We start from the raw sequence: 144,179 nt of genomic DNA, 5'->3' as shown, positions 1-144,179 counted from the left end.
TGTTTTTCAGAGGGGTCAAATACTTATTTCCCTCATTAAAATGCAAATCAATTTATAACATTTTTTACATGCGTTTTTCTGGATTTCTTTGTTGTTATTCTGTCTCTCACTGTTCAAATAAACCTACCATTAAAATTATAGACTGATTATGTCTTTGTCAGTGGGCAAATGTACAAAATCAGCAGATACTTTTTTCCCTCACTGTATACATGGCTTCTATGGCTTAATACTGTATGCATGTCTCTCAAGTTCTGTAGGTTATTGACAATCTTTGCATTGTCATCAACTCCAATTCAGCTGGGGGTACGGAATATTCTGTCTCAGTCCATTGTGGATTGATACTACAGTTTATTAAATAGCATAGGCTACAGTAACGAGTGATAGCAACAGTACAAATAAAACATCCAGTGTTTGCTCAATATGTTTGGAATGTTGACAGTCAACATTGTTGTAATTGGCTTCATCGAGTGTAGGCCTTCAACGAGTGTAGGCCTCGCACTTCTCCTCAAATAAAAAATACTAGGCTCCTGTAAATTGTATTGTATGTATGCCGCACGTTCTCAATAAGCAAGATATAGCCTAGGCCTACCGTTGATGCTGCATTATAGGACAGAATAATTTAATTCAGTTTAGAGGAGCGTGTCTTTGGTAACCGAACAAGTGGCGCTCTTTGGAATTAGGGATGGATACAAGCCGAATGGAGTATACACTGCAGGTAGGCCTATGTGTGTTAATAATGCAAACACCAGAATGCAAACAAAGCGTTCAACACCATAGTGCCCTCCAAGCTAATCATTAAGCTAAGGACCCTGAGACTGAACACCGCCCTCTGAAACTGGACTTCCTGACAGGCCGCCCACAGGTGGTGAGGGTAGGCAACAACACATCAGCCATGCTGACCCTCAACAAGGGGGCCCCTCAGGGATGCATGGTCAGTCCCCTCCTGTACTCCCTGTTCACCCACGACTGCGTGGCCGTGCACGCCTCCAACACCATCATTAAGTTTGCTGATGACACGACGGTGATAGGCCTGATCACCGATGACAATGAGATAGCCTATAGGCAGGAGGTCAAAGACCTGGCAGTGTGGTGCAAGGACAACAACCTCTCCCACAACGTGGGCAAGACAAAGGAGTTTATAGTGGAATACAGGAAACGGAGGGCCGAACAAGCCTCCATTCACATCGACGGGGCTGTAGTGGAACAGCTCGAGAGCTTCAAGTTCCTCGGTGTCCACATCACTAAGGACCTATCATGGTCCAGACACAACGCCTCTACGCCCTCAGGAGGCTGAAAAGATCCTCAAAGGGTTCTACAGCTGCACCATTGAGAGCATTTTGTCGGGCTGCATCACCGCTTGGTATGGCAACAGCTCAGCATCCGACCGCAAGGCGCTACAGAGGGTAGTGTGTACGGCCCAGTACATTATTGGGGCCGAACTCCCTGCCATCCAGGACCTCTATACCAGGCGGTGTCAGAGAAAGGACCTAAAAATTGTCAAAGACTCCAGCCGCCCAAGTCATGGACTGTTCTCTCTGCTACCGCATGGCAAGCAGTACCGGAGCACCAAGTCTGGGACCAAAAAACAGCTTCTACCCCCAAGCCAAAAGACTGCTGAACAGTTAATCAAATGGCTACCCGAACAATTTACATTGAGCACGTTTATTATTTATCTATTCATCTTAATTGTTTTGAGCTGACTGCACACTCAACTAGACTCTACCCACACACTCACACATACTACACTGACACTCCAACACACACACAAACACACATACAGACACACACAGTACATGCTCTCACACACACAAAACACAAACACACACACACATGCATATTGACGCCACACACACGCACACACTCACACATAGACACACTTTCACAGTTCACATACACTGTTGCTACTCTGTTTATTATATATCCTGATTGCCTAGTCACTTTAACCCCTATCCACATACTGTATTACCTCAATTACCTCAACTACCTTGTTCCCTGCACATTGACTCGGTACTGGTACTCCTTGTATATAGCCTCGTTATTGTTTTTTGATGTGTTACTACTTCCTTTTTTATTTAGCAAATATTTGTCTTATTTGTCTGCATTGTAGGTTATGGGCTCGTAAGAAAGCATTTCACTGGAAAGTCTACACCTGTTATATTCAGCGCATGTGATCAATAACATTTGATTTGAAAAGCATGTAGGCCTATGTGAATTGGGAATAATGCAAAAGCATGTCAGCAGAAGCCTCACAAGTAGACCATTTAGAAACCTTTTATGGATAGGCTACTTGGCTAATGCATGGCCATGATAAGAAAGACACCAGATGCATTACTGTTGAACCAGCCTTCATTATAGTAAGGTAAGGGTAGCCTACTAAGGACTTGTTTTTTAAACAAACTAAATGGAAAACAAGTAATTGCTACAGGAAAATAACTTAAATGTTTCTAAATATCAGTGTCACCGGATTATCTCATCTCTCTTTCCATGATGGGCATATAGCCTACACAGAGAGGTATTTACGCACATCCAAAATAATAACAGGAGCTGGCTAAAATAATGTAATAGCCTACATAGATAAAAAGGGGATGTCCGCTCACTGTTTCACTGCTGCCAAACTTGATATTTTAATAAAGCTTTGGTGATTAAGATTTATTTCAATGAGGTCACACTAGCCAAACCCTTTATCGATAGTCAACTACTTATTTTCAGCCTACGTTTCGTTTCAGGGCTGGGTATTATTTGAATGTTACCGCCCACCAGCATGGCATTGTTTATTAATCAGAAACAGATGCAAAGTTATTCCTCTTCACCACTGAGATGAGCCAAACAGCCTTGTGTCCACTGGGCCGCCTGTGCCGTGGAGCAAATTAAAATAGGGGGAGCAAATGTATGTTAATCCATTGGATAATTTGTCAATTTTCACTTATTTTTTAGCTAGTCTGTATAAAAACATATACAGTTGAAGTCGGAAGTTTATATACACCTTGAAGGTAGGCCTTGAAATACATCCACAGGCACACCTCCAATTGACTCAAATGATGTCAATTAGCCTATCAGAAGCTTCTAAAGCCATGACATCATTTTCTGGAATTTTCCAAGCTGTTTAAAGGCACAGTCCACTTAGTGTATGTAAACTTCTGACCCACTGGAATTGTGATACAGTGAATTATAAGTGTAATAATCTGTCTGTAAACAATTACTTGTATCATGCACAAAGTAGATGTACTAACCGACTTGCCAAAACTATAGTTTGTTAACAAGAAATTTGTGGAGTGGTTGAAAAATGAGTTTTAAAGACTCCAACCTAAGTGTATGTAATCTTCCGACTTCAACTGTATGCTTTCTAAATATAGTATATATATATGCCAAGAGTATGCAAAGCTGTCATCAAGGCAAAGGGTGGCTATTTGAAGAATCTCAAATATTAAATATATTTTGATTTGTTTAACACTTTTTTCGTTACTACATGATTCCATATGTGTTATTTCATAGTTTTGATGTCTTCACTATTATTCTACAATGTAGAAAATAGTAAAAATATAGAAAAACCCTTGAATGAGTAGGGGTGTCCAAAGTTTTGACTGGTACTGTATATATATTTACAAAAAAAAGATATGGTGGTTTGGAAGTGATGCAGACAATTACATTGATGGAAGCTAAAATCTATCTGCAATATTAAAGCTGATCTACCCCCCCCCCCAACAAAAGCCATAGAACACCTTGATTGGCCATTGAGTGGCCAAGCCCTCTTCACACTTACAACTTGTTTATTCATCAAAACCCAGCCCTTTTGCGCCATCACCAACTATTGTGCTCATAATAGCGGCTGTGAAAATAGAACAAATATTTCTGACACACTCCCGGACCTACAGCGCTACCGCCAGAGCTTAGATTTACTTAGATTTAGTGTTAGGTCTGTTAAAATAGAACCCTCTGGGGTTAAGTGTGTTTGGCCTCCAAAGGTCAGGTCCCATCATTTAGAGAGGGTATACATCTCATTCTGCCTACTCATAATGCACAGCCATGCAGATCAGCGATGTGATAAGTTGGCCATGCGAGCAGGGGCGACAGTGTGTGTGTGTGTTTTTGAGAGGACCCATCTTGTCTCTGCCTCTCTCTCTCTGTCCAGCCCTCCTGCTGTCTGTGGCCCAGCTTTTAACCGCTGACACTGGGCATACATGTCACAGTCGGCCGGCAATGCGACGTCCGTCAATCTCAAATGACTGACTGGCTGGCTCCTAGTGCAATAAGTGCAGTGGGTATTTTGGGCGCATGTCCACTGTAATATACAACGATATGTTTATGGAATGTGATTATACATGATTCATAAACATGCCTGGAATTCTATCAATCGCTTTGCCTCTCTCTTTATCTTTATCTGTCTCGCTCTCTCTCACGAACACACACACACACACACACACACACACACACACACACACACACACGCCTTTACTCTAAAGTTTCTCATCCCAAAGAGAGGGAAATCTCCTCCCAAAGCCAGTGTGGGACAGATGCTGCCCATAGGTATGTAGACAGACTGTCAGTCAGAGTCGCCTGCAGTATGTAACTATGAGCAGTGATGAAAGAAAACAGGGAAGAAGGGACGGAGGGGGGCACATCTTTATCAGCCTCATCAAGCAGCACCGAGCAGGCTGGCATTTCGTTCTGCCAGCATCCAGGGATAAGAGGGGGCTAAGAGACCCGACATCAGGACTAATGATAATTCAATTAAAAGGTTGCTCACTCAGGGGAATGCACAAGTTTTCTCTCTCTCTCTCTCTCTCTCTCTCTCTCTCTCTCTCTCTCTCTCTCTCTCTCTCTCTCTCTCTCTCTCTCTCTCTCTCTCTCTCTCTCTCTCCCTCTCTCTCTCTCTCTCCTGGAGTCCCCAGCATGGCCTAATTGAGGTCTGCCCCTCAGTGTCGGGGCGATGACGAGGCGGGTGCCCCCAACCTTTCCCAAGGGCTGTTCACCTAATTGGTTAATTAATCCTTACAAGTCTCATCTGCAGTGCCCGAGGCGTGAGTGCTGATAGGGAAAGTGAGGGGCAGGGGGGGATGTGTGATGGTGGGGGGGGAGTGGGAACAGAGTTTGACAATGACATCAATGTGCGCCCAGGGGATGGAAGCTGGGCTTCTGAAAGCGTAGCACAAAGTCGTATCCCGACTCTCCTGCAATGGGTTTTTCGTGTCCCTCGTCTTTTTTTAGGGGGGGGTTCTGTTTTTCAAAATTCTAGGGTTGCTCACTGAGGTTGCAAGCGGACAGGTTTTTAAATGTAACAATGTTAAAACAAAAGCCCTCCAAGGATATGACACTACGCTGTATATTTACGAACTTGGGTCCTCTAGGTGAAGCCATCTCTGTGTTGTGTTTCATTCTGTGTTCTGAAGAGTTACTTTGGGCTTAGGGGAAGGGCAGGCTTGTGATAGACCCACAGTGTTGGTCTGGGTAACACTCACTGAAAGAGACAAGTACGTAATTTGCCCTGAGTTCCAACACAACACACGCTTGCATAATCCATGTATTTCCACTGCCATAAAAATGCTTTTTAAATACATCATGGGGTTTAGTTCAAAATCAGATATACTTCAGGCTTGCATGCAAGTCAAATATTTGAGTAGGTAAATATACATTTACTTAATTTATAGTGGATAGAACAGTAGAGCGTGTCTTCACTTTTAAAGACTGAAATATAGGTTATGTGTTAGCGTCCTTCAAGGTATGTAGACAGAAGTATTGAGATTATCAATGATGAACAGCTCTGCTATAAAAGTTTCCATTTGCCGGGGTTTGCAATTGTAAGTGCTGCCACGGAGCTCTCACACACATTGTGACGCAGGCTAAATTAAGGGAACTTTTTAACTAGCGTATCTGTATATACTGTATACAGGTATAGTGTCTGACTGCCCTAAATATACAGTTTTAAATATGTATATATCAGTGTTCACATAGTCTATTCAGCATGGGAATTAACCATAGAATCCACTTTATTTCTTCCTCTGGATTCTCCTCTGGATCAAGATTCATTCCATAAGAATGATTAATCACCTTTGGATCATTTTAGATGTGTTTGCTGCTCATGGCGTAAAATGTTCCAACAGCCTGCTCATTGGATGGGAATGCTGACTGTGCACACACTGTGCATATAGCCCTTTTCTGAGCTGATGGGTTCACTGAGGAAACTTAAAATTGGCTTGATGAATGAAGAAGCCTGCACACACACACACTAATCCCATGCGCACTGCAGGGCTGCGTCCCAAATGGAACCTTATTCCCTTTATAGTGCACTACCTTTGACCAGGGTACACAGAGCTCTGATAAAGAAAATAGTGCATTATATAGGGAATTAGGGTGCCATTTGGGATACATTCCAGACAAACCATCAACATGCAGCAAACACATTCAGTCGAACATTATCCAGTCACAATGTCCAAATGTGAGGGTGAGATACGGATGGTGCACACCTCCTGGATTCAAATAGAATTGTTTTCATTTGAATATGTTGGAAGTTTGATCGCACTTGTCTGGAATGGTTTGCATAGATGGCCGTGGTTTGCACTTTTGGAACTATACCATTGGTTCCATTGCGCCAGGCAAGCTCAATGAAGTGCAGCTGAAGTATCTGAGATAAAACAAATACTATTTAAACCCACGGTTTGATACGGTGACTGGGTCCATTGACAGACACCGCAAGACGTTCTACGATAGTTGATTCACTCGCTCGTCTTCCAAATCCCCTTCAGATTCTCTTGACTGTAGCATGAGAACTATACACTACAAGCCCGGATATGTCCGCTCCCAGTACTTTGCCCAATATATTATTAAACTCTTAAAATCCAGGCCTTATATGGAGCAGAACTGTTGACCAAGCACTCCTCAGATAAACAGTATATGTGATCTCCAACCAAAGATGGCTGATGTTAAACAAAACGCTTGCCTTGGACACATTGGGCCCAAGGCAAGGACAAATGCAGCCATACAACAGACTGTACGTGACATGACAGGGACTCAAATAAACCCAAGCGGACACATATCGACACCCAGACTGGGGGTGGGTGGGGTTGGGGTGGAGAAGGTGGGGGGGGACACAAGCCTGTCACTAAGGAAGTGACCCCCCCCTCCCCCCCCACCCCCACCCCCTAGTATTGTGTGTGTGTGTGTGCGCATGCATGTGTGTGTGTGTGTGTACACTAACCCCATGACAGTTACCTCTCCCTCAGGCCCTATTCGTTTAGCTAGCTAACGTTACAGTCCTGTATTGAACTCTGAAAACGATCAGCTAAATCATATAGCTATCTTTTTTGGTTTACACAACGTCAATCAATTTCGACTACGCCATGGTAGTCAGTGCTAGACTGGTAGATACCTTCAGCAGAGTAAACATTTTGGTTTGTTTGTTCATTCTATCTTTGACTGACGTTAGCTAACATAGGCTAGTTAATGTTAACAAATAAGAGTAGCTCAATCTGGTAGACATCTATTCCACTCTTGTCTGGAAAACACTCTGTTACTAAAAATAGGAATGTCAATATAGCTAACTCACTCTCTGTTTGTGTGTTGGTAGCAATGATGAATGTGTATAAATCGTCTATGATTAGTTAGTTAGTTCTCAGCCAGTCTCAGCTGGCTAGCAATCTTGCTGCCAATTTAGTGACACTAGTTAGCTAACAACAAGCTAACAATATTGAAATGACCATGTTAGGTATGCTAAGTTAGTCAGTCTAATAGAGATCAATACAATTAGTGGGGTGGTTAAATTGTGTATTGTTGTGTATTTTGTAGGCGGTACAGAATCTGATTCCACCAACATGTGCTTCCAAACCCTAGCTCTGTACAAGGTGAAGGTAAATTGGCAAAGATATTTACAAGCTGACGGCTAAGATAGCTCAATTTACAGTAAGCATGGTATAAACATGATTTGGGTAGTGTTTGATTGGTTTGTGTGTGCTATTGGGTTACAGGTGGTTAGAGGTAGCCTGAGGACCACAGAGAACCTTCCAGACTATGTAATCAATTTAGTCAAACCCTGTTCTCTTTTTACCTTTTCTTTTTATAGAATTCAGGTTATCTGGAGTCATTCCACAGTGCCCTGCTGAAAAATACCCCAAAACGGCTGCATTTTGGGTACACAAGCATGAGAAAGCGGACACACCTTGTGGTTACGGAGCACAACAAGATTGTGGGACAGAAACCAGCAAGGGACACTGAAAGGTATAACATCAAGACTACAACAGTAATGACACAACCACTTCATTCTCCTTTCTGCAGATTCTCTAAACACAATACAAAGACGTCTACAAAAAATTCCCTGCAAAGGGCAACTATTGACAAGAATGATCTGTCCAAGTCAATGGGCTGGGGGAGGTTTACAGACAGTGCTTTGATATGAAGAATGGGTTTTTGGTTGTGCAGGGTTGTGCTTAGATTGTAAATGTACTGTTGTGTATGAGAGCGATTGAGGTGCCAATGTCTCCTCAATCTCCCATACACAACAATTCATACTGTGTAAGAACTACCCTCCTAAGACTTTTCACACCTTCTTTAGCCCCCCAGCCCATTCACTTTGTTGACTCTCAAAAGCAGCTCCCAATGTCCCCTCATTGTCCCTAAACAATAAGCTAGCCGGTCCCATTCGGTTGACACCTTTACCAATAAAGGCATGTTGCCCAAACTCTACAAAAAGTGTAAAATGCTAACACCACAAGCAGTACCAGCAAATCTTCTGCAAGAGGACCATATAGTTGGTGGTTAAGAAGCCCTACACCACTTTCGGCAGTCTTATCCAGCTGGCCGTTCACCACAGACAGGACAACACCATTTGCTACAAGCACAAAGAGTCTCAGCTTCCCCAACCCACCATGCCAAACACCATTACCAGAATTTGTTTCCCACGGGGGGCCAGTATGAAAAATGGATTCACTCACTAATTGTAAGTCGCTCTGGATAAGAGTGTCTGCTAAATGACTAAAATGTCAATTGGATCACTAAAAAATACAACTTGTCCCCCTGTAGCTCAGTTGGTAGAGCATGGCGCTTGCAACGCCAGGGTTGTGGGTTCGTTTCCCACGGGGGGCCAGTATGAAAATGTATGCACTCACTAACTGTAAGTTGCTCTGGATAAGAGTGTCTGCTAAATGACTAAAATGTAAATGTACCGAAGTTGGATAAAGGACTATGGCTGCGTTTACACAGGCAGCCCAATTCTGATCTTTTTTTTCACTAATTGGTCTTTTGACCAATCAGATCAGTTCTGAAAAAGATCTGATGTGATTAAAACCAATTAGTGGGAAAAATATCAGAATTGGGCTGCCTGAGTAAACGCCGACAGTGTGGCTCAGCATAAGACCATGTAGATGTAGAACCACCATAAAATAAATATGGATATTTTCAATCAATCTTCGAAATATGTCTGTCTTTATGGATTCACAGAAGATATTTATATAAGCTGTACAGAGCTCTATAGCATCAAACAGATGCTAGACATTCAGATATCCAAATGATGTTTATTTGTCCAAATCTAAAATACAGAGGGAGTGTACACTATTTAAAGTGGAACAGACAGTGTTTTAGCAACATTCAATATTTTTTATATATATATATATATATATATATATATATATATATATATATATATATATATATATATATATATATAAAATATTGAATGTTGCTAAAACACTGTCTGTGTTTTAGCAACAAGTGGTTGTGTGATTTATATATATATATATATATATATATATATATATATATATATATATATATATAAATCCAATACGGATGGTGTTAAGAGATAGATGGGAGGGGTTGAGTGGAGCTGAAGGGTGGGACTAATAACAACAAGATAACTAAATTAAAATATACTGTCCGTAAAATGTATACACAGTGCATTCGGAAAGTATTCAGACCCCTTCACTTTTTCCACATTTTGTTACGTTACAGCCTTATTCTAAAATGGATTGAATAAAAAATAATCCTCATCAACCTACACAAAATACCCCATAATGACAAAGCGAAAACAGGTTTTCAGAAATGTTTGCACATTTATAAAAAAAAAGAAATACCTTATTTACATAAGTATTCAGACCCTTTGTTATAAGACTCAAAATTGAGCTCAGGTGCATCCTGTTTCCATTGATCATCCTTGAGATGTTTCTACAACTTCATTGGAGTCCACCTGTGGTAAATTCAATTGATTGGACATGATTTGGAAAGGCACACACCTGTCTATATAAGGTCTATTTTCTACATTGTAGAATAATAGTGAAGACATATTTGAGATTCTTCAAAGTAGCCACCCTTTGCCTTGAAGACAGCTTTGCACACTCCATCACTCTCCTTCTTGGTCAAATAGCCCTTACACAGCCTGGAGGTGTGTTTTGGGTCATTGTCCTGTTGAAAAACAAATGATAGTCCCACTAAGTGCAAACCAGATGGGATGGCGTATCGCTGCAGAATGATGTGGTAGCCATGCTGGTTAAGTGTGCCTTGACTTCTAAATAAATCACAGACAGTGTCACCAGCAAAGCACCCCCACACCATCACACCTCCTCCTCCATGCTTCGCGGTTGGAACCACACATGCAGAGATCATCCGTTCACCTACTCTGCGTCTCACTTTATACAAGTAATAAGCACTACAGTAAATAAAACCGAATAAAAACATATTTATTGTCCAGGACCGGAGTCTACGGAGACCGGTGTGCCACAGCCAATCAGAGCTAGAGTAGGCTTATATGGAAATAAGCCATTTGCCACATGGCCCTGCCATCTTTGACTTTTAACTGGACTGTGTTTACAGCAGTAGCAACAGCGCGACTTTAGATCATCAGAACGCATTCGCCAAAGCCACAAAATACACCTGAATGGATTTCTGCTAATATGTTAATACCACAGGAGTCCTCTTACATTTGGGAACTTCACAGTCAAACAACCATGAAAAGGTAGGCTCTCTCTCCCTCAGTTGCCTATGCACATCAACAAAGTCAACAACTATTGGTAGTCAGAGAGAGATGAGCTAAAATCTAACGAGGGAAATGTATATAAACCCTCTCAAACTTTTGCACAGATAAACAATTGGGAATAGTAGCCTGCTCGTCCTTGTGCAACTTGCCTGCCAATGCACGCTCATCCCAACCGACGTTTTGACAGCTGAATGGGAACTTGCCTGCCTGCCCGCCCGTTTGATCGATGCCAAATACATTTCATTGTCTCCAACCAAACTAAGAGATATGCTAACTGTTGATAACAGTAATTCAAGTTCAGCATAGCTAGCTAGCAAAGTGATTGACATTTCTTGCTAGCTAACCAACATCTCTAGCTGTAGCCACCGAAAAACGATATGAGGGGGAAAAGTCAGTCACTCAGCCACTCCTCCAATGACATGACATCCTCCCAGCAGCTAGCTAGCTAGCTAACGCTAGGCTCCATGTTTTTAGCTAAATAAAGAAATAGCTAGCTACAGAAATAGATACACTAGCCCAGGGGTGACAAACTCCTAATCAAAAAGTATTTAATATCTCAAAATAACAAAAACGTAGCTACAGGGTGTTGTAACATTTAAACTTAAAACATATTTTTCATTTTTTTGCACTGCATGGATCACCGTTGCGGTTGAATGCAACATTGCTGTATGGTGCACTCAAAATGTATTGTAGTTGAGTAGCCAGCCTAGGCTACTGCTTTAATAGGCCTACATGTTTCTCCTTTGCATGGTGTTTTGTTGCAGGTTTAGCTTTTTGGTTAATTATTGTCAAGCTTTAAAAACCGACGCCAGACCGCAACATTTTAGTAGCCTAGCGCTGCGCGCTGTAAACAGGATACACAAAAGCAGTGCAATTGAAGTTGAATTCACCGATACGAGTGTGTCAGGCTGTAATTTCATAAAGTAGATGACTCAACTGTTGACTCATTTATACTTTGGCCCGTGTGCCTTGTGTTTGACACATGTGCAGCTAGCCTATTAGCCACGTTATGACTGACCTGTGATCATTGCCCTTGCTAGTTTGATTGTATTGACATTCCCAGCCTAAAGTTAAAGTCCAAGTTAAAGTAATCTGGTATTTTGTTCAAAATATTAAGTCATTGAAACTGAAACAGTGCATCCCGAATGGGTGGAGGCAGCAAACAATGTACCAGGCCAGCTGTGATTTACAACCTGATAGCAATATTTTTTGGACTACAATTAATGTAGCTATAACAGTAATCCTTCTATCCCCCCTCCCCCACCCCCCATTAAAAATAATAATAATAATCATAAATATATATATTGTGATGTCACGAGAGGCTGTGTCCTGGAGGGACGTTACATCCCCCTGAGATGGCTGCAAACCCAGACAGCTATGGCTCCATCTGCTGGTATGGTCGGGAACTCCACCCCTCTATGGCCAATCTTCCCACGCAGCTGAAACAAATGAGGAGCTGATGAGCTGAAGGTTTGGGAAGGGAAGAGACACACTGAGGGAGTGTGTGGGTTGTGAAGAAACACAGTCTCAACCTGGGCTCTCTGGAGGACAAGAGTGCTGCACGTCCACTTCCATGAGGAATATAAGGATTTGGAGATACTTACCTTTGGGAAATACTCACCTTTGGATATATGCACCTGTGGAAATACGTGAGAGACATTTGGAAGGACTTTTTGCTGGGTTGGCCACTAGCTGCAACGTGGACTACAGTAAGGCTGGGGAAAAGTTATCTGAGCGAGTGAGAATTGTGATTTTGGATGTGGAAGAGACATCCCTGAACTGTTAACCCTTAAAGAGCCACAAGAGAACAGAATTTGGTTATATTTTCGTTAATTTCCCAAGAACTATAATAAAATCCTTGTTTTGTTTGAACCTTGTCTCCTTGCACTACTTGAGCAATCCCGCTGAAAGCTGTGTAGCCTCTCGTGACGTCACAGATGGTGGAGAATACGGGCAAGCTCAAGCGTTAATAGTGCATGTCAGAGGAGGATACCGAAGGTTTGATCACCCAGTTTTCCAAGTTGGCCGTAGGCTCCCCGCCCGACTGAAATGGAGGACATATTGAAAGCCCTTGTTGCTGGCCAGCAAGCCCAGATGCAAGCAAACGTGGCTCTCTTGGAGGAGCAAAAGAAAGCCAACCTTCTGAAGGCAGAGGAGTTGCAGTTGCAGAGACAGAGGGTGGTCCAAAATACCCGCCCAATAAAGGCAAGTGACTTTATATCTAAGATGGGAGCTACCGATGACATTGAGGCATACCTGCATGCATTTGAGGCCACGGCCACTAGGGAAGCCTGGCCCAAGCAACAGTGGGTTGGTCTGTTAGCCCCTTTCTAACCGGGGAATCGCTGAATGCTGTCCGGGACCTGGGCCCTGACCAGGTTACTGACTATGATGCCCTGAAGTCTGAGATCCTCAGCAGATATGGACTCACAAAGTTTGGTATGGCCCAGCGCTTTCACAGCTGGACCTTCCAACCAGACCAACCTCCTCGGGCGCAGATGCATGAACTTGTCCGAATCGCAAGGAAATGGCTGGATCCGCAGAGGAATACAGCAGCGGCGGTGATGGAGGCCGTTGTGGTGGATCGTTACCTACGCGCCCTGCCTTATGAGGCAAAAACGGTTCATCAGTCAACAGGCCTTGACCACGGCTGATCTGACCGTGGAAGCTGTGGAAAAGTACCAGGCCACAGCGGAGATGCTGAATGCTTCCCGAAAAGACCCCAGGAGTGCGGCCCCACCACAAATGGGAAGAACCCGTCCAAAGGACCCCAAGGTCTCGAACCCAGCCACGTCAGGACTTATCCCGGCTCCAGGGGGAGCCAGAAACCAGGCGGGTCCAAGAAGAGTACACCAGGAGGGGGAAACTCGACAGTGTTACCGGTGTGGGGAGATGGGACATATCTCCTGGCAGTGTGGGAAACCAGCCGATGAACCTATGCCCACTGCGGAGTCCTCCAGCTCAGCACCCACACACCGTTTTGCCTCGCTCTTGGGAGTCGTAGATGGCGGCCCAGATCGACCCCCCACCTGCCCGGTAACTGTGAATCACCATGATGTGGAGGCCTTACTGGATTCTGGTAGCCGGGCCACCCTGGTGCGTAAGGATTTGGTGGGCCCAACGTGTCTGACCCCGGGAAAGTCCTCCCAGTTTCCTGTGTCCATGGGGACACCAGAGAATACCCCATTACTGAACTTACAATGACCAGCACACGGGGAACCATACACACGACGGCGGGGGTGGTTGATTCCCTCCCGTCCCTGTCCTTATTGGACGAGACTGCCCAGCCTTTTACCCACTCTGGAGAGAGTCTCAGGAGAGGATAACCCGAGTACCTCGGAAACGGAGAGGCAAGACTCATCCTGGGAAGGCTCCGGTGCAATCCTCCGAGTTACTCACTCCCGCCCGGGCTCTGATAGGGATGGCAGGTGCCCAGACCGACACAGAGACGGAGCTACAGAATCTGGACAAAGAACTGTCTGGTCTGAAGGGGACCGCTGAGAGGTATCGTTTGTTAAAGCAACAGTTAGACGTGAAGACAGAAGAGTTAGATATCCTCCAGGCTAAACTCCAACAGAGCTCCTTCCCTAAGCAACAGGAGGAGCTGGAGAGGCTGCGCAGGACCATCGAGGAGTGTGAGGAGACCCTCGCAGTAGTAAGGAGGTCCAGAAGAAGGCAGAGGAGAAGTACAAGGTGTTGGAGAACAAGATGAAGAATGCGGAGGCAGAGAGAGAGAAGGAACTGAAAGCTGCTCAACAGAAGCTAAACTCTGCTAAAACCAAGGCTGATGCGTTCAGTAAGAAACTCAAGGAGAGACAACAGGAGACTGAGTCCCTGGTCCTAGAGTTGGAGGAGTTGAAGAGAGAGCAGTCTGGCAAGCACCACGGCAATGCGGACGGCCTCTCCCGGCGTGATGCCTTCTTCGCTGCCTTTACCCGACGAGGACGTCGGTCCCGAGGAGGGGGATGTGTGATGTCACGAGAGGCTGTGTCCTGGAGGGACGTTACATCCCCCTGAGATGGCTGCAAACCCAGACAGCTATGGCTCCATCTGCTGGTATGGTCGGGAACTCCACCCCTCTATGGCCAATCTTCCCACGCAGCTGAAACAAATGAGGAGCTGATGAGCTGAAGGTTTGGGAAGGGAAGAGACACACTGAGGGAGTGTGTGGGTTGTGAAGAAACACAGTCTCAACCTGGGCTCTCTGGAGGACAAGAGTGCTGCACGTCCACTTCCATGAGGAATATAAGGATTTGGAGATACTTACCTTTGGGAAATACTCACCTTTGGATATATGCACCTGTGGAAATACGTGAGAGACATTTGGAAGGACTTTTTGCTGGGTTGGCCACTAGCTGCAACGTGGACTACAGTAAGGCTGGGGAAAAGTTATCTGAGCGAGTGAGAATTGTGATTTTGGATGTGGAAGAGACATCCCTGAACTGTTAACCCTTAAAGAGCCACAAGAGAACAGAATTTGGTTATATTTTCGTTAATTTCCCAAGAACTATAATAAAATCCTTGTTTTGTTTGAACCTTGTCTCCTTGCACTACTTGAGCAATCCCGCTGAAAGCTGTGTAGCCTCTCGTGACGTCACAATATATATATATAATAATAATAATAATAATAATAATAATAATAATAATAATAAAATAATAATAATAATAATAATAATAATAATAATAATAATAAAAATAAATAAAGGAGTGGTTGTCCCACTGGCTATCCTAAGTTGAATGCACCAATTTGTAAGTCGGTCTGAATAAGAGCGTCTGCTAAATGACTTAAATGTAAATGTAAATGTATTGGTGAATTATATTAATCATGCATTGAACTGCATCCATCTATTCTGCCAACAATGCCTTACTGTACGTCATGACATTTTTTGTCAAACATTTTTAAAACCTCTTATAAAGTTGATTTTGAAGCATAAACAAAGAATTTGATATTTTTGACTGATATTATGATTGTCAGTTTGTTTCATATCTCAAAAGTAGCTAAAACGCTGTCAGTTCCACTTTAATGTTAGCTCAAAATAACTGGGTATTCAACAAGAATGTTATATGGTAAAAGTAACATACCCCCAAAAAAATTATGAACAGTGTAGTACAGTTCAGTGTGACCGAGTGTGTCTCAGGTGTAGAGACACACAAGTGCAGAGAACTGTAGCTACAGATTGTTACACCAGATAATGTGATTTACCCAAAGATATTTGCCGACTTCTTGTCTATTTCAAGTCATCTCTTATTGATCGAGACAGGTGGGTGTCCACCCCAAAGTGCTGTATGTAATGATGACAGAGACCTGTCTTGATCAATGAGAGACGACTTGAAACAGACAAGATGGCGGTGTACACATTGTTGTATTACGTCATGGAGCAAAAAAATCATATTTTAATAATTTAGCATTTTCTAAATTCAAACTGCAACTGGATACAGACATTTTATGAGACTCCTGTTTCCCTGAATCGAGGACGAAGACGGCATAGCTAAGTTTGGTCGAAAATTCTCTGTGCTACACCAAACAGTACCTATCTTGTAACTCACAGTGATGGATACCAAAAATCTTTGGTTAAATCACATAATCTGGTGTAACAATCCGTAGCTAAGACAACTGGTGGTCAATGATGAAACAGTAAGAAAATACAGTATGATCAGTATGTTCAGGGAATACTTGTAAAGCTGTGGGAGGAGTGTTGCCCAGATCAAACTGCCATTCAGCTCCTCGTGAGTCATCTGCTTGAAATCCAGCAAGATAACTAAGTCTAATCCCTCAAAAGGGATACAGCTCACGGGAGTTCTGCTACAATGACACGCAGGCAAATTAATTATGTTTCTGTATTTAGAATCCACTCTAGGAAGAAGCCCCAAGACAACAAAAATATAATTATACTCTATTGTACAGTTTGAACTGTGACAGCATAATTCAACATTAGGGTAGACTAGAACATGCACACATGTGCAGAGGCACAGAGATTACATTTACAACAATATCTAGCCTAATATAAATAAATATGGCATGAACCTCAACCTTTTCACAGTGACCAGACCTTACAATTGTACCTAGGTAGGTAGGCAGACAGTATCTACCTACAGCCATGTCTATCAGGCATGCTTAGGCAAATCTTTTTTAGATTTAGAGATTTACAACAGTAAATTGTTGTATTATTGTTTCTCCTCACTGTTTGCTAGTAAACTTAGCTAGCTAGCTTGCTGGATATGCAATACTTGTTATTTACATCTGTTTGGAATCCTATCTTGTGTCATGCCTATACGTTTGTGAGATTGAAGTGCATCCACGGTCATAATCATAACCAATGTCAACCCTTGTCAATTATGTTACATAACTAGCTAATAAAATTACACTGAACAAAAATATAAACGCAACAAGATTTTACTGAGTTACAGTTCATATAAGGAAATCAGTTCATTAGGCCCTAATCTATGGATTGCACATGACTGGGAATTCAGATATGCATCTGTAGTTAGTATCTGGTGAGACCACCATTTGCCTCATCTCCTTTGCTTAGAGTTGATCAGGCTGTTGATTATGGCCTGTGGAATGTTGTCCCACTCCTCTTCAATAGCTGTGCGAAGTTGCTAGATATTGGCGGGAACTGGAATACGCTGTAATACACGTCGATCCAGAGCATCCCAAACATGCTCAGTGGGTGACATGTCTGGTGAGTATGCAGGCCATGGAAGAACTGGGACATTTTCAGCTTTCAGGAATGTTGTACACATCCTTGGGACATGGGGCCGTGCACTATCATGCTGAAACATGAGGTGGAAGTCCTGGGCTGGCGTGGTTACACGTTGTCTGCTGTTGTGATGTCAGTTGGACATACTGCCAAATTCTCTAAAACGACGTTGGAGGCAGCTTATGGTAGAGAAATGAACATTACATTCTCTGGCAACAGCTCTACATTCCTGCAGTCAGCATGCCAATTGCACACTCCCTCAAAACTTGAGACATCTGTGGCATTGTGTTGTGTGACAAAACTGCACAATTTAATGTGGCCTTTCATTGTCCCCAGCACAAGGTGCACCTGTGTAATGATCATGCTTTTTAATCAGCTTCTTTATATGCCACACCTGTCAGGTGGATGGATTATCTTGTCAAAGGAGAAATCCTCACTAACAGGGATGTAAACAAATTTGTGCAAAAAATGTAGAGAAATCAGCTTTTTGTGCATATAGAACATTTCTGGGATCTTTTATTTCAGCTCATGAAACATGGGACCAACACTTTACATGTTGCGTTTCTATATTTGTTCAGTGTATTTAAAGTTGCTGATGTTACACATGTTTGCTAACAAGTTACAAACGCGAGGCGTGGTGCATAACAAGTTAGCATGCGCCAGGCTAACTAGCTAGCCAACTCCAGTCACGTGCTAACGTTTGCTAGTAAACATAGCTTTAGGTGGCTCGTTGTAGGTTGCTGTTTAGTAGCGACTAAAAAGAGAAGAGGTTTTACATTTGAGAAACAAAAGACCTCTGTTTGTAAAACCTCTTCTCTTTTTTGTCATTGATATGGCTACCGGTAGATGTTTATCTTACTTATGTAAATGTGATATTTCAGTTGGTTTTTTGATGAGCAACCCTAGTTGCTAGGGGGGGTGGGAAACATGGTTTCCAGGAGTGGGGGTGGAGACATGTTGGCTGGGTGGGGTTGGGGGAATGGGATGGGAGGTTCGGGGTGGAGGCCCGCTTCTTTTATGTGCTATTTTTCCTGATTGTACGGAATTTTGAGTGGCAGCCTATGGGTACATGTTTTATAAACCTATAAGTTGAAATGGGTAGTGTACCTGTACCCCCCCCAACAAAAAATAACAAAACAAATACAAATATTGTCCCCCAAAAATATAAAGAAATACACAGACAGACAGACAGACACACACACACACACACACACACACGACAAGCACTATGATGACATGAAGACTTGCAGCCTTGGTCATAAAACAGCAGGTCTCTGTCCCCCCTGTCACAGGACCTGTATTCAGCTCTGTGCCATGCTAAAATATGTCCCCAAATACAGATGGGTGGGAACTCAACTGTGCCCCACTCAAACATGTCCCCTCTGTGTCACATTAAATATAGTGATGAGGGTAAAATACATTTACACTGTCATAAGACAAAGATAAGGAGGCCAGTGTAACCCTGAAATTCCCATAGATCGAGCAAGACAGCATAGAATAGAAATGTAGTGGTCCATCTTGCAAAGGAAAGACATTCATCTTGGGGATCTATACGCAATGACAGGTGTCTATGTCAGTGCTCCACAATCCAAATAATTCAAGTTGAGTGTTTAGTGTGACAAGTGACCACCTCAAATTCTAATTGCAGCGTAAATTGCAGCCAAGATTAAAAGCTAAAGCAGCATTGGCACAAGGAGCTGTGACAAGTGATGTAGGCTGCCGTTTCAGGTCCAGTTGTGCACATCAACACATGTACTGTAGTCCACATGTCCATGTGGACCCATGTGAAAGAAATAGCATGTGGCATGTCATGAATGTACACACCACTGAATAGGTGCCCTGTTCATCTTTCTGTGTGTTCTACAGAGTGTGTGAGAGAGAGTGTGTCAGTGCCTTCTCTGGTGTTGTGTGTGTCCCTCTTTCCTTCCGCGCCGACATCTAAGAGAAGGTGAAGAGTGTCAAAAGGGATTTGGCGGGGATGGGGCCGCGCGGCACGCTGCCATTCACATTGAATCAGGCACACGCCGAGCTACACTCAGCCTCCGGGAACACCCAGCACCCTCTCTACTAGTAGAACCCCCTACCTCACCTCCACCACCCCCCATCTGCCCCCTTTTTCCTGCCTTAGAGCCCCATCAAACACGGGGTCTCCACCACACCTCAGCGCCCAGCCCCCAGTCACCCCAATTCCTCAATCTGCCCACACACACACGTTGGTGCACACACACACACATTGGTGCACACACACACGTCCTCTTCCATTTATCGCCCATTCGTCCCTGGCACCCACCACTCTCTTTCTCTCTCTTTGAGAATCCTCTACAGTCATACTGACCCCTGACCCCTCTCTCTGTTTCTCCTCCTCCCCTCCTCTGGGTTTCAGAGAAAAGAGCTGAGGGCAAGATTAGGGGTTGGCTGCCTCTTTGCGTTACCAGCTAAAATAAATATTCCCAGGATGACGCCTATTGCCTGGAGGATGTTTATGAGTGTACATGCTGTTCCATACACACACACAAACACACACACACATACCCATATTCACACACACACACACACACACACACACACTCATGCACTCATACATACGCATGCACGCACATATTTCCTCCACACACAGTGTGAGACAGTAGACGGAGCAGAGGGAGATCGCCTACACTCATCCTGTCCCCCTAAACCTTTTACCTCATCATCACCTGTGATATCACTGAGCTCTGCCCTACAATGACATGGCAGCTAGGAGAAAGGTGCCAACCACTGGCGGATGGTAGAGAAGGATGGAAAATGATGAACGAATGGTCACTGTAATGTTAATATTGGTTAAAAAAAAATAAAGAGCATAAGGAAATACAGTATTAGCATAAGTCACCCTCTAGTCTGATGATCGATAACACAACCCTGTATAATGTAAAGCGTTTTGGGTAACACTTTATTTGGATAGTCCATCTGTAGATACTCTACAGACTACATACAGACTATCAGTAACATTTCAAGTAACTATCTACTAACCCTAACCCTAACCTTAACCCTTATCGTAACCCTAACCTTAACCCTTACCCTAGCCCTAACCTTAACCCTAATCCTTATTCTAAACCTAACCCTAACCGTAACCTTAGCGAGCAGTAACCTTAGTAACCTTTGTTTGTTGATAGTATGACTATGTGTAGAGCATTGTTTAGATAATAAAGCATTTGACCTTTCCATTGTGTTCACGACGGAGGATTGGTTGATTTCCAGTTTTTAAGTATACTTTTTTTTCAAGATGATTGACGAGACCATAACCTAATGAGACCATGTTGTTATACCTTCACCAGGCAGCTGCTGCATATGGACAGGAAGAGGAAACCCCCGCTAGGGTTTCAACCGTGGCACAGACACTAAATATTGTACCTTTAAAAACACTACCACCTCATGCTTCTGTGACAGCTGTTGACTGTCCGACTTCCAAGCACACTTACCGAGGCTTGGAAGTCAGACGACATGAGCACTTAACCAAGTATGTGTTGTACGTCCATCCAGTTTGTTGGCTACATCCTAAAGGCTTGTGTCCCAAATGGCACCCTATTCCCAACATATTGTACTCCTTTTAGGCAGAGCACTATGGGCCCTGGTCAAAAGTAGCGCACTAAATAGGGAATTGGGTGCCATTTGGGATGCAGAAGACTGTGTTTCCTGTGCATTAGTTACCTATTGATTTGTGTTTCTTCTTTTTGCGTTGACGCGTTTACTGTATGTCCCCTTCAGAAGTGAAGTGTAGAGGTTATAGAAGGGAAGTACCTAGGCTGTAGCTCAGGGCACCAATGACCTGTGACCAGCAGATATGGCGTTTTGTGAGGTCAGCATTCCTAACAGCCCTGGGTTCAAATACTATTTGAAATCATGCCACATGCTTTAGCTGGGTTTGATTGAGTTTACATGTTGCAATGGAACCAATAGAACAGTCCCAAAAGTGCAAACCCTGTCCACCCGGCACTCCAGGCAGGCTCAAGGAAACGCGCAAAGTACTTGAAAGATTTGAAATCGTATTTGAACCCCAGAGCCTAGGCCTGATTCCTAGTAAGCTTATTTACATGTCAACTGTTTTTGTGAGGTCATCATTTCTACGGAGCTAATTATTTTGTCAACTAAGTAGTTCTGACATTGACTACACCTCTGAAAGTATGTAAAAGAAGTGTAGAGAGCAGCATGTGCAAATGTCACTTTATTATTTGGCTCCCTCCCTCGATATTGCTGTAGTGTCTTTCTTTACGCACCAGGCTTTAGTAGACTTGCTCGGTGTGGTGCAATTGTTTGAACAAGTCAGAACAGGATGGTTGTTTACAGGCTGCACATTTTTCCTTCTCATGGGATCCCTGTTGACTGGCCTGCTATGGGAAGGAGGTGCAGCTGTGAGGTTACTTGTACAGTTGAAGTCGGAAGTTTACATACACTTAGGTTGGGGTCATTAAAACTCGTTTTTTAACCACTCCACAAATGTCTTGTTAACAAACTGTAGTTTTGGCAAGTCGGTTAGGACATCTACTTTGTGCATGACACAAGTCATTTTTCCAACAATTGTTTACAGACAGATTATTTCACTTATAATTCACTGTATCACAATTCCAGTGGGTCAGAAGTTTACATACATTAAGTTGACTGTGCCTTTAAACAGCTTGGAACATTCCAGAAAATTATGTCATGGCTTTAGAAGCTTCTGATAGGCTAATTGACATCATTTGAGTCAATTGGAGGTGTACCTGTGGATGTATTTCAAGGCCTACCTTCAAACTTAGTGCATCTTTGCTTGACATCATGGGAAAATCAAACGAAATCAGTCTGGTTCATCCTTGGGAGCAATTTCCAAACGCCTGACGGTACCACGTTCATCTGTACAAACAATAGTACGCAAGTATAAACACCATGGGACCACGCAGCCGTCATACCACTCAGGAAGGAGAAGCGTTCTGTCTCCTAGAGATGAACGTACTTTGGTGCGAAAAGTGCAAATCAATCCCAGAACAACAGCAAAGGACCTTGTGAAGTTGCTGGAGAAATCAGGTGCAAAAGTATCTATATCCACAGTAAAACAAGTCCTATATCGACATAACCTGAAAGGCCGCTCAGCAAGGAAGAAGTCACTGCTCCAAAACCGACATAAAAAAGCCAGACTACGGTTTGCAACTGCACATGGGGACAAAGATTGTACTGTTTGGAGAAATGTCCTCTGGTCTGATGAAACAAAAATATAACTGTTTGGCCATAATGACCATCGTTATGTTTGGAGGAAAAAGGGGGTGCTTACAAGCCGAAGAACACCATCCCAACCATGAAGCACGGGGGTGGCAGCATCATGCTGTGGGGGTGCTTTGCTGCAGGAGGGACTGGTGCACTTCACAAAATAGATGGCATCATGAGGAAGGAAAAGTATGTGGATATATTGAAGCAACATCTCAAGACATCAGTCAGGAAGTTGAAGCTTGGTCGCAAATGGGTCTTCCAAATGGACAATGACCCCAAGCATACTTCCAAAGTTGTGCCAAAATGGCTTAAGGACAACAAAGTCAAGGTATTGGAGTGGCCATCACAAAGCCCTGAACTCAATCCTATAGAAAATTTGTGGGCAGAACTGAAAAAGCATGTGCGAGCAAGGAGGCCTACAAACCTGACTCAGTTACACCAGCTCTGTCAGGAGGAATGGGCCAAAATTCACCCAACTTATTGTGGGAAACTTGTGGAAGGCTACCTGAAACGTTTCACCCAAGTTAAACAATTTAAAGGCAATGCTACCAAATACTAATTGAGTGTATGTAAACTTCTGACCCACTGGGAATGTGATGAAAGAAATAAAAGCTACTATTATTCTGACATTTCACATTCTTAAAATAAAGTGGTGATCCTAACTGACCTAAGACAGGGAATTTTTACTAGGATTAAATGTCAGGAATTGTGAAAAACTGAGTTTAAATGTATTTGGTTAAGGTGTATGTAAACTTCCGACTTCAACTGTGTATGTATGTGTATATACACTGAGTATACCAAACATTAGGAACACCTTCCTCCCCTTTTGCCCTCAGAACAGCCTCAATTCATCGGGGAATGGACTCTACAAGGTGTCGAAAGTGTTCCAATGCTTCCCACAGTTGTGTCAAGTTGGTTGGATGTCCTTTGGATGGCGGACTATTCTTGATACACACGGGAAACTGTTGAGCATGAAAAACCCAGCAGCGTTGCAGTTCTTGACACAAACCAGTGCGCCTGGCACCTACTACCATACCCCGTTCAAAGTCACTTCTATATTTTGTCTTGCCCATTCACCTTCTGAATGGCATACATATGCAACGCATGTCTCAATTGTCTCAAGGCTATAAAACCCTTCTTTAACCTGTCTCCTCCCCTTCATCTACACTGATTGAAGTGGATTTAACAAGTGAGATCAATAAGGGATCATAGCTTTCACCTGGATTCACCTGGTCAGTCTATGTCATGGAAAGAGCAGGTGTCCTTAATGTTTTGTACACTCAGTACAATAAAAGTACAATATATGTGTATTTGCAGTGGGGTCCAAAATTATTTACAGCCTTGATGAAGATGAGCAATAATGACTGCATAAAATAAATAATTCAAATACTGAGATATACTGTATTTATGGGGAAAAAATGAGGTAATTATTTACAATTTATTTATAATGGGCACAACATAATCTGAAACACAACCACAACAAACTGCAAATGCATCCACCAAGTTTGGAGAGTCACAAGCTTGATGTAGTCATTGCATGCTAGGAATATGGGACCAAATACTAAAATGTTTACTACTTTCATTATAAGTATCTTTAGGGGTGTCAATTTTGACAACTACCTTTTTGAGAAAATAAATACTAGTTGTTAAACAAAATGTCTTTCTCTGAGCAATTGTATTAGCATAAAATAAAATAATTTCCCCAAAATGTTTTGCATACAACATATCTCAGTATTTGAATTATTTATTTTATCAAGGGTGTCAATAATTTTAGACCCCACTGTATAAGTACCCTATATGTATATGTTTATGTATATTAGCTCAGCTCATTTGCATATATGTAAAGGTTTTAGCTCAGTGAGTTAACAGTCTTGTAGCGCACCAGAGGCCCGGGTTCGAACCCCATTCAGTCACATATATGTACATAGGCCTACTTAATGTGCTATATACAGTATGTTACATTGCATAACAGAGGAATTGCTTAAACATCTGTGCGTGTGTGTGTGTGCATACATGCTTGCGTGCGTCCATGCCTGGGTGTGGCAGGTCAATAAAAATGTCCATATGGCGTTGCAATACACCATAAGACTAATTTGTGTTATGGTTACACGTGAGGCCGGTTGGAGGTACTGCCAAATTCTCTAAAACGATGTTGGAAGCGACTTATGGTAGAGAAATGAACATTCAATTCTCTGGCAACAGCTCTGTTGGACATTCCTGCAGTCAGCATGCCAATTGCACACTCCCTCAAAACGTTAGACATCTGTGGCTTTGTGTTATGTGACAAAACTGCACATTTTAGAGTGGCCTTTTATTGTCCCTAGCACAAGGTGCACCTGCGTAATGATCATACTGTTTAATCAGCTTCTTGATATGCCACACCTGTCAGGTGGATGGATTATCTTGACAAAGGATAAAATGCTCACTAACAGGGATGTAAACAAATTTGTGCACTACATTTGAGAGAAATAAGCTTGTTGTGCCTTTGGAAAATGTCTGGGATCTTTTATTTCAGCTCATGAAACATGGGACCAGCAATTTACATGTTGCGTTTATATTTTTGTTCAGTATAATTTGGTACAAGCTCCCTCATGCCCCATCAACAACTCTTGCAATAAACCAAGTGTGATAATGTGACGTGGTATCATTCGGCATCTGTATGATTTAAAACAGGCACATACACACATGCATGAACACACACAACTTACAATAGCTACACTGATGTTTTGTGAGAATCAGATATCTATTTCATATTTGCAATATTAACTGGCTACTCTGAAATCAGCTCTGGGCAAGCTGTGTGCTATCTAGAACCTATAAGGGTTCTTCGGCTTTGAAGAACCCTTTATGGTTCCAGGTAGAACCCTTTTATGTTCCATCAAGAACCCTTTCCACAGGGGGGTTCTACATGAAACCCAAAAGGGTTCTACCTGGCACCAAAAAGGGTTTTACCTGGAACCAAAAAGGGTTCTCCTATGGGGACAGCAGAAGAACCCCAATGGCACCCCTTTTTTCTAAGAGTGTATCAATGTTATAAGTCAGTGGTCAAATGATATGCAATGCCATTGTTTTCAGCAAAAATGCTCATCACTCCTATTGCAAGGATTGGGTTGTGAGAAATAGATCATGCCGAAATAAAACCTTCAACCTGTTTGTTGTCTCTGCATATACTATAGCAAACTAGTTTTATATGGCACATATACTGTACAGTAGAGTGCTTTGATGCTGATAATGAATATTTACACTGTGAGCAAGCTGCAATCAGACCACAGCTTATCACACAATACTGTGTGCAGCATATCTCATTGTGAAAACATGCTGAGATAAGACATTTATCAGCCTCATGTTTCTACCATATGGGATCTATCTACAGCTACTGTATCTCTCTATCCTCCACTAGTCTCTCTCTCTCTCTCTCTCTCTCTCTCTCTCTCTCTCTCTCTCTCTCTCTCTCTCTCTCTCTCTCTCTCTCTCTCTCTCCTCGTCGTCCTGTCAGTCCCTCTCCCTCCCTCGCTTTTTCTCTCATGCTCTATATTCTTTTTATTTTTTTTCTCCCGTTTCTCCAGAAGTGGGCGTCAGCAGAACTGTTGTCTGTGGTAGTCACTCTTGTTTAGCCTCTTTTTACCCAGGACAGACAGGTGCATGGCAGCATGCTCTATCTCAGACATATGCAAGCACACACACACACACACACACTCATTCAAGCAACTACGCAAATATGCATGCACGCACGCACGCACACAAAACCACACACACATAGACATATGAAAGCACACACACACACAGCCCGCAGAGAGAGAGAGAGGTTGATTCCTGACCCTTCATTTGTTCTCAGTTATGAAATTCCAGGTCATCAAAGTGTAACATTCTGTTCATATCTAGCCATTGATGTGAAGTCTCCTCTCCCTCCCTCTCTTTCTCTTTCTCTCTCACCTTTGCCAGACTATTTTTTTCTCTCTCACACAAGTTTGAATATTCAAAGGTATTGGAAGCCTACTGCTTGAATCCATGAGAGCTGGTCTACCACAATTTGTTGCAGCAAAGTAAGCCAATGTCATGCTCTGCACATTACAACATACCCAGCTAGCACATAACGTTCTGAGAACCATATGTTTCTTAGAGCTTGGTGAGAGCCTGGTTGTCCTATGGTTAATTTGCATTCAACCTTCCCACAACTTTCTGGGAATGGTGCAGGATAGTTGCTTGGCTTTGGAACATTTTCAGCACATTTAAGGAATTTGACAAAAAACTTAATTTTCTTGGTATTTTCATTACTTTAACAGAACGTTTCCTAAAAGTTGAAACATGGTTACATTTCATAACATTTTTGGTAATGTTCTAGGAACATTCTCCAACTGGTTTGACATTTGGAATGTTCTCAAATAGTTCAGAAATGTTAACAAAAAATGTTGTCCTGTGGGAATTTAAACGTTTCCTACAGGTTTCCTCATGGTTCTATTTCAAATAATGTTCTCATATTGTTCGGAGAACATTTAGAAACAACGTTCTTCAGTGGGAATTTCAGTACTTCAGCATAACATTTCCAACCGGTTTCCTCATGGTGCTATTTAAAACTTTTTTAACGTTCAGAGAATGTTCTAAAAATGTTATTTAAAACATATACGTTCCGTTCTCAGAATCAACAAAACTCTCTCTAAGTGAGTCTCTAAGTGTGTTCAGGTGTGTTGGACGAGCCCACTAACTGGCCATACCTGATCTTAAAACCAGTTAAACGTAACTAAATGGAATCGAAAATGGAATCTATGTAATCCCCAAAAGTAATTACAGTATTTATCACGAGAGGGCCATAAACAATAACTAGCAATGCTAGTAATGCTCACCTTCATGTTAAAATGTTTTATTAATTGCTGAGGTGTAGTCACTTTTGGCATCATGAGGAAGGAAAACACAAGCTCAAGTACACAGTACAAATATAATACAAATATGAAAATTTTATATTTTATATGATGTATATCCTATTAAACAAAACTGTATGAATAAGGCTTGAGATTACATATACAGTTGGAAGTTTACATACACCTTAGCCAAATACATTTAAACTCAGTTTTTCACAATTCCTGACATTTAATCCTGGTAAAAATTCCCTGTTTTAGGTCAGTTAGGATCACCACTTTATTTTAAGAATGTGAAATGTCAGAATAATAGTAGAGAGATTTATTTATTTCAGCTTTTATTTATTTCATCACATTCCCAGTGGGTCAGAAGTTTACATACACTCAATTAGTATTTGGTAGCATTGCCTTTAAATTGTTTAACTTGGGTCAAACGTTTCGGGTAGCCTTCCACAAGCTTCCCATAATAAGTTGGGTAAATTTTGGCCCATTCCTCCTGACAGAGCTGGTGTAACTGAATCAAGTTTGTAGGCCTCCTTGCTCGCACACGCTTTTTCAGTTCTGCCCACACATTTTCTATAGGAATGAGGTCAGGGCTTTGTGATGGCCACTCCAATACCTTGACTTTGTTGTCCTTAAGCCATTTTGGCACAACTTTGGAAGTATGCTTGGGGTCATTGTCCATTTGGAAGACCCATTTGCGACCAAGCTTTAACTTCCTGACTGATGTCTTGAGATGTTGCTTCAATATATCCACATAATTTTCCTTCCTCATGATGCCATCTATTTTGTGAAGTGCACCAGTCCCTCCTGCAGCAAAGCACCCCAACAGCATGATGCTGCCACCCCCGCGCTTCACGGTTGGGATGATGTTCTTCGGCTTGCAAGAACCCCCTTTTTCCTCCAAACAACAATGGTCATTATGGCCAAACAGTTCTATTTTTATTTCATCCGACCAAAGGACATTTCTCCAAACAGTACAATCTTTGTCCCCATGTGCAGTTGCAAACCTGTCTGGCTTTTTTATGGCGGTTTTGGAGCAGTGACTTCTTCCTTGCTGAGCGGCCTTTCAGGTTATGTCGATATAGGACTCGTTTTAATGTGGATATAGATACTTTTGTACCTGTTTCCTCCAGCATCTTCACAAGGTCCTTTGCTGTTCTGGGATTGATTTGCACTTTTCGCACCAAAGTACGTTCATCTCTAGGAGACAGAACGCGTCTCCTTCCTGAGCGGTATGACGGCTGCGTGGTCCCATGGTGTTTATACATGCGTACTATTTTTTGTACAGATGAACGTGGTACCTTCAGGTGTTTGGAAATTGCTCCGAAGGATGAACCAGACTTGTGGAGGTCTCCAATATTTTTTCTGAGGTCTTGGCTGATTTCTTTTGAGTTTCCCATGATGTCAAGCAAAGAGGCACTGAGTTTGAAGGTAGGCCTTGAAATACATCCACAGGTACACCTCCAATTGACTCAAATGATGTCAATTAGCCTATTAGAAGCTTCTAAAGCCATGACATCGTTTTCTGGAATTTTCCAAGCTGTTTAATGGCACAGTCAACTTAATGTATGTAAACTTCTGACCCACTGGAATTGTGATACAGTGAATTATAAGTGAAATAATCTATCTGTAAACAATTGTTGGAAAAATTACTTGTATCATGCACAAAGTAGATGTCCTAACCGACTTGCCAAAACTACAGTTTGTTAACAAGACATTTGTGGAGTGGTTGAAAAACAAGTTTTAATGACTCCAACCTAAGTGTATGTAACCTTCCGACTTCAACTGTATGCTTTCTAAATATAGTATAATGAAAATATAAAATGACTAACTATAACATTTCACCTTTATAACTGTAAAATATATATGCACATAGAGAAAATGTGTACATTTTCTAAAGGTCTCTCTTGATCAAAATGTCTGCACCCATCGCTGTAAACATTTCACCGAGCTCTAGCTTGGCTTCCTGAACTCGTTAGGAACTGACCTTTCATCTCATATTAATCTTGTCCATCTATAACAAACAGAAAGTGTTTTTTGTTTAAAATCAATGAATTATTTTAGATGAATGGCTATAAAACGATCTCTGAATTTGCTATAGTGAAGAAACCACTCTCTCATTGTCACAACCTGATCTGTTTCACCTGTCTTTGTGCTTGTCTCCACCCCCCGCCAGGGGTCGCCCATCTTCCACATTATCCCTAGTGCATTTATACCTGTGTTCTCTGTTTGTCTGTTGCCAGTTCGTCTTGTCAGGTCTTACCAGCGTGCTTTCCCGTCTTCCTGTGTCTCAAGTTCTGTTTCCTAGTTTTCCTGGTTCTGACTATTCTGCCGGCCCTGACCCCGAGCCTGCCTGTACCTGCCTGACTCTGACCTGATCACGAACCTCTGCCTGTCCTTGACCTGCCCTTTGCCTGCCCCCTGTTTATAATAAACCATCTGAGAACTGTACTATCCACCTCATGTGTCTGCATCAGGGTCATATCCTGAGTAGTGATAGTACGAACTGGCCATGACTGACCCAGCAGATTCAGACCAGCTCCACACTAATGTCTCCCAGCAAGGAGCCACCATTGGAAGACACAAGGAGTTACTGCAATGCCTTATGGAGGGACTCCATACCCTGGCAGAACGCCATGACCAGGTGTTCGATACATTGCTGGAGCAATTCCACGGATTCCCTACTAGGCAGCGGGCCACACCAGTGATCCCCCAGACTCTCAGCAACCCCGCCACCAGCGGCGTTTCTTCCCAGCCTACCGCAATGTCCCGAGAACCCCTCTTACCTCCTCTTGAGCGCTATGCTGGAGATTCTGGAACCTGCATGGCCTTTCTTTTCCAGTGCTCCCTCGTCTTCGAGCTGCAGCCTTCTTCTTTCCCCTCAGACCACTCAAAGATAGCGTACCTCATAACGCTGATGTCCGGGAGAGCACTCGCCTGGGCTATGGCGGTGTGGGAGCAACATTCCGCCGTCTGCCTCAGCCTGGAGGAGTTTGTAGCGGAATTACGGAAGGTGTTCAATTCTCCGTTATCCGGGAGAGAGGCTGCTCGTAAGCTGCTCCAGCTACGTCAAGACTCCCGTAGTGTGGCAGACTACGCAGTGGATTTCCGCACGTTAGCGGCTGAGAGTGTCTGGAACCCGGAAGCATTGTTTGACATGTTCCTTCACGGATTATTGGAGTTAATCAAAGATGGGCACACAGCCCGGGAGCTGCCCATGGACCTAGACTCCCTCATAGGCTTGACCATTTGGATTGATGGGCGGCTACGAGAACGTAGGAGGGAGAGGGAATCTGTGCCCTGTCGGCCTCACTCGCCTTCGATTCCCACCTCGCCTCCGAGGAATCCCGGAAACCTCCGAAGTCTACATGTCCGAGTGAACCCGATGTCACCCGAGGGCTGCCAACTCGCCTCCTTCGGAGCCCATGCAACTGGGCAGGGCTAGATTGTCTCCTGCTGAGCGCTTATGCAGGCTTAACACCCAGAGCTGTCTATATTGTGGTGCTACCGGACATTTCATAGCTATCTGCCCATTAAAAACCCAGGCTCATCAAGTAGGTACGCTGGTGAGCTGTACGGGGAGTTTCCCACCTTCCATTGCTCGTACCCCTCTCCATGCTACCCTGTTGTGGGGTGACCAGTCCAAATCTCTCCGGGTGCTCATTGACTCTGGGGCCAATGAGAGCTTTATGGACTGTACCCTGGTGTCAGAGCTGGGAATCCCCACACAACCCCTCTCCATTCCCATGGACGTCAGAGCGTTGGATGGCTGCTCTATTGGTAGAGTCACCCACACTATGTTTCCCGTAGTCCTGAGAGTGTCGGGCAATCACAGTGAGAGTATGCAGTTCCTGCCCATTGAATCCCCTCATGCACCCATGGTTTTGGGGTTCTCCTGGCTTCAGAGGCACAATCCTCTAATCGACTGGGCTACTGGTTCTATCCTGGGTTGGAACCCATTTTGCCATGCGCATTGCTTGAAGTCGGCGCTGCCTGCCCCGGGACGTCTTCCTGCGGGCTTGGGAAAAGCCCCGGACCTCTCCACCGTCCCACGGAATACCAGGAGCTCCGGGAGGTTTTCAGCAAGGCCTGTGCCACCTCGCTTCCTCTGCATCGGCCCTATGACTGCGCCATCAACCTTCTCCCGGGCACGACACCTCCTCGGGGGCGACTTTATTCCCTGTCAGGTCCGGAGACCAAAGCGATGGAAGGGTATATTTGATTTGAAAATGTGATTTGATTTGCGTCCCTCTGCCTCACCCGCCGGCACAGGGTTCTTTTTTGTGGAGAAGAAGGACAAGACCCTGCGTCCGTGTATCGACTACCGGGGTCTCAATGACATTACGGTTAAAAACCGGTACCCGCTACCACTCATCTCCTCAGCTTTCGAGCCTCTCCGGGGGCGACCATCTACTCCAAGTTGGACCTTCGGAACGCTTACCATCTGGTTCGGATACGGGAAGGGGATGAGTGGAAGACTGCCTTTAACACGGCTAGTGGGCACTACGAGTACCTGGTGATGCCGTTCGGACTGACCAACCCTCCCGCAGTGTTCCAGGCCCTGGTCAATGATGTGCTCTGAGACATGTTGAACCAATTTGTGTTTTTCTACCTCGACGACATCCTCACCTATTCCCAGTCAGCTCAAGAGCACGTCCTCCATGTCTGACAGCTCCTCCAGCATCTCCTGGAGAACCAGCTGTTCATGAAGGCGGAGAAGTGTGAGTTCCATCGCACCACTATCTCCTTCCTAGGATACGTCATCGCTGCAGGGAGTGTTCAGATGGACCCTTACGGTAGAGGCCCGGTTTTCCAAAGCCGCCCATTTTATTCCCCTTCCTAAGTTGCCCTCAGCTAAGGAGACGGCCCAGCTCATGGTGCAGCATGTCTACCAGATCTATGGACTGCCGGTCGACATGGTCTCCGATCGCAGTCCTCAGTTCTCGTCCCGGTTCTGGAAGGCGTTCTGCACCCTTATTGGGTCATCGGCCAGCCTGTCCTCTGGTTTTCATCCCCAGTCCAATGGCCAGTCGGAGTGAGCCAATCAGGACCTGGAGACGATTCTTCACTGCCTCATCTCCACCAATCCCACCACCTGGAGCCAGCAACTCGTGTGGGTGGAATATGCCTCCAACACCCTTCCCTGTTCTGCTGCCGGTCTCTCGCCTTTTGAGTGTTCCCTAGGATATCAGCCCCCGCTCTTCCCGGAGCAAGAGGCAGAGGTCAGCACACCTTCTGCCCAGGTGTTCGTCCGTCACTGTCGCCGTACCTGGAAGAGAGCCCGGGCCACTCTTCTCAAGACCACCTCCAGGTATCGACGACAGGCGGACTGCCACCGGACCCCTGCTCCCCACTACCATCTTGGGCAGAGGGTATGGCTGTACACTCGGGATCTGCTCTTCCGGGTGGAGTCCCGCAAACCTTCCCCCGGTTTTATTGGTCCTTTCCCGATCTCTAAAGTTCTTAGCCCCTCTGCTGTTCGTCTTCTGTTGCCCCGTACCCTCCGTATACATCCCACTTTTCATGTGTCTAGGATCAAACCCATGTCTCACAGACCCTTTGTCTTCTGTTTTCAAAACAGTTAACACAAACTAAGCTGGAAGTGTTATTAGAAGTCTTATTTAAACATGTTCCCAGAACGTTATTTATACTGAACAAAAATATAAACACAACATGTAAAGTGTTGGTCCCATGTTTCATGAGCTGAAATAAAGATCCCAGCAATTTGCCATACACACAAAAAGCTTATTTCTCTCAAATTGTGTGCACAAATTTGTTTACATCCCTGTTAATGAGCATTTCTCCTTTGCCAAGATAATTCATCCACCTGACAGGTGTGGCATATCAAGAAGCTGATTAAACAGTATGATCATTACACAGGTTGTGCTGGGGACAATAAAAGGCCACTCTAAAATGTGCAGTTTTGTCACACAACACAATGCCACAGAGGTCTCAAGTTTTGAGGGAGCATGCAATTGGCATGTTGACTACAGGAATGTCCACCAGAGCTGTTGCCAGAGAATTTAATGTTAATTTCTCTACCATAAGCTGCCTACAACGTCGTTTTAGAGAATTTGGCAGTACGTCCAACCAGCCTCACAACTGCAGACCACGTGTATGGCGTTGTGTGGGCGAGCGGTTTTCTGATATCAACGTTGTGAACAGAGTGCCCTATGGTGGCGGTGCAGTTATGGTATGGGCAGGCATAATCTACGGACAAGAACACTACTGCATTTTATCAATGACAATTTGAATGCACAGATATACCGTGATGAGATCTTGAGGTCCTTTGTTGTGCCATTCATCCGTCGCCATCACCTCATGTTTCAGCATGATAATGCACGGCCCCATGTCGCAAGGATCTGTACACAATTCCTGAAAGCTGAAAATGTCCCAGTTTTGCCACGGCCTGCATACTCACCAGACATGTCACCCATTGAGCATGTTTGGGATGCTCTGGATCGACGTGTATGACAGCATGTTCCAGTTCCCGCCAATATCCAGCAACTTCGCACAGCCATTGAAGAGGAGTGGGACATTCCACAGGCCACAATCAACAGCCTGATAAACTCTATATGAAGGTTATGTGTCGCGCTGCATGAAGCAAATGGTGGTCACACCAGATACTGACTGGTTTTCTGATCAACTTTCCCTACACTTAGCTTTTACTGAGCTTTAAGAGTTGGACATGTTGCGTGCGTGAACTAGAATTACTTTAGATGTGAGTTAATGGAATGATGGGTAGAGAACATCCCAATTCAGGTAGAGAGATCAGCAATGCTTTTCTTCCTCTGTCCCCTGTTGTTTAAAGAGGGCGTAGCCGATTTGACAAGGCGGCATTGACACTTTTCATCACCATCCCTCTTTAGGCAGAAATCTGTACCCTGGCCGGATGCCAGAGTATACTGTAAACACAAGTCTTTCTCCAACACAATAATGCTCAACAGGCCTAGGACACTGGCTGTGGTTGCTATGGCACATGGGTGTTGTAAGGTGTGAGGGAGGTATGTGGATGGAGAAGGAAGCCCACCTTTTTAGTGTCAGATCATGCCCCTATGGTTTTTAATAAGTGGGCATGCTGAGTATGTGATCTGTTGTGAAACAATATTGACACCAATTGATTTATCAATGTATTATATATACAGGTAGGTTCCTCCAACAATCCAACAATGTATCATGAATCAATTGTTTACTTGAGACTAAAACATTTTGCTAATGCATTTCTTTGGAGAAATTATCCTAACTGATTGTAATTTGTTTCTCTTTTGGTGTTGTCTAACTTGTCTAGTCCTCAAGTGATTGTCATACAGTACATTTAAAGAACACTAATCGTCAGCCATGACTCTACAATGGATATAGTGCTCTCTCTCAGCTCATCTTTTCCCCCTTGATCCTGCACATTGCAAACAAGTCTGGACAGCTTGTATCTCATCTCCGCTGAATAAACACATGCAGGAAATTAACGTGGTTTCCAGTGATTCACTCCATACTGGAAGCATTTATTGTCAAAGAAAGCAGAACTGTGGTCTCACATGTTTACTATTGTCTCTTACTTTAACAGATACACATCTCATTTTGATCCCCCCCCCCTTTTTTTGGACACACCTACTCATTCCAGGGTTTTTCTTTAGTCTGACTATTTTCTACATTGTAGAATAATAGTGAAGACATCAAAACTATGAAATAACACATATGGAATCATGGAGTAACCAAAGAAGTGTTAAACAAATCCAAATATATTTTATATTTGAGATTCTTCAAATAGCCACCCTTTGCCTTGATGACAACTTTGCACACTCTTGGCATTCTCTCAACCAGCTTCATGAGGTAGTCAGTATGGGCTGTTTTCCCTTTAAAGGCATGACTAAAAGATGACAGTTAAAGATAATATCCCATGTAGTCCCCTGTAGCTCAGTTGGTAGAGCATGGCGCTTGCAACGCCAGGGTTGTGGGTTCGTTTCCCACGGGGGGCCTGCATGAAAATGTATGCATTCACTAACTGTAAGTCGCTCTGGATAAGAGCGTCTGCTAAATTGTGAAAATGTAGCGTGTGTATGATGCAATGGCACACTACATCTAGAAGTATGACAGCGTATAACCTACTCATGACTCCTTCAAAGACCATGCACATGAGTCATGACGTTTAATCCAGTCTTGTGATTTTTTATGTACCATTGATTACTTGAACTACACTTTGTTACAATAAGTGGATTTGTATTATGTGTTGATATTTGTCAGTGATGTATTGGACAGTCTAAAGATTGCTAGAGACGGACTGGTTATAGGGCAGTTCTGGCAGTGCAAGATGGGTTGCTCCATCTTTTGCCCAGTGGCAAAAAACTGCTAAATTGGGGGTTATGAGCAGAATAGAAAAATGGGCCAGTGTAGGAGCCCCAAATGGACCAGTGTGTTAGAAATGCCTGGGCCATTTTCTGGTCCCATTCCATCCCTGAAGATTGCTCATCTCATGTGTTCACTCTATAGTCACAAACATTACCATACTTTGAAACAAAGTAGGGAGGTTCACTGTCTCACTGTTCATTTGAAGGCATGGTAAACAGATCAGACGTTCATTTGAAGGCATGGTAAACAGATCAGATGTTCATTTGAAGACATGGTAAACAGATCAGACGTTCATTTGAAGGCTGTATCTACTTTCATGGGTAATTTGCTTTCTGCTACAACATTTGCTTCGACACAACGTGCTCTTGGTGATCTTTTTAGTTTTTATTGCATTGGAAATATCTACACTATAACTGAAAAGCAATTGATGTATGCTTTATGTGCTGTGTGTGTCAATAGGCCATTACAAAGATCAGCTTTTGTCCAAATCCCTCTCTCACCTCCTTACTGTATTTCAGTTATGTGGGAAAAAAATACTTTTTTTGCTGTTGGCTGTGTAATGCACCTAGGGTAGTTTTCCATAATTGTATCTGTAATTTTCCACTTTCGCAATAACAGTATCTACAATAGCATTTCATAACGTGCTTCGTTTGGCTATTTTTGAGTTGTAGGCATATTCCTTAAAGATGGAATCCACAGTAAGGGAAACAGCACCACTTTTTGTTATTGTTTTTGTTTTGTTGACGAAGCGGAGGTGAGGAGCGTTATTCTGCTCTTCTGTCGCGCGTGCAATGATGTCTGAGGGGACATTTTTTGTTGTTGTTTGCAGTAACTTCTTTGTCGTTGTAACATCGCAAACGGACGTGGCAGTTTCACCATTAAGGATTCCAGCTTTAAAATCTTTGCTTTTGGAAAATGTTTGTAATTCTATTGACCTGAGTTCTTAAGTTTACTGTATGTGGGTGTCATGCACTGATTAAAAGTTGGCATCACCAAGCCTTCCCATGATGCATTGGGCAGGGCTGGGCTGGCTAACAGGTGGTTCCTGGGTGACTCCGGTCCCTCTCCCCCACAGAGTCCTCCCACCCAATGCTAACGGCTAACGCATTGCAACAGCATTAGGATTCCGCTAACAATCGTTAGCACCATAGGCTTGGGAATCAGCCATGTGATCAGTAATGAGAAAGAGACAGATAGAGAGAGAGGTAGAGCTAGGGGAGAGAAGTGGAAGGGAGACATCAATAATACCTTCATAATCCATAAGGGCTATAATCCATTGAAAATGAAGACAATACTGGACAAATGTCAATGTCTAATACTAATAGGATTAGACATTTCAACTCCATTGTTATAAAGGCGATGTTTGTTCAGCCATTTGGGCCGCACAGTACCAAGTCTGTGTACATGTAGGCCTGTTTGTTGACTAAACAGCTTGTTCCAATTACTGTTGCTGCTCGGTGCTAGATAGGTGGACAAGGCTGCCTGTATGTTTGTTAGGGACGACAGATGCTTTTCATTTGGCTGGAGATGCGGTGTCGACCATCTTGTAATTGATCAATTTTTCTGTTGTTGTGCTAAATAGAAAGACGGAGGAAGAGGAGGCCCTAGCAAAGGGGGGGGAATCTTGTCCTCGATAAAAGTGACCTCTATCATAAGAAGCGGAGTCCTACTCCCTAGTTCCAGTTAGTTAGCAGTTCAGAGAAGAGGAAAACATCCTTATTTTGGTTCCTAGCGGAGGTAGCTAGCAGAGCTAGTTCCCTGAGAAACCTAGACATCTGTTGTCTGTGAGGAGAGGCGAGGGATAGAAGGGTGGCTGTGGACCCGGCGACACTGCAGCCTGCACTGCAGCCTAATTGGTAGGATGTGTGAGGAGCAGGGGAAGGAGGGGTGTTTGGGTGGGCGGCCGAGGAGGGAGAGGGACAGGCCACCACATTCCCACAGAATGAGTCCAAAATAAAAGAACAAAAAGCAGAGAAGAAGAGGAGTGACTTACGCAGTGAGTTCACCCTTCTCCCTGCCCCTTCCCTACTTCCCTGGGGTCTATACCCCCCCCTAAACCCATCCTCATCTGTAATTTAGATTAGTTTCTTCCATATTTTCTCCCCCGGATTAGTTGTTCACCCCGTTGTTGTTTGATGTTCTCGTCATTTAACTGACCTCCTCCCCTCCTCTAAAATCAAGTCCCAGGTTAGACCATTTTTTTTGTGTCCCTCTTATCTGTATTGATTTTTGTCTTGTCCCATTTTCAAGGGACAATGAGTGATATTCTAAATTAGGCATTAAGGAACGGCTGTAGTTGATAGGCATGTGACATGGCATGTTTTCAACTTTGCACTATTAAGTGGTTTCAGTGGTCAGGTGTTTCAGTACTGATTAGAGCGACTGCAAATTACTCTTAATGATGAGCAGATTTGAAAGGTGGTTATGTTGCATCTGTTAGGAAAGGGCAAGAATGGAGTAGATAAAATAAGTGATGAGGTGCTATGGAACTGACATTGACATTGCTTCTTTGAAACTGACTCATTGACATTTTGGTATGCAGTCAAGCATACATGAACACATTCCCACTGAGGTGCTGTTAACTGAACCCATTTGTTTCAATCAAGACAGGATAATATGCCCAAAGAATGACTCACACAACTTGGGTAACAATTTAGGATTCTTCTCATCTTTGAAGCCGGTTGTAAGGGATCGGGGGTTGGCTGGGTCTAGACAGAGTCTGACACTTCCCCGATCTACAGAGAGGGGGAGTCATCAGACTCGATCTGGTTCACCTGAGTTCTGAGCACACCTGTCCGTAATTAGGGCAGGATATAAGGTGTGCTCAGAAGTTCAGTCGGTGCGAGGTATTGTTCCTTTGTGACTTGCTAAGCGTTTTGTTCCGAGAGAGAGAGAGAGAGAGAGAGAGAGAGAGAGAGAGAGAGAGAGAGAGAGAGAGAGAGAGAGAGAGAGAGAGAGAGAGAGAGAGAGAGAGAGAGAGAGAGAGAGAGAGAGAGAGAGAGAGAGAGAGAGAGAGAGAGAGAGAGAGAGAGAGAGAGAGAGAGAGAGAGAGAGAGAGAGAGAGAGAGAGAGAGAGTTTGTTGTTTTTGATTACCCGTGTATCCGACCTGTGCCTTGTTGTTTGACTCCCCGAATTGCTTAATCCTCTGCTTGTCTACCCCAGTGATTACCGTCCTCTGATCCTGTGCCTGTGCCCTCGACTACGACTAAGCCCGCTCCCTTGGTACCTCTGCCTGTCTATGCCTGGCCCGGTTTTGACCACAGCCCGCCCGACCACGATTAAGCTATTCCCTTGTCTGTACTCTAATAAAGCATCGCCATTCTGCGATTGGATCTTACCACTCTGTCCGAGTATTCATTACACCGGTGAGTGTCTCACGATCTGTCCTCCTCCATTTTGAACCACAATGTCATTCTTCTTCTTCAGTGGTGTTTTAGGGAGGACTACACCGGAAACTGGATGCGTGATATAAAAAAGGGGGGAAATTCAAAATGGAAAAGGGAAATAAACGAATGTTTAATCCACTCAAACATCTGAAAACAAAATATTAAACTAAAAACCCTCTTCACTTCAAAATACACTCAGAGCCCTACTCAGATCCGGTGACCAGAGAGGACGGAACTGCTGCTCCAGTCAGTAGACCATGCAGCTCCTCACCGGTTACATCCTTCATTCCCAAGAAACGTTCAGCTGCAGATGTGATGACATCAATCTTTCTGTAGTTCTTATCGATTCAGTGCAGTTTATCACCATAGCAATAAATGCCCAAAAATGTACTTTCTTCACGACAAGGGTATCTGGATCCTTCACCTTGCGAATGGCACCCACAGCACTGAAGTGCGGTGTCTCCACGGCAACAGAACCACTAGAACATCCTTTAACTTTTCTCGCTGCCTCTGCATAGGAGACACGCTGGAGCTCTTATCCTAGCGATCTCTGCCTCCTTCACCCTTACAGGACATTCAGGGAACTCATGTACATGCTTCCCACCACAATTGCGACATTCCACATCATCATCTTCTGCACCAAAATAATTACTCAAGTCACACTCTTTGCAAACACTTGACACATGCCAAAATGCTTTGCAGTTGGAACACTGCAGTAACCTGGGGACAAATGCCCGCACAGGGTAACCCACATACAGTGGGGGAAAAAAGTATTTAGTCAGCCACCAATTGTGCATGTTCTCCCACTTAAAAAGATGAGAGAGGCCTGTAATTTTCATCACAGGTACACGTCAACTATGACAGACAAATTGAGAGAAAAAATATCCAGAAAATCACATTGTAGGATTTTTAATGAATTTATTTGCAAATTATGGTGGAAAATAAGTATTTGGTCACCTACAAACAAGCAAGATTTCTGGCTCTCACAGACCTGTAACTTCTTCTTTAAGAGGCTCCTCTGTCCTCCACTCGTTACCTGTATTAATGGCACCTGTTTGAACTTGTTATCAGTATAAAGGACACCTGTCCACAACCTCAAACAGTCACACTCCAAACTCCACTATGGCCAAGACCAAAGAGCTGTCAAAGGACACCAGAAACAAAATTGTAGACCTGCACCAGGCTGGGAAGACTGAATCTGCAATAGGTAAGCAGCTTGGTTTGAAGAAATCAACTGTGGGAGCAATTATTAGGAAATGGAAGACATACAAGACCACTGATAATCTCCCTCGATCTGGGGCTCCACGCAAGATCTCACCCTGTGGGGTCAAAAGGATCACAAGAACGGTGAGCAAAAATCCCAGAACCACACGGGGGGACCTAGTGAATGACCTGCAGAGAGCTGGGACCAAAGTAACAAAGCCTACCATCAGTAACACACTACGCCGCCAGGGACTCAAATCCTGCAGTGCCAGACGTGTCCCCCTGCTTAAGCCAGTACATGTCCAGGCCCGTCTGAAGTTTGCTAGAGTGCATTTGGATGATCCAGAAGAGGATTGGGAGAATGTCATATGGTCAGATGAAACCAAAATAGAACTTTTTGGTAAAAACTAAACTCGTCGTGTTTGGAAGACAAAGAATGCTGAGTTGCATCCAAAGAACACCATACCTACTGGGAAGCATGGGGGTGGAAACATCATGCTTTGGGGCTGTTTTTCTGCAAAGGGACCAGGACGACTGATCCGTGTAAAGGAAAGAATGAATGGGGCCATGTATCGTGAGATTTTGAGTGAAAACCTCCTTCCATCAGCAAGGGCATTGAAGATGAAACGTGGCTGGGTCTTTCAGCATGACAATGATCCCAAACACACCGCCCGGGCAACGAAGGAGTGGCTTCATAAAAAGCATTTCAAGGTCCTGGAGTGGCCTTGCCAGTCTCCAGATCTCAACCCCATAGAAAATCTTTGGAGGGAGTTGAAAGTCTGTGTTGCCCAGCGACAGCCCCAAAACATCACTGCTCTAGAGGAGATCTGCATGGAGGAATGGGCCAAAATACCAGCAACCGTGTGTGAAAACCTTGTGAAGACTTACAGAAAACGTTTGACCTGTGTCATTGCCAACAAAGAGTATATAACAAAGTATTGAGAAACTTTTGTTATTAACCAAATACTTATTTTCCACCATAATTTGCAAATAAATTCATAAAAAATCCTACAATGTGTTTTTCTGGGGGAAAAAATCTAATTTTGTCTGTCATAGTTGACGTGTACCTATGATGAAAATTACAGGCCTCTCTCATCTTTTTAAGTGGGAGAACTTGCACAATTGGTGGCTGACTAAATACTTTTTTTCCCCACTGTATCCCATATTGACATGTGTAGGGAGCGACATCAAAACGCACTCTCTGTCTTCTTTCTATTGAACATACGCATCAATCGTCGACCCCCAACTACTCTAGGAATTTTCATCTTGATCTTCTCAGCCCCAACTTCCACAGAGACTCCAGAAATCACGCCCTTGATTGGTGCCCTGCTCCGAAAATCGAAAGCAGTCACCTCGTTCTCCTTGATTCTGGTGTTGCACGCACTCTTTTTGTTCTGCTGACACACAAAAAAAAAAAACATTTGGACTGGTCACCCTCACAGATTCCACAGTACCCAACACTTTCTTCACCATCTTGGCAACATCAAACGGATCTCCCAGGTACTGTACATCTTCTTAACCTCAAACTGCACTCCTACTACAAAACCGTGAAGTAGTTGTGCAATGAGCAGTAGGCTTTCTAGCCGGCCTTTTAACTGCAATTTTAGTTATCTTTATCCGTCATTTAGCGACTGTAGTCCATCCAGTATTCTCATCACCTTCATTCTCACTCTCATCTTTGTTAGCGCGATCAGTTTCAAACTCGGTATCCGCTTCCGACATTTTCTGAGAATTCAACCACCCACACCGCTATCCGGAATCCTTGGAACATCCACATCTTGCATAGCTGGCCACCACTGTGTCATGTGACTTCTCGTGACCTACATAGAAAGGTAATCGAGACACAGCTTGCATAAAATATGATTATGGCTCGATGAATTGATAGTTTACAACTAGCTTTGGGCGTCGAAATGGGATCAAACTCTTTACATATTTTAGCTCATCAATTATGTTTAGGAGAACAGACGCAGATTAGATTCAGGTACAGGTACACGTAACAGGTCCAAACCTGCTTCACATATAAACCATCCTGTGTTGATTGAAAATGAGTGAGTGGGTGTGCCACTTTACGCTTAGAGGGATAACATATGGCCAATGCAAATTAATATCTAGTTGTGATGAATGGGGGGAAATGACAGGGGGGGGGGAAACTTTCAGATGTTCCCTGAGAGAAAAAACTCTTGAGGGTTCATCAGCAGACACAAATACAGGATAATTCAGCTTTCATTGAATATTGTAAATGCTGTAAAGGAGTGAAACACGTCATTAAAAACCTAGAAGGCTATGAATGTTAATGGTAACTCAGAACCCACAGCCATCTCAAACATCATAACATTCTGAGCATATGACAGTAAACCCACAAAACTCCAACATCCACTGGTGGCGGCATTCAAAAGAGAAAACAGCGAAGATGAGAACTGCAAACAGTTACAGTGAGGGAAAAAAGTATTTGATCCCCTGCTGATTTTGTACGTTTGCCCACTGACAAAGACATGATCAGTCTATAATTTTAATGGTAGGTTTATTTGAACAGTGAGAGACAGAATAACAACAACAAAATCCAGAAAAACACATGTCAAAAATGTTATAAATTGATTTGCATTTTAATGAGGGAAATAAGTATTTGACCCCTCTGCAAAACATGACTTAGTACTTGGTGGCAAAACCCTTGTTGGCAATCACAGAGGTCAGACGTTTCTTGTAGTTGGCCACCAGGTTTGCACACATCTTAGGAGGGATTTTGTTCCACTCCTCTTTGCAGATCTTCTCCAAGTCATTAAGGTTTCGAGGCTGACGTTTGGCAACTCGAACCTTCAGCTCCCTCCACAGATTTTCTATGGGATTAAGGTCAGGAGACTGGCTAGGCCACTCCAGGACCTTAATGTACTTCTTCTTGAGCCACTCCTTTGTTGCCTTGGCCGTGTGTTTTGGGTCATTGTCATGCTGGAATACCCATCCATGACCCATTTTCAATGACCTGGCTGAGGGAAGGAGGTTCTCACCCAAGATTTCACGGTACATGGCCCCGTCCATCGTCCCTTTGATGCGGTGAAGTTGTCCTGTCCCCTTAGCAGAAAAACACCCCCAAAGCATAATGTTTCCACCTCCATGTTTGACGGTGGGGATGGTGTTCTTGGGGTCATAGGCAGCATTCCTCCTCCTCCAAACACGGCGAGTTAAGTTGATGCCAAAGAGCTCCATTCTGGTCTCATCTGACCACAACACTTTCACACAGTTCTCCTCTGAATCATTCAGATGTTCATTGGCAATCTTCAGACGGCCCTGTATATGTGCTTTCTTGAGCAAGGCGACCTTGCGGGCGCTGCAGGATTTCAGTCCTTCACGGCGTAGTGTTACCAATTGTTTTCTTGGTGACTATGGTCCCCCAGCTGCCTTGAGATCATTGACAAGATCCTCCCGTGTAGTTCTGGGCTGATTCCTCACCGTTCTCATGATCATTGCAACTCCACGAGGTGAGATCTTGCATGGAGCCCCAGGCCGAGGGAGATTGACAGTTGTTTTGTGTTTCTTCCATTTGCGAATAATCGCACAAACTGTTGTCACCTTCTCACCAAGCTGCTTGGCGATGGTTTTGTAGCCCATTCCAGCATTGTGTAGGTCTACAATCGTGTCCCTGACATCCTTGGAGAGCTCTTTGGTCTTGGCCATGGTGGAGAGTTTGGAATCTGATTGATTGATTGCTTCTGTGGACAGGTGTCTTTTATACAGGTAACAAGCTGAGATTAGGAGCACTCCCTTTAAGAGTGTGCTCCTAATCTCAGCTCGTTACCTGTATAAAAGACACCTGGGAGCCAGAAATCTTTCTGATTGAGAGGGGGTAAAATACTTATTTCCCTCATTAAAATGCAAATCAATTTATAAAAATTTTTACATGCGTTTTTCTGGATTTTTTGTTGTTATTCTGTCTCTCACTGTTCAAATAAACCTACCATTAAAATTATAGACTGATCATGTCTTTGTCAGTGGGCAAACGTACAAAATCAGCAGGGGATCAAATACTTTCTTCCCTCACTGTACCTCGCTAATAACTAGCTTGCGGCTAAAGCTTATAACAAAAAGCAACGCCTGGCAGTAGACAAACATTAACAATAGTTTGAGAGAGGAAAGAAAAGAAAGAAAGAAAGAACCTCTGGTCAATGCCTTTGAGACAATCGCAACCGTGCTAGATCGGTCATCAAAGACAATTGAAACGGTTCCCCTGTCTCAGCTTTCAACCCCTCTGGAGAAGAAAATGTATAATATAACTGAAGGCAGTTACAGACAACTGCTAGTAGAGCGCTAAGAGTGCTAAGCCATAGCGGGACTGACAGGTCAAACAGGTTCTAAGGGAGAGGCTCCTACTTGTTGGGCTGCTAGGCATGACATGAGTCAAACAGCTTCTATTTATCCAACCAGGCACTTTGTTACACTCCAAACAACACTGTAGGACACAGGGTAGTAAAATAGGTATGCTAAAAGTATGTCAGTGGTAACACATTTCATTGAGGCGTGGGATAGCCGAGATAAGAGGGATGTTGTAGGCTCCCTACATATGTGTCACTTAAGTGAGAGATACTCTGAAATCCCCTTGTAATTTGAGTCAAGTGTCTAATATGCATGATGGTATGACACACTTGTTTCACATGGGGGCAGGGATTTGTGTTGTAAGAGTTGCTGTGCTCCATGTTAACAAAGACTTGCCATATGAATCAGTGGGGATGGGTAAGTGATGATTAAGCAGCCTTGCTCAAGAGTCAACACATTGAACACCATAGCACTTTCGTTCAATCATTTTTTCTCACAGATCAAAATAGTATTCTCCTACTGTGAAACATCCAGCATACTCTTACATTTGTCAGTGTGTTATATGCTAAAGTCGAGATCAGCTTCCATTGGGCAACACACAAAAACACCTGTTCCCAAGATGGGCTTATAAATGTACAGATATATATACACTACCGTTCAAAAGTTTGGGGTCACTTAGAAATGTCCTTGTTTTCGAAAGAAAAGCAATTTTTTTGTCCATTAAAAGAACATCAAATTGATCAGAAATATAGTGTAGACATTGTTAATGTTGTAAATGGTTATTGTAGCTAATCCAAGTTTATAATTTTAAAAGGCTAACTGATCATTAGAAAATCCTTTTGCAATTATGTTTGCACAGCTGAAAACTGTTGTGCTGATTAAAGAAGCAATAAAACTGGCCTTCTTGAGATTTGTTGAGTATCTGGAGCATCAGCAATTGTGGGTTCGATTACAGGCTCAAAATGGCCAGAAACAAATAACTTTCTTCTGAAACTTGTCAGTCTATTCTCGTTCTGAGAAATGAAGGCTATTCCTTGCGAGAAATTGCCAAGAAACTGAAGATCTCATACAACGCTGTGTACTACTCCCTTCACAGAACAGCGCAAACTGGTTCTAACCAGAATAGAAAGAGGAGTGGGAGGCCACGGTGCACAACTGAGCAAGAGGACAAATACACATTAGAGTGTCTAGTTTGAGAAACAGACGCCTCACAGGTCCTCAACAGGCAACTTCATTAAATAGAACCCACAAAACACCAGTCTCAACGTCAACAGTGAAGAGGCGACTCCGGGATGCTGACCTTCTAGGCAAAGTTGCAAAGAAAAAGCCATATCTCAGCCAATAACTGGCCAATAAAAAGAAAAGGTTAAGATGGGCAAAAGAACACAGACACTGGACAGAGGAAGATTGGGAAAAAAAGTGTTATGGACAGACGAATCGAAGTTTGAGGTGTTCGGATCACAAAGAAGAACAATTGTGAGACGCAGACCAAATGAAAAGATGCTGGAGGAGTGCTTGATGCCATCTGTCAAGCATGGTGGAGGCAATGTGATGGTCTGGGAATGCTTTGGGGGTGGTAAAGTGGGAGATTTGTACAGGGTAAAAAGGATCTTGAAGAAGGAAGGCTATCACTCCATTTTGCAACGCCATGCCATACCCTGTGGACGGCGCTTGATTGGTGCCAATTTCCTCCTACAACAGGGAAATGACCCAAAGCACAGCTCCAAACTATGCAATAACTATTTAGGGAAGAAGCAGTCAGTTGGTATTCTGTCTATAATGGAGTGGCCAGCACAGTCACCGGATCTCAACCCTATTGAGCTGTTTTGGGAGCAGCTTGACCGTATGGTATATAAGATGTGCCCATCAAGCCAATCCAACTTCAGGAAGCATGGGGTGAAATCTCTTCAGATTACCTCAGCAAATTGACAACTAGAATCCCAAAGGTCTGCAAGGCTGTAATTGCTGCAAATGGAGGATTCTTTGACGAAAGCAAAGTTTGAAGGACACAATTATTATTTCAATTAAAAATCATTATTTCTAACCTTGTCCATGACTACATTTCCTATGCATTTTGCTATATTTCCTATTCAAACTCATTTCATGTATGTTTTCATGGAAAACAAAGACATTTCTAAGTGACCCCAAACCTTTGAACGGTAGTGTATATATATATATATATATATATATACAGCTTTAGGGAGACAAACAAGTATGTGTGCTGTGCACCAAATGGTTAACTAAGTGAAAACATAAACTAGAAATGTTTTGCTCTCACTTGAGTGCATGGCCTTCACATGATGCCTTTTTGTACTATACTCATGCACCAAGCCACATTGCTTATTTGTGTTGCAAAGTTACTTACTACATAATGATGCCCATTGTTCCCATCATTTTTTTGCCATTTATTAATAGGAAAATCTTCACGCAAATGACTTGCCCATAATTCATGAAACACAACTGAAAATGTTTTGCCTGTTGTACATTGCTGCTTTGTGTGTATGTGTGTGCATGTGTGCGTGCATGAGTGCATTCAGGTGTGTGTGTGTGTGTGTGTGTGGAGGAAGAGAGAAATGGAAAGAGGGAGATAACCCACTGCCTCAGATCTCATCAAATGTCTATGCAAGGCAAAACTCTTGCCCAAATGGGAGAATATCAACAAAGTTGTTATACACAGGGTTGACTTTTTATTATTTTTTCCAATAACTTTAAAACAGTTTTACACATATTCAAAAAGCATATCATACCCACTGCCTAACCTCTACTTTATAAAAACTAACCCATTTATAAAACTTTAACACATTATAAAAAGTTAAGCCATACACCAGAATGATACCATTATTTACATATCCCGTTAAATTACAACATAAATTAGAAAATATTTACAATCAAGGTAAAGATAACGGGGGGGTCCTCTGTTTGTAGTTCATTTTCTAATTAAAAACACTATTTTTCAAAAGAAATATATACATTTAGCATACACAGACACACGCTCACACAACATAACACATACACACTTGCTGGTGTACTGGCTGGAAGAGATACAATTTAGATGAAAATGGCTGATTATGATTGGATACAGTTAACATCAACATGGAATAGTTTGTACTGAAGGTGAGGGATATCTAATCTTGTCGGGGACTGATTCCTTTTACATTGCAAACTGTAAAAATACTAAAGGAACCAATGGGCAATGTAAGTACTTAAAGACAGGATTAAAATTAACAAAGACCCCATTGCTGTGGTTTTTGTCACAGCCCACAAGTAACCATCCCTTATCGAACACTGAATGGCTGCCATTGCAAATCATCTTAAAGTTTCTGGGGAACGTAGACAAACAAACAGGCTCTTTTTTTTAAATCAGACCTACTAAAGAAACTCCCATGAACAAAGCACAATAACACTGTACCCATTGAAGTCGTTATGAAAATTTAAGCAACAAAGAAAACAAGAATGAAGTGGATTTTCTTATCTCCAGTAAAAAAAAGTGTCCTTTGGTAAGTCCAATGGGAACTGAGCACCGCGGAAGAGACACAGGAAATCAGAGGATTTGTCTCCAGACAGAAGAGGAGGGAAAAAAAGCTGAAAAGAATTTACAGCCACAGCGACCCATCTTGAAATTATGTCCTATAGGGAAACAACAAAGTCTGTTTTCTGTTCCTTTCCCCATGTCAACAGAGTCCAGGCCCTTTGGCTGTAAGCAGCTTAAGCACCTACTATTACAGTAGGCACCAAGGTAGGTCGATCTCGCATTGAAACCAGCCAATGGTAGTAACAGGGCAAAAGAAAGGACAAGTCTTTTGAAAAACTCTACTCGTAAAAGAGCACAGGCCATAATAGGGGAAATTGTAAATTCAACTGTGCGAAAACCCAAACGATCTAGAATCGGAATCATATCGACCAATTTCGCTACTAAATAGGATGTCAAAGTAGTCCAAAGGGGAAAGGGGGGCTATACAGTCCAACGGGAGAGCATTTCCTCATTTCCTGTGCTTCTCCATTTTGTCGGAGGCTTTGCTACCGTTGTCGGAGGAGCCCTGCGTGTCGCTGCCAGAGCTCAGGTACATTTTGTCCACCTGTTTGAGGGCCTCGTTCAGGTAGTTCTGGAGGGAGGTCATGGCGGCGCAGATGGCGGGTGAGCCGAATCCGTGGGTGATGAGGCTGAAGTGGGTCAGGCAGCTCTGGATTCCCTGATCCAGGATGGGCGCCGGTCGCGAGTTCCCCAGAGGCGAGCGGTCCTGAGTCAGCAGGTCGGTGAACTCCTTACAGATTTGCCTGTCAAAAATAAAAATTAGATAAAGGTTAACGAAATGTACATGACCAAGACATAGACTATTGGATTTATGTTGAAGGTATAAGGTGAGGAACTTGTCTGTCGGTCTTGCTTTAAAGACCAAAATTGGCTAAAGAAAATTGTGATAAATAAAGAAGTATACCAGTTTCATTTAAGAACCAAAAAACGTACAGGTTGCAAAATAGTTGGGAGGAGATTTTTGATGTACCGATTCCATGTCACATGGTCTATGAACTGATACACAAAACGACGCCGATTCAAAACTTAGTTTTTCAATTTAAATTATTATACAAAATTCTTGCAACCAATAGAAAGTTATATATATGGGGAATACAACCATCCCAGCTCTGCATATTTTGCTTCGAAGAGACAGAATCATTAGATCACTTTTTTGGTACTGCCCATATGTAGCTTGTTTTTGGTCACAGGTTCAGGAATGGCAGAAATATTGCAACATTTACTTGAAGCTAACTCTGCAAATAGAACTGCTGGGTGATTTGAAAAGTCATAGTCAATCGATCAATAATATAATTTAATAATAATTTACAATCCTGTAGAAATGATGAGAATAGAAAGGTTCAGAACTTTTGTGAAACATCACAGCAGAAAAATATATGGCAGCTAGAAATCAAAACTGGATGGTCTTCAGATATATGGGCGGGGTTGAGGGTAGCTGAAGGCTGGGACTAAAAACAAACAAAAGAAAACGAATGTAAAATATACTGTCTGTGAAATGTATGTAGTATGGAAGTGGAAGCCTAAGTATTGTTGTCCATTTGTTTACTCCAATTAGGGGAAGGGTGGTAGGGTTAGGGGAAAATAATAAAGAAGGAAAATATATTTTAAAATATATATATATTTAAAATAATATATATATTTACAAAAGAATACATGTGGGGGATTGGAAATGATGGAGACAATTACATTGATAGAAGCTGCAATCTATCTGCAATATTAAAGCTGATCTACTCCTCCCCCTCCCCCCCGCCCCCAACACCAAAAAAATTTAACAAAAGATTACAGGAATTAGATAAAGGTAATGAAATGTACATGACCCAGACATGGACTATTGGATTTATGTCTAGGTGACAATGATCCACTTATAGGCGTACACTGTTTCTTGTAGACACTATGAAATTGGGAGGTCTTAAAAGTAGCCAAGACATCAATATGTTTTATTAATCAATAGCAGATTGAAAACTACTTGAAAACATGTTAACCGAGTCCAAACCTTCACGTACGTTCAAAACCCGCAGGGCTTTTATGTAAATTACATCCCTTCATTTGGAGGAGAGAGCGAGAGAGAGAGACTCACTTGGCAGCAAGGAGCATGTTCTTGCGGGAGTTGACCTCATTGCGTTCCACATGTGGTCGACACAGGTAATCAGCGATGGCCTTTGCCGGAAACTCTGCCTCGCACACGTAGCCAAAATCCCTTGCCAAGTGAAGGGCTTCACCTATAAAGACAAAGACACAGTTTGAAAACTCAACAAACACACAAGTGTTGCACACACATAAAACACACAAACAAACACACACACAAAAACACACAAAACTCTTATCTAAGAGACAAATGCGAATGTGGTCTTGCTGACATACCACATCCCACAGGGGGCACTATATGTAAAAAGGGGAACATTGAAGTGGTGCAACGTAAATAATCAGTTGCGCTCAGTCTCTTGGCTCGGGGGAAGCTGTGCCACTGAGATGAATATATCCCATCTTCAGGGGGGACTTCCTGCATGGTCTTTAATGGGCGTATGTGGCTAACTGCACCTGGACGGCCTGTAGCACCAAACAGAGCCACTTATTGATAGACACACACATCACTTGGGGAATGTAGCTATGCAGAAACACTAGGCTTTAAGGTCAGTTGACCCCCCTGGCAAGTCAAACACGTTATAACAAGCCATAATTCAGACTTTGAAGGTCTCTAAATAATACTGGCCCCGAGTCATTCTCCTGCACCGAACCAGAAACAAAATGACACGTAGCTTCGGATGGCTAGGCGCACAGCTATGCGTCATTGCTTAGACATTGTCTAGCCGAGGTATGACTAACGAAAGCGTCAAAGACCAGATTTAATGAAAAAGTAGACAGAGGTGACTATCCTGCCTAAAAACAATAATTGAAACAAGAAAAATCTTAATGAAATATTTTGCCCTGAAAATTATTTCAGGAGATGGGTATTTTACATCTTTGAAGAGTTTATGTGTGATTTGAAAGACAGGAAGGTTACAAGCTACACGTTTCTTTGTCCTTTGGTCACATGTGCCGTATTAGATAATGTTACAGACTTAATAGACAGGGTTGGACTCCATGAAGTTGTGTTTCAGGGTTATTCTCTTGCTCTACAGGTCTTGGCCTGCTGCTTGCTAACCTTAAAATGTCACCAAGACAGTCAGGGTGGATAACGTCAAAGCTTCCTTGATTGTCAAAGGCAGAGAAATGTAGTGAAAGACTAAATCAAACATCAGCTAGGTCAAAACGAGGAAATTACAAGACAAAGACCAGCCACAGCTACTTTTGAAGCCAAGTTACAGTAAGTTTTATACAGGAAATATAATAATAATATAGATAATCATGTCACAGTAACAGATCGCAGAGTTTAGGTTCACCATATAAATATAATGAATAGATGGTACAACACCAGTGGAAGTGGTGTAAAGAAAACAACCATCTTTGATGGGCCAGGATGACTACAAAGATCATCCAAATCTACAAAGATCAATCCAAATGTTGCTTATCACATCTCTGTGTATTATATGTGCAACAATGAATTCAATTGGCTCTCCATTTTGGACGAGCCAACTTGTTCAAGGAGTAAAGATGGAGACGAGTTCTAAGCATTGTATTTCTATGATGTCATATATGTTGAGGTTCATTGACCACAGTTTTATATATGAAGAGGGAAACATTGGGCAGCGTACCTTCTACCAGTGCAGTTAGCAGGGTGACATTAGCAGCCTTCCTCCTTCCAGCGGGCAGATTGAGCCCAATCTTGTCCAGCTTCTCTCTCAATGACCGGCCACCATTTTTAGACTTGGCTCTGTAGGAGAAATAAGGGCAAAGATAGTTAGTGTCATCATCGTTACTTGACAAATGTCCCCTTTCATATAAACAAGGCCACAATGGGGTAATTTATAGTGAAGAAATTGTGGTGTCTGAATTCAAAACGGTCCCTCTAACTAAAGAATATAGCATATTCTATAGGCTATTTGTGATGGAATGGTTTTTCTATGAAGCGAAGAGTAAGCATCAATAAGTGATGTTGTAAGGGCTACTGTCACCGTAACTTCAGACTTCCTACCACTTTGAGAAAACCTAGCAGCAAAAGGCTCATCATACATTTTTGAAAACCAATAAAATCAAATGAAAAAGAGCCTTGATACCCATCCTAACCTAAAAAGAAAATACACAATGACACAAATGATGCTTCTCCCGCCCTAAGAACATAGCAGGGAAATCACACACACTCACTCACTCACTTAAACACACACACAAACACTAACATTCTCCACTCGCTGTAGCCAATTCAGTTTTCCGCATGACTGAGTGGCAGGCTTCGCTCCCTCCGTGGCGGGTGAGAGAGACAGCGTCTTTGGGGAGGCGTGTGTGACTGCCTCCCTCCCTCCACACCCCCTCCTATCGCTTCATGACCTACTTAACAGTGCCTCAGATTGTGTTTATGTGTGTGTGTGTGTGTGTGTGTGTGTGTGTGTGTCTGTGCGTGCGTGTGTGTGTGTGTGTGTGTATGCGTGTGTGTGTGTGTGTGCGTGTGTGTGTGTGTGTGCGTGTGTAAGCGGCATTCATGCGTGTGGCACTAGCCGGGGCACAGGGGAAGTAAAAAACTTGCATTCCCAGCAAAAATAGGCAGGAGCCCTGGTCAGGGGCGAACCCCCTAGTCCCTCAACAGACTGCCTGCTGACATATGGGTCAGAAGGTCAACTGCTCAGCAGCAATTAAAACAGCCCTGTAGCCCCCCCCTGAACTCATAGATACACACACACACACACACAAACACACTCTAACATACTGGTGCTAGCTACTCTGATGTAACATATCCCCAAAGCGAAGAACCCGGAATTGCAGAGCACACACAAAGGTAGTCACGGTGCATCCACACAAACACTGAAGAGGAACAGCAACAAAGCCAAAGCTGCTTTTAGAGAAACATTTTGCTAAATGTTCCTAAACTAATGTCTGTCCATGAACCAGGTATGAACTTTCACAGTATAGACCTGCACTCTTATTAAAAAAGGTTCCAAAAGGGTTATTCGGCTGTCCCCATTGGAGGACCCTTTTTGGTTCCAGGTAAAACCGTTTTAGGTTCCAAGTAGAATCAAAACAGTTCTACTTGGAACCAAAAGTGTTCTTCCTGGAACGAACAAGGGTTCTTCAAGGGGCAGCCGAAGAACCCTTTTAGGTTCTAGATAGCACCTTTTTTTCTAAGAGTGTACAACTGAGTATAGACCTACAATCTTTTACTAGCTTAGTGTCCAGCAACCGGAAGTAGCTCACTAACAATAGCTGTAAAACAGCAGCAATATCAGACTAAACTGAGACATATATAGTATGCACATCTCACCGTGATCTCCTAACTACACCACATCACATCAGCTGTACCACAATCACTGATCCTTTGAGCTGCTGTGAACCAAATTTTAACGAACTAGATGTTGGCCATTGTTCACAATTGCACCCAATAAAAAACAGTAACACCTGCCGGTATAATACATTACGATGCAGTTATGATGCATTTGTTTATTTAAATGTTCAGGCGAAAACTAAACTTAAAGCCGACAGGTATAGCGTATTATGATGATGTTAAAATGCTTTGCAATACATGTTTCACACCCCTTATAATGTCTTAGAACCATCTCATAATGGATTCACGTTGTGTGGATACTGACCTGCGCAGGACTCCCCCCAGCAGGGAGGCGTTGAGGCATTCGGGAGGGGACAGACGCCGCTGCACCTCTGCCACTGTCACCTTGTACTTGGAGGTGGAGCTGAGAAGCGAGAGTCGTCCGGGCACCGAGCAGAACACCTCGGTGGGGTTGGACACCATGCCTAGCAGGGACTCCTTCTGGAAGGGCAGGCCCAATGAGTTGCCCTTGGGGAGAGACATGGGGCCTGGGAAAGGGGTGGAGAGAGAGGAGAGGTTCGTATGGGTGTAGGTTAATATAGATGTGAAGAGAAATGGTAGGATTAGTAAAAGTAAGAGTAAAAGTTGGAGTATCAAGGTAAATGTATTTGTATTGTCCCATTGGGAATTTTTGTTTAAAGGGAGGACAGACGGACATTATACAACATTATTGGACTTTCTGGAGGTTGTGCTACATTGTAAAAATGTTCCGGGAGAAGACACTGTTTCTTTGACAAATTCTGGTTTTGAGTCATCAAGGCTGGCTGCGTTTGCTGACAGTTGTAAATGTCATTCACACTTTTTGTAACCTCCAAACACTGCAGCTTGGATTCCAACTTTAACATGCTTTTCCTTATAATAAACTGTGACATTTAACACCATCATAATGATTTGTAAAAAATCTGGGTAACTGAACTGTTACACGTAAACAACAAACATGTTTCCTTTGTGGAAGCCAAAATGTACACTAAAAATAATATCTGCGGTGTCACAGCTAAAAGTCCCCTCATTCCTACCACCCACTGACATGACATCCGCACACATCCACAACTGCTCCATGCTTCTTCACAGAGGGAAGATCTCAATTGCTTACTCCTCGCGTCCTCTCTCCTCTCTCCTCATCTCCTTCTCAAAACCCATTGGATGAGAAAGCCAGAGGTCCCTCCCCTCTGACCTTCTCCTCCAATGGGTTTTGAGAAGGAGACAAGGAGAGAGGACGTGAGGAGTATGCAATTGCAATCTTCCCAATTAATCCCTTATCCCTGCCTTGCCTATCTGAAGAAACAGGGCCCAAATTGGACGGCCATTTTGGATTAAACGTTCAAAGGTCTGTAGCTACTTCTAATTGAGTGACTAAAAATAACCTAATTAAAGACTTGCCCAACTGGCAAACTGAGTGGCCATTTTGGGTCAAAAGTTCAAGGGTCAAACCAAACAAGTCACACCCAGACAAACATAGACGTACACTACATATACCTTCGTCCTCACCAGCAAGAATGCCCCCCTCATAATAAGTCCTCTGTAAGTGATCAAAGTTCCTGCCCCCTCGTAGTCCTAGTACTGAGAGAAGAATCACAAAAGGGGGGCAAAATTATGATTTAGAGCTCATCTATTGGCTAAATGGCTAAGAGGGAAGTTTTGCTGTCACCGTTTAGAATGTACAGTAGGCTGTAGGCTACCCACAGTCTGCCATTGAGGGTAAGACCAATAAAGTCAGCCATCGCACATTTTAACGACAACTATTTGTTTATCGTACAACTTGCTACCTCCTTAATACTGTATGTTTGATCAGATTATCGTATTGATTCAAATCTGAAAATCAACAATGTCCACCAATGTTATGAGTGTCTGAAATCCAAAATGCCTGCAATTGAGAAAAATATGTATGCAAAACGAGGCATTAGGAGCATTTAGGTAGCTTTAACACAAATGGTTATAGCTGGATTAAATATAATATTCAAACCTTCTACTGCCTAAATGGCCATCAAAATCTTTTGGCTAAAAACATAAATAGGTACTTGAGCATGCACATTAGGCTATTCTATATCATGTTAACTATACATTTGTTCACATGCTTCATCGTGTTGCGCAGTTTAGCATTATACATGTAGGCTTTACTACAGAAAAGACAACATCAACTACTCTTTACCATTCTTGCCAATGTTGCTAAGGACATGTCATTCACACTACTATCTGTAGTCACCCACCATTCCACAACAATGTTATCTATCATTACAGTTCTTTAACCTATATGTCTACAGTGATGTTGTTTTAACAAACCTTACAACATCTATAATACATATACTACTAATATGATCAATCCAATACCTACATAAATCTATAAATTCATTGAGTTACAAAAGTGGTGCAGAATTTCAAATCAATGCACAACATGACCTTCTTCTGAGTGAAAGACTGTTGAAGGAATGGCGTAATAGATAATACTCTGAATCCTCCTCACGCAAAACATTTCATGCCCCAACAAATTACTGAATTGCAAGCAGGACGCCACACCCCACCAGTGAGTCTCGAGAAATTACAGTCCATTGGACTGCTTTTAACTGGAATTCAAAAAGACTCGAATGCACCAGCTTAGACCTCTAAAGACTATCCAAAGCTCTCGCTCTCTCTCTCTCTCTCTCTCTCTCTCTCTCTCTCTCTCTCTCTCTCTCTCTCTCTCTCTCTCTCTCTCTCTCTCTCTCTCTCTCTCTCTCTCTCTCACTCTCTCTCTCCTCTCTCACTCACTCTCGTCAATGCAGGATTTCAAGGATTGCACAATGTCCTCACAGTTACATCTTGTCAGCTATAGCCTGCCATTTTGAAAAGGTTATTTTTCTGGTGCTCTATTCAAACGACCTCAGCACGAGAATACATACAGGGTCAAACTAGGCTTAGTTAAGTGCACCTCATGACTATGGGGATTATCGATGTATGTACGAACAAGTACAACGAAAAGCCTTTCCCATTCCGAATTTTTATAATGAAATCAAAGGACATCACTGTGCAAAATATTTGTAGAAGTCGATTTTCCCAGGTATGTACTTAGTAACAAGCAATCTCAGAGATGGAGTTGATGGAAATAGCACTTAATGTTTCTCTATTGCATCCTTGTTCCCTGTTGCACACCAATGGCTGACTGCACAAGCAGTGCCTTATACACCAAGCATGTCTACCTCACAAACCAGTAAGTGAATATTGTCTTGAAGTGGTAAAAGCATTTCTCAATTTGTCAATATACAGTAGGAAAGTACCTATGTGGAAAGTAAAATAAACTCACCTTTTTTGATGACCGTCTGATCTGCCATTATAATACTGTGATCATCTACATGCTGAAAAAATAAGTTTTAAATAAGTGATGTTTTACTTAATCTTACACAAGGGAGTTTATTATGAAATATGACATTTACATTACATCCATTACATGAAACCATAATAAAATGTTGCATGCCTATTTATTTTTAGTGGAACCATTGTTTTAGATGTCATGCTTCGTTCAATTTCATTCAGCAACAAAATCACAATGAAATCACTCACTTGAACATCGTCCAGGCCATGGCCCATTTCGTGTAGTCCTATATTATCACCAATGACGGATGACTCGATGCTATGGGCGTGAGGCGATAGCAGCTCCGGCCGGCGGAAACCTTCTCTCCTCAAGGCGGACGAGCCGCCTTCCAGGCCCAGAATCTGACTAGCGAGTCCGCTTCGCGAATGAGGTCCGAGTCCTTCTTGACCCTGTCTCCCCGGCCATGATTGCTGCTGGTTCGACGACTGGTGTATGGAGTTGATGTTGAAAGGGTCGCCGAGGTGCGAGTAGGGGTCACTGGACTGGGGGTATGATATAGGCTGGTAGGGAGGCGGAAAATACGGAGGTTGGAATTCTGAGCTGGCCGAGTGGGAGAGGGACGGCGACGGGCTATAAAGGTGCTGGCTCACCGCGGGGAGGTGAGGTAACCGGGGGTTCCCATTGCTACTCCCGTCGTGCCTTTCCTGCGGACAGAGAGACCTTCGTTAAGGTTGACAATGGTATTAAGATAAATTATAATATTTTGTGCCCCTTGTCAATCAAACAAATTCGTAGTTAATCAACAATCGTCGACAAAATTGGAAATAACAACTGTGTTGACAGCTAGGCCTGACATCGAGATTTATTTTTCACCATTGTTTAAGAAAGCATGGCCTACATTGTGAACTGTTTTACACATTCATGCCTAGGCTCACATTTAGTGGGCAAAATAAGGCAATTTATTTTATTGCAGTACTCAATTTCTGGAGGTTAACCTATTTTTCAGAAAAACGCTGTTCATCCCAGCCAAACCAATACATGGTTTCAGTATTCAAAGTAGCCTAATAATGCATAATTTGTTAAACTGAAAAGGAAAGGAACGAACAGCATTTCTCCTTTCTGCAATCTCTGTGGACTGTTGAGATATTGCTGTCACCACGATTGGCTCTCATAAAACAGTCAGGAGGGGACTATTTTACTACACATGTGGGCCTATAATAATAATAATAATTTTGTAATTGTAATTATTTACTATAACCTGACTTTGGCCTAGCTCAGAGAAATAAGCCTAAGTAAATCAAAAAGCTTTCCACTATCATTAAAATCCAACTCATGTAGCAAATTTACTTTACAATCCATATAGCTTAATCTAAAAGTTATTTACTGAAATCAAAACTACATGGCGTCAGTCTACAATGCATTAGTCGAGGAGATGCTGCGGATAGAGTCAAAGCCCATCGAGATTAGCCTATAGACATCTAATAATGTATCATATCTAGAAACATATTGACAATGCTAAGAAACCAGAAAACCAAACATGGGTGCCCTAATGCCTTGAAGTTTCACCAGCTGAATTTCGATAAAAGCAAATAGTGACAACGGAAAATAGCATAAACCGACCACTGATCTGTCTTATTCAAAATGATTTATCATTTTAAAAATGTTGCATTAAAGTCGTTTTCATTCCGTCAAGCTTTTATCAAGTAGTCTGCCTAAAAGCTATTGTCGCACGAAAAATATCGATAAAATAGGCTACCAATTTCAGATGCGATGGTGCGCATGAGGGCCAGAACATTTTCATGAAATAGTTTTTTCATAAATCCTAGCCTTGTTGAAACTTAGGCCCAATGTCGTGCGGTTTGTCTCTGTGTATAGTTAGAATTTACCTCGCAGTCGTCCTCGTACTTCACGTTATCTGCTAGTTTCCACAGCATAGTTTCTGACAGGCAAAATGTTACACCAAGAAGGGTGACCAGGAAAATTGGTGGTATTCTACGAGTTAATCCAGGTAGTAAATGAAGTAATACTGTACTTCCTAGAAATCATGAATCAACTTCTTCAACCCGAGTGGAGGCGGCGGTTCCTTGAAGCGCACTGACGTTTGAGCGTGATTCGGGCGGCTATCAACATAGGTCTCAACAGCAACTGAGTGAAAACAGTTGTCAAGCAAGATCCCTTTCCAGCCCGACGACGCAGTAAGCAGTACTTCAGTGAATATGGGAAGAAGCGCTGAATAAGAAACTTGACTCCCTCTGACGGACAAAGTGATGATGTTCAAACCTTTTCTCCTTACTGAACACGCTTGGAAGCATGTGTACTATATTTGCATAGGTTATATATTTTTAGTGGGCGTGCCTTTGTCATGATGTCATCTTGAATATGGCAGAAGAAAAGTTTGCTGATTGGTTATTATTGGAATAACGAGCCAATCATATTGCTGTCCGTCTGCAGTTGCTCGCATGACACAAATATGATAGGATTAGGCCTAAACTTCCGATAACCTTACTATAGCTTAATAAAATAATAATAACAGGCCTACTTTATTATTATTGGTAATTGTGGCTGAATAACTGAATGTATTAATATTATAGTTGGAAAACTTGTTTTACAAAGTGATGACAATTATAGCTTATGAATGTAATTGAGAAAATCTATATATTTTTTTGCCATGTTAAGCAATACGATAATCAATGCAATGAGTACATTTGCAAAACAATAGCCTATATGCAAATCAATGTAAACCATTATGCGCGTATCCTCCAATGCGATCCACGCCAATAACATTGCAGGGCTGTCAAAATGTTGTTTCTTTTCTCACTTTTTATTGACTCCATCAAATCATTCGATTAGAACAGGCGTTGGGTTCACTGGCAAAGCACTCCACCCATTGCTTGCCAACAGTCTGAAAAACGAATTAGCATATTTCGCTTAATACATCAAGCATCAAGGCGCTCATATCAAATATTCCGATTTCCATGCTAAACCTTTTTTATTTATTTGATTTGATTTTTTATAATTTACAATTACTTAACCTACTTACACTTACTTATGAATAATTACTTTACGGAGCTTCACGTTGCAGTTTGGTGCCTTCACAAACCTCAAAAACCCAAGGCTTAAAAGCATCTTCCTTCTCGGAACCACTAAGCACCAGGGATCTCAACGAAAATCTTCCTCAAAATGTAATTAACATTTATGGTGGAACAGTGCAATATCCAAAATAAAGGTTCCCTTTGATGTGTTGATATGCATAACTTCAAGCAAAAGGGAGTATTTTAAAGACAATAGGCCTACACTTATGCTTGGGCTTTTATTTTTATTGTTAAGTTTCCAATATTATTGTGAAAGATAATTAGTCCTAGAGATAGGCTACAGTAGTAAATGAAAGGTGTGAATAATTTTCTGTCCGATAATCATTTATATCCATGGGAGAACAATACAGGTGTCTAAATTTATCATGAAGGTTTTGGGAATGGGATTATATGCCTGTTGCGTCTCTGGGAAACAATACAAATTGGTTAACGAAGATCAACTCATCCATGAACGACGCGGTGGCTTTAAGCTGCGTGTGGTTCTTCTGTGGGTGAAGTGATGTGAACCAGAAATTAATGCTCACTAATTAAGGGATCTTTACATCGCCCTGGAACAGAGTAAACGAGGTTAGACACGCAAGAGGAGCCTTGCCGTTCTGTTGTGAACAGTTTTTTGTTTTTTATAATTTCAATCGCCTATCATGTCAAGGCCGATTTGTTTAAACAAGGACTAATGACAGAATAGACAACTGTAAAGTAAATCGTTATCCATAAAAGCAATTAGCAACAAATGTTAGTCGTCACATGGGCCATGTGGTTTAAGGTGAATATGAAATGCTCATTCGAAATAGAAAAATAAAGAGGTGAATTATGCTAATATTATCTGTCACACTGAGGAATTTTGATGCACATGCGCAATCTCAAAGTAGCCTAACAAATTTGTATTTATAGTACTTTATTATTGAACCATTTATCTAGTGTAGCCTATAGTATTTGTTATAATATGGTGCAAATTTGGTCTACTGAGTATTGTGAAAACCAGGAGACATAATGTTCTTGAAATGAATAGCACAAGCAAAGTTATCAGAAAACCAGTTGCCAATATGAACTATGAAGCTATGTCGCCTTTGGTCACGTATTTTTAAGTCACACGAGTAATAAGTGTATAGTGATCTAACCAGGTGTAAGGCAAATTCAGACCTATACTATTTATCTTCTGCAGGGTTTCAACTTCCTAAGTCGTGAGCACCCGAGGACCATCTTATTTCAATGGATCAACATTATATGGTCTATTATCATAATTATTGCCTTTAATAATTAATTCAAATAGCATATTTAGCAGCCACTATCAAATACCGCTGAGTAACCTAGTCCAAAGGTCCTAAAAAAACTATAACCTACAATTAATGTAACGTGCTGACTTAGGTCGAAAGATAGACAAGTAATAAGCCTTTAATATTTTCAAAAAACACAATAAAGCAAAACATGCATTAACTTACCCGCCAATCTAGCCTCTCCAGTAAAGACATCTGTAAGGAACGCAGTATAATTCCAGTGGTGTGGCTACGAATGAGTGAATTCGCAAGTGGTCTATATTGCTGATTTCACCTGGTTCTCTTGGAATGCGCATGCGCCCTGCATGGTAATACACCTGAGTGAAGGCCTATGCAAATTCCAGTTGTAAGCTACTCTGATGCTGTTAGACTTTCCTACATCTCTCTGAAATTGTATTGCTGTTGAATCTACACATTCCAGAGTAAAATCTTACTCAAGTGTATCTTCATCGAATAAATAATTTTGTAAACCATGGGAGGAGCTGCCAATACAGGCTTAGGCCTATTTATTTTCGTTTCTTTCCATTTCGATCAACTACAGCTCAATTTTGTTATACAATTTATTCTGGGAATTCTTTGGGCATAAACCACTAGACTAATTTCATCCCGTCTCATATAAACGTTAAACTTATTTAGACTATCGTAAACTTGTGTAGGGTACATAGATTAAAATATGTATCCTGAAATAGTGCAACTTCAAAGCCAAATGCCAGAGGATAAGAATAGCCTACAGCGAAATACCTGTCAACTAAGCTACTTACTAAGGCCTACTACAAAATCAACACATTATTGACGCATTCCAATTTTCGTTCAATGAACGGCTGAAGGCTAACAAAAATCCATAGCCTGGCTATACTTTAAGGTTTCATTCAAATTGATAATGAATCACAATGCACATTATTATGCAATGACTAATCATATGCCTATATCGTTTTTGGTATTTATTTGTGCATAATTGCGTTGAAAGAAAATTATTGTTCTCTTGACTCTCAATTTATACGCGATGTACTGTGAAAATGTAATGTGAATGAATTCATGAGAATGCTCGCACCATTTGCTTCAGTTTGATCCATCTTTGAGGACTACATGAAGGTTATAAATATATCTGTAAAATGCCTAATAATTAAGAAAAAAATACAATACACTTTTTTTTTTTACAAGGGCATGGGATTTGGGAAAAATGAAAATTACAGCTCAGAGTATGTAGACAGGCCTATAGGGCATAGGCTACAGGAAATTGAAACGTTGAGGGGCTTTCCTCAGTCTTTCATTGAAAGAGTAGGCCTACACACATACTGTATTTAATTTATTTACTTGCATGAGAAACAGAATTCCCCAATGCGCCTTTTTCCAGAGGTCATATCCTTAGTTAGTAGAGTCTAGTTATCCGCAGAGAAGAATTCCAGAGGTCTACTCTGCTAAGTAGAATCTAAGGCAAAGTTAAATCTCTGCTGCCATCGTGTGACAGGAATTATTAAAGCCTTGACACCTTTCTGTGAATTCATATTTGCACTTTGCGCTCTTTTGGGTTCATTCACACTTTCATGGTAATGTATTAGAAGTAGGCTAATGTAATTTAAATCCAAATATACCTTAAATGCTATAAACCCACCCTCAAACCTGAAAAACACCTGAAGTGTCATGAAAAGGTGAGGTACACTAGTTACAATAAATATACTGTAAATGTTTATTTTTTTTTAAAGCAGTAGTTTGGTGATACACCCAAAATACCATCTGAAAGGGACAAAAAAAATATACCGGATTTATTCGACCTAATGCACCTTTACTTGTACACACTACTATAATGTTGTTCCATATAAAAAATTACTACATTTTTAAAGTAAAAGGACAGTCTTTATTTTGATATTGTTTGGGTTGAGGGGTGAACAAACATAAGTGGAAAAATGTATTTAAAAGGTAACCATTTAAATAAAAATGAAATATGCACGTTTTTTCCCCCCATCTATATTTTGATGGGTGGTGGTGGGTGACAAGCTATTTGGAGGAAACATCAACATTAAGTATAGACAATGTTTATGGAAGTAATGAGCTTATTGAATACACATTTTGAATGAACACTACAAAAACTCACTATTCCACTTCCTATAGCAAAAAGATAAACTACGACCTTGAAATATAATTTCAAAACATTTGTATGTCATATTGCATAGGAAACCATAATCAAAAGATTAATCATAAATGACTTGCCAAATCCACATCTATACATAGAAACCTAGATAGATACCTAGATAAGACCAATATATAATACAGCCATTCCTAGCCTGAGCCAAGAATACCTATAAGAAAAAGTAATCTGTCAAATTCCTTAACACTTTACTTGAAGGATACCGACATAAGGGCTTCATAACCCACATATCACATTCATAAGCAGTAGCATGTTGATATTGCCTTTATGTCACAGAAATGTGAACTTTGAACTTGCAGTTGTTGACATAAGCATTTATGAAATGCTCACGTACTGCTTATGAATGTATTAAGTATGGGTTATGAATGTGTTATGAATAACTTTTTATAGATACCCTTCAAATACACAACCTGGTTGTGTGTGATGCCTGCCATGACCACTTGGGGGTGATATAGGGGAGGTTAAGTAATTTAGAAATGGTAGGGGGTGTGGGTGACCCAGTTGGAGGTCTGGGCTTTGGTGCGTTTGGCTGAACTGTGGCTGGTGAAGAGAGATTTGTAGGTCTCCGACTTCTCTTCCATGGTCTGGATGGACCGCTTGCTCCCGGTTGCCGCCAAGGGTGTAACCACCTTGGAGGAGCTGGAAGAACCAGGGGGTCCAGGGAGTGCTAGGGGGAGAAGACATAATTACCATTAATGACGATTGTGTAGGATAAAATAAAATATACTTTTTTTGTGCCAAACGGAAATTGGTCTTCTGCCTATCTCAATCCCCCCAAATACACACACACACACACACACACACACAGGGGTTTAGTGCCTTGTTCAATGGAACAATAGCAGTTATAGGGTTAGAAACATCATGCTGCTGAGTTATGAACTATAAGGTGAGGTTATAGTGTCTGAAAGGCAATATCTAAGGGTGTTGAAAATTAGCGCAAGCAACACACTATGGTGCACTGATTCAGATGATTTTGTTCAAAGTGTTAAAGGGATGCTTCAGGATTTTGGCAATAAAGCCCTTTATCTACTTCCCCAGAGTCCGATGAACTCATGCATACCATTTCTATGTCTGCGTGCAGTAAGAAGGAATATGCTAACTAGCGTTAGCGCAACTGCTAACTAGCATTAGCGCAATGACTGGTAGTCTATGGTAACTGCTAGCAAGCTAGTAGATACCATAGACTTCGTCATTGTGCTAACGCTAGTTAGCATTGGCTGGTGAAACTACCTCTAACTTCCTTCATACTGGATGCAGAGACATAAATGGTATCCATGAGTTCATCTGACTCTGGCGAAGTAGATAAAGGGCCTCAAAATCCCCAAGTATCCATTTCATGTGTTTGTATCTCTCCCTACTAAAATAAACCACAAATACCTGGCTGGCTGCTGTCTCCACCATTTTGTGTTGAAGTTTTGCCCTCTGCAGAAACGGTTTCAGTGGACTCTGGATTTTCTATATAGGAACAAAGAAAGTTTTAACAAGCATCCAAAACACTGGCATTTTTGGGAGAAAAACAGAATGTTTCCGAAACATTTCATGAAGCTCCCGTCTGTGTATGAAAAGAGAGGTACAATCTTTGACAATAGTGTGAATATGAATACATTGAACATTGGCATCATATGTTCCAAAAGCTAATCAAAGTAGGTTGGAGTGGGTCTTTAACCATTACAAAAACTCAGTTTGACCTGATGAACATCTACCTAGTCCCGTGTAGCTCAGTTGGTAGAGCATGGCGTTTGCAACGCCAGGGTTGTGGGTTCATTTCCCACGGGGGACCAGTATGAAAAAAATATATTTAAAAAATGTATGCACTCACTAACTGTAAGTCGCTCTGGATAAGAGCGTCTGCTAAATGACTAAAATGTAAATCAATAAATGTTTTCATTGAAGCTATAGGTTAGTTTGAGAGCAATATTTAAGTGACAATGCCCGAGAAGCCGGTGTTTGGAGGATGGTAACTTGTGGAATAGACACCGGCTGGAATGCGGTTTTAACCAATCAGCATTAGACCCGACCCGTTGTATAAAGGCTAACATGGACCTTTGTGCTGACACTGTGCTAAAACCGCATTCCAGCAGGTGTCTATTCCACAAGTTACCACCGGCTAAATCTATGACGTTAAAATGCCTATTTACTCGGTTCCATCTGACTGCGCAATCCACTGTCTCATCAGCCCAGCCAGGCAATTTATAAACTTGATGTCCACTATAAAAAGCATCTAGACATTATCTCACATTTCTTTTAGACTAACATTTAGTTTTCAACAGCGGAGATTTGAATAAACCTTGCTGTCTGTCTATGACATTTGCAACATTGTTTCAATATTCAAATTCGATCTCCAGCTGTCCCATAGTAATGAACGTGTCGGGAGTCGGGATGAGACAGACCGGCAGGCAGCTTTTCTTAGCCAATCGAAATCATGAATCAGCATAATTTTTATGGATATATACAAATAACTATCAATAGAAAACAGGTCAAACGAAACGAAGTGCAGCTAGTTTGCTGTCATTCCAGCTTCAGTTTGAAGTGATTGTGGTAGCTGTGTTGTTGGCTAGCTCCTCTGAACAACAGTGTCCTGACGAGAGCACATTCTCTACGCCAGGCGAAATCGTGCATCATTAGCTCATTGTTATGGATGTATCTAAATAAATGTCACTAGAAAACAGCTTCCATTGAAAGTCCAAATTATTTTAAGTGGGTGGCAACTGAGCTAGGCAGGGGGCAATATCAATGTGGAAAAGCAAAACTGTAATTCATTCTGCAAACCAGTTGTACTAATTTCTGCCTGTGTGTATACAAAACCCAAATATGATATTTATCAAGCATCATTGTCACTTCCTACCTTTTGAGTCAGACTGCTTGGCAACAGTCTCAGCAACTTTGCTCTTCGTTGATTTCTACAAAAACAAAAGATCAATAGCTAGGTTTCCATCTAATTGGCGACAGACTTTCATGCAAATATTCTTGAATGCGTCAGTTAATTCATCCCCATGAAATGGTTGGATGGAAACGTGGTAAATGTTACAGTAAATTCCAGGTAACTAACATAACCAGTAAGGGGCGAATCCTTACTTCCACTTACAGTAAATACAATTTTCACTTTGACATCAACGCATCATGCATGTTTAAAAATGTTATTAGAAAACTCTACGAATGTGTACCTTTGTTGCCTTGGCCTTGGCTCTCTTCTCCTCCATTTTCTCCCTCAGTTTCTCCACCTCTTCCTTGGTCCCGTTGAGGACTACAAGGTTTTCTTCTTTGAACGGGTCACCACACTGCAACCAAGAGAAGGTTAAGTTAAGCCCCGACATTCTTATACATTACTTTCATGACATATGTTATGCTTTTGAGTATCTTATTTTAAATTGATTAATTTAACATTACGGGGATGGTTTATGAAAGGAAAACACATTTAGGGCTTCTCACCTCACCTACGGGTATGTAGTCTTGTTCAATGCAAATATAGAAGTTAAACATTTATTTGGTGTACTTTAGAGCCACAACAACAAAGACATGAAGCAAGAAGGGTCATGGTTGAGCGAGTGTAATTCGGGTCAATAATAGTGATGGGAAGAAAAAAAATTGATAGTTACATATCGGGATATTATTTTTGACAATATATCGTATAGTATCATTTTCACAATATCGCAATATTATTTTTGCGCTAGTTGGCTGTACCTGCACCAAAACTTGAGTATTTTTCCTTTATAGCTTAGCTTGTTCTCCATCTTCTTTTTAAATAAGGAGGCAATTTGTTTTATAACTTTTATTTCCATGACTGATCAAAACTCATTTTCTCGTGGCTCTCTTGTCGCTCTGCAGCAGACATATAGTGAGCAATATGTTTCGACCATGGAATCGCAATAAAATCACAGTATTGAATCGCAATACATATAGCATCGTGAAAATCGCCATACATAACTATAAAATCGGCACCTAAGTATCGTGATAATATCGTATCGTGAGGTGACTGGCAATTCCCAGCCCTAGTCAATAATACAATCCAAATCTCAATGGAACATAGTTACAATCTTAAAACAATAAATAACCTAAGCCTAGTACTAAGATAGTGGTGGCCAAATATATTGGCACCTTTCTTAAATAATTCCCCATTTCCTATAAAATAAGTTGAGATTGAAAAAAAACATTTAGCCTCCACATGTTATTGCACTGTCAACATTTCAGAACCAACTTTTGGGGGGGAAATGTACGTTTACAATTTTAGCCTAATTAAGCTAACTAAAGCAAATGGCAAGGACAACATTGTTGGCACCCAGGAACAAATACTTGAGATAAAAAAGTAGCTTATTGTAGCCATTAAAGAGCTTGCTGCAATCTTCTTTGGCCCACTCTTGAGTGGTGCCTTCCAACAACTGCTGTTTTCACATCTCGCTATAGGTTTGATGGGACTCGAATTTGGAGTCATCGCTGGACACCTCCAGAACAGTTGTTTTTATTCTTGAACCGTTCCTGGGTGCTTTTTGATGTGTGTTTGGGTGGGTGTCCTGCTGGAAGACCCACAACCTTCAACAGAGACCCAGTTTTTGGACACTGGGTTGCACATTGCACTCCAAAACACATTGATAATCTGCTGATTTCATGATTTCTTGCACACTTTCAAGACCCCCAGTACCAGAGGCAACAAAGCGACCCCACAGCATTAGCAAACCTCCATGTTTGATTGTAGGGAGGGTGTTCTTTTCTTTGAATGCTTCAATTGGTCATCCGATCAGTAAACATAACACTGATTTGTATTGCCTAAGAGCTCAAATTTTGTTTCATTGGTCGACAGAACATTTCCCCAGGATTTAGGCTCGTTTAGGTGGGGTTTTGCTAAGTTCAATGGAGCTTGCTTGTGTCTCTTTCAGCAGTGGGCTATTCCTATGTTTACCAACAACCAAATGAAGCATTCAAAGAAAATAACACCTTCCCGTTCCTTTTTACAATCAAACATGGGGGAGGTTCAATAATGCTGTGGGGTTGCTTTTGCAGCTGAAGAGTGGGCTAAATTGCCAGTAGAAAGGTGCAGCATGCTCATTGACGGCTACAAGAAGCGTTTTTTCCCCCCTCAGTCATCTTTGCCTAAGGCTGTTTAACCAAGTATTAGCTAATGGGTGCCATTTGTTTTCATTTTCTTAATTAACATTGTAAATGTACGTTTCCCTAAAGAAAATTGGTTCTGCAATGTTGACAATCCAATAACGTGTGGAGACCAACATTGTTTTTCAACTTCAACTTATTTGAGAAGAAATCAGAATTATCTAAGAAAAGTACAAGGGTGCCAAATATATTTGGCTGCCACTGTATTACAATCCATGTCACACAAAGCTGACAGACAAACAGCATACACTGCACTCGGAAAGTATTCAGACCCCTTGACTTTTTCCACATTTTGTTACGTTACAGCCTTATTCTAAAATTGATGAATTTTTGATTTTTATCAATCTACACAGAATAACCAATAAAGCAAAAACAGATTTGTAGATTTTTTTCCAAATAACAAAATAAACAAAAACTGAAACATCACATTTACATAAGTATTCAGACCCTTTACTCAGTACTTTGTTGAAGCACCTTGGGCAGCGATTACAGCCTCGAGTCTTCTTGGGTATGACACTACAAGCTTGGCACACCTGTATTTGGGGAGTTTCTCCCATTCTTCTCTGCAGATCCTCTCAAGCTCTGTCAGGTTGGATGGGGAGCGTCGCTGCACAGCTATTTTCAGGTCTCTTCAGAGATGTTCGACAGGTTCAAGTCGGGGCTCTGGCTGGGCCACTCAAGGACATTGAGACTTGTCCCGAACCTACTCCTGCATTGTCTTGGCTGTGTGGTTAGGGTCGTTGCCCTGTTGAAAGGTGAACCTTCGCCCAAGGCTGAGGTCCTGATTAGTCCCCCAGCCACTGAAAAACATCCCCACAGCATGATGCTGCCACCACCAGGCTTCACCGTAGGGATGGTGCCATGTTTCCTCCAGACGTGAACCTTGGCATTCAGGACAAAGAGTTCAATCTTGGTTTCATCAGACCAGAGAATCTTGTTTCTCATTGTCCGAGAGTCCTTTAGGTGCCTTTTGGCAAACTCCAAGTGGGCCTTTTATTGAGGAGTGGCTTCCGTCTGGCCACTCTAGAGAGATGGTTGTCCTTCTAGAAGGTTCTCCCATCTCCACAGAGGAACTCTGGAGCTCTGTCAGAGTGACCATCGGGTTCTTTGTCACCTCCCTGAACAAGGCTCTTCTCCCCCGATTGCTCAGTTTGGTCGGGCAGCCAGCTCTAGGAAGAGTCTTGGTGGTTCCAAACGTCTTCCATTTAAGAATGACGGAGTCCACTGTGTTCTTGGGGACATTCAATGATGCAGACATTTTTTGGTACCCTTCCCCAGATCTGTGCCTCGACACAATGCTGTCTCGGAGCTCTACGGACAATTCCTTCCACTTCATGGCTTGGTTTTTGCTCTGACATGCACTGTCAACTGTGGGACCTTATATAGACAAGTGTGCGCCTTTCCATAGGTGGACTCCAATCAAGTTGTAGAAACATCAAGGATGATCAATGGAAACAGGATGCACCTGAGCTCGAGTCTCATAGCAAAGGGTCTGAATACTTATGTAAATAAGGTATTCCTGTTTTTTGTGTGTTTTTTTAAATGATACATTTCCAAACATTTATGAAAACCTGTTTTTGCTTTGTCATTATGGGGTAGTGTGTGTAGATGAGGGAAAAAACTATTAATAATCCATTTTAGAATAAGGCTGTAACGTAACAAAATGTGGAAAAAGTCAAGGGGTCTGAATACTTTCCGAATGCACTGTATGCAGCCAATTGAAGTGGTTTCACGCAGTGTGCATGCAAACAGTTGTAGAAAAGGAATATGCAGTTTGACTACCACACATGATGAGAGGGGAGGCCATTATATCCCTAATTTGGCAGGCTAAAAGCAAATTGTGGAATGATGGAAGAAAATCACTATTCCACTCAAATCAACACAGCTTCTGTTTTTAGTGTTCTTTTTCCCGCTCTTCCATAAAAACGGACCTATGTGGATCACTACTGAATGTTTATTTTCATTACTGAGTGACACACATGTACACACACACACACACACACACACATACATAACGTCACACTCAGCCACACAAAGACAAAAGCCCACCAGCAGGGGGGACCTATTGTGTCCTGGTGGCAGCTCAATGTGACCTCTGGCCATGTGGCCCTGTTAACACAACAATAACTAATCTCAGTCGCTGACCAGGCAGCAAACAAAACACTGGCTGAGGCTGTCTGCACAGTACTAAACCAGCCACAGCAGCAGAACCACTTAAGAACTCTCACAGGAGAGAGAGGGAGAGAGAGAGAGGCGAGGCAAGGATAAGATCCATAATCCATGCCGCGACTGCTGCAAATCTGACATTGGAAGGAAGAAGATTGTGGTTGCTTTGTTTTTTTTGTGTTAAATCAGAAATAGGGGAAGGAGAGGGGAAGGGTGGGGGGAGGAGAGAGAGAGTGATAGAGATACGGGGTGAGAGATGAAGCGAGAAAAAAATAGAGGTAGTTGAAGATCAATTTAAGGGTGCTAGGAGACTGTTGGGAAAGGTTGCCGGTGCTTGTGTATGGGTGTGTGTGTGCGCCAAATGAGAGAATCCGCCTGTTACCAGGCAGGGCCGGCCCTCATCTCAGGTGGGATGCAGAGGGAGCGCCTCAGCCACAGCCGTGAGGGCAAGAAATGACACACGCAGGCACACACACACACACACTCACAACAGAGATGCATGCGGAGTACAACGACCTCGCGAGCCACCCGCCGCCCTGAGACAACCACAACAAAGGCAGCGCACAGCCGACTGCAGCAGCATCAGCTCCACCTGCCCATCCCTTGCCAACCCATGGCTCCAGCTCCCTGCGTGCGCCTGGCTTGACTCCCTGCTGGTTCCGGCTCGCCATTTCTTGGGCAGGGGCTTAATGTTTAACCTCTTCTTCAGTGAAAGGACCCCGGGCTCAACTGCAATTAAGGTAACTGGCTAGCCTTATCCTCTGTGTGCGTGTAACACTAGGAGGTAACGGAAGATTGTATTTGCTCTGAGTCAAAATGTTGCTGAGGGGAGTATGCTATGCTGTGTGTGGTATTAAACATTCCCACGATGAGCTTTCAATTAATAATGCCTAAGAGTGTTTGAATATCTGGTTTATTAGTCAATCCATTAACGGGTGATAAAAATAAAAGCATGGCTCCATGAGAACTAGCAGTGTTTAATCCAACTAATAAATGGCAACAGGTGGTTCACATTCAACAAATTAGACCTACAGTGACACATTTGTACAAATAAATATAAAAATCTTGCACATACTGGATAATACACTGCTACCCACACGTAGTTTGCTTAGTTTCTAAATAAACGACGCCAGTTGACGGTTTCATTTCCTGTGAAAAAGTCTCCCATTAACTACAAACATGAAATCAATGGAAGTTCAATCATTTGCCATAAACAAACAAGACGGCTCTCTCTACTTCATGAATCAGTACGCCAAGAATGAGATAAATCCCTGGGGGTTCTATTCAACATTATCTGTCTGTTAACGGAATTACTGCAGAGACCAATCTTCTTTGTTCTTTCCTTAATGTCACAATGGCCTGTGTCGTGGATGTGGGAGACCCTTGGGATTTCATTACACATTTGCATAACAAGCCCAATGTCCAAATCTCTGCAACGGACTGCCACTGATTACAGGGTTCTAGCAAGTCTCAGGTGAATAAGTCGCACAAGTGGGCTATTAGGCAACTGCAGAGGGTGTTATAAGAGCAAAAGGTCTCCCTTTTCTACTGGATTCTTATTGATTCTCCACCAGTGGTAGCGCAGTGAACGAGCGAAGCAGTGTAGCTCACTTCTTACAAAGATAATCTGTTAGCAGGAACAACAGGTAGACCTACTTTGATTTACAAATGATTAAGAAAATGTATGAAGGTAATTATGGCTATGTGATCTTATTTATTTAGAGCCAGGGTATTGTGTATCTAGGAGCTAGAGAATTTCCATATTTCAAAACCTGTACACTGCACAAATACAAACCTTGTTTGCATGGCTAGGTTCAAAATTCAAATGTGCATATCTATTTTGACGTCCATCTCTTGCATTGCTTAATGATGCATTTCTTCAACTTCCTGAGTCAGCTTCCTCAGTCTATTTAGGAGCATTATCTATGCATTTCCTCTCTACTCACTTTTATCATGTGTCATCTGTTGTGATCGGATTAATAAGAGCTCCATAAAAAGCTACTAATCTTTGCTGTGTGCTGGATCGTTAAACACCTCTAGAAAGAACCCCCGTATGAATTGCAACGAGGAAACACAGATTATTCTGAGATTGTAAAACATTGCCAATAATTGTGGTTCTTGTCCGATAATCTTCCATAAAACGTATGGAAGGGTGACTCTTTAAAAGACTTAATGTCTCAAGTCTGGCTTTGTTGTTTTAAAGTACAGCCTAACCCTGGTCTTTTGTTGCAGGTGGTTGCGTGGTGTCCGTCCAGTGCTGGACTACTATGCTCCAGCTGGAAGGTGCAAAGTGCAGTTTCCTGTTCTGCCTGGGAATCTGCATGCTCATCTGCTCGGTCATCTACCTGTGGGCCAAGGATGGCACGGATCCCCAGGGTCAGAGCGGGCCCCTGGGCTGCAGGCCCTTCTCTCAGTACTGCCGAGCTTTCCTCCCCAGCACCAAGGGCTCACCAGCATGGCAACGCCGCGACTGCCAGGTGGAGAGCTATCTTCTGGGTATGGGGAGTCGAGGTGGGGACCTGGACTGCTCCCACCTGGTGAGGGAGCTTCACTTCATCACCAGCCCGCTGAGCCGCGAGGAGGAAGACTACCCTCTGGCCTTCATCCTCACTGTCCACAAGGAGCTGGAGCTGCTGGTGCGCCTGCTGCGGGCCATCTACACACCGCAGAATGTCTACTGTGTCCATGTGGACGCCAAGGCTCCGCGGGAGTACAGGGAAGCCGTGGCGAGCCTTGTGGGCTGCTTCCCCAATGTGTTCCTGGCCAGCCACAGCGAGATGGTGACCTACGCCGGCTTCTCACGGCTGCAGGCCGACATCAACTGCATGAGGGACCTGGCGGCATCGCCTGTGCCCTGGAGGAAGGTGCTAAACCTGTGCGGCCAGGACTTCCCTGTCAAGAGCAACCTGGAGCTGGTGCGCTACATGCAGAGCAAGGAGTGGAGGGACAGGAACATGACCCCGGGCATCAAGCAGCCTGCGGCCATGAGGCACCGGACTCAGCTGCAGCACAGGGAGGTCAGGGGCTCCCACGTGGCCCCCAAGCGTGGAGGCCCAAAGAAGGGTGCTCCGCCCCACGGGGTGCAGATTTACTTTGGCACAGCCTACTACGCGCTAACCAGGACCTTTGTGGAGTTTGTACTGAAGAGTCACGTGTCCAGGGACCTGCTGGAGTGGTCCAAAGACTCATTCAGCCCAGATGAGCACTACTGGGTGACGCTCAATCACATTAAAGGTAAAGCCCAAGTTTATAAACCGCACATAAAAAGCACCTTGTAATCTCTGTAACACAATTGGTTCTGAGCTTATGTCAAAGCATAGGGATATTTCTAACTGTTAAATCCGTGAGGAAAACAGATAAGACTTCTACAACCTTTCCATGAATGCATAGCTATGCCACGCACAACCTTTCCAATTTGTAATGCATCGAAAAGCAAAAACATAGGAGGGGAAATAGCTGTGCTTAGTCAATAAATCCTGGTGGCCTAGTAACGGAGTTCATGTAAGTTCATGAAAGGCTGACTTACAGTACATTTGTGGTGTTCGAAGATTAGTTCTAGCCTTGAAACTTAAAGGAATGGGTTCAACATACCCACATTGTTTGAAGTACAGTAGACCAGCGTAGCTACATCAGCAGTTGTCAAAGTGCTTTACAGAACCATCCTAAAACCCAATAAGAGCAAGCAATGCAGAAGCACAGTGGCTAGGAAAAATAAGTCAATAAGTATTCCACGCCTTTGTTATGGCAAGCCTAAATACATTCAGGAGTACAAATTTGCTTAACAACTCACATAATAAGTTGCATGGACTCACTCTGTGTGCATTAATAGTGTTTAACATAACTTTTGAATGACTACCTTCTCTGTACCCCACACATACAATTAAAATCGGTAAGGTCCCTCAGTCGAGCAATTACTTTCAAACACAGATTCAACCCCACCCAAAAAAAAGAGATGTTCCAATGACTCACAAAGAAGGGCACCTATTGGGAGATGGGTCAAAAGAAAAAGCAGACATTGAATATCCCTTTGAGCATGGTGAAGTTATTAATTACACTTTGGATGGTGTATCAATACACCCAGTCACTACAAAGATACAGGCGGCCTTCCTAACTCAGTTGCCGGAGAGGAAGGAAACCGCTCAGGGATTTTAAAACAGTTACATAGTTTAATGGCTGTGACAGGAGAAAACTGAGGACGGATCAACAACATTGTAGTTATTCCACAATACTAACCTAATTGATAGAGTGAATAGATGGAAGCCTGTACACAAACATATTTCAAAACATTCATCTTGTTTGCAACAAGGCACTAAAGTAATACTGCAAGAAATGTGGCAAAGCAATTCACTTTTTGTCCTGAATACAAAGTGTTGTGTTTGGGGCAAATCCAATACAGCACATTACTGAGTATCACTTTCCATATTTTCAAGCATAGTAGTGGCTGCATCATGTTATAGGTATGCTTGAAATCGTTAAGGACTATGGGGTTTTCATGATAAAAAATAAACTGAATGGAGCTAAGCACAGGCAAAATCCTACAGGAAAACCTGGTTCAGTCTGCTTTCCACCTGACACTGGGAGATGAATTCACCTTTCAGCAGGACAATAACCTAACACACAAGGCCAAATCTACACTGGCGTTGCTTTCCAGGAAGACAGTGAATGTTCCAGAGTGGCCGAGTAATTTTTTTGGACTTAAACCCACTTGAAAATCTATGGCAAGATCTGAAAATGGTTTAGCAATTATCAACAACCAATTTGACGAGCTTGAATATTGAAAAGAATAATGGGCAAATGTTGTACAATCCAGGTGTGGAAAGCTCTTTGAGACTTATCCAGAAAGACTCACAGCTGTAATCGCTGCCAAAGGTGCTTCTACAAAGTATTGACTTATGTAAATTATATATTTCTGTATTTCATTTTCAATACATTTGCAAAACAATCAGAATATACGTTTTCACTTGTCATTATGGGATATTGTGTGTAGATCGGTGGGTAAAAAATATTTCAATACATTTTGAATTCAGGGTGTAACAACGGAATGTGGAATAAGGGGTATGAATACTTTGAAGGCACTGCGTGTCACGTGAGAGGCTATAATGAAACGTGAGAATGAGATTTAATCTGTTTTGGATCAATTATCTGCTCCTAGAAGCACCAGGAAGTCATGTAGGAGGAGGCTGGGGTGGCGAGATCCGGACAATCAAATGGAGGGACCAAGAGGGAACTGCACACAACGGATGCAAAGGTACAACAATTCCCTATCCCAGCCAAAGTAGGTTTCTACACTTGACCTCACTTGTCTAGGGCATGTTTTGCTCCTTGATTCCAGATTAGATTAGCCTTCTGATTAGGAAGCAAACTGTTTCCTCAATCAAATCAAATCGTATGTCACATGCGCCGAATACAATAGGTGTAGACCTTCCCGTGAAATGCTTACTTACAAGCCCTTTCCCAGCAATGCAGTTAAGAAAATATTTACTAAGTAAACTAAAAGTAAAAAAAGCAACAATAAAATAACAATAGCGGTTATATACAGGGGGCACCGGTACCAAGCCAATGTGTGGGGCTACAGGTTAGTCGAGGTAACTGAGTTAATATGTACATGTAGGTAGGGGTAAAGTGACTATGAATAGATAATAAACAGTTAGTAGCAGCAGCATAAAAAAGGGTGTCAATGCAAATAGTCCAGGTAGCCATTTGATTAACTGTTCAGCAGTCTTATGGCTTGGGGGTAGAAGCTGTTAAGGAGCCTTTGGGACCTAGACTTGGTGCTCCGGTACCGCTTTCCGTGCGTTAGCCGAGAGAACAGTCTATAGCTGTGTTCGAATACCCATACTAACATACAGTATGCTACATACTTAATGAGTATATACTATTAGCTCATTTTAGTACACTGTAAACAAACGGTATCCTTTCAGTTGAGCATACTAGTGCTTCGCCTGTCTACCAGATGTTGATGCTGTTGCTATGCAACCTCTTGGTAGCTTCTTAGCATAACAAATGACTAACGACATTTTACGACTTCGGGTGTGTTCTTAAATTCAATCTGGAGTGCCAGAGTGCGCTCTGAGCGTTTGTAAATTCAGAGCGCTGTCAGATTGTCTGTTTGTATCTGCAGAACGCACAATGGACACTCTGGCCGAGGAGTAGGGTTTACCCAAGCGTTCTGGCCTCATAACGGCAGATAAGCAGCCAAGCTAACTGGCTAACGTTGGCTAGCTTGCTAACTTCTCCCAGACACAAATGAGAGAACACCTCACTCTGACCATTTTACTCACCCTAGCAGAGCTGGTTAGGCAGTTTTCATGTTATCCAGAGCGTTGGTGACAGTAACTGTGCTGCTGGCAACAATTGAATGACGCTTTTTTGCCGACGTTTACTGACACCGGCCATATTCAACGGGTGTTGAGCGTTCGTAAATTCATCAGTTATTCTGCGCTCTGGCACACTCAGACGAAAGTTCTCTGAAAACAGAGATTTACGAAAGCACCCGAATGTCCATTGAGAACGCACAACGACTATACCACTTAGCTAAACTAAGAATGACGGGAATAATCAAGTCAATAAACATTGGGTAGTTAAGTTAGATAGCACATAGTTAATATACTGGCAAGTGTTATGTATTAGTAGCCAACTAACATTAGGTAGCTAGCTAACATACTGGTACATACTGCTGTAATAATATGCTATGTGGTTCGTAAGGATAGTGTAGCTAACAAATTGTCAGCCAACATAACATGTAAGGTAACTTATTTGAAAAGTCATTACTTTATTACATTGATCAACATTTTCTTAACATTTGCCATAATTAGTTAAAGCAATGAATTTGTCTCCGCTCTCGTTGGACTTCGGCTGCATATTTTCCACCCTTTCTTCACATTTGAAAACGATATGAAGCCATGCCCATATTCTGAATAATTGCAATATGGGCCCTAAAAGCACGAAAATAGTGTCCACTGCTGGTATACTTCATATTTTAGCAAATGTAGTACGACATTCCGGAAACTTTAGGCATAATACCTATATGCATACTATGACCAATAAGCATACTATACACTCAATTTACATCACAAATAGTACAGTTAGTGAGGTTAGTATGAGTATTCGAACACAGCTTATGACTTGGGTGGCTGGAGCCTGACAATTTTTCAGGCCTTACTCTAACACCACCTGTTATAGAGGTCCTGGACGGCAGGAAGCTTGGCCCCAGTGATACACTGGGCTGTACATACTACCCTCTGTAGCGTCTTACGGTCGGATGCCGAGCAGTTGCCATACCAGGCGTACTGCAACCAGTTACGATGCTCTCAATGGTGCAGCTGTAGAACTTTGAGGATCTGGGGACCCATGCCAAATCATTTCAGTCTCCCTTGTCGTGCCCTCTTGACGACTGCCTTGGTGTGTTTGGACCATGATAGTTTGTTGGTGATGTGGACACCAAGGAACTTGAAGCTCTCAGCCCGCTCCATTACAGCCCGGCCGATGTGAATGGGGGCGTGCTCGGCCCTCCTGTTCCTGTAATCCACGATCAACTCCTTTGTCTTGCTCACGTTGAGGATGAGGTTGTAGTCCTGGCACCACACTGCCAGGTCTCTGACCTCCTCCCTATAGGATGTCTCATCGTTGTCGGTGATGAGGCCAACCACTTATGTCGTCGGCAAACTTGATGGTGTTGGAGTCGTGCTTGGCCGCGCAGTCGTGAGTGAACAGGGAGTACAGGAGGGGACTAAGCACGCACCCCTAAAGGGGCCCCCGTGTTGAGGATAAGTGTGGCAGATGAGTTGTTGCCTACCCTTACCACCTGGGGGTGGCCCGTCAGGAAGTCCAGGATCCAGTTGCAGAGGTAGGTGTTTAGTCCCAGGGTCCTTAGTTTAGTGATGAGCTTTGAGGGCACTATGGTGTTGAGCGCTGAGCTGTAGTCAATGAACAGCATTCTCACATAGGTGTTCCTTTCGTCCAGGTGGTAAAGGGCAGTGTGGAGTGCAATTGAGATTGCGTCATCTGTGGATCTGTTGGGGAGGTATGTGAATTGGAATGGGTCTAGAGTTTGGTGTTGAAGTGAGCCATGACCAGTCTTTCAAAGCACTTCATGGCTACAGATGTGCTACGGGGCGGTAGTCATTTAGGCAGGTTACCTTGGCGTTCTTGGGTACAGGGACTATGGTGGTCTGCTTGAAACATGTAGGTATTACAGACTCGGTCAGGGAGAGGTTGAAAATATTAGTGAAGACACGTTTTTGGTGTGGGGGTAGATCAGCTTTAATATTACAGATAGATTGTGGCTTACATCACTGTAATTGTCTGCATCATTTCCAATTCCCCATTTTTTTTTTTTGTAAATATACAGTTGAAGTCAGAAGTTTACATACACCTTAGCCAAATACATTTAAACTCAGTTTTTCACAATTCCTGACATTTAATCCTAGTAAAAATTCCCTGTCTTAGGTCAGTTAGGATCACCACTTTATTTTAAGAAATGTGAAATGTCAGAATAATAGTAGAGATAATTATTTATTTCAGCTTTTATTTGTTTCATCACATTCCCAGTGGGTCAGAAGTTTACATACACTCAATTAGTATTCGGTAGCATTGCCTTTAAATTGTTTAACTTGGGTCAAACATTTCAGGTAGCCTTCCACAAGCTTCCCACAATAAGTTGGTTGAATTTTGGCCTATTCCTCCTGACAGAGCTGGTGTAACTGAATCAAGTTTGTAGGCCTCCTTGCTTGCACACACCTTTTCAGTTCTGCCCACACATTTTCTATAGGATTGAGGTCAGGGCTTTGTGATGGCCACTCCAATACCTTGACTTTGTTGTCCTTAAGCCATTTTACCACAACTTTGGAAGTATGCTTGGGGTCATTGTCCATGTGGAAGACCCATTTGAGACCAAGCTTTAACCTCCTGACTGATGTCTTGAGATATTGCTTCAATATATCCACATCATTTTCCTTCCTCATGATGCCATCTATTTTGTAAAGTGCACCAGTCCCTCCTGCAGCAAAGCACCCCCACAGCATGATGCTGCCACCCCCGTGCTTCACGGTTGGGATGATGTTCTTCGGCTTGCAAGCAACCCCCTTTTTCCTCTAAACATAACGATGGTCATTATGGCCAAACAGTTCATCAGACCAGAGGACATTTCTCCAAAAAGTAAGATCTTTGTCCCCATGTGCAGTTGCAAACCGTAGTCTGGCTTTTTTAATGGAGGTTTTGGAGCAGTGGCTTCTTCCTTGCTGAGCGGCCTTTCAGGTTATGTCGATATAGGATTCGTTTTACTGTGGATATAGATACTTTTGTACCGGTTTCCTCCAGCATCTTCACAAGGTCCTTTGCTGTTGTTATGGGATTGATTTGCACTTTTCGCACCAAAGTACGGTCATCTCTAGGAGACAGAACGAGTCTCCTTCCTGAGCAGTATGACGGCTGCGTGGTCCCATGGTGTTTATACTTGCGTACTATTGTTTGTACATATGAATGTGGTAGCTTCAGGCGTTTGGAAATTGCTCCCAAGGATGAACCTGACTTGGAGGTCTACAATTTATTTTCTGAGGTCTTGGCTGATTTCTTTTGATTTACCCATATTGTCTAGCAGAGAGGCACTGAGTTTGAAGGTAGGCCTTGAAATACATCCACAGGTACACCTCCAATTGACTCAAATGATGTCAATTAGCCTATCAGAAGCTTCTAAAGCCATGACATCATTTTCTGGAATTTTCCAAGCTGTTTAAAGGCACACTCAACTTAGTGTATGTAAACTTCTGACCCTCTGGAATTGTGATACAGTGAATTATAAGTGAAATAATCTGTCTGTAAACAATTGTTGGAAAAAATGACTTGTGTCATGCACAAAGTAGATGTCCTAACCGACTTGCCAAAACTATAGTTTGTTAACAAGACATTTGTGGAGTGATTGAAAAACAAGTTAATGACTCCAACCTAAGTGTATGTAAACTTCCGACTTCAACTGTAACTCCAAGAGTCCTATTTATTATATAATTTACAAGAATTAGATACAGTTAAACATTTTGTCCAAAAATATATATATATTTTTTATAAATTAGTATATTTGAGTTTAAACATAATTTTGTTGTAATATTTGTTCTGTCTTTTCTGGAGGATTAAACTGAAATTTTAAAAATAGCATTTTTTTTATAGATTATTTCATTTTTCAAATAACCGAAAGTCAGAGGTTGTAATCTGAATAAATGGAAAAAGGCCCCTCTTAAACATGGGGTGAGCCATTCTTACTAATCTGCTGGAGAATCAGTTCTGATTTAAGAATAGCTTCCGTATGACTGAATCCTTTAGTGAGAGGTCTAATGCTTTAATATTTAATAATTTCTGCCCTCCGAATTCATATTCATTATATAAATAGGCCTGTTTAATGTTGTCTGCCTTGCCATTCCAAAAACAATTGAATATATTTTGCTCAAAAAAAAAAAAAAGTCACTAGGTGTAGGCAAGGCCATAAGTGAAGACACTTGCCAGCATGCGCTGAGTACACCCGGCCTTGTGAATGTTGACCTGTTTAAAGGTCTTACTCACATCAGCTACGGAGAGTCTGATCACACAGTCGTTCGGAACAGCTGGTGCTCTCATGCATGCTTCAGTGTTGCTTGCCTTGAAGCATTTAGCTCGTCTGGGCAGCTCGCAGCTGGGATTCCCTCTGTAATTCGTAATAATTTGCAAGCCCTACCACATCCGGCGAGTGTCAGAGCAAACTGATATGTGAAACGTATTAATGCCAAAATAACAGGCAAAAAAAGATACACTACCGTTCAAAAGTTTGGAGTCACTTAAAATATCAAATGGATCAAAAATACAGTATAGACATTGTTAATGTTGTAAATGGCTATTGTAGCTGGAACGGCTGATTTTTAATGGAATAACTACATCGGCGTACAGAGGCCCATTATCAGTAACCAACAGTCCTGTGTTCCAATGGCACGTTGTGTTTGCTAATCCAAGTTTATCATTTTAAAAGGCTAATTGATCATTAGAAAATCCTTTTGCAATTATGTTAGCACAGCTGAAAACTTTTGTGCTGATTAAAGAAGCAATAAAACTGGCCTTCTTGAGACTAGTTGAGTATCTGGAGCATCAGCAATTGTGGGTTCGATTACAGGCTCAAAATGGCCAGAAATGAACTTTTCTGAAACTCGTCAGTCTATTCTTGTTCTGAGAAATGAAGGCTATTCCATGCGAGAAATTGCCAAGAACCTGAAGATCTAGTACAACGCTGTGTACTACTCCCTTCACATAACAGCGCAAACTGGCTCTAACCAGAATAGAAAGAGGAGTGGGAGGCCCCGGTGCACAACTGAGCAAGAGGACAAATACACATTAGTGTCTAGTTTCAACTGGCAGCTTCATTAAATAGTACCCGCAAAACACCAGTTTCAATGTCAACAGTGAAGAGGTGACTCCGGGATGCTGACCATCTAGGCAGAGTTGCAAAGAAAAAGCCATATCTCAGACTGGCCAATAAAAAGAAAAGATTAAGATGGGCAGTCAGATATTCCCAGTTTATGCTACAAAACCAACTGTCTAAGAGGTTTTAAAAATAGGTTATATTTGACTAAATGTTCCATGACATACACTAAGGCATTGTTGGCAGAATAGATGGGATTCAGTTCAATGCATGATTAATATAATTCACCAATACATTTCTTGGTAGTCCAAAAAATATTGCTATCAGGTTGTAAAATCACAGCTGGCCTGGTACATTGTTTGCTGCCTCCATTCGGGATGCCAATACAATCAAACTATCAAGGGCAATGATCACAAGTCAGTCATAACTTGGCTAATAGGCTAGCGTATCTATTTATGTAGCAAGCTAAAAACACAGAGCCTAACATTAGCTAGATAGCTAGCTGCTAGGAGGATGTCATGTCATGCCATGCCATTGGAGGAGTAGGTGAGTGAGTGGCTTTTTCCCCTCATATAGTTTTTCAGTGGCTACACACAGCTAGAGATGCAGGTGTCATTTGGTTAGCTAGCAAGAATTTGAACAACTTATCCAGTTAGCATATCTCTTGCGTTTGCAAATTCACTCTGCCTATCTACAGTTCTCTGATTTCAGAGAACTCTCGTCTGAGTGTGCCAGAGCGCAGAACTGATTAATTAAAAAACATGCAACACCTGCTGAATATGACCTCGTCAGTAAATGTAGGCAAAAAAAGTAAGTTAGTCAAGAATGCTCTAGATAACATGTAAACAGCTCTGCTACAGCGAATAAAATGGTCAGAGTGAGGGGTTCTCTCATTTGTGTCTGGAAGTAGCTAGCTAGCTAGCTAGCACGCAAGCTAGCCAACGTTAGCCAGTTAGCTTGGACACTAGGTTGGGACAAGCATGCATTGGCAGGCAAGCTGCAGAAGGACGAGGAGGCTACAATTCCCCATCGTTTATCAGTGCAATTTCGAGGGCCAACTAGCTGAAAAAGTTAGAAAGGGTTTATCTAACGTTAATTCGTTAGATTTTAGCTCATCTTGCTCTGGCTACCATTAGCTGCTGATCTTGTTGATGTGCATAACTGAGGGAGAGAGCCCCTACCTTTTCATGGTTGTTTGATCAATAGGACTGAAGTTCCCAAATGTAAGAGGACTCCCATGGTGTTTATATAGTTGCAGAAATCCATTCAGGTGTATTTTGTGGCTTTTGGCAAATGTGTTTTACTGATCTAAAGTCGCGCTTTTGCAACTGCCTGTCAACACAGTCCAGTTAAAAGTGAATGATGGCAAGCCCATGTGGCAAATAGCTTGTTTGTATAAAGGCCTACTGTAGCTCTGATTGGCTATAGCACACCGGTCTGTGTAGATGTTTTTATTTACTGCAGTGTCTATTAATTGTCCAAATGTAAGGCCGATTTTTCACTCTATAGCGCTAAAGAATTTTTACAAATGCCTTAGTATTTTCATGTAATTCCCAAACATTTTAAGAATTTATGAAAACGTGAAAATGACCATATCTAAGTGGTCGCTTCTCAGAAAATGTTTTAAAAAGTGTCATTCTTCCTATGGGTGTAAATGAACAGTTTTAATAAGATTGCATGTTGCTAAAATGCTGTCGGTTCCACTTTAAATGCAACAATATTTCACATACAGTACCAGTCAAAAGTTTGAACACACCTACTCATTCAAGGGTTTTTCTTTATTTTTACTATTTTATACATTGTAGAATAATAGTGATGACATCAACACTATGAAATAGCACATATGGAATCATGTAGTAACCCAAAAAGTGTCAAACAAATGAAAAATATATTTAATAGTAGCCACCCTTTGCATTGATGACAGCTTTGCACACTCTTGGCATGCTCTCAACCAGCTTCATGAGGTAGTCACCTGGAATGCATGAAGGAGTTCCCACATATGCTGAGCTCTTGTTGGCTGCTTTTCCTTCACTCTGTGGTCCAACTCATCCCAAACAATCTCAACTGGTTTGAGGTTGGGTGATTGTGGAGGCCAGGTCATCTGATGCAGCACTCCATCACTCTCCTTTGTCAAATAGCCCTTACAGGTGTGTTGGGTCATTGTCCTGTTGAAAAACAAATGATAGTCCCACTAAGCCCAAACCAGATGGGATGGCGTATCGCTGCAGAATGTTGTGGTAGCCATGCTGGTTAAGTGTGCCTTGAATTCTAAATAAATCACAGACAGTGTCACCAGCAAAGCACCCCCACACCATCACACCTCCATGCTTCGTGGTGGGAACCGCATGTTGAGATCATCCATTTACCTACTCTGTGTCTCACAAAGACAGCGGTTAGAACCAAAAATCTCAAAATGTTGATTCATCAGACCAAAGGACAGAGTTCCACCAGTCTAATGTCCATTGCTCGTGTTCCTTGGCCCAAGCAAGTCTCTTCTTCTTATTGGTGTCCTTTAGTAGTGTTTTTTTTTGCAGCAATTTGACCATGAAGGCCTGATTCACGCAGTCTCTGAACAGTTGATGTTGAGATGTGTCTGTTACTTGAACTCTGTGAAGCATTTATTTGGGCTGCAATCTGAGGTGCAGTTAACTCTAATGAACTTATCCTCTGCAACAGAGGAAACTCTGGGTCTTCCTTTCCTATGGCGGTCCTCATGAGAGCCAGTTTCATCATAGCAGTTGATAGTTTTTGCGACTGCACTTGAAGAAACTTTCAAAGTTCTTGATATTTTTCATTTTGACTGACCTTCATGTCTTAAAGTAATGATGGACTGTCGCTTCTCTTTGCTTATTTGAGCTGTTCCTGCCATAATATGGACTTGGTCTTTTACCAAATAGGGCTATCTTCTGTATACCACCCTTACCTTGTCACAGCACAACTGATTGGCTCAAACGGATTAAGAAGGAAAGAAATTCCACAAATTAACTTTTAACAAGGCACACCTGTTAAATCAAAATGCATTCCAGGCGACAACCTCATGAAGCTGGTTGAGAGAATGCCGAGTGTGCAAAGCTGTCATCAATGCAAAGTGTGGCTACTTTGAAGAATCTCAAATAAAATATATTTTGATTTGTTTGACACTTTTTTGGTTACTACATGATTCCACGTGTGTTATTTCATAGTTTTGATGTCTTCACTATTATTCTACAATGTAGAAAATAGTAAAAATAAAGAAAAACCCTAGAATTAGTAAGTGTGTCCAAACTTATGACTGGTACTGTACATAAGTTATTTTCAAAAGAGATGGCTAACAAAAGCAAGCGCTCTGCAATAAAATAAAATAAAATAAAACACAGTTCCACTCACCAGATGATGATAATTTGAAACGTAACTTCTTGTTGAAAGTTATTCATGAAAAGGGAGACGCTAACAAATTAGCAATAACATCCTCTTTGATAAGACCTGCTGCAGCTGCTGGAAACTAGCCGACAACAAAAGCTAGCTAGCTAGACCGTGGGGAAACTACTGCTTGCTATTGTGCAGTGACCTGTTGGCCTGCAAGAAGGCAGACGTTTCAATACGTTTTTGTAAAAACGGTCCCACCCATTGTCAAAATGTTATCGTTTGATTCCACTGTCACTCTAAAATGTTGACCTAATACAGTTGAATGGCAGATGCCTTTATCTAGCTTCTGATGGCCTAGCCAATGGCTGATTTAGCTAGCTAGATTTATCTCCCCAGAGACCAGCAAAGAAAAATCCTGGTTGGATATTTTTTTTCTCTTCAGTGTTAACCCTTTCCAACAAAAATTGAAGAGATTAAAATCAGAACATCATTGAAAATAATAATATAATTATTATTATTTTATAAATCCTTAGCCCTTCTCTGAAGGCGTAAAAGGCCCAATGTTCCCCACTGTGTTTGGGTTAGTAATAATTTGTAGAGTGGCTCTATTTTGCCTCAGCTTGCATTTTTTCACTATTCTGAATGTCTAAAGAATCCATATGTTGTGGTGATTTGATAAAATTACAATCATGTCATTAATTGGACTCGCACTTTTCTGTCCTCGGTTTTGATTCAGTCTCGGACCCCTTGTCCCCCCTCCGGTCTTGGTCTTGACTCGGACTCGATTTGCTCCGGTCTTGGTCTTGAACCGGTCTCCCTTTAGGTGGTCTTCGATCATAACATTGGTAGATGGTGTGGTCTACAGCTTTTCATGAGGTACTCTACCTCAGGCGAGCAAAACCTTGACACTTCCTTAATATTAGAGATTGCGCACCAGCTGTTATTGACAAATAGACAGACCACCACCCCTAGTCTTACTGGAGGTAGCTGTTCGGTCTTGCCGATGCACGGAAAACCCAGCCAACTGTATATTATTCAGCCACCACTCGGTGAAACATAAGATATTACAATTTGTAATGTCCCGTTGGTAGGATAGTCTCAAATGGAGCTCATCCAGTTTATTCTCCAGTGATTGCACGTTGGCCAATAGGACAGATGATAGAGGCAGGTTACCCACTCTCCGACGAATTCTCACAAGGCACCCGGATCTGCGGCCTCTGTATCTCCATCTCTTCATGAGAATGACGGGGATTTGGGCCTGGTCAAGCAGTAAATCCTTCGCATCAGTAAATCCTCACCTCGTCCAGTTCGAGGTGAGTAGTCGCTGTTTTGATATCCAGAAGCTCTTTTCGGTCATAAGAGACTGTAGCAGAAACATTATGTACCAAAAAAGTTACAATGCGAAAAACACTAAAAATAGCACAATTGGTAAAATGGCAGCCGGCACCATTATTTGAGCAACAGCAGTTGATAGAATTTGACACTGATCTGAATCTCATCTTTATGTATTTTCTGCTACACGTCTTTCCGCAGGCCGCTATGTTAGGGACATCTGCATCTATGGTCTGGAGGATGTGCAGTGGATCATCGACAGAAACAGCATGTTTGCCAACAAGTTTGAGAGCAAGGCCTTCCCAGAAGCTTTGGACTGCCTGGAGCAGTGGCACAGGGACAAGGTCCTGCAGCAAGCGATGGTTCCCATCCAGTCATGGTGGCAACTTGCCACGCAAGGCAATACCACCGCTCTTTTCAACGCCACGGTAGGACTTTGACGAGGTTGTGGGGTTCGTCCTGACCAAAATGGATGTAGTTCTCCAATAGACTTGTTGGTTATCGTATCACTTCAGAGGGCTGTACTAAAGTGTGCTGCTAGGGCCTTGATGCATTTCAGTTGGTACGTTTAGCTCAAATCTCGAGAATGGATAAGCAATCAAAAGCAAAAAAGCTGAACAACAATTATCTAACATTCTTCTCCATTCGTAGGAAACTGTTTGCGAGGTAAGCAGGGAAGACTTGTTATTGACATATCTTAGTTGTCCTGAAATGCTTTGCGGTAAAAATAGGCTTGTTGTATCACTAAGAGGCACAGTGGCTGACGCAACCATAATCACTATAGAATTCACAGGTCTCCCCCCGCGTCACACAAGGCCCTTTAATGACCTGTTGTGCACTTTGACAACAGAAACACATAGGCCACTGTCCCAAAGACATTTGTCAACCTTTACAGGCAAAAGCATTAGACAGCTCTGTGGACATGGTTGCTTAGATGTGTGGTAACTTGAATATTGCCATTTCAAAAACTATGTTAAGAATAATGTATTTAAAGTAAACTATTATATTGTGTGACTGCCTATTGCAAATAAAGTGGCACTCATTTTATGACAGCTCTGTTATGTTGATAATTTGCAAGTCGCTCTGGATAAGAGAGTGTCTGCTAAATGATGTAAATGTAAACATGAGTTAATGCTGCCACTTCAGATTACTCTGACGTTTTTTCTTGTACTGTACTCAATGATTTATGAAAACTTGCCTGATGGGTCGATGTTCTCACTGTGGTTTCAGTATTGTTTAATATGTTTTATATACACACTTTATTATAATACTTATGAAATGCAATGGTAAGCTTGTTTTCCTTATCCTCCAACCCCATTCGATGAGGAAATGAAAAACACACAAAAGCTCTGACCAAGGCCTTGAGGCCGATACGTAAAGCTAAATAAAGAGCAGTGATACTAGCAAGAGCAGTGTGCGGGTTTTCTTCTTTTTTTTCTCGTCTGTGATTGTTAAAAGATAAAAATGTGCATGTGCTAATCATGACTCGTTAACATTGTTTCCTATTTGTTTTGCAACTATTACAAAAATAGATTACTAATGATTTAAAAAAGGTGCATCCGAAAATGTCCTACTGTTCTTTGATAATTTAAACTACTGCTAAACGATACCCTCTGAGCTTAGTACTGGCAAAGTACAACCGTATAATAAGCCAAATAGGCCTAAACATTTGCACTGACATTAAATATTGTTACATCGTGTATGTTGTCAATTTAAGAGAGCAGGGTTCAATAAATGTGGATTAGGAAGAGGCAGTTAAGGTGTTCAAACTGCCACTTTGACATCTAACCATATTTCAATTGATTTCAAGATATTTAACATATTCAATTATTAAGGGCTTGAAAGTGGACATCGTACAGCATGCACTTTTTACCCAAAACATGTTTGTTGTTTGTTCACTGTAAAGGAAATTTAGCTATTCACTGAAATTCCCAAATGCTTTGAATACATTGAACATTTGTTATAAATTCACTTGGTCTTAACTTAGCTTGATCTTTGCTTCGCTTCATGAGCAAAGGGTTGTTGATACGATTTGCACAAACAAATCGTACCATCACATGCAGTGCAAATGGACAAGGCACTTGGATCTGTTCCCCCTTGAGAGGTAGCAAGGGAGATTCCCACGAGCAGACAACCACAACAATGCTGCTCTCACGCTCTGCTGGAGTCAGAGGTGACCTTTTGTGCTGCTTGCTCTCCCGATACCACAGTAGTCTCGAAAACTCGACCTTAGGCAACACAGTGAGTTTCAATAATGTACTCTTTTGGCATTGAAGAACTATGCCACTGCCTACGTCTCTACCATACACAAAAAATGTATGCACGCATGACTGTAAGACGCTTTGGATAAAAGCGTCTGCTAAATGGCATATATATATATATATATATACACTTTATCCGCTTGAATAAAATACAAAATAGAAGCTAGCAAGATGGAGATCACGTAGGCAGTGATGTAGTTTCTCTACGCCAAAAGAGTCCATAATTGAAATCAAACCCTAGTCACTGTGTGGCCTAGGGTCGGGTTCGAGACTAATACCACAGCAGCACCTGTTTCCCATCATCTGGCAGCTTCCTCATATAGCCTGGCTCAGCTGGCAGGAGGCATCATGGGATTGAGAATAATGACAGGCACAGAGCTGGGGGTTATCTGGTTTCCATGACACCGAGGAGGGCTTTTACTGTCGTACAGTTACAGCTCATCGATTTTTCGGAGGCCATCTGCTGTTTCTCAATAGGATTTTGTGTCCTACTTTTCCTATCACTTTCTTACCTAAAAATAGAACATGTAACCAATAAAATGCGACAACAAAGTGCGGCAGGCATGGTGAATGGGGCACCATGGTACTTTTCTATGTGCACGATGGCAAACAGATACGGAAGCTCCCACCTTTTATTTACTTTCCTTTGCTAAACCACACATGCTGTATCGTTTAGTAATTTCAAAACAGGGAAATTCATATCTCCATATCAAGGCAAATTATTGATGCAATAACAGAGATGGACCTGTGGCCAACTCCATGGAACTCAAAGGAACCAAACAAGTCAAAAACAGCAGACCAGAGGGTTAATCATTCACACGAGCACAAACAGCTAACTGGTTCACAGTTAGCACATTAAGAAACCCCCCCCCACCTCTATCTACCTGTCTGACAACAGTCCAGGGACACACTGTCCTAAAGGTTGATTAATCTACAGTAGAAGAAACAGCACCACCCTCCATTAGCAAACTATCTAAAGTGCCTCAAATGTTACCTCCCTACTGTCAAAATACAAATGACTGACTATAATAGCAGGTTGTGTGTAACAAAGGAAAACGTGGGGACAGGGTAGTTACTGATTCAATAATAAGAGGGTAGGTTTGCATACAGAACATTCCAATATCTTCTTTTAGTACACAGAAACACACACTGAAGGAGGCTTGGACTGAAACACCTGTGAAAACGCTTTTCCCACTGCTGCTGCTAGAGGAGGAAAACAAAGATATTGGAGTCCATCTACTTTATGAGAGCATATCCTCTTTTCTTTCAACTGTTTATTGGTTTTACCAACCAAAAAAAAGTTGAGACCGGGGTGGTACCTTGTTTCATTACAAGGTTACTAATTTGACAAATGTAGCACACAGCGTGTTGAATGGATGTTGTGTGTGTTTTACAGTGCATTTTTCCACATTGTTACGTTACAGCCATATTTTTTTTATGTTCCTCAATCTACACAAAATACCCCATAATGACAAAGCGAAAACAGGTTGTTAGACATTTTTGCAAATGTGTTCAAAATAAAACAGAAATACCTTATTTACATAAGAATTCAGACCCTTTGCTATGAGACTCGAAATTGAGCTCAGGTGCACCCTGTTTCCATTGATCATCCTTGACATGTTTCTACAACTTGATTGGAGTTCACCTGTGGTAAATTCAATTGATTGGACATGATTTGGAAAGGCACACACCGGTCTATATAAGGTCCCACAGTTGACAGTGCATGTCAAGAGCAAAAACCAGGCCATGAGGTCAAAGGAATTGTCCGTAGATCTCCGAGACAGGATTGTGTCGAGGAACAGATCTGGGGAAGGGTACCAAAACATTTCTGCAGCATTGAAAGTCCCCAAGAACACAGTGGCCTCCATCATTCTTAAATGGAAGAAGTTTGGAACCACCAAGACTCTTTCTAGAGCTGGCCGCCCGGCCATACTGAGCAATCGGGGGAGAAGGATCTTGGTCAGGGAGGTGACCAAGAACCTGACGGTCAATCTGACAGAGCGCCAGAGTTCCTCTGTGGAGATGGGAGAACCTTCCAGAAGGACAACCATCTCTGCAGCACTCCACCAATCAGGCCTTTATGGTAGAGTGGCCAGACTGAAGCCACTCCTCAGTAAAAGGCACATGACAACCCCCTTGGAGTTTGCCAAAAGGCACCTAAAGGACTCTCAGACCATGAGAAACAACATTCTCTGGTCTGATGAAACCAAGATTGAAATCTGAATGTCAAGTTTCACGTCTGGAGGAAACATGGCACCATCCCTACGGTGAAGCATGGTGGTGGCAGCATCATGCTGTGGGGATGTTTTTCAGCAACAGGGACTGGGAGATAAGTCAGGATCGAGCGAAAGATGAATGGAGCAAAGTACAGAGAGATCCTTGATAAAAACCTGCTCTAGAGCGCTCAGGACTTCAGACTGGGTCGACGGTTCACCTTCCAACAGAACAACGGTCCTAAGCACACAGCCAAGCCAACGCAGGAGTGGCTTCGGGACAAGTCTCTGAATGTCATTGAGTGGCCCAGACAGAGCCCAGACTTGAACCCGATCTCTGAGAGACCTGAAAATAGCCGTGCAGCGATGCTCCACATCCATTCTGACAGAGCTTGAGAGGATCTGCCGAGAAAAATGAGAGAAACTCCCCAAATACAGGTGTGCCAAGCTTGTAACGTCATACCCAATCGAGGCTGTAATCTCTGTCAAAGGTGCTTCAACAAATTACTGAGTAACGGGTCTGAATACTTATGTAAATGTGATTTTAGCAAACATTTCAAAAAATAATAAAGTGCTTTGTCATTATGGGATATTGTGTGTAGATTGATGAGGGGGAAAAAACAATTTAATCAATTTTAGAATAAGGCTGTAATGTAACAAAATCTGGGAAAAGGGAAGGGGACTGAATACTTTCAGAATGCACTTTATATATGCATGTCCTACCTTGTGGCAGATCTCAGTCTTGACTTCTTTCATGGCCCGGTCTGAAAACACACAGCCACAGGTCTGCAGGAAACAGAACCTGAGAGAAACAAGATCACATAAGGTTTAGGTTTAAAGTTGTGATGCAACACCTCTATTGTAAGGACAAATATAGGGCTAACACCAGTACATGAAAAAACCCTACCATAGGAATTATCACCCTCTTTTATCACAACTTTTGTATTTAGCAATGGTGATATTTTAGCAAATTGGGATAGGACAGGGTATCATTATCAAGCCAAGCTGCCACTATGGTTCATAGGCTGCGTTAACACAGGCAGCCCAATTCTGATATCTTGCCCAATTATTGGCAAAAGAGCTGATCTGATTGGTCAAAAGATCAGAATTGCCTGTGTAAATGCAGCCATAGTGGTAACAGTTTGGGGAACGCCCTTTCCTGTTTCAGCATGACAATGCCCCCGTGCACAAAGCGAGGTCCATACAGAAATGGTTTGTTGAGATCGGTGTGGAAGAACTTGACTGTCCTGCACAGAGCCCTGATCTCAACCCCATCAAACACCTTTGGGATGAATTGGAACGCAGACTGCGAGCCAGGCCTAATCGACTATCAGTTCCCGACCTCACTAATGCTTGTGGCTCAATGGAAGCAACTCCCCAGAGCAATGTTCCAACATCTAGAGGAAAGCCTTCCCAGGAGAGTGGAGGCTGTTGTAGCAGCAGATGGGGGACCAACTCCATATTAATGCCCATGACATTGGAATGAGATGTTCGAAGAAGCAGGTGTCCACATACTTTTTGGTCATGTAGCGTAGGTTTCTACTGCTCCTGAAGCCAAATTCTCCAATATTTTTTTAAATATGTGCCCTAATATTCTGCAAAAAAACAATCATTGTAGTCTAAGCAAGCTAGAACCCTAGATGAAAAGGGAGTTAGCTAAAAGTAGATTTTCTAGAACCACTACTGGGGGTGGGCTTTATCAGCTAGCTAGTTAGCAAGGCTTTGCAGTCAAAACAAGCTAACTAGTCTTTAATTAGAATTTGTTCTGGTACTGACAAAAAGTCAAACTGCAGTTGCCCCCTTCCCTGTCCAGGAGACAACACATGCTAGCAAATCCAAAGTAACCTACTACTGATGGTTTTCATGTCAAGCTCACCACCCTGCGCCAGTAGGTGACGAGTGCAGCAGCGTACTAGCGCTCATGGTGGCACAACGGCAGGGGAGGGGACTTTTTTCAAGATTCATTAATTTTGCATTGTAAGACAGAAAATAAAATAAAACTTAATATATTTATTTTTACCAATCAAAGGGGCAAAATGCGATACGGACAAAATATCATAGCACTATATTTTTCACATTCTTGAAGGTATTATATGTTTTTTAATAATAAAAAAGGTTCTAAATATGCTTTATGAGTAGTTCATTATCCTAGGGTGGCAACACAAATTAGCCCATTTGAAATCACTTCTTTCTCCATTCTGATTGTTTATACTTTTGAATCCAACTTCAAACTAAAATTATTTTCAGCATTTTCATCCATTTCTGCACATGTATTATCATTTCCACACCATGCCACGCAGGGCTGCATGATATGCAAGAGTTGGAACCGTTTCAGGGAACAGAACCAAAAGCCATAAAAGACTAAATTGAGGACAGAACAGAACCCGAACCGGAAATGAAAGTGATCTATGCTGTTCCGGAACAGAACCGTTATTTTAAAAGCATGTGAACCAGTTAACCTTTTATGTTCCAGGCATTTTTTTCCAATCCCACAAACATCGCAACGAAGTGTCTATGCAAAGCCCTCTGTCACTTAGAAACTGTCTGCCTGCCAGCTGGAAATCTTTGCCAGTGGATGTGTGTGTAGGCTACCTGCCCCTCCCCTCTGAATCATAGGTTACTGTAGCCTACTGATGACGTTACAAACATGATTCAGAAATTAGGGAGAGACGTTTAAAAGAATGAATTAACTTTTTTAATGCTAGTTAAGGATACTATAGTTATCACATTTCACGTTGGATTTATTAACTACAGAAAGGTAAGACGTGTTTTTAATTCTAGCGCTGCTCTGTACACACAAGCTTGTTAGCTAGCTAGCTAGCTAACGTTTGCTCTGGTCCAACGTTAAACGAACTCGGAAGTTCATAGAAGCAACTCCTCCGTAGGTATAATTCTGTGGGCCTAATTCAGATAATGCATGTCATAAGATGCCCAGCGCTTCAAGGCAAGCTTCCTCCATCCACTCTCGCTCTCTCCTCACCTGCAAAATGTCAGTTGCATGTCGGACCCTACACTCTGACTGGCAGCACAATGTTGTGTTTGTCTTTCATTATGATTAAACCATGCAGTTACGACAAAATACAATTAGCTCTTAACAACTTTCCTATACAGATTAAAAATAAATGGATTTCAGAGGTTTAAAAAGGAACATTATAAACTGGGTGGTTTGAGCCATGAATGCTGATTGGCTGACAGCCGTGGTATATCAGACCATATACCACAGGTATGACAAAGCATGTATTTTTACTGCTCTAATTACGTTGGTAACTAGTTTATAATAGCAATAAGGCACCTTGGGGGTTTGTGGTATATGGCCAATATACCACGGCTAATGGCTGTATCCAGGCACTCCCTGTTGTGTTGTGCGTAAGAACAGCCCTTTGCCATGGTATATTGGCCATATACCACACCCCCTCGTGCCTTATTGATGAAATATAAACCGTTACTTTCTTGGGGTTCAAACCGGTTCAGAACTTTATTTTGCTGGTCGAAAGAGTGGAACGGAATGAGGGAAAGAATTGTTGTTTAGAACTAAACTTTTGGAAAATAATTTTGGTTCCAACCCCTGATGATATGGGCAAAGAAAATCTAGGCCTAACTCATTTGTGAACCGTAGGAATCATGGAAATATAATGATTATTCTAATTCTATAGCTGGAATATAGTGGGCAGCACCTTGAATACATTTTTGTTTGACATGACAAGAAAATAATAAGCCAGGGAGGAATTACTGACAGGGTAGAAGCCAAAGTGTTGGTCAGTGTTTCCAGGTGACCCTAATTAGATGATATTATATTAAATGTTTCTTACCTCATGTAGCTAGCTAGCAAGCTAACATATTCATGCTTTACCTATTCCTCTATGATCTACATTTTACATTTTAGTAATTTAGCAGACGCTCTTATCCAGAGCGACTTACAGGAGCAATTAGGGTTAAGTGCCTTGCTCAAGGGCACATCGACAGACTTTTCACCTAGTCGGCTCGGGGATTAGAACCAGCGACCTTTCGGTTACTGGCACAACGCTCTTAACCACTAAGCTATCTGCCGCCCCATCTAGATGATACTGTTGCACAAACAGCATGCTTATCAAGGCCTAGACCAGCACTGGTACCAGGCTGTATTAACCTAGCTACTTTTGCGCTGACTCTTAGTACATTAAGCTAGCCAGTTGGGATGGGCACGGTTATACGAATATCTGAACGGACGTTAGTATTCGATTACTTGGGAAACTATAATCTTTCTCAAATTGTCTACAATTAAATTACCTATGTGACATTGCTACATAGCCTACAAAGACAGACCATTATATTCCACATTTTAATAAAACAAATGACCGTTTTTATGAGTGCGCCCCATAAAAAAGACAACTCTAGTAGCCTACACACATTTCACACGTGTGGCTTGTTGTCATTGTCGGTTAACCAAAGCAGTGCTACAATCAGAGACTCCATGTGTAGAAAGTGAAATGGGAGATCCAATGCAAAATTGAATTAAAATTGCAGATTTATGTTGGCTAAATAAGAAGGAGTAGGCTACAATGATCAACCAACATGTAGGCTGTTGTTTCATATGAATGGAGTTGTAGACAAGGATGCCTCAAAATAGCCTCAATTAGACTTGCTACTTTAGCTAGCTAGCTGGCTACTGCTTCTTTACAATGATTTGATGCAGTCAAGACAGGTACTACCAGATGGTATGATAGATAAACAAATTTGCAGTTTGGCTACTTTGCGTCTCCCCCTCCGTGCCTTCAGAAAGTTTTCATACCCCTTGACTTATTCCACATTTTGTTGTGTTACATCCTGAATTCAAAATTGATTAAATATATTTTGTTGTCACCCATCTACATACAATACCCCATAATGACAAAATGAATACATGTTTTTAGAATTTTTTACAAATCTATTGAAAAATATATCTATCCACACCCGAGTCAATACATGTTAGAATCACCGTTGGCAGTGATTACAGCTGTGTCTTTAGGTCCCTAAGAGCTTGGCACACCTGGATTGTATAATACTTGCACAATATTATTTTTAAAACTCTGACAAGTTTGAGCTTGACTCAAATAGGTTGTTGATCATTGCTAGACAGCCACTTTCAAGTCTTTTCATAGATTTACAAGCCAATTTAAGTCAAAGCTGTAACTAGGCCACTCAGGAACATTTGATGTCTTCTTGGTAAGCAGCTCCAGTGTATATTTGGCCTTGTGTTTTAGGTTATTGTCCTGCTGAAACCACAATAAATACTATTATTGCACCCAGAGTGAGTCCATGCAACTTTGACATTATAGGGTATTGTATGTAGGCCATATACACAAAATCTCAATTTATTCCATTTTAAATTCAGGCTGTAACACAACAAAATGTGGAAAAAGTAAAGGGGCGTGAATACATTAAGGTACTGTAGACTGTCACACACAACGGTCCCTGCTCCTCGATCCCCCCCACCCATCCAAGAAACTCTGTGGCGCAGCGCACCGGCTTTCTCTCGAGTCGCGCAAACAAGTCTCCATTGAATAAAACAAAACATGTATTTCGACTATCCGGATATCCAAACAAATATAATATATTTGAATAGTGAAATCATTTCAAATGCCCATCCCTACTAGCCAGCTAACTAGCGTTTAGCATTAGCGGAAAACACAAATTATTTTAGCAACAACTTGCTAAGAGACAAACTAACAAATAGTAGTTTGCAGACAGTAAGATACACAAACTAAGTGTAATTATAGAATGCTTGTGGAAAGCAGCATGTTACCAACATCTTGTTGCATCGATCTGACCATGCAGAATGCAGAGTGAATGGCAATAAATGACCCTGTGGTAGAGCAACTGTGCTCTCTGAGTGACAGGGGGCAGTACTTGGTGTTGTTAGCTGCATGAGGAAAGGGAGAAAGATTACTTGAGTATCAAACAGAGTAAACTATAAAACCTGTCGGTGCATCAATACCGGTATATAGTAGAATGCAGTATATCGCCCAGCCCTACCTAGGGCTCGATCTGTGCACCTGTCTGCATGTGACACCCATATCAGATTTGCGCATTCACACTGATGTAGCGGTAAATGAAGATGGCTGCCATCTTGCGAGCTTCGACCCAACTTCGCTATTTTGTGATTATTTTGGTGTTTATCTTTACTTTTTTAGCATGAAATGTATCCCCTATCATTTCTTATGATCGACAAGAACTTTTGAACATCAGATCGGCAGTTATTAACCTCAATTCCGGCTTCAATTCTGGGCTCCCAATTGTCGAGCTACCCAAGAAGAAATGCCAGCGAAAAAGAGGCAGGTGAGGGGGAGTCCTGGTGAGATTAAGGCAAAGGGAAAACCGGCCACCTCTTCCCTCCATTCTATTGGCCAGTCACTTGATAATAAGATGGATGACCTCTGATCGCAGATTTGCCATCAACGGGACTCTCGTAACTGCAGTATTCTCTGCTTTACTGAAACATGGCTATCCAACTCGATGGATTCTCCATTCACCGAGCAGACAGGACATTGGATTCAGGGAAATCGAGGAGGGGTTTGACTCTATATCAACAGAGAATGGTGTGTTAACTCCAGCGTAGTGGAAGTCTAACCATTGTTCACCCGTCTTGGAATACCTGATGATCAAATGCCGACCCTTCTACCACCTACATTAACTCATCATCCCAGACACCCTAGACTTAGGGCTAGGCGATATACAGTTGAAGTCGGAAGTTTACATACACCTTAGCCAAATACATTTAAACTCTGTTTTTCACAATTCCTGACATTTAATCCTAGTAAAAATTCCATGTCTTAGGTCAGTTAGGATCACCACTTTATTTTAAGAATGTGAAATGTCAGAATAATAGTAGAGAATTATTTCAGCTTTTATTTATTTCAGCTTTTATTTATTTCATCACATTCCCAGTGGGTCAGAAGTTTACATACACTCAATTAGTATTTGGTAGCATTGCCTTTAAATTGTTTGGGTCAAACATGTTGGGTAGCCTTCCACAAGCTTCCCACAATAAGTTGGGTGAATTTTGGCCCATTCCTCCTGACAGAGGTGGTGTAACTGAGTCAGGTTTGTAGGCCTCCTTGCTCGCACACGCTTTTTCAGTTCTGCCCACACATTTTCTATAGGATTGAGGTCAGGGTTTTGTGATGGCCACTCCAATACCTTGACTTTGTTGTCCTTAAGGCATTTTGCCACAACTTTGGAAGTATGCTTGGGGTCATTGTCCATTTGGAAGACCCATTTGCAACCAAGCTTTAACCTCCTGACTGATGTCTTGAGATGTTGCTTCAATATATCCACATAATTTTCCTTCCTCATGATGCCATCTATTTTGTGAAGTGCACCAGTCCCTCCTGCAGCAAAGCACCCCCACAGCATGATGCTGCCACCCCCGTGCTTCACGGTTGGGATGGTGTTCTTCGGCTTGCAAGCACCCCCTTTTTCCTCTAAACATAACGATGGTCATTATGGCCAAACAGTTCATCAGACTAGAGGACATTTCTCCAAAAAGTACAATCTTTGTCCCCATGTGCAGTTGCAAACCGTAGTCTGGCTTTTTTTAATGGAGGATTTGGAGCAGTGGCTTCTTCCTTGCTGAGCGGCCTTTCAGGTTATGTCGATATAGGACTCGTTTTACTGTGGATATAGATACTTTTGTACCCGTTTCCTCCAGCATCTTCACAAGGTCCTTTGCTGTTGTTATGGGATTGATTTGCACTTTTCGCACCAAAGTACGTTCATCTCTAGGAGACAGAACGCGTCTCCTTCCTGAGCGGTATGATGGCTGTGTGGTCCCATGGTGTTTACACTTGCGTACTATTATTTGTACAGATGAACGTAGTACCTTCAGGCATTTGGAAATTGCTCCCAAGGATGAACCAGACATGTGAAGGTCCACAATTTTTTTCTGGAGGTCTTGGCTGATTTCTTTTTATTTTCCCATTTTGTCTAGCAAAGAGGCACTGAGTTTGAAGGTAGGCCTTGAAATACATCCACAGGTACACCTCCAATTGACTCAAAATTATGTCAATTAGCCTATCAGAAGCTTCTAAAGCCATGACATCATTTTCTGGAATTTTCCAAGCCGTTTAAAAGGCACAGTCAACTTAGTGTATGTAAACTTCTGACCCACTGGAATTGTGATACAGTGAATTATAAATGAAATAATCTGTCTAAATTGTTGGAGAAATTACTTGTGTCATGCACAAAGTAGATGTCCTATCCGACTTGCCAAAACTATAGTTTGTTAACAATAAATTTGTGGAGTGGTTGAAAAACGAGTTTTAATGACTCCAACCTAAGTGTATGTAAACTTCCGACTATCTTTATCAGCTGGATTGGCTGTCGTTGCAATTCGTTGGAAATCGCTATTATTTGTTTTCTGGTAATAGATGGCCAATGGGATTTGTTGCGTTTTTGGCGCCCCCTTGTTTACTAAGTCGGTAATACCATAAAGCCCGGTGTGGGAGAAGGACGGTATGAGGATATGAAAATCTGGATACTGCCCAACCCTAACTAAAACCTAACTGTGTAGAAATTATAATAGACGTACTGTGTATATATATATATATACACACACATATACACACAGTTTCTTGACTGTCCAGCTCGTTAATAATCACTGCACACAATAAATGGACATACATTCATAGCATTTCATGACTGTCCAGCTTGCTAATAATCACTAGACAGTCAGGGAGTATCGGAAATTCCCCAAAACGATGGATAGAGGTCTATTTTTAGCACATTTTGACGTTAAGGAAATATAACAAATTCTGTGCGGCACTCCAGATCTCGCTGAAGACCGAATCCGGCCCCCGGAGCAAAATTAGTTCGGCACCCCTGCTCTACACACACACACAATCATCATATACTCTGCTGCCACTCCGTTTATCATACATCCTGATGCCTAGTCACCTTACCCCTATACATAAACAGTAATCCTTCTACCCCCCGATAAAAAAAAAAAAAAAAAAAGGGTGGTTGTCCCACTGGCTATCCTAAGTTGAATGCACCAATTTGTAAGTCGCTCTGGATAAGAGCGTCTGCTAAATTACTTAAATGTAAATGTATGTGGACACCCCTTCAAATTAGTGGATTTGGCTATTTCAGCCACACCCGTTGCTGACAGGTGTATAAAATCGAGCACACAGCCATGCAATCTCTAGACAAACATTGGCAGTAGAATGGCCTTACTGAAGAGCTCAGTGACTTTCAACGTGGCACCGTCATAGGATGCCACCTTTCCATTAAGTCTGTTTGTCAAATGTCTGCCCTGCTAGAGCTGCCCCGGTCAACTGTAAGTGCTGTTATTGTGAAGTGGAAACGTCTAGGAGCAACAACGAGAAGTGGTAGGCCACACAAGCTCACAGAACGGGACCGCCAAGTGCTGACGCGCGTAACAATCGTCTGTCCTTGGTTGCAACACTCACTACCGAGTTCCAAACTGCCTCTAGAAGCAACGTCAGCACAAGAACTGTTCGTCGGGAGCTTCATGAAATGGGTTTCCATTGCCAAGCAGCCACACACTAGCCTAAGATCACCATGCGCAATGCCAAGCGTCGGCTGGAGTGGTATAAAGCTCGCCGCCATTGGACTCTAGAGCAGTGGAAACGCGTTCTCTGGAGTGATCACGCTTCACCATCTGGCAGTCCGACGGACAAATCTGGGTTTGGAGGATGCCAGGTGAACGTTACCTGCCCGAATGCATAGTGGCAACTGTAAAGTTTGGTGGATGAGGAATAATGGTCTGGGGCTGTTTTTCACAGTTCGGGTTAGGCCCCTCAGTTCCAGTGAAGGGAAATCTTAACGCTACAGCATACAATGACAGTCTAGACCATTCTGTGCTTCCAACTTTGTGGCAACAGTTTGGGGAAGGCCCTTTCCTGTTTCAGCATGACAATGCCTCCGTGCATAAAGCGAGGTCCATACAGAATTGTTTTTTCAAGATCAATGTGTAAGAACTTGACTGGCCTAATCGCCCAACATCAGTGCCCGACCTCACTAATGTTCTTGTGGCTGAATGGAAGCAAGTCCCCGCAGCAATTTTCCAACATCTAGTGGAAAGCCTTCCCAGAAGAGTGGAGGCTGTTATAGCAGCAAGGGGGGGGGACCAACTCCATATTAATGCCCATGATTTTGGAATTATATGTTCGACGAGCAGGTGTCCACATAATTTTGGTCATTTTGTGCATCTCCAGTATCCCGGCACACTATAAATATGGTATTGGCACTGACCTGTATATAGCTTACTTACTTTCTTGTGTTCTTCTTATTTCTATTTCTTGTGTGTTTTTTTTCTACATTACTTTATAGTACTATAGATATTGATTACTGCATTGTTGGAAAAGAGCTTGCAAGAAAAGCATTTCACTGTACTTGTGCACAGTACTTGAAACTTGAAATGAGTTAACAGACCAATAAGAGAGTTCCAAACCTCTCAGCCAATAACAGCTCGTTTACATTTTCCCCCTCCCCACTCAGACCACCCCCAGACAGTCCTAGTAAAATTATTGCTTGAGAAATTTATATTTTCTAACAAGCTACTTTTGTTTCTTTTTGACCATTTTAATTGAAAACATTTACAGTAAGGTTCTTAAATTGTTATCAAGAAATGATTTAAATATTGAGATAAAAAAAAAAAAGGCTGCACTGGACAACAACAACAAACATTGGGGCAATGCACAAATAGTGTAGTGGCTCACATCAACACTCAGAATCTCATCGCTATAGTTTATCACTGAGGCCTACTGCACATACCCTGGTCCCAGATCTGTTTGTGAAAGGGAGTTAAAATTATAGCACAAACATGCTGGCACTCACGCTATAGGCTAATGCACATGATTCAGTGCCAGAACTCAGCATGATGCAGACATTGTGAGATGATACTGCCGGGTCTAAATGCAACACACTACGCTTGTCATTGAAAGGCATTGATAAGATGCCGAGACATTGATGAGATGCATATATATAGGGCCATATTCATTAGTGCACATTTAGCAAAGGAAAATGGAAACAAGCGTTTCAAATTCAGGTAGGTCCCTCACACATTAGTGATGAAGAGATCCATGTGGAATGACATGCACGCACACCCCGTACCTATGTTTGCCATTCATCTCCAGGCCCACCACAGGACAGATGAACATGGCACAGTGCATGTCCTCATAGCGGTCCCCTTTGGTGTTCCTCCTCTCGCCCTCCCAGGCTGGGTTGTCAGTCAGGTTCAGCTCCTTTATATCCTGTGGAATGACACACACAACTTTGAGTCACTTTAGATTACATTTTACATTTACATTTTAGTCATTTAGCAGACGCTCTTATCCAGAGCGACTTACAGTTAGTGAATACATCTTTTTTTTATACTGGCCCCCCGTGGGAATCAAACCCACAACCCTGGCGTTGCAAACGCCATGCTCTATCAACTGAGCTACATCCCTGCCGGCCATTCCCTCCCCTACCCTGGACGACGCTGGGCCAATTGTGCGCCGCCCATGAGTCTTCCGGTCGCGGCCGGCTGCGACAGAGCCTGGATTCGAACCAGGATCTCTAGTGGCACAGTTAACACTGCGATGCAGTGCCTTAGACCACTGCGCCACTCAGGAGACATAGATAAAGACATAGATAATAGATAAAGACATAGATAATGCAATGATATGTGGCCTCAGCTGAAATCATGGAGAATTACCATACCTTAATGCCACGAAGGTGTGATACAACCTCGCTGTTGGGTCTATCGGCAGATTTATCCAGAAGGTACTCAATCACGGCATCTTTGTTATAAAGTCTGTAAGAAAGAATAGCATTTCGATTACAGAATCCATGTGTGATAGAAGTATCTAAAAGTAACTTATACCTAACTACTAGTATTCAGCTCCATTTAATGCTGCACGCAATTTTAATAATATGCTAGATGATATCAAATGATTCAATAGGGCCAGCTAAGAGAATGATAATGCCAACACAAAAGATTGTAGATAGCTAGATACATAATGGTGTCATACTATATGACTAGTTCACAACAACAAACTGATGAAAAAAGTTCTCACCTTCCCAGATCACAAGCAACAATAGGGCGCCTGAGTTTCTCTGTACTGAGAGCACAGTACTTCCACTGGGCAGCAAGCGCTGCATTTTTGTCAACCTGTAGTGAAGAAAGATTTACACATTCAATTTAGCTTCTGCCCACCGAACTGTTCCGTTGCATTTGGTTATATCTGAAATACTTCGCTTGCAAGAGTAGTGATAGAGGGGGAACAGCCATGCAGCAACTCTGTGATTGAGATGCAGGTCCACTGCACTAACGTTAGCTACCACCTGTGCCATAAAGCTCCTTGTTAGCTAGCCCAATAATGGCCTAAAAGAGCCTAACGTTACTCCTTAGTCCAAGAACCTTACATGTTCTGTTTCGGTTCTAGAAACATAAATCACGCTGCCTACACACATCACACACACTAGCAAAGACTGACAGACAGGCATACACTGGAATACATTTCTGCGTGACAGAGTGAGGTCTTTGACATAGGCGCCTTGTTGCGTTTTTTGTGAAAAATGCCCCAATTGTAAAATAATGTTATTAACCGGTCCCCATGCTTTTAAAATAACGGGTCTGTTCCGGAACAGTATAGATCACTTTCACTCCCGTTTCTGATCCTCAAAAATTGTCGTTATTTTCTGGTTCTGTTCCCAGAACCGGTTCCAACACCTGGTTTAAACCCAGTTGCAGCTGACAGTATTTTTCAGTGACAACACCTTTGGCGTCAGTCTTCCTTTTACACACAGGTAAAAGCGGCAGGTAGCTTAAGTGGTTAAGAGCGTAGTGCCAGTAACCGAAAGAAAAAAAAAAAAAAAGTTGTTCGGAGACTCACATCGCTAATTAGCAAAGGTAGCTAGCTAGCTAGTCCACTCTGTATCGTCTGTTTTCCGTTACAAAGCGCTGTAACATGGAGATATTGCCGTGTGGGAACACTAACCCTATATAAATGGTGTGTTGTAATTTAACCTTAAGTTTTTTGAAAATGATTTCTCTCTGATATGAAAGGTTGTTCCGTTCCTTCTGTTTCCAAAAACGGACCTCAACTATGCGTGTTAACGTTTAGAGCAGGGTTCTTCAATTCCGGTCCTGGAGGGCCGAAACACTTCTGTTTTTTTATTTCTCTACCTGGTAGTTATTTGCACTCACCTGGTGTCCCAGGTCTAAATTAGCCCCTGATTAGAAGGAGAGGATGAAAAATAGGTGTTTCGGCCCTCCAGGACCGGAATTGAAGAACCCTGGTTTAGAGCAAGCGTTGGGGCTCTTAACTAAACTCCCTCGGTCAGAATATATCATCGTCATTGACGACGTCAATAGGCGCTAAAGCTAAAGCAGTTCGCGTTTATGAATGGGGTACATGTTAGCTACGTGCCAAAGCATCTCAGCTATGTTTTATGTTGATGGTTTGTTATTGCTGAGACTCGGAGGCTATCTGACATGAAATGCTACCTATTAGCTGATTGTGTGAGCACGGCGTATTAACAAGCTAACGTTAGCTAGTTAATAAACGAAAGCTAGCTAGCTAGCTAAATGTATAAATGTATCTAACATTAGTTCAGTTTGGGTGGACTCACGCTTCCCTGATTTTAACAAAACACCCCGAACGTTAGCTAGCTAAGCCAGTTAGTTAGCTAAACGTGTAAACACCCGTTAGCAAATAAAATACTAACAAGCTAACGCGTGTTGGACAGACAGTTAGCTCGTTTATTTTACGCCTGCTACGTTAAGGCTAGCTAGCTATAACACTACATACCTTCTCAACTTTCTTTGGGCCTTTTACCAACTCATGCCTTTTAGGAATAGTTCCACCATCACATCCCATTTTGACAAATAGCAGAAAAGTTATTGGCCTGCCCTGTTGGAGAAAACCCGAGCAGCCTGGTTATAAACAAATAATATAATCTTCTTCGTGTGCATTTCCGGCAGACTAGACGCTGTGTTGCACATTGCTGCCTTTCGCAGGTCGGAGTGCGGATTGCACATTTTGGTCACAAGGGGAAGGGACATTTTTTTAAATTGCACCAACATCTAACCCTGCACCTTACGTATACACTATCCCCAAAACCCACCACTCCATCGCACTACTTTGGCCCTAAATGATCCAACACCAGGCCTTCGGCCTGGGAGGATGGAACCCCATCTCTCAAAACTTCCTGTAGATCTTATGCACTAAAATCTCGCACACCCAAATATGTTTCTGCTGCTGCAACTACCACACCTATTTTCTGTGATTTCCGCTCCATCAGTGCAGTTCAGTTGATCACCGTGGCTATACACGCAAGAAATCCAACCTTACTAAAACTAATCCTCTCTCGCAGTGGCCATAAGAGGTCATAACTATGTATTTTACTGGTTGAAATCTGGTCGGATTGACATCTTTTTAATTGTATCTTTGATGTCATGAAAAATACGTCTTATTTTCGTTGATATCAGTTTTTTGGTTTAAATCTGATTGAACTATTGACCAGTTATCTAAATGCTACTAAATTAATTGACACCAATCTAAATAAACATGTGCATAGTGTTTGTGGGCCATGCACCCATTGCATATAAGACACTAGAACCATTACAATGATTGAAATTGGAGTAATGTTATTTTTCAGCAGAGTTTGCATGATTCAGCTTAGCACACTTGGCAAACAACAGCTGGCAGAGCGCACCAAAGCGGGTTAGGGTCTCGTGGTATACTGCAACATGCTGGCCTCGGGCCTATTTCATTTGAGACTTGGAGGACTCGACTCTGACTTTATGCGGGCCGAGCTCCTCCCGAGTCCGGCAGAATCATATTACTCTGGGCTCCGGCTACTGGTACTCGGGTCGAGTCCTCTTCAGTTTATCCGGCCCGATTAACCTTTTCAGTATTAGGGCCATTCGGCAGATGATGAAAGACCAATTTAAAAAAAACAATACATGGGTTCTATTTCACCTCCAAGTCATCGAATTTGCTAGGTCATTAAAAGCTCAAATCTGTGACAGTCTCTGCGGTCCTATAGCTATCAGAGATGGTTTCTAATTTAGAGAATCTCCAATGCTATAAATGCTTTTGCTTTTACTACAGGCGGTGGCAGTGTTTTTCGTAGTTGCAGTCCATCCAATTGAAAAGTGCACATTCACTTCCACACTTCCCATGTGGCTCAGTAAGTGTGGAAATGTATGCACTCATACTGTCCTTGCTACAGGCAGCTAGATTTCGGTATGTAATTTTCGCCTGTAGCTCAGCACCTGAAGCAAGGATATGCATATTCTTGATATAATTTGAATGGAAACACTTTGAAGTTTGTGGAAATTTGAAATTAATGTAGGAGAATATAACACATTAGATCTGGTAAAAGATAATACAAACAAAAAAACATGTGTTTTCTATTTTTTTGTTGTTGCATCATTTTTGAAATGCAAGAGAAAGGCCAGAAAGTGATGTAGAATTCTAGATGTAATTTAGATGTTGTCCACCAGATGGCAGCAGTGTGTGTGCAATGTTTCAGGCTGATCCAGTGAAGAATTACATCAAATCAAATCAAATCAAATTTTATTGGTCACATGCGCCGAATACAACAGGTGCAGACATTACAGTGAAATGCTTACTTACAGCCCTTAACCAACAGTGCATTTATTTTAAACAAAAAAAGTAAAAAATAAAACAACAACAACAAAAAAAAGTGTTGAGAAAAAAAAGAGCAGAAGTAAAATAAAGTGACAGTAGGGAGGCTATATATACAGGGGGGTACCGTTGCAGAGTCAATGTGCGGGGGCACCGGCTAGTTGAGGTAGTTGAGGTAATATGTACATGTGGGTAGAGTTAAAGTGACTATCACTACACAATATTTTGTATCAAGTCTGCTAGGAGTTTTCCCAAATGTGCCGAATTGGTTTTCAAGTATATAACTATAGAGAACATACAAAAATGCAATGGTAATACAATATTTAAGTTTGCACACTCCCAGGAATGTCATAAATGATGGATTATTAGCTTCCCTACAGAAAAGACACTAACCTTCACACATCTAGATGGCCGGGCGGGGTGGGTGTGGATTCAGAGGTCAAACTGTAGAACCTAGTTCATACATTTGAATATAAAAATTGATTTTTCTAACAAAACTACACTACATTTTATCTCTGGGTCCCTCAGGATGACAAATCAGAGCAAGATTACTGGTTTGGTACCAGTTGCCGTGATAAAAGTGTTTTGTTGTTGTGCACTATCCTCAAACAATAGCATGGTACTTTTTAGCTGTAATAGCTACTGTAAATTGGACACTGCAGTTAGATTAACAAGAATTTAAGCTTTCTGCCCATATAAGACATGTCGATGTCCTGGAAAGTTGGCTGTTGTTTACAACACCATTCTTGTCACATATCGCATATTGAGCAACAACCGTCCCGTATAAGGGACACCGATCCCGTAGAGGTTAATGAGGTCTGGTCGCTTGCTGTGTGTGTTGGTTTCTAATGGTAATCTGTTGTCTGTGTTAGCTAATCGCACTGTTTATTGTGCTGCACATTTTCTTCTGTTCTACTGAATGCTGTTTTGATGTTCTATTATAACAAAAAAAATATCAGAAGTGAACAAATAACACGTAGGCCTATGTCTTTCATTTCAATACCCTACTACAATTCCCCAGGATTGACAAAACCCAATTTTTATCGCATTAATAAAAAAAAAGTAAAAAAAAAAATCCTTCAATAATTATTCCTGAATTATTGCACCTGAATTTGACCCTGAAAATATGGCTATTATATTATCCCATAAAGCTTTTAAGCAATTAAGATAATGTATGCAGTCATTTTATTTTAATTTCAGTAGCTAAATAAGGAGGTAGGTATATCGGCTAAAACTTGGTAGTTAGAGATGGGAGAGAGTACCGGGCGACACAGAGCGTAACGAGTGACGGTGGATGGTGGTTAGAAGAGCTGGCTTATTTGAAATGGAAAAGTGTCACGGTACCTATCAATAAAGAAGAACATCAAGACGCGCTCTGTGGGATGCACTGTTGAGCTCTACATCCCGAGGGGTTGGTGCTGATTGTACGGAGATTGTGACAGCCGGTTAAATGGTGTCCCTTGAGAAGGCAAGAACAAGACATGTGTCAGGAGAAGTGCAGTATTATCATAAGGAGACGTATACTTGGAATACGGAGGAGGAATGGATGGTTGGAAAAAGAGAGGCAGAGGAGGTCTAAGAGAGTGAGGGGGGAAGAGGGTGAGATTGAGTCGGTTAAAAATGGCGGGAAAAAGGGAGATGGTTTGTTAAAGAAGAATGGTAGAAAGTATAAGCAGAGTGAGCTGAAGACAGGAGGAGAAATGGAAGTGAATGAGGGCGAAGTATTGGTGGTAGGTGTGGTGCAGTTCTTGGAGCCCGAGGATTGCACCGAGGGTCAGGATAAAGATGAGTCTGTGACAGTATGAGTTAAGTTTTTTGGAAAAAGGGGAACCTTGTCTTTTGGCTGATCAATTTGTGGTTTCAGGTTGGGTGAAAACAGAGTTGGGTGCTGTGGAATCGGTGAGGGTAACCAGAAGTGGTCTTGTGATAATTGTTTGTGTTTCTGCTCGTCAGAGGGTGCAGGAACTCCGCATTAAACGAATGGGGGAAAGAGATGTGAATTGTTTTGAAGAAAAGGGCGCCATTGAAAGGAGTGATTACTGGGGTAGCAGGAAATGTAAAAGTTGACCAACTGAAGGGGAATATTCCCGGTGTTTGTGATGCTCGTCGTTTGGTGTGACGCAGACAGGATGGTGTTCTTTTGCCTGACAAAGTGATGTTAGGATATATAAGTTATCCTGTACGGATCTGGCCAAGCATATGGAGGCCCTGAAAGGGATGAGGGTGGCGAAGGTGAGTGTAGCCGATAAAGGAACCTGGGCGAAGGAGGAGGCCCAGGTAGGAGAGAAACGATGACTTAAAAGGTTGCGGTCACGAAGAAAGCCTGAGAAGCAGCCCCAATACCATTTTTTTGGGGGGCACACGGGGTGGTTGGCGGAGCCAGGGTTCAGAGCAGAGCCAACTCCCCGTATTCACCCTAAGAAGCGTGTGACCGTGCAGGCTCCGTGTTGTGCGGAGATATGCACTGTGTCGCCAGTGCGCCGGCACAGTCCAGTGCGTCCTGTGCTAACACCACGCACGTACCGTGCGGAAGTGGGCATCCAGCCAGGACGGGTTGTGCCAGCTCTACGCTCCAGACCTCCAGAACGCCTCCACAGCCCGGTACGGCCTGTGCCAGCTCCTTGCACCAAACCAGTGGTGCCTGTCGCCAGCCCGGTACGCCCCGTACCTGCTCCCCGCACCAAACCAGTGGTGCGCGTATCCAGTTCGGTACGGCCCGTGCCAGCTCCTCGCACCAAACCAGTGGTGCCTGTCACCAGCCCGGTACGCCCCGTACCTGCTCCCCGCACCAAACCAGTGGTGCGCGTATCCAGTTCGGTACGGCCCGTGCCAGCTCCTCGCACCAAACCAGTGGTGCCTGTCACCAGCCCGGTACGCCCCGTACCTGCTCCCCGCACCAAACCAGTGGTGCGCGTCTCCAGTTCGATACGGCCCGTGCCAGGTCCTCGCACCAAACCAGTGGTGCCTGTCGCCAGCCCGGTACGCCCCGTACCTGCTCCCCGCACCAAACCATCTGGCTGTGTATACGGCGGAGCTGATGGCCATACTGTTGGCCTTGCAGTGGGTGGAGGAAGTCAAACAAGACAGAGTAGTTATTTGCTCTGATTCATGTGCAGTGTTAATGAGTCTCCAGTCCTTTAGCTCACGTAGCAGACAAGACCAGCTTTATGAGGTGCTACAAACCATGGCAGGATTAAACAGATGGGTATACAGATAAGATTTACTTGGGTCCCAGCCCATGCAGGGGTGGAGGGGAACGAGGCAGTAGATTAACTGGCTAAACAAGCACTTAGTAGTGGGGATGTTGATGTTGAAGTTTCAACGAGCAAGGCAGAGGTAAAAAGACTGATATATACAGTGATGGTGCAGAGATGGCAGGAGCAGTGGAATAGGGATAATAAGGGAAGGCATTTATTTCAAGTACAGAGGAAAGTCGGGGAGGGGAGGACGGTAGGAAGGGACAGAAGAGAGGAGGCTATTTTTTACAAGATTAAGGGTGGGACACAGACAGTTGAATAAGACATTAAATGTGATAGGAAAGCATCCAACAGGAAAGTGTGATTATTGTCATGAAACAGAGACCGTGGAGCATGTATTGCTTGCCAGTATTACATTTTAGTCATTTAGCAGACGCTCTTATCCAGAGCAACTTACAGTTAGTGAATGCATACATTTTTTTTCTTCTTTTCATACTGGCACCCCATGGGAAACAAACCCACATCCCTGCCGGCCAAACCCTCCCCTACCTTGGACGACGCTGGACCAATAGGCCCTTTTCACGTGACGTCAGACAACTTCCGTTCTGCCGCGATGCAGGTTATGTTTACATCCGGTGTCGCTTAGGAACGCTTAGCTAGTAGCACATCATTATGGAGTTCACCCAGTCCCTTTCACATCTGCCACCAATACGACTTAACGACGTAGAACGACTTGCTGACAAGTGGTCCCTTACTTCAAGATCGAAGCTTGATAAAGGCTACAAGTTCTTCGTTGAAGGTTACCTGTTTGATTATGAAGGTACGTGTTTATCTTTATTTAGCTTAAATTAGCCCTATGCTAGCGAAGGTTATGAGCTGACGAGTTTCTGTTTTGCAGCCTCTTTTTAATATTACTGCTGTTTGTATCGACCGTAAGATAAGAGTCAGTAATGTATTAATGGCTAATGCTGCGCCCTTTCTCCCAATCACTGTATTGAAACAGTCTCAAGTGTAGTTAACGGTGAGGTGACAGTGAGAGGGCGATGTTACAGGTCCATGAAGAAAAATGAGGAGGCTCATCGGCTTCAGGTTTCTCAGATAAACAGTTCTCTAACATTATGATAAGATAGGTTAAGATAGATAAGTTTTCTTTTTGTTGTGTTTTGCTATATTGCATCAGGATTAAATTATTAAACATTTTGTACAAGTAATATATTATTGGATTACAGTAGTATTACGTTTAACGCTGTCTACCTATCCTTACCCCAATCATTCCAGTGGAATCTAGACGGCACTGATCCCTGTTTAATACGGATCCGTCCACTGGCCGATGTGTATCTATCCTCAGGGGGAAAGTGCTGACTGCAAACAAAGGTGCTCCCACGAAGAATCTTAAAACTTGGTCCCTCATCTCTCCTGATCGCCCTCACCCAACGGGCACGTATTTCTCCATCAACAGGGAAATCGTGAAAACTCAGATACGGGAATTTCTGTTTGTTGTTTGAACAAAATGGTACACTGCAATAGCATCTTCTCGAAGATTGTGCCATGCTTCGGTGTTGGATGGGATACTGTTGCGATACAGACACCGAGAGAAAAGAAACAGCTAAATTAACATTCAGCTTTGACCAGGAATCAATATTTATCTAGCTATCATGCACAACAGTATTTGAATAGGTGAGTTACTATACATTCATGAATAAACTAACTGCCTAACAAAGGGTTAGATAGCTAGCTAAGTAAACTTGTTACATTACAGCCAGGCAGCAATGTAACGCTACCTTTTAATGTTATCGGTATCTGGTACTAAGTTGTTGTTAGCTAACGTTAGCCCACTTTTAAGTAACTAAGGCAGTGAACAATTATGAATTAACAATAACGTTAGCAAGTTACAAACCATTGCATATACGTAAACATTATTACTCTTAACTTTACTAATTTAACTTAAACGTACCTTTTGGAATTTCTTCAAGTAGCTAGCTTGCTAGTTAGTGGTCAACAGTTGTATTTTCGTTGAGAAGTCTCAGGTTACGGGCGAACGGAAGTGAAGTTAACCTGCTACGCGGAAAGGCGGAAGTTAGATGACGTCATCGTGAAAAGGGCCTATTGTGCGCTGCCCATGGGTCTCCCAGTCGCGGCCAGCTGCGACAGAGCCTGGACTTGAACCAGGATCTCTGCGATGCAGTGCCTTAGACCACTGGGCCACTCGGGAAAGTATCAGAGGGAAAGAGAGAGGATGAGATCTAGTGGGAGGGAGGCGGAGGGAGACGGGGATACAGGAAATTTGTTTAAAGAGTATATTGAGTAGGACGTCATTAGATATAGTCTCAAATATGTTATCTTTTTTAAGAGCAACGGGGCTGGCAGGTAGGATTTAGTTTCTCCCTGTCTCTGGCCCACACTCCAGTACAGTAGGTAGAGGTAATGCACCATAACGTTGGATGCCAACCGCCATTAAACTCCACTGAAGAAGAAGAAGACCTCTGCGCAGCCTGCTTTCTCGAACACGTCGGTCAACATTACAACAGTTGGGACAGAGCGCCCGGTAGGCTACACAACAACACAAAAATAAATAATTTTGTAAGTAAAGCGGGGGTTTGTTTGATAGAAGAATGTCAAGGAAAGATTTGCTAGCTAATGTTAGCTAACTTAACTAGGTAATTTTAACATTAGCTAACTAACGTTAGCTCTCTGGCTAATCATCCATGGACATGGTAAGTTTTAATTTTTACCTGTTGTAACTAGCTAGCTAACATTTTGATATCTGTTTAGTTAATGTGTGTGTGTGTGTGTGTGTGTGTGTGTGTGTGTGTGTGTGTGTGTGTGTGTGTGTGTGTGTGTCGTGTAGCTCAGTTGGTAGAGCATGGCGCTTGGCGATTTACTAACTGTAAGTCGCTCTGGATAAGAGCGTCTGCTAAATGACTAAAATGTGTGTGTGTGAGAGAGAGAGAGAGAGAGAGAGGGAGACATTGTGAGCTAGCCTAATTCTTGAAACGTGTACCCCCAATATGGATGTGGAGTTTTTTTTTATTAATCAAGGATCCTGTATGTATTTTGTATTTGACAATATAATACATTTTGCCTATCCCTGCTCCCCCTCAACACTTAACTATCAACTGCCCTTTTTCAATTCTTGATTCTCTTTTTTTGCAGGAATCTTCTAGCTTGGATGGGAGGAGGGAACAAAGGGAAGGGGTACTGAAGTTATCCAGCCTGCTGACTAAGAAATGTAAATAGCCTATGTCTCTCTCTCTCTCTCTCTCTCTCTCTCTCTCTCTCTCTCTCTCTCTCTCTCTCTCTCTCTCTCTCTCACAAAACAATCCAGAAAAACGCATGTCAAAAATGTTATAAATTGATTTGCATTTTAATGAGGGAAATAAGTATTTGACCCTTCTGCAAAACATGACTTAGTACTTGGTGGCAAAACCCTTGTTGGCAATCACAGAGGTCAGACGTTTCTTGTAGTTGGCCACCAGGTTTGCACACATCTCAGGAGGGATTTTGTCCCACTCCTCTTTGCAGATCTTCTCCAAGTCATTAAGGTATCGAGGCTGACGTTTGGCAACTCGAACCTTCAGCTCCCTCCACAGATTTTCTATGGGATTAAGGTCTGGAGACTGGCTAGGCCACTCCAGGACCTTAATATGCTTCTTCTTGAGCCACTCCTTTGTTGCCTTGGCCGTGTGTTTTGGGTCATTGTCATGTTGGAATACCCATCCACGACCCATTTTCAATGCCCTGGCTGAGGGAAGGAGGTTGTCACCCAAGATTTGACGGTACATGGCCCCGTCCATCGTCCCTTTGAAGCGGTGAAGTTGTCCTGTCCCCTTAGCAGAAAAACACCCCCAAAGCATAATGTTTCCACCTCCATGTTTGACGGTGGGGATGGTGTTCTTGGGGTCATAGGCAGCATTCCTCCTCCTCCAAACATGCCGAGTTGAGTTGATGCCAAAGAGCTCCATTTTGGTCTCATCTGACCACAACACTTTCGCCCAGTTCTCCTCTGAATCATTCAGACGGGCATGTATATGTGCTTTCTTGAGCAGGGGGACCTTGCGGGCGCTGCAGGATTTCAGTCCTTCACGGCGTAGTGTGTTACCAATTGTTTTCTTGGTGACTATGGTCCCAGCTGCCTTGAGATCATTGACAAGATCCTCCCGTGTAGTTCTGGGCTGATTCCTCACCGTTCTCATGATCATTGCAACTCCACGAGGTGAAATCTTGCATGGAGCCCCAGGCAGAGGGAGATTGACAGGTCTTTTGTGTTTCTTCCATTTGCGAATAATCACACCAACTGTTGTCACCTTCTCACCAAGCTGCTTGGCGATGGTCTTGTAGCCCATTCCAGCCTTGTGTAGGTCTACAATCTTGTCCCTGACATCCTTGGAGAGCTCTTTGGTCTTGGCCATGGTGGAGAGTCTGGAATCTGATTGATTGCTTCTGTGGACAGGTGTCTTTTATACAGGTAACAAACTCCCTTTAAGAGTGTGCTCCTAATCTCAGCTCGTAATCTGTATAAAAGACACCTGGGAGCCAGAAATCTTTCTGATTGAGAGGGGGTCAAATACTTATTTCCCTCATTAAAATGCAAATTAATTTATAACATTTTTGACATGTTTTTCTGGATTTTTTGTTGTTATTCTGTCTCTCACTGTTCAAATAAATCTACCATTAAAATTATAGACTGATCATTTCTTTGTCAGTGGGCAAACGTACAAAATCAGCAGGGGATCAAATACTTTTTTCCCTCACTGTGTATATAGTATGTATGTATGTATGAGGTAGTATGTATGTATGTATGTATGTATGTATGAAAGAGAGAGAGTATGATGATGATGTATGTTGTATGTATGTAGTATGTATATATGTATGTATGTATGTATGTATGTATGTATGTATGTTGTATGTATGTATGTATGTATGTCTGCCTGACTACCAGCTTATTTAGTGAAGACCTTAGGTAAGGGTTAATCATGATTCATCTCTGTCTTTACAGTTCCGGAAACATGTCAGTGACCTGATGCATGGCCTCTACAGCAGTGCTTGTCCACCCACTCAGTTACCAGTGACCTATTCTGCCACATCCCAGGGAAAGTAGAGAGCAGAACCACCTCTCCTTAAATCCATAGTCATTAACCATGTTTCCATCCACAGTTTTTATGCATGTCATACCTTATAAAAAAAAGTCAAGACGCATTTATGCGCAAATATTGATATAAGAACCATCATATCGAAGTAAACTTGGGAGGCACACGATGATATGGCGGGTGGTCCTCCCACTACGACTCGGGAAAGCGTGCAGTTTATTAGGCTACAGATGAAATAAGTTATGATGAACTTCACAGGGTGGTGAAAGTGCACGGTGATGAGGTTTGATGCTCCTTTCCAATAAATATCGAGGGTCTTATTCTAGTGACATGATGATCAACGCTTGACTGCTGTTTGACAAATAAAAATATTCTCGCTCTTATCCATAAAAATCTCATCATGTAGACCAGTGGTCACCAACCTGATTGATTTCCAAGCCATTCCTAGTCGATCGCCAAATATTTATGTAAAAAACCCAACGATAAATCCTTGCGTTCCTATTTTTTTTATTTGTTTTGCGCTGTTGACAGTCGCTGCACTTGATTCAGCAGCCCTAGCGCCGAGAAGGCAAAGTGTTTCGATCTTGAACCATTTCATGTGTCTGAACTTCAGGTTGAACTCTGTCTACCCGGCAGGCCCAGAGAGCAAATCAAGTGCACCTATAGGTCTACCGCTGGCCAATCAGATAGCTCAGATCACTGTGTCTGCGGTTTCATTGCGCCATAGACTGTAAAAAGAAGCCTCGAACGCACAGCAAAGTTGATAATGTGAGATTTCAAAACTTGTAAAACCACGACTAGAGAGAGACTAAACGAATACAGCAAAGAACTGCTGTTTTCATGAGTAAATTCATGTTTAAGTTGTTTAATTTGTTTAATTTAATTTGTTCCACAGATTTATAAGCCATAAAATGAGCGTTTCGACAAGCTTGCGTTGTTGTTATTTGCAGCTTGTGTCTTTTTTAATATCAAGGAATATTTCACTTTCTCTGGTCATAGCAGTAACAACATGAATTGGTGCATGAGGCAGAAGTAATGCAGTGCGACTTAAGTTTCGCCATCAGCTGGAAGACTGTGTCCCCTTTTCTCAGCGGAGGGAGGGAGAGAGGAGGGACGGTGAGTCGGGTGAGAGGCAGCCTCACCGCTGCTCCCTCCCAGTAGACTGACCATGGGATGCAGGCCATCAGTCCAGTAAAACATTTACATTTTAGTCATCTAGCAGACGCTCTTATCCAGAGCGACTTACAGTTAGTGAATACATATGTTTTTTTGTAAATAATTTTTATTTTTACCAAATGTTTATTTTCTTTTTATTGTTTCGTTTTTATCTTTTGTTTTTCTTGTTTTTCATATTTTTTTTGTAAATTTTTTATTTATTTTTTCATACTGGTCCCCCCGTGGGAATCGAACCCACAACCCTGGCGTTGCAAACGCCATGCTCTATCAACTGAGCTACATCCCTGCCGGCCATTCCCTCCCCTACCCTGGACAACGCTAGGCCAATTGTGCGCCGCCCATGAGTCTCCCGGTCGCGGCCGGCTGCGACAGAGCCTGGATTCAAACCAGGATCTCTAGTGGCACAGCTAGCACTGCGATGCAGTGCCTTAGACCATTGCGCCACTCAGGAGGTTTGTACAGGGCTTCTCAACAAAAAGTGAATTATTATGCTCACTCAGCTATGCCTCACAAGTAATACAACAAATGATCTATAACAGTGTGATCATATACCTACAATTTTGAAATATATTTGAAAAATGGTCTGAGAAGAACAACATTGGCAGGGCAATTCAAGCGTAGACAATATCTTTGCTTTATCTTGGCCAGGTCGCAGTTGTAAATGAGAACTTGTTCTCAACTGGCTTACCTGGTTAAATGTGAAATAAAATAAAAAATATGCAGTGATAATGTATTGGGCCTATAGCACAAACCTCATTGCTACAGAACTGTCTTTAATTGGTTCATGTTGCATAGGCTTATGTTTTTTAAAAAATAAATCTGAGCAGGACAGTGCCTTGCAAAAGTATTCATCCCCCTTGGCGTTTTCCCTATTTTGTTGCATTACAACCTGTAATTTAAATGGGGTTCATGTAATGGACATACAAAATAGTCCAAATTGGTGAAGTGAAATGAAAAAAATAACATGATTGCCTGATGTTACACTCCAGGGGGTCGTGTTAACGCAGAATTCTGGGATTTCACACACAAAAAAATATATAAAAAACATAAGAAATATCTTTCTGTGTTTTGTAAATGAAGATCTAAAATGCTTCTTTATTGTAATTTCTGCTTCTGCTAAATTCGTGCTTCAGTTGCACCTCCACTCAGATGAGAATTCACTAATGGGCATTCTATCAGCAGACAGTCCTCTGACTGATGTGTAGCTACTTTTCTCTGGTAAAATGCTCGATTTAACTTAAAGCAAAACATTAGGAAATGTAGCTGACTACATTCTTTCTGTGATAATCATTAGACATATTGTTGGCAGGGGGGGTGGAGCATCGCAAGTTTAAGACCATGCTTAGCCATTGTTCTCTCTCTTATGTCTGGTCTTAACAAGAGGTGGTCATGGTTGTTTTATACTGTTATCCATGATTTATTTGGCGTGGGCTATGGCCAACCAGTAGCCTGTGTTGAGTTTGGTTAATAAACCGGGAATTTGTCAACTGAAACCTCTGTCTGGACAATTGTTCATTTATGATCTATCCAGGTCATTACATTGGTGTCAGAAGTGGGATGGGGGTTATAAGGAGCATGCTTTTTGGGCACAGTCGATGGCGCGCTAGAAGGTTGAGGGTTCGAGACCTGCTCCCTGCCCCCTTTTGGGGGGTGGTCGAATGAAGATAGGGCACTGCAGTTGGCTTTGTGCCTCACGGATGATGCTCTGTCCTGTTAGATATTGATTAGCCCCTAGGACAGACGTGATTATGGGGCTTTAGTTGGAGCACCAGTCGTCATGGTTCCTAAGAAGGCGGGCAAGCTGAGGTTCTGTGCGGTCTACAGGCAGCTGAATGAGGTAACCAGGAAGGACTCATAACCCATAACACGCAACGATGAGTCGCTGGATCTGGTTAGGGGGTCCCCTGGTTCTCCTCACTAGACCTCCATAGTGGCTATTGGCAGGTGCCCCTCTCCCCAGAGGCCAGAGCCAAAACTGCGTTCTCCACTAACAGAGGACACTGGCAGTTCAAGGTCCTGTGCTTCGACCTGTGCAACGCTCCAGCTACTTTTGAGCGTTTGATGGACAGGGTGCTGGATGGCATCCCCCGACAGGAGTGTCTGGTATACCTCGACGACATCCTGGCCCATGGCAGCTCCTTCCAGTCAGCCCTGGGGGCGCAACGGCGTGTGCTGGAGAGGGTGGCTGCCGCAGGCCAGAAGCTCCACCCCGAGCAGTGCCACTTCATGAGGGGAGGAGGGTATCAGCACTATGGAGGACAAAGTGGGGGCTGTCCGAGACTTGAACACCCCCACTGTCCAGCATCAGCTGAAGAGCTTCCTGGACCTGGCCTCGTACTACAGGAGGTTTGTACAGGGCTTCTCAAGCGTCGCTGCTCCCCTGAACCGCCTGCTGCCGAAGGACAAGGCCTTCACTTGGACAGTGGAGTGCAAGGAGGCCTTCAACACCCTCAAACATGCACTGATCGAGGCCCCCGTGCGCTCCGATTTTTGCAATGTTACGAAGATGGAAAAAAGCTATTCTTGATATGTTCGTCAAAAGAGAGATCAGGGTCCAGAGTAACGCAGAGGTCCTTCACAGTTTTTTTTTGAGACGACTGTACAACCATCAAGATTAATTGTCAGATCCAACAGAAGATCTCTTTGTTTCTTGGGACCTAGAACTAGCATCTCTGTTTTGTCCGAGTTTAAAAGTAAAACATTTGCCGCCATCCACTTCCTTATGTCTGAAACACATGCTTCCAGGGTAGGCAATTTTGGGGCTTCACCATGTTTCATCGAAATGTAGAGCTGTGTGTCGTCCACATAGCAATGAAAGTTAACATTGTGTTTCCGAATGACATCACCAAGAGGTAAAATATATAGTGAAAACAATAGTGGTCCTTAAACGGAACAGATAAGATCTAAACCAGGCAAGAACTTGTCCGTGTAGACCAATGAAGGTTTCCAATCTCTCCAAAAGAATGTGGTGATCGATGGTATCAAAAGCAGCACTAAGGTCTAGGACAGGGTTCTTCAATTCCGGTCCTGGAGGGCCGAAACACCTCTGTTTTTCATCCTCTCCTTCTAATCAGGGGCTAATTCAGACCTGGGACACCAGGTGAGTGCAATTAACTACCAGGTAGAAATAAAAAACAGAAGTGTTTCGGCCCTCCAGGACCGGAATTGAAGAACCCTGGTCTAGGAGCACGAGGACAGATGCAGAGCCTTGGTCTGATGCCATTAAAAGGTAATTTACCACCTTCACAAGTGCGGTCTCAGTGCTATGATGGGGTCTAAAACCAGACTGAAGTGTTTCGTATAATTTTTTTGTCTTCAGGAAGGCAGTGAGTTGTTGCACAACAGCTTTTTCTAAAATGTTTGAGAGGAATGGGAGATTTGATATAGGTCGATAGTTTTTTACATTTTCTGGGTCAAGGTTAGGCTTTTTCAAGAGAGGCTTTAAATACTGCCACTTTTAGTGAGTTTGGTACACATCCAGTGGATAGGGAGGCATTTATTATGTTTAACATAGGAGGGCCAAGCACAGGAAGTAGCTCTTTCAGTAGTTTAGTTTGAATAGGGTCCAGTATGCAGCTTGACGGTTTAGAGGCCATGACAATTTCATGAATGTGTCAAGAGATACAGGATTTAAAAACTTGAGTGTCTCCATTGTTCTGTGCAGACTGAGGACAACTGAGCTTTGGAGAAATACACAGATTCAAAGAGGAGTCCGTAATTTGCTTTCTAATGATCATGATCTTTTCGTCGAAGAAGTTCATGAATTCATCACTGCTGAAGTGAAAGGCAGTATCAAATATACATTTTGGATTGTTCTTATTCTCCTCAATTAGGTTGGAAAAATAGGATGATCGAGCAGCAGTGAGGGCTCTTCGATATTGCTCTGTACTTTCTTTCCAAGCTAGTAGGAAGACTTCCAGTTTGGTGGAATGCCATTTCCGTTCCAATTTTCTGGAGGCTTGCTTCAGGGCTCGGATATTTTCATTACTAGAAGCTCAAAAGACGAAAACGTCGTAATTTTTGGGGGGGTAAATTTACATTTGCTATCATAAATGTTAGCAACACCTCCGCCTTTGTGGGATGTGCGGGGGATATGGTCACTAGTGTAACCAAGAGGAGAGGCCTCATTTAACACAGTAAATTCATCAGGCTTAAGTCATGTTTCAGTCAGGCTAATCACATCAACATTATGATCAGTGATTAGTTCATTGAACATAACTGCCTTGGAGGTGAGGGATCTAACATTAAGTAGCCCTATTTTGAGATGTGAGATATCTCAATCCCTTTCAATAATGACAGGAATGGAGGAGGTTTTTATTCCAGTGAGATTGCTAAAGCGAACACCGCCATGCTTAGTTTTTCTCAACCTAGATCGAGGCACAGACACGGTCTCAATGGGGATAGATGAGTTGACTACACTGACTGTGCTAGCGGCAGACTCCGCTAAGCTGGCAAGATGGCTAAAGGCCTGCTGCCTGGCCTACACCCTATCTCATTGTGGAGCTAGAGTAGTTAGAGCCCTGTCTGTTGGTAGATAAGATGAGAGCACCCCTCCAGCTAGGATGGAGTCCGTCACTCCTCAGCAGGCCAGGCTTGGTCCTGTTTGTGGGCGAGTCCCAGAAAGAGGGACAATTATCTACTAATTCTATCTTTTGGGAGGGGCAGAAAACATTTTTCAACCAGCGATTGAGTTGTGAGACTGTTGTAGAGCTCATCACTCGCCCTAACTGGGAGGGGGCCAGAGACAATTACTCGATGCCGACACATCTTTCTAGCTAATTTACACGCTGAAGCTATGTTGCTCTTGGTGACCTCTGACTGTTTCATCCTAACATCGTTGGTGCTGACGTGGATAACAATATCCCTATACTCTCTACACTCGCCTGTTTTTGCCTTAGCCAGCACCATCTTCAGATTAGCCTTTACCTCGGTAGCCCTGCCCCCTGGTAAACAGTGTATGATCGCTGGATGATTCTTTTAAAGTCTAATATTGTGGGTAATGGAGTCGCCAATGACTAGGGTTTTCAATTTGTCAGAGCTTAATGGGGAGAACCGGTTGAAAGTTTCTGTCGGCTGAATGAGTGACGCCGGTTGAGCGTGCCGACAGCATTTATTTTCAGAAGCCTTGAGAAAATTGTCCGGCTGCGGGGTCTGTGCGAGGGGATTTATACTACTATCTGTACTTACTGGTGGCACAGACGCTGTTTCATCCTTTCCTACACTTACATTGCCTTGCCTAACGATTGCGTCTGAAGCTGTGCTTGCAGCACGGCTATCCTCACCATAAGGCGATAGTTCTCCTGTATATTATGAGTACAGCGACTGCAATTAGATGGCATAGTGTTAATGTTACTACTTAGCTTCGGCTGGTGGAGGTCCTGTAGAACCATGTCCAGATAAAGCGTCCAGGGTGAAAAAGTTGAATGAAAAAATTAGAGTGAATAAAAATAAGATGTTGGTAAAATGTGTTAAATAAAGATAGATTAAATGGTTTAAAAAATGTAAAAAAAGTCAAGCTTGGCAGGTAGCCAAGCAGCAACAAAAAGCGTAGCACGGAGCAAGTGACGCACTCAAAACGGAAGTGTGGGCATGGGTGGGGTGCTGGCCAGGTGGGGCCAGTGGGTGGGGGGAGTGGTGGTGTACTTCAGCAAAACATTCAACAAACATGAGCGCTGCTACTGTGTCACCCGGCGGGAGCTCCTCGCTGTTGTGGCTTCCATCAAACACTTCAAGTACTACCTGGGTGGCCTGCCGTTTACTGTAAGGACTGACCACTTTGCTCTCCAGTGGCTCATGTCTTTCAAAGAGCCAGAGGGGCAGGTTTCACGCTGGTTAGAGGAGCTTCAGCCATACGACTTCAAAGTGGTGCACAGGGCAGGGGCACGCCACTCTAACGCCGACGTCATGTCCCATCGGCCCTGTACTGCAGACAGGTGCCTCCACTGTGAGCGGAGAGAAGGCCGTGAGAGAGAGCTGTGTGCGGTGGAGGGGGTCTGTGCCACAGTGTGTTGGGCGAACGGGCCTGTCTGCTGTGAGCAGACTGTCGACGTGGCTGAATGGGGGCAGCAGCAGGGACGGGACACAGACCTACAGCCATTGCTACAGTGGGTAGAGGCGCAGCTGAGGCCACCGTGGGAAGAGGTGGCAGCGCTCTCATTCGCGACCAAAGGGTTGTGGTCAAAGTTTGAGAGACTGCGGCTGGCTGATGGCGTGCTACAGCGGGCATGGAAGGAGCCAGCTACGGTAGAGGAGAGGTGGCAGGTGGTGGTCTTAAAAGCACTGCGGGAGGCTGTGCTCCAGAGCACTCATGGGGGGGTGGGGACTGGACACTTTGGGGTCACAAAAACCCTTTGCCGCCTCCGTCAGGGCTTTTACTGGGGGCAGCACAAGAGGGATGTGGAGGACTTTTGCCGCCACTGTGACAACTGCACAGCGAGAAAGGCATGCTCAGCTCCAAAAGTTCCCAGTTGGGGCTCCCATGGAGAGGGTAGGAGTGGATGTAGTTGGGCCATTCCCCACCACAGACAGTGGAAACCGCTAGGTGCTCACGGCCATGGACTGTTTCACAAAATGGCCCGAGGCCTATGCTCTGCCTGACCAGGAGGCAGAGACCATCGTCGACGCCCTGACAGCGGGTATGTTCAGCAGGTTTGGAGCTGCGGAGTCCATCCACAGTGACCAAGGCAGAAACTTTGAGTCCCGTGTGTTCACCACCATGTATGAGAGGCTGGGTATGCACAAGACCCGCACTACTCCTCTCCATCCTCAAAGTGATGGCCTTGTGGAGCGCTTCAACGAAACGCTTAGACAGCAGCTGGCCATCGTCTCTGCCAAACACCAGCGTGACTGGGACAAGCACCTGCCCATGGTCCTCATGGGATGCCGCTCCACTGTCCAAGACTCCACCTCCTGCACGCCTGCCCTCCTCATGCTGGGGAGAGAGATCCGCACCCCTGCAGAGATTGCGTTTGGTCAGCCCCCGGATAGCCTCCTGTTCCCCTGGGGCCGGAGTATGCCCGGAGACTCCAGAACCGCCTGGAGACAGCCCACAACTTCGCCAGAGAGCAGCTGGTGAATGCAGGTGTGAGGCAGAAGAGGAACTATGACGTGCACACCCGGGGAAGGCACTTTGTGGCTGGGGAGCTGGTCTGGGTCTACAGCCTCCTGAGAAAGAAAGGCAGATGCCCCAAGTTGGACAGCCACTGGGTGGGGCCCTGCAGCGTCCTGGAGAGGGTAGTGGAGGTTGTGTACCGGGTTGGCCCCATACAGAGGAGCCTCTTCTCCCCAAACCCCGGGAACCCCCATAATTCCCCTCTCTGGCAATGACATTCCCCAAGCACTCACCCCCAGGCACCGCAGAAAAGGCTACAGACAGCCCACTACAGACAGCCCACTCACCCAGTCTCCCTCCCTGTGTCACCGCGTGGTTCCCCCGACACGCCACGGACTGTATTCCCCGTTCCCTCATCCTTGTCCCCCATGTCCCTGCCTTCATCCCCTGGGCCCCAGAGGGGCAGCCCCCTGCCGCGGACTGAGCCCCCTGTTCCACATCTGGACACTCTGCGACCATCACAGCCACGCAGGCAAAGGAGACCTCTGGGTCGCTTCAGAGACTTTGTTTGTTCCCTCTGGGACGAGGGACTTTGTGGTGGGGGGGCTGTGTAGCGACCCGCACAGACAGATGTGTGTTATGTGTTATGCTGTTCATTGGTTGTGTTGTACTTACCAGTACCCAGTGTTCGCGGGGTCCGACATGCCAGTCAACCTGCTATCTACCAAACAGTAGCTTGTGTTGGTTAATAAATCAGGAATTCGTAAACTCAAACCTCTGACTGGACAATTGTTCATTTATGATCTAGCCAGGTCATTACAATATGATTGCCATGCATCGTTTTTACAAAAGAATACCTTGCTTTTTCATTGTAAGCTCATTGATGCTAATTAAGTTATTTTCAGCCGAATGTGTTGCACTAATGTATTTTCTGTGAAGAAAAACTATAGTTGCACGCCCCTGATCACTCTATTGAAAAACCACTGTTTACTTTTAATGTAAAACGCAGGTGAAATGGTTTAAAACACAGATTTTTTGGATGGTCTGTGTTTAGAACGCAACCCCTGCATTCTTAGGAAATAAAGGTGCTATCTAGAACCTAAAATGGTTAATCAGTTGTCCCCATAGGAGAACCCTTGGAGAACCCTTTTTGGTTCCAGGTAGAACTCTTTTTGGTTCCATGTAGAATCCTTTTGGTACCAGGTAGAACTATTTTGTGTTCCACTGAGGGTTCTACCTGGAACCAAAAAGGGTTCTCTTATGGGGACAGCCTAAGAACATTTTTGGAACCCTTTTTTTCTAAGAGTGTAGTGTAAGTTGATCCAATTGAAATAGCACTGCTTCTAATAATATACATTTGTAAAGGAAATAAAATCCTATTTTAACTCACCTTTTTTTTTTATAACTTTTGAAAAATATAAGATTTTGTCTCTTTATTGCCTCTTTACACTCTAAAGATAAAAGGTTCCTGGAGGATCCTTTAGGATAATATAAGGTAAAAAAAACTATACTCTGCAATCAGTTAATTTTTTGACCTTTGTAGACTTTTTTAATTTTTTAATTTTACCTTTATTTAACTTAAGGGGAGCTTTGAAGAACCCTTTTCAAAAGAGGGGTTTGTTTTTGAACCAGCAGTGCGCTCTTGAGTAAAGGGTGCTCGTGCGTATAATTCAAATTGAGAATGTTGATCAAAAGACAACTGGAAGCGTGCGGATGGTTGGAGAGACATGACAGATAAGAGATGACTTGCAACGGATGAACGTGAAAGGTGATTGAACCTTAGCCATTCGCTAGCTAAGATAATTCACCAAACTACTATCAAATAACTAAAAAACAATACATCATGTAATGTACTCTTCGTTTTTTATCAGCTAGCCAAGCTACATAGCCTGTAATGTTAGCTGGTAATTGTTGTATAAGTGTTGGTACGTTTTGGCTAAGGTTAGCTATCTAGCTAGTTAAAGTTACTGTAACGTTAGCTAACTTTAGCTAGCTAGATTCAATATTGAGACATCTTTGTCCTCATTTCAACCCATGATACACTCTCTCACCATCTCCATCCATCCTCCTCCCTGTAGTCCCTCCCTTTAGTACCTGGCTTATCCTGCCCCTGTCCAGTTAAGTGGTGGAGAGTTTGGGAGCGGTGAGCTCTGATAGAGAAATGTATCATTCTCCACAAACAGGTAAGACACACACACACACACGACCCAATGTAGGTTATGTTAAACTTGACAAAAAGAAAAATACATAAAACTGATCAGATTAGTTAGATGCATTTGATATTGAATACTCATGTTGTTTACAGTATGTTGTGTTTGTCTAATTGATGTCTTTCAGGTTGGTGTATTGGGGCGGCTTGTTCTGTCCTCTGTATTTCAGACCAAAGCAAGACAATGTTTAAAGCTCACTATGGATCTACAAACAGGTTAGCCTCTATAAAGTATTTGGATGTATTTGCAGTGTGATTATAGTGTGTTCTGTGTTATTTCTTTGTCTTTTCAAATGCTAACTGAATGGTGAATATCTGGTGTCATTATCTTCTTGTTGTATGTGAGAATATAAGTTGTTTCTTAGGGGAAAGGGAAGGGAAATGTTTATTTTCCATTCTGTATATTTGAACAAAATTCAACTCCAGTTTATGAACTGGGATAAGCTACAAATCTCATTGTGGGGTAGGCCACATGTTATAAAGATGGTTAAAGCTCCTAAACTGAATTACCTCATCAGCATGTTTCCACTGTCCATACTGTACCTGCATACACCTTTAACACCATAGACAAAGTGATTACTCAGTTTATTTGGACTATTAAAAGGGCAAGGATTAACCTAGCTAGATTACAGGCAAATACTTAGAAGGGAGGATTAAAGCTCCCTAACATGTAATTATATCAAGAAGCCTTTTATAACTGCCCAAATATGCTCTCTTTGTTGAGAACTAATAGGTCAATTTGGGTTGACATGGAAGAAGAACTTAATGCCCCATTTGGAGCATCATATTATCTGAGTCAACACTCTAATGTGGGACTGCAGAATCCCATAATGTCCCATACTAAGAAATATGGCGTCAGATAAATAAGAGAGAGACATCTTCACCTTTCCTGACAAGCTCTGCTTCGTTATGGAACAACCATAAATACAAATTAGGAGGACAGGTGGTTGTCTGGAAAGAGTGGGATAGGTTTTGTTTTAGCCTCAACACTAATAAATGTAACTTTTTTATTTTAGTGTCAACTTGAATTTGATTGTGGCTGTGGAAGACTGGTCCCTTGATGATGTCTGCAAGTGGCTGAATACCAATGATCTCCATGATTCCATCCCATCATTCCAAGGTTCACAATCTGTCTGAAGAATGCCAACTCTATTCAATTGTCCACTTTGCAACAAACATACTTTCTGTGTCCAGACTACTCACACATATTGGCCTCTATCACCAGCATGAACCACATTTTCTAATTACCTGTGGACCTAATGGGTGTGGGAAAACAAATAGATGTTTCAGCGCCTATCGGTCACACATCTACCGAAACCACAGAGAGCTTTTAAGCGCCAATTTAGATGAGAATTGCCCTCATGATGAATTTGAGACTGGGACTGATCCCATTGAAGATGACGTGAGTGATGTAGAGAGTCTGCCAGAGGCTGAACATGTTCAAGCCACAGAGATCAACACTGAGCAGCTAATTGAACATCTAAAAAATAATCTGTATTTTTATTTTGAAAATCAGGGAAGAACACTGCATCCCAGCTACGGTACAGAATAGCATTGTTGATGACCTCAGAACCATTTTTGATGCATTTATGACACACCACAGTGATGACCTCAGGTTTCACCTCACAAATAAGCAGATAAATGTGGATGAAGATGACGAACTCAGGGACTTGCCTAACAACTCTGCAGTATTTGAGGAATGTATTAGATGCATGAGCTCTGAGTGGATGCTGGAGCATTACTGTTTGAAAGAATTGGGCATGGTCAGGCCAATTGAAATACCCCTGAGCAACAAAGAAGGTTATTAAACAACGTCATTTCAATACATCCCACTGGTCAGAATACTGCAAAAAATAGCAAGTAATGAAGAGGTCTGGGCCACCTTGAATCAAGACCAAAATGATATAATTCTGGAAGACTTTACTGACGGTGAATTGTTCAAATCAGATCCCAACCTAACAAAGCAGAGCCTCCATCTGCAGTTCTATGTAGATTAATTTGAAGTTGTCAATCCACTGGGTTGTAAAAAAGGCACACACAAAATTGACCACAGTGTACTTCCCAACTCCAAAATATATACCTCTCAACACTGGTTCATCCCTGCATCATTTAAAAACAAGTCACCACTTACGAAGAAGTATTCAGGCCTTTGATACGTGACATCCAGGAATTGGAAACACAGGGTTTGAAGTTATCATGCAATGGTGAAAACAAAACCTTCCGAGGCACAATCACAACAATCTCCTCAGATAATCTCTCCGCACATGCAGTTGCAGGGTTTAGCAAAAACTTTTCCTCTGGTCGCATTTGTCGTTTCTGCTTCGCTACGAAGAGGGACATTTGCTCAAAAATCACTGAAGAGGAATTCACCCAGAAAACTACAAGTACCATCTGCAGGCTGTGGAAGAAAATCCAGACAATGCATCGATGTATGGCATCAAAAAAGCCTGTTGCTTCTCTCAGCTGAATCATGTGCCATTTCCAATTACCTATCTGTTTCCACCAGATGTCATGCATGACCTTCATTTAGGCGCAACAGAGCCTCTTCAACCTCAGGAGGCTGAAAACCTAAAACCCTCACAAACCTTTACAGATGCACAATTGAGAGCATCCTGTCTGGCTGTATCAACGCCTGGTACGGCAACTCCACCGCCCGCAACCGCAGGGCTCTCCAGAGGGTGGTGCGGTCTGCCGAACGCATTACCGGGGGCAAACTACCCGCCCTCCAAGACAGCTACAGCACCCGATGTCACAGGAAGGTCAAAAAGATCATCAAGGACATCAACCACCCGAGCCACTGCCTGTTCACCCCGCTATCATCCAGAAAGCAAGGTCAGTATAGGTGCATCAAACTGGGACCGAGAGACTGAAAAACAGCTTCTATCTCAAGGCCATCAGACTGTTACATAGCCATCACTAGCACATTAGAGGCTGCTGCCTATAGACATAGACTAGAAATCACTGGCCACTTTAAGAAATGGAACACCAGTCACTTTAATAATGTTTACATATCTTGCATTACTCATCTCATTACGTATATACTGTATTCTATAACGTAATACTGTATCTTAGTCCATGCCGCTCTGTCATTGCTCGTCCATATACAGTGGGGGAAAAAAAGTATTTAGTCAGCCACCAATGGTGCAAGTTCTCCCACTTAAAAATATGAGAGAAGTACACGTCAACTATGACAGACAAAATGAGAATTTTTTTCTCCAAATTATGGTGGAAAATAAGTATTTGGTCAATAACAAAAGTTTCTCAATACTTTGTTATATACCCTTTGTTGGCAATGACACAGGTCAAACGTTTTCTGTAAGTCTTCACAAGGTTTTCACACACTGTTGCTGGTATTTTGGCCCATTCCTCCATGCAGATCTCCTCTAGAGCAGTGATGTTTTGGGGCTGTCGCTGGGCAACACGGACTTTCAACTCCCTCCAAATATTTTCTATGGGGTTGAGATCTGGAGACTGGCTAGGCCACTCCAGGACCTTGAAATGCTTCTTACGAAGCCACTCCTTCGTTGCCCGGGCGGTGTGTTTGGGATCATTGTCATGCTGAAAGACCCAGCCACGTTTCATCTTCAATGCCCTTGCTGATGGAAGGAGGTTTTCACTCAAAATCTCACGATACATGGCCCCATTGATTCTTTCCTTTACACGGATCAGTCGTCCTGGTCCCTTTGCAGAAAAACAGCCCCAAAGCATGATGTTTCCACCCCCATGCTTCACAGTAGGTATGGTGTTCTTTGGATGCAACTCAGCATTCTTTGTCCTCCAAACACGACGAGTTGAGTTTTTACCAAAAAGTTATATTTTGGTTTCATCTGACCATATGACATTCTCCCAATCCTCTTCTGGATCATCCAAATGCACTCTAGCAAACTTCAGACAGGCCTGGACATGTACTGGCTTAAGCAGGGGGACACGTCTGGCACTGCAGGATTTGAGTCCCTGGCGGCGTATGTGTTACTGATGGTAGGCTTTGTTACTTTGGTCCCAGCTCTCTGCAGGTCATTCACTAGGTCCCCCCGTGTGGTTCTGGGATTTTTGCTCACCGTTCTTGTGATCATTTTGACCCCACGGGGTGAGATCTTGCGTGGAGCCCCAGATCGAGGGAGATTATCAGTGGTCTTGTATGTCTTCCATTTCCTAATAATTGCTCCCACAGTTGATTTCTTCAAACCAAGCTGCTTACCTATTGCAGATTCAGTCTTCCCAGCCTGGTGCAGGTCTACAATTTAGTTTCTGGTGTCTTTTGACAGCTCTTTGGTCTTGGCCATAGTGGAGTTTGGAGTGTGACTGTTTGAGGTTGTGGACAGGTGTCTTTTATACTGATAACAAGTTCAAATATGTTCCATTAATACAGGTAACGAGTGGAGGACAGAGGAGCCTCTTAAAGAAGAAGTTACAGGTCTATGAGAGCCAAAAATCTTGCTTGTTTGTAGGTGACCAAATACTTATTTTCCACCATAATTTGCAAATAAATTCATAAAAAATCCTACAATGTGATTTTCTGGATTTTTTAAAATCAGTTTGTCTGTCATAGTTGATGTGTACCTATGATGAAAATTACAGGCCTCTCTCATCTTTTTAAGTGGGAGAACTTGCACAATTGGTGGCTGACTAAATACTTTTTTCCCCCACTGTATGTATGTATACTTAATTCCATTCCCTACTTAGATGTGTGTGTATTGGGTATATGTTGTGAAATTGTTAGATATTACTGTACTGTCGGAGCTAGAAGCACAAGCATTTCGCTACACCCGCAATAACATCTGCTAAACACGTGTAAGTGACAAATACAATTTGATTTGATTTGAGGGCATCATACCCACAGTGCTCAGACTAGTGCTGCAACAACTGGTTCAAGAGAGGCAAATTACTCTTGCCCAGATTAACTATGAGGTTGAGAACTTGTTTTATGGCAAACAAGATATGTCTTCTAAACCTGTGCCACTATTCGAGAGAGTCCTAAGAAAGAATGGCCATCTATCCGGAAGTGCATCAGAAAAATTTACACTTTTCCGTTTACTCCCCCAAATGATTGGTAGTCAAATACAAAATGCCAGTGCTTGGGATCTCTACCTCCTGCTTCAAGAGATATCTGACATCATCTTGGCCCAGTTTTTTTAAGAAGGTCCTAGATTCCATATCTGTCAGAAAAGATCACTGATTTTCAAGCTCTCTTCCAGGAGCTGTTTCCAGGGAAGACAATTCCAAAGATGCACTACCTCATCCATTACCGTAGCCTGCTACTTGCCTATGGACCTTTGATCCACCATGCGATTTGAAACGAAACACCAATATTTCAAGAGGCTCTCAGCAGTTGTGAGAAACAACATAACGAAGACCTTGGCAAAAAGACATCAGCTCAGAAAAGGCTGGAAGCAAACCAACAACTGCCTTGACAACACAACAACACACTGTGAGGACAAGAGACGTTCCACTGCATGCACTTTCAAACTCTGCCCCGTGCAGTATTAAGTGCCAGATTCAGAGACTTTTTTTGTCACCAAGACAAAGTCAATTGCAGTGAACAACGCACAATACAATGTAGGAGACTATCTGGTCATCGACACTGCTCATTCAGAAGAGATCCCTGTGTTCATGGAAGTGTGTGGAATTTACAGTTTCCTTGGTGCTTGTGTGGTAAAGTAGTACTAGCAGCCCGTTTCAACAGCCATCACCACGCATGCATGGTTCAACACAGTCAACAGTGGATTGCTATAAGGCCTTTTGAGGAGATTGATTCCCATGGTTAGATGGATACAGGGATCCAGAGGGAAGAGTGTCCATTCCACTCTGCCACTAGATTGCAATTAGTGAAAATCCATTGATTTATTAACTTAGAAATCACAACACACTTTTGTTTTCACATTTTCATATGCGTTTCCTATTCTGATATGCACTGACCAGAACACTGACATTTTCTTTTTCTTTAGTATCTTTTCCCCCACAGAACACCAAATTGATGGAGAGACATTGATGTCATTGGAACAAAGAATGGTGGAGTAACTCGTTCCAATAATCAAAGATCGAATCAAATTCACAAATTTAATGGAGAATCTAAAAGCTGTAAGACTGTGTATGACTTACCTGCATCATTGATTCTATAACATTGATCCTATTCCAATTATTATTGTTAGTTCCCAGCTGCAGCAAACAGCCCAGCAAAATTACCCAGCATCTGTCCAGCAAAATGACTCAGCAATTGGCCTTCAGCATGACATATCAACTGGCCAGCAACAGGACACATCAATCAGCCAAAGAGTCTGGCCATCTGTGTTTAGACTTCCAGAATTTCCAGTTGTATTAAAAGAAAATCTGATCTCCGTCACCCTACTGTGCCCTTGAAGTGGAAGTCTCAGATTGTGCAGGTGTTGGTCGACTTCATGTGTACCTACACTTGGTGAGTATAGTTATGTAGTATACTGATCTTAGCTTAATGTTAATGATATAAATTCCTCAATTATGAATCATAATGTGTGTGTGTGTGTGTGTCACTCTGAGCCCTTCTCCTGTCTCTGTCCTCCATATTCTCCTCCATACTGTTGTCATAATCACTGCAGCTGATAGCAGAGCACATACTCAACTTTTACATGATGATAATCGACGCCATCAATCAATGTCATTTGTATTACAAACAAAATTGTTAGTCTAAATGTAATGTTGTATGTTTCTCGTTTGCTTTACGTATCCTACTATCCGGCAATACATGGATGTGTGCACAGCGCTCATTCAAAAGTACCCCTCATTGAGAGACCAGACAGGGAAGGGATATGTAAGAATTCCTCAGTTGTCATACTCACATTAATTCACACTAATAAACTGTTGACACCATTGTGCCTACACAGACCATAATGTGCTGGCTTGGATATGTTCTTCTCACATTGTTAAGCCATCACATTTCCAGCAGCATAACAAGACCATCTCTAGTCTGCTCCTCTGTCCTCAGTCCCAATAATCCGTCATGACATTTCTCCACTCCATTTTGAATTTTTTAAGGAGTGATCAATAATAAATACAAAAAATGTCAGCAGCCGCTTGCTCACGTTGCACAAGTACAGGAAATGCAAAACCAAACAGATGACACCAAAAATGAAGACCCGACCAAAATAGCCAAGGTAACTGCATACAAATAATGGCCCATATTCAGTTTGTCAAAGTCGAACCGCTGATCCCGAATCAATTTGTAAGATCATAAGATTGTATGGACAGGTGGGGACCTGATCCTAGATCAGCACTCTGAGATACTTTGTGAATACGGGACATTTTGCCCTTTTCTATAGATCGTGTTTGATCGTTTGATCATGTTTGATGCTGTATGTATCAGTATTTGAGAATATTTATATATTTGATTTTCAGATTGAGACTGGTGAGGATTCCTTCAGTCAGAAGTTACATGTTGAAAAGATGTAGGTGGAGTGCCAAAAATAGAGACAGAACATAAGTTCCCTACAAGACAAAATGAAAAGGACTGAAAAAGAGAGAACTTTTTATGAAACAACAAGGCACCAAGGACATCTTAAAACAGTTCCCAGCACTCCATTTGTCAGCCATTGTGAGTAGACAAAAAGTCTGATAGAAAGAAATGGTAAAAAGCACAACTAATGGAACATAGCCAAGTACTGTCATCTGAATCTAAGATATATTGATGATGCATTATAAACAAATTGACTTTCAGATTTTCTCCGAGATGAGAAGCAAATTCGGTATGGATGTGGACAGAAACGTAATTTCCGGATTTGCCACAATGGCCGACAAAATCAATGCAGAAACGGAGAGGAAGGGTATGGCCATGGAGTTGCTGAATCTCTGGCACTTCTTTCACACACGGAGGTGGCTCACCAAGGTAATTCTTATCCAGCCTTTTTATTACACACCCTCCAAGTTAAGGTCTGAAGATCACGGCAGCCATTTTGCTCCTCCATTACCTCTTCAAAGAATATCCAAGTGGGCTGTATGTCACAGACAGGGTATGTATTTCCCAGCAGACAAATAAATGAATGCAAAGTACTGTGTAAGGTGTACTGTGCTCAGTTGTTAACTTACTGTTTGAAATATGACTTAAGTAACCTTATTTGTAAAAATGTTCCCCCTTCTTACAGTGTGTAAAGTTCCTGTCACCTACCATAAGACTAGAGGGGAATCCCTTTGCGGATGAGAGCCACATCCAACTCTTCCTGGATGGAGAGGAGCTACTCACTGAAGAGCCGGAGGACATCTCCATGGGATTGAGAGTGGCAATGGGGGTCCATTTCCTTTTTAATATTGGGTATGCAGCATCAGGGAAAAGCACTATGCTGTTCATTCAGAAATGTTTTCTGGGAATTGATGAGGGGGGTAAATTACCAACAAATGTTGTACGAATGGCAAACTTTTTGATGTAGAGATGGATAAGGGAGACCAGATATTTCTGTGATTTCTGCAAGTGAGATTTCTGTGTCTTTTAAAGTCAATAAAATAAATTTGTGAGTTTGCCACTCAATGTTATTTGTAATATTATTATTCATAATAGACTACATGGGACATAAAAGGTTCCTACAGGAACCTTAACACCCTAAAAGGTTCTTTGAGGAACCTTTTTAAAAAGTTTGTCAGGGAAAAGGTTCCTGGAAGCACCTTTAGGGGTTCTGCCGATGTTGCAATCTGAGGTACCCCTAAAGGTGCCTCCAGGAACCTTTTCTTTTTAGAGTGCATACTTACATTTTTGCATTTACCTTCCTTTTTTTTTAAGACTGCCAAGCTGTCCTCAATTGGGGGAACCTCTGTCCGGGACAATGTCCTCAGGATTATGGAGCGGTGTGTTTTATAAAAGGTTGTTTTGAATATTACAACATTTATTAGGATTAAGTGAAATATGCCCCTGACTGCCGTGGTGGAGGAGGACACAAAGTATATGAGCAAGTTGCTCTTTTTTGAAGACATCTCTAAGCTAAAACTGCCACAAACATCTTCAACTAGTACCATGGAAATACTTTTAGCCAGCTGATTCCAAAGTTTCTTCAGGAATGTCCTTTCCTAGTTTTCTTTGAAAATCTCAAATTGATGTTGTAATGCACTGATTCTCGTCACTGCAGATCTGACCCATCACACCACTCTTACTAATCATTAATAAAATAAAACAATAAGCCTTTATATACTCTGTGTCCCAGTCTGTCTATGCATGTAATGTCTGTGGGTGAATTATGATACAATTACTGTGATGTAGTCCCGTGTAGCTCAGTTGGTAGAGCATGGCGCTTGCAACGCCGGGGTTGTGGGTTTGATTCCCACGGGGGGCCAGTAGGAAAAATGAATGCACTCACTAACTGTAAGTCGCTCTGGATAAGAGCGTCTGCTAAATGACTAAAATGTAAATGTAGAATATGTTGCAGATTTCAACTTTAATTGGTGACTATGGAAATAGAAATGTAATTAACTTGTTTTCAATATCCAACTTTATCCTCTGCAATACAGTAGGTAATAAGCTGTACTCAGGTGGTCATTACCAGGTTATGATGAGGGGGTCAGAAAAATATGTAATATTCTGGTCAGTAATAATAAAAAAGAAAAACCCTTTTCAACCAGTTTGCGACCAGATTAAGACGTCATAAAAAGATACACTTTCCACATCATAGCAGATACCCATAGACTTCCAGTCATTGTGCTAATGCTAGTTAGCAATTGCATTAGCGCTAGTTAGGAACTTCCTTCAAACTGCACACAGAGACATAAAAATGGTATCCACATGTTCATCTGACTCTGGGGAAGTAGATAAAGGGCCTCATTGCCAAAATCCTGAAGTATCCCTTTTACACCACCCCAGTAAGGCGCTCTGGTCCGGAGAGCAAAGCAAGTCACAGGTCTTGCGCCCGCTCCCTCTGGATGGAAGAAACACCGAAAATCATCACAAGTCCACTTCGAGCTACCTTCATCGATTTAACAGTACCCAACTTAATTTCCACCAAGTCTGAGACTACATATGGATCAGCCAAAAGGCAGGGATCCACTTTCTCCAGAAATGTCACTCCCAATTGGCCCAAATCATCCTTCGCATGACCATTGGGGCGAGGCTCAGACTCAGACGTCTTCACCACACCTGCCACCACAGGTAATTCGTCCTCACTCTTGTTAGGTTCAATTTCTGAGCCATCAGAGACAGCAGAATACGGTTTGTTCTTGGCGCTATTCTTCCTCAACACAGATATTCCCACTGCACTCGGCTCCTCTCCTTCTGTCTCGCTGTCCATAACCACGTCTATCTCTTGACCACACTCTTGCCGCACCTTCATCCGCTGTATTGCTTTCAGGGCACACACTGATGGCCTTTTTTTTTCAAAATCCAACTTCTGTTCCTTAGCCCAATTTACAAGTATGGCTATCTCTGGCCTCTCCATGCTCCTCTTCTATCAAATTAAACATTTAGCAAAACCATCTAGCAAACACATTCGCAATGCCTCGACTTGAGCTCACAAACTCAACAAAGACTATTCCAAGAGAGTGTCGCTGTTCCATTAATCTGGAGGTCGCCCTCTAGTGTTCAGAAATAAAGTTTTGCCAGTTAAAATACTGTAGTTACGAGGAGAGCCTCTACATGACTCTGGTTTCGAGTAATTACCACCACAGAGCGGCATAATACGTTTTACTGCAACTTGGACTAATTCAAACACTTTATCAAGAGAAAATTAGGCCAAAATTAGATGAAACTGTGAAGCTGTGCTGTTGTTAAAAAAATTGCATTTTATTTTATATTCTTTTTCAAAGTATGTTGTACAATTTGCACTTGAATAAACTAAAAGACGTGTTCCTAATATAATGCTCAGTTCAATGATCCCAAAGAAACAAATTAATATTAATATTTCATCATGTCACTTCTAACTCTGATGCTAATGGAGAAATGTATTTTCTTGGTGATCTGAACATTGACTGGTTATCATGTAGTTGTCCTCTCAAGAGGAAGCGTCTTACTGTGACCTAATGCCTGTAACATGACCCAGGTTATCACTCAACCAACTAGAGGTTATACCAATAGTGTTGGATCTGTGACATACACTAATGCTGCAGAGCTTTGCTCCAAAGCAGTATCAGTTCGCATTGGCTGTAGTGACCATAACATTGTGGCAATAATAAGGAAAACCAAAGGCAAGGGCTTAAAGTTATTTATAAGAGATCATACAAAATGTTTTCTCCGGACTCTTTTGTTGAAGATAAAAAAAAATGTATGTTGGTCTGATGTGTATAAGGAGGAGAATCCAGATGCAGCACTTGGAGTATTTTACAAATTATTTTTGTTAATTGTTGACAAGCATGCACCTGTTAAGAAACTAACTGTGAAAACTGTTAGAGCCTCCTGGATCGATGATGAATTGAACAATTGTATTGTTCAAAGATATTATGCCAAAAAAGGTGGCAAACAAGTCAGGCTGATTGGTTGACATACTGTCAATCCCTACCGTGAAGCATGGTGGTGGCAGCATCATCCTATGGGGATGCTTATCAGCAGCCGGGACTGGGAGAATGGTAAGGATAGAGGGAACAATGAATGGAGCCAAATACAGGCAAATCCTTGATGAGAATCCTTGATGAGAGTGCAAACAACTTTAGACTGGGGCAAATATTTACGTTCCAACAGGAAAATGACCACAAGCATACAGCCAAAGCAACGCTGGAATTGCTTCAGAACAAGAATGTGAAAGTCCTTGAGTGGCCGAGCCAAAGTCGAGGCTTGAATCTCATTGAAAATCTGTGGAAAGACTTGATGATTCCTGTTCACCGCCGCTCCCCTTCTAATGTATCAGAGCTTGAGAAAATCTGCAAGAAAGAGAAATCTCCAAATCCAGATGTGCAAAGCTGATACAGACATACCCAAGACAACTCGAAGCTGTAATCACCGCCAAAGGTGCTTCTACAAAGTGTTGACGTAGGCGTGTGAATACTTACAGTACCAGTCAAAAGATTGGACATGCCTACTCATTCCAGGGTTTTTCATTAAACAAATCAAAATATATTTTATATTTGAGATTCTTCAAAGTAGCCACCATTTGCCTTGATGGCAGCTTTGCACACTCTTGGCATTCTCTCAACCAGCTTCATGAGGTAGTCACCTGGAATGCATTTCAATTATAAGGTGTGCCTTGTTAAAAGTTAATTTGTTGAATTTCTTTCCTTCTTAATGTGTTTGAGCCAATCAGTTGTGTTGTGACGAGGTAGGGGTGGTATACAGAAGATAGCCCTATTTGGTAAAAGACCAAGTCCATATTATGGCAAGAACAGCTCAAATACGGAAAGAGAAATGACAGTCCATCATTACTTTAAGACATGAAGGTCAGTCAATCCTGAAATCTTCAAGAACTTAGAACGTTTCTTCAAGTGCAGTCGCAAAAACCATCAAGCGCTATGATGAAACTGGCTCTCATGAGGACCGCCACAGTAAAGGAAGACCCAGAGTTACCTCTGTTGCAGAGGATAAGTTCATTAGAGTTAACTGCACCTCAGATTGCAGCCCAAATAAATGCTTCACAGAGTTCAAGTAACAGACACATCTCAACATCAACTGTTCAGAGGAGACTGCGTGAATCAGGCCTTCATGGTTGAATTGCTTCAAAGAAACCACTACTAAAGGACACCAATAATAAGAAGAGACTCGCTTGGCCCAAGAAACACCAGCAATGGACATTAGACTGGTGGAAATCTGTCCTTTGGTGTGATGAGTCCAGATTTGTGATTTTTGGTTCCAACTGCCGTGTCTTTGTGAGACGCCGAGTAGGTGAACGGATGATCTCCGTGTGTGGTTCCCACTGTGAAGCATGGAGCAGGAGGTGTGATGGTGTGGGGGTGCTTTGCTGGTGACGCTGTCTGTGATTTATATAGAATTCAAGGCACACTTAACCAGCATGGCTACCACAGCATTCTGCAGCGATACGCCATCCCATCTGGTTTGCGCTTAGTGGGGCTATCATTTGTTTTTCAACAGGACAATGACCCAACACACCTTCAGGCTGTGTAAGGGCTATTTGACCAAGAAGGAGAGTGATGGAGTGCTGCATCAGATGACCTGGCCTCCACAATCACCCGACTTCAACCCAAATGAGATGGTTTGGGATGAGTTGGACCGCAGAGTGAAGGAAAAGCAGCCAACAAGTGCTCAACATATGTGGGAACTCCTTCAAGACTGTTGGAAAAGCATTCCTCATTAAGCTGGTTGAGAGAATGCCAAGAGTGTGCAAAGCGGTCCTCAAGGCAAAGGGTGGCTACTTTGAAGAATCTCAAATATACAATAATTTTTTGGTTACTACATGATTCCATATGTGTTATTTCATAGTTTTGATGTCTTCACTATTATTCTACAATGTAGAAAATAGTAAAAATAAAGAAAAGCCCTGGAATGAGTAGGTGTGTGCCCCATGTAGCTCAGTTGGTAGAGCATGGCGCTTGTGAGTTCCCACGGGGGGCCAGTATGAAAAAATTTAAAATAAATGTATGCACTCACTAACTGTAAGTCGCTCTGGATAAGAGCGTCTGCTGAATGACTAAAATGTAAAAATGTGTGTCCAAACTTTTGACTGGTACTGTAAAACTACTTTAAAATCAATGGCAAGACCTGAAATTGATTGTCAAGCAATGTCAAGCAATGATCAACAACCAATCTGACAGTGCTTGAAGAATTTTGAAAAGACTAATGGGCAAATGTTGCACAATCCAGGTGTGGAATACTCTTAGAGACTTACCCAGAAAGACTCAGCTATAATCACTGCCAAAGGTGCTTCTACAAAGTATTCATTCAGGGGTGTGATACTTATGTAAAAATCAATGTTTTTGTATTTCATTTTCAATAAATGTCCATTATGTCATTATGGGGTATTGTGTGTAGATGGGTGAGATAAAAAAAATAAAAAGATTAGAATGCAGGCTGTAACACAACAAAATATGGAATATGTCAAGGGGTATGAATACTTTTTGAAGGCACTGTAGATGTGTGGGAGCCAATCGGAAGTATTGGTTCACCCGCCGCCATACAGTTCCTCCGAAATGATCTGAAAGACGAGGCTGTCAAGCTCAGTGCTGAAACTGCTTAAAGTGTCCTGACTCAGGATCCAAACCTGGGCTGGGATGCCCATAATAACTGCTGTGTTTCTTCCCTGCTCTGTGCTGGTGAGGATTGTGCATCAGTTGATTTTGTGTAGAAAAATATATCTAGGTAGGTCTATGCTAAATCAGGCCTATAGACATAGTCACTGTAGGATGCCATTACTTAGCAATTTAACCATAGGCTGCCAAATACAAATGTCCTACTGTTTGAAAGATTGTTTGTGTTTGAGCTATATAAGGCTTGTGCATCTGTTGAGGCTCCATTCATCTCCTCTGCAGATTGGGAGGCCATTGCCACGGTTCTTGGCAGAAGAAACATTGGACGTCTCCTCTACTAGTGATCTGGTCTCTTTCTCTGATCTGTCCTTTGATTTTTATGAGGAATTCAAACCTCCAGGGAAGGATAGTTTGTCCATAGTTTCTGATGGACACCTCACCAGAACCACACAGGCAGGTAAAACAACTGACGCCAGGAACAATGGTTCCTCCATTTATTCTGATGTTCAACTCAACACTACCACACAGAAAGAGAGGAATACAGACAGGCTATCTCCAAGGCCTCTGGATATTATTTGGATGGGAAAAGTATAAGACATCTGTAAGTAATAACACTCTGCTGTGTTGTTATTGACTAGTATTACTCTAGTTCATTTCTCAAATATTGTCAATGAGATTTATATTGGCTAGATCTAAGTTTTTCTCTATTTCCATTAACCCTTTTTAAACAGGAGAAGTACATGTACAGTACCTTCCACCGTACAAAATATTCAAACCCAAGGAGGAGCTGAGCGACAGTACCTGCAAGAGGCAGCCTAAGAAGGCAGAGGGGAATGTAGACTTCCTCAGCCAAGGGGCAAAAACCTACCTTTCAACCTACTGCATCTGATCACCCCTCATGGTCCAGCCCCCTGTTTAGACACCCTCACCTTGCTGGGGAAAAGGACTGATTGATGTTCATTGGAGAGACCCGTTCTCATTAAACAAAATATGCTTTCTATAACATATTATTTATGTGTATTTATTTTTCATCAGTGAATTTCTCTGTAGTGTGCACAATAGCCTCATGAATAAGAGTTACTACAACCAATAATAATTAGAAATGTTATATAGAAAATACAATACAATCGGCTGGTGGGACTAGATATACATCGCCTTCAGAAAGTATTAATATCCCCTCTTAGAGCTTTGCACACCTGGATTGTACAATATTTGCCCATTATTCTTTTTAGAATTCTTCAAGCTCTGAGAAGTTAATTGTTGATCATGGCTAGACAGCAATTTTCAAGTTTTGCCATAGATTCTCATGCCGATGTATGTCAAAACTGTAACTAGGCCACTCAGGAACATTCAATGTCGTCTTGGAAAGCAACTCCAATGTAGATTTGGCCTTGTGTTTTAGTTTATTGTCCTGGTGAAAGTTGAATTAGTCTCCCAGTGTCTGTTGGAAAGCAGACTGAACCAGGTTTTCCTCTAGGATTTTGCCTGTGCTTATACAGTGGGGGAAAAAAAGTATTTGAGTCAGCCACCGATTGTGCAGGTTCTCCCACTTAAAAAGATGAGAGAGGCCTGTAATTTTCATCATAGGTACACGTCAACTATGACAGACAAATTGAGAAAACAAAATTCCAGAAAATCCGTAATGAATTTATTTGCAAATTATGGTGGAAATAAGTATTTGGTCACCTACAAACAAGCAAGATTTCTGGCTCTCATAGACCTGTAACTTCTTCTTTAAGAGGCTCTTCTGTCCTCCACTTGTTACCTGTATTAATGGCACCTGTTTGAACTTGTTATCAGTATAAAAGACACCTGTCCACAACCTCAAACAGTCACACTCCAAACTCCACTATGGCCAAGACCAAAGAGCTGTCAAAGGACACCAGAAACAAAATTGTAGACCTGCACAAGGCTGGGAAGGGACTGAATCTGCAATAGGTAAGCAGCTTGGTTTGAAGAAATCAACTGTGGGAGCAAATATTAGGAAATGGAAGAAGTACAAGACCACTGATAATCTCCCCTCGGTCTGGGGCTCCACGCAAGATCTCACCCCGTGGGGATCAAAATGATCACAAGGACGGTGAGCGAAAATCCCAGAACTACACGGGGGGACCTGGTGAATGACCTGCAGAGAGCTGGGACCAAAGTAACAAAGCCTACCATCAGTAACACACTACGCCGCTAAGGGACTAAAATCATGCAGTGCCAGACGTGTCCCCCTGCTTAAGCCAGTGCATGTCCAGGCCCGTCTGAAGTTTGCTAGAGTGCATTTGGATGATCCAGAGGAGGATTGGGAGAAGGTCATGTGTCGATGAAACCAAAATAGAACTTTTGGTCAAAACTCAACTCGTCATGTTTGGAGGAAAAAGAATGCTGAGTTGCATCCAAAGAACACCATACCTACCGTGAAGCGTGGGGGTGGAAACATCATGCTTTGGGGATGTTTTTCTGCAAAGGGACCAGGACGACTGTATTCGTGTAAAGGGAAAGAATGAATGGGGCCATGTATCGTGAGATTTTGAGTGAAAACCTCCTTCCATCAGCAAGGGCATTGAAGATGAAACGTGGCTGGGTCTTTCAGCATGACAATGATCCCAAACAAACCGCCCGGGTAACGAAGGAGTGGCTTCGTAAGAAGCATTTCAAGGTCCTGGAGTGGCCTAGCCAGTCTCCAGATCTCAAACCCATAGAAAATCTTTGGAGGGAGTTGAAAGTCTGTGTTGCCCAGCGACAGCCCCAAAACATCACTGCTCTAGAGGAGATCTGCATGGAGGAATGGGCCAAATACCAGCAACAGTGTATGAAAACCTTGTGAAGACATACAGAAAACATTTGACCTGTGTCATTGCCAACAAAGGGTATATAACAAAGTATTGAGAAACTTTTGTTATTGACCAAATACTTATTTTCCACCATAATTTGCAAATAAATTCATAAAAATCCTACAATGTGATTTTCTGGAATTTCTTTTCTAATTTTGTCTGTCATAGTTGACGTGTACCTATGATTAAATTTACAGGCCTCTCTCATCTTTTTAAGTGGGAGAACTTGCACAATTGGTGGCTGACTAAATACTTTTTTGCCCCACTGTAGCTGTATTCCGTTTATTTTTATCCAACAAAACTCAGATGACAAGCATACCCATAACATGATGCAGCCACCACCATGCTTGAAAATATGAAGATTGGTACTCAGTGACGTGTTGTGTTGGATTTGCCCCAAACACAACGCTGTATATTCAGGACAAAAAGTTCAAAAAGTTGCCTTCTTGCAAACAGGATGCAAGTTTAGAAATATTTTATTCTCTACATGCTTCCTTCTTTTCACTCTGTCATTTAGGTTAGTATTGTGGAGTAACTACAATGTTGTTGATCCATCCTCAGTTTTTTCATATTTACATTTACATTTACGTCGTTTGGCAGACGCTCTTATCCAGAGCATAACATATCACAGCCATTAAACATCTCTAACTGTTTTAAAATCCCCATTGGCCTCATGGTGAAATCCCTGAGCAGTTTCCTTCCTCTCCGGCAACTGGGTTAGGAAGGACGCCTGTATCTTTGTAGTGACTGATTATATTGATAAACCATCAAAAGCCTAATTAATAACTTCACCAAGCTCAAAGGGATATTCAGCGTCGAACAATCGTGCCCTTCTTTACGAGGTATTGGAAAAACCTCCCTGGTCTTTGTGGTTAAATCTGTGCTTGAAATTCACTACTTGATTGATGGACCTTACAGTTAATTGTATGTGTAGGATACAGCGATGGGGTATTCATTCAAAAATCATGTTAACCACTATTATTGAACACGGAATGAGTCCATGCAACTTATTATGCGATTTGTGAAGCACACTTTTGCTCCTGAACTTATTTAGGCTTGCCATAATGAAGGTTTTGAATACTTATTGACTCAAGACATTTTAATACATTTTAAATTCAGTCTGTAACACAACACAATGTGAAAAAGTAAAGGGACGTGAATTCTTTCTGGAGGCACTGTTATACATGTTAGCTGAATTAGTTAAAATGTTGATTGTTTTAATCATACATAAACTACTCTGATGAAAACAGACACTTGATGCTGTAATTAAATCATCTTTGTTTAAAAAAGAGAACATTTGAATTGGACAATCATTAGTCAGGCATGGATAAAAATACATGTTTACAATTTACAGCTAAGCTAAATGCGAGCTCTCAAAATATTATAATTTCAGTGCATCATCATTTAGATGAATATTCTACATTGGCTACTGGGAGACTGAGAA

The 144,179-nt window shown here is 42.5% G+C and overlaps 3 protein-coding genes and 3 long non-coding RNA genes across 15 annotated transcripts; 4 read left to right on the top strand and 2 right to left on the bottom strand.

Moving 5' to 3' along the window:
- Positions 1 to 47,875: 47,875 nt before the first annotated feature.
- Positions 47,876 to 61,794, bottom strand: LOC121575578 (transcription factor AP-2 gamma-like). Of its 5 annotated transcripts, none has more exons than XM_041888763.2 (8): positions 61,726 to 61,794; positions 57,443 to 57,898; positions 57,186 to 57,237; positions 55,385 to 55,468; positions 54,174 to 54,396; positions 52,191 to 52,309; positions 50,576 to 50,717; positions 47,876 to 49,241 (listed from the first exon to the last, which is right to left on the bottom strand). In XM_041888763.2, exons 1-8 carry the CDS (start codon positions 61,753 to 61,755, stop codon positions 48,947 to 48,949), a joined length of 1,401 nt encoding a protein of 466 aa, XP_041744697.1. In that variant the 5' UTR covers positions 61,756 to 61,794; the 3' UTR covers positions 47,876 to 48,946. The 5 variants fall into 5 exon arrangements, with proteins under 5 accessions (XP_041744697.1, XP_041744695.1, XP_041744696.1 ...); XM_041888761.2 differs by lacking the exon at positions 61,726 to 61,794 and adding an exon at positions 59,081 to 59,486; XM_041888762.2 differs by lacking the exon at positions 61,726 to 61,794 and adding an exon at positions 59,081 to 59,486 and having other exon boundaries at positions 55,397 to 55,468.
- Positions 61,795 to 63,392: 1,598 nt separating this feature from the next.
- Positions 63,393 to 105,436, bottom strand: LOC121575577 (replication termination factor 2). Its single transcript, XM_041888760.1, has 9 exons — positions 105,279 to 105,436; positions 103,542 to 103,636; positions 103,186 to 103,279; positions 102,595 to 102,734; positions 92,227 to 92,305; positions 66,871 to 66,984; positions 66,552 to 66,606; positions 65,084 to 65,161; positions 63,393 to 64,373 (listed from the first exon to the last, which is right to left on the bottom strand). Exons 1-9 carry the CDS (start codon positions 105,345 to 105,347, stop codon positions 64,177 to 64,179), a joined length of 921 nt encoding a protein of 306 aa, XP_041744694.1. The 5' UTR covers positions 105,348 to 105,436; the 3' UTR covers positions 63,393 to 64,176.
- LOC121575576 (beta-1,3-galactosyl-O-glycosyl-glycoprotein beta-1,6-N-acetylglucosaminyltransferase 7) lies at positions 70,607 to 88,514 on the top strand. Of its 4 annotated transcripts, none has more exons than XM_041888757.2 (4): positions 70,607 to 71,715; positions 73,208 to 74,209; positions 76,128 to 76,223; positions 87,231 to 88,514. In XM_041888757.2, the coding sequence occupies exons 2-4, from the start codon at positions 73,243 to 73,245 to the stop codon at positions 87,467 to 87,469; spliced, it is 1,302 nt and encodes a 433-aa protein (XP_041744691.1). In that variant the 5' UTR covers positions 70,607 to 71,715; positions 73,208 to 73,242; the 3' UTR covers positions 87,470 to 88,514. The 4 variants fall into 4 exon arrangements, with proteins under 4 accessions (XP_041744691.1, XP_041744692.1, XP_041744693.1 ...); XM_041888758.2 differs by lacking the exon at positions 70,607 to 71,715 and adding an exon at positions 71,747 to 72,449; XM_041888759.1 differs by lacking the exon at positions 70,607 to 71,715 and adding an exon at positions 72,462 to 72,621.
- Positions 105,437 to 112,739: 7,303 nt separating the features above from the next.
- On the top strand, positions 112,740 to 115,652 carry LOC121576026. The gene is made up of 3 exons (XR_006002406.1): positions 112,740 to 113,034; positions 113,474 to 113,549; positions 115,317 to 115,652. It is a non-coding gene; the product is annotated as an uncharacterized LOC121576026 (long non-coding RNA).
- A 9,993-nt stretch (positions 115,653 to 125,645) lies between these two features.
- On the top strand, positions 125,646 to 128,405 carry LOC123491666. Its single transcript, XR_006661519.1, has 3 exons — positions 125,646 to 125,817; positions 125,972 to 126,059; positions 126,860 to 128,405. It is a non-coding gene; the product is annotated as an uncharacterized LOC123491666 (long non-coding RNA).
- Positions 128,406 to 130,615: 2,210 nt separating this feature from the next.
- On the top strand, positions 130,616 to 134,961 carry LOC121575575. Of its 3 annotated transcripts, none has more exons than XR_006002357.1 (4): positions 130,616 to 132,970; positions 133,212 to 133,407; positions 133,531 to 134,121; positions 134,584 to 134,961. It is a non-coding gene; the product is annotated as an uncharacterized LOC121575575 (long non-coding RNA). The 3 variants fall into 3 exon arrangements; XR_006002358.1 differs by lacking the exon at positions 134,584 to 134,961 and having other exon boundaries at positions 133,531 to 133,822; positions 133,955 to 134,405; XR_006002356.1 differs by lacking the exon at positions 134,584 to 134,961 and having other exon boundaries at positions 133,531 to 134,405.
- The last annotated feature ends 9,218 nt before the right edge of the window (positions 134,962 to 144,179 follow it).

The sequence above is a fragment of the Coregonus clupeaformis genome, chromosome 10, assembly GCF_020615455.1.
Source record: "Coregonus clupeaformis isolate EN_2021a chromosome 10, ASM2061545v1, whole genome shotgun sequence".
In the NCBI taxonomy this organism is placed as follows: Eukaryota; Metazoa; Chordata; class Actinopteri; order Salmoniformes; family Salmonidae; genus Coregonus; species Coregonus clupeaformis.
Note: the sequence above shows the minus strand (reverse complement) of the source record. Positions and strands in the feature narration are given on the sequence as shown.

Excerpts from the sequence above, each read along its gene's own strand:
- LOC121575578 (XM_041888761.2), bottom strand. The coding sequence starts at position 59,128 with ATGCTGTGGAAACTAGCAGATAACGTGAAGTACGAGGACGACTGCGAG. Across the intron at positions 50,718-52,190 it reads GCTAACTGCACTGGTAGAAG|GTGAAGCCCTTCACTTGGCA; the intron begins GTACGCTGCCCA and ends TTGTCTTTATAG. Across the intron at positions 49,242-50,575 it reads AACATGCTCCTTGCTGCCAA|GCAAATCTGTAAGGAGTTCA; the intron begins GTGAGTCTCTCT and ends TATTTTTGACAG.
- LOC121575576 (XM_041888756.1), top strand. The coding sequence starts at position 72,644 with ATGATTAAGAAAATGTATGAAG. Across the intron at positions 72,666-73,207 it reads GATTAAGAAAATGTATGAAG|GTGGTTGCGTGGTGTCCGTC; the intron begins GTAATTATGGCT and ends CTTTTGTTGCAG. Across the intron at positions 74,210-76,127 it reads GACGCTCAATCACATTAAAG|AAGCACCAGGAAGTCATGTA; the intron begins GTAAAGCCCAAG and ends ATCTGCTCCTAG.
- LOC121575577 (XM_041888760.1), bottom strand. The coding sequence starts at position 105,347 with ATGGGATGTGATGGTGGAACTATTCCTAAAAGGCATGAGTTGGTAAAA. Across the intron at positions 102,735-103,185 it reads CACACCTTCGTGGCATTAAG|GATATAAAGGAGCTGAACCT; the intron begins GTATGGTAATTC and ends GTCATTCCACAG. Across the intron at positions 66,607-66,870 it reads CCAAGGCCAAGGCAACAAAG|AAATCAACGAAGAGCAAAGT; the intron begins GTACACATTCGT and ends TTGTTTTTGTAG.